Source organism: Schistocerca cancellata, chromosome 1 (genome assembly GCF_023864275.1).
Source record: "Schistocerca cancellata isolate TAMUIC-IGC-003103 chromosome 1, iqSchCanc2.1, whole genome shotgun sequence".
In the NCBI taxonomy this organism is placed as follows: Eukaryota; Metazoa; Arthropoda; class Insecta; order Orthoptera; family Acrididae; genus Schistocerca; species Schistocerca cancellata.
The window spans coordinates 569,959,616-570,103,794 of NC_064626.1; the positions used below are offsets into that span (position 1 = coordinate 569,959,616).

A 144,179-nucleotide genomic window follows, 5' to 3' on the forward strand; every position below is an offset into this window, starting at 1 on the left:
TTTTCTTATGGTCGTATTCTTGCGGATTTATCTTCGGGGATTTTTCTACGAAGGTTATTAAAATTTACACTCGGAAAAATGCTGTGTGAACACAAGTTTAGAAAAATTTGTGATCACAACCTGCACTCTGAAGGTAGCAGAAAAAGCGCTAACGCCAGACTGCAGTACGTACTAAATACATTGTTCGTATATCTCTGCCAACAGTGAAAGGTGGTCGTATTGTTGAACGTTTCCCCGCCGCATGCGAACGGCTGGTGACGTCACATTAAATCGTCGACACTCGCTAAGCGAAACATCGCTCGTTAAGCGAGTCATTTTTTGTACGATTTGCGTTGCTCGTTATGCGAACTAAGCTATATGGGAGGTTCTCGTTAAACGAGGTTCCACTGTATTGCATTTACACCGTTAATACTTACTGTTGAACTGTTACACGTTTTGGAATTAATGGAAAAGCGTCTAGCAAGGGCCATTTAAGCTAAAACTGGTATAAAATTTCTGTTTTTTTGAAATAAGGTATAATTGCATAAAAACTTTATTCGAACATTTGTTTTTGCGTAAATTGTGAGAAAACGATTTCTAACCAAAACGTCACGCAGCAAGATTTTCTAAGACTTACACTCCGAGATGCTAAGAAAAGTGTCGGGTAGTAAGGCCCACACTACAAAATAACAGTACATAGGCTTTTAAATAAAAAAAGTGTTTTTGTGGTTATGGCAAGTTTACAAGATAGTGAAAAGAAGCAGTTGGTTAAAAAATCTTTTAATTTACGATAGATTGAACTTGACACAACACATTACGCTTGGGGACTGAGGTTTTCCGTAAGACAGTTTTTGATGCTTCTTCATAATGATTTGATAGAAATCATTTCCTGCCAGTTTCTTTGCTCCTTGAAATCCTTAGCGCAATTTTAAATTTTCTGCCAAATCATAGTCGAACTTCTGAAACTCAGACATAGCTAGTGGCATTCATCCGGAATCTACATCTCTCACATGTGCTACAAGAATTTCTTCGTAATTTTCGTCACATGTTGGTCTGAAGAATTTCACCGAGGTTTCTTAGATGTCTGCTGATTCCATATAATGATGCTAATCTCTTTTGCAGTGTAGTTCTAGGAACCTTAGAACGATCGGCAGGAGACCTGTCGGTCATTTCGCCTTGCAGCACACTTGACTACTTGCTTTCCTGCAGTCTCAGACCACTCTCCTCGATCCTCAGCCTTGTTATCATGCCCTAAAAACGAAACAAAAATTACCTACATGACTTATACCACCCGACTTTGTTATGACCCACACTACCCGACCGAAATTACACATTAAAACATGGCAGAAACAGAAATCTGCTTGAGTGAACAGAACTTCACTGTTACGATGAATCTAAATTAGACTTCTTAAGTATTAATTTTTATCTTTAACGCTATAAACTGGTGCTGAAAATAAACCGCTGACCAGCATCGACACTCAAAAACGAATAAAATTTACTTGCGACAAAAATTCAGCAGCGGCGCCACTCAAATTCTAGTACATATCGGAATGATGTTTGCGCTTTATTACAAGCCCTGCATGCGTCGGCTGTTTTGCGGCAAATCCAAAAAAAACCAAGTAGCCCTTACCACCCGCCGACACATACTACCCGCCGTTACCCTACTAAGTTTCCTGAGTGCTACATGTGTCTGACGTAAATGACGAGCAAATATTCTGATACGAATACCTGACAGGATAGCTCCTGATTCATTATTGTTGTCAGTTCTATTTCTTGAAACTGGCAGGCAGATCGAAGTGATTTCAGCAGCTTTACTTCGTTTTACGGCAATGAGACCAGCGCTGACATTTTAATTAAGTGTGTCATGAATCCTTGCCTAAGACAGTTTTAGTTTTACTATTCCCGGTGCTTTGACATTATTTTTATGAGGGGACCGGTCAAAATCTACACACACACACACACACACACACACACACAATGATCAGCCAAAACATTATGACCACCTGTTTAATAGCATGCCGGTCAATCCATGGAGCGCAATGCGGCAGCGATACAGCGTAGCATGGATTGTACAAGTCTTCCGTAGGTTTCAGGAGGTTCAAAATGGCTCTGAGCACTATGGGACTTAACATCTATGGTCATCAGTCCCCTAGAACTTAGAACTACTTAAACCTAACTAACCTAAGGACATCACACAACACCCAGCCATCACGAGGCAGAGAAAATCCCTGACCCCGCCGGGAATCGAACCCGGGAACCCGGGCGTGGGAAGCGAGAACGCTACCGCACGACCACGAGATGCGCGCGTTTCAGGAGGTATGTGGCACCAGACATCTAAGTACAAATCAGACATTTCCCGTCAACTACGCGTTTGTGGGCGCGGAACTGGTGTCTGATAACATTCCAGGTGTATTCCATCAGACTCAGAAAATGCGACCTTGGTGGCCACGACATGGACGTGGGCCGGCTGTGTGGCCGAGCGGTTCTAGGCACTTCAGTCTGGAACCGCGCGATCGCTACGGTCGCAGGTTTGAATCCTTCCTCGGGCATGAAAGTGTGTGTTGTTCTTAGGTTAGTCAGGTTTAAGTAGTTCTAAGTTCTAGGGGACTGATGACCTCAGATGTTAAGTCCCATAGTGCTCAGAGCCATTTGAACCATGGACGTGGATTCACTATCACGTTGCTCAAATCACTATAGCAAGATTCTGTCCTTGTAACGCGGACAGGTATCTTGCTGGAAGGTGCCATCGTCGTCGGGGAAAACACCAAGATGAAAGGGCACTGGTGTGCGCAATAATGTTCACTAGTCCACAGCTGTAACGCTACCTCCGACTATTAGCATAGGCTCCGTGAAATCTCGGGTGTCCCCTGTACTATAATACCGTCACCCACCAACCTACACCAAAAAATGTAATTTATTCGATGAAGCGTCACGTTTCCATTGACCCACAGTCGCATATCGATGATTCAATGCCCACTGCAAATGAAGACGGTGATGTCGTCTGGTCAACACGGGAAAGCGTAAGGGTTGTCTGTGCAGAGACCAACGTTCAACAATGTGCACAGAACACTTGTGCCTGCACCAGCATTGTACTCATTTCTCAGGTCAACGACAAATCGCGCCTGTACTGCTTAATAGAGCGGTCAAACCAGTGATGAGGTGTGGGCATCCAACACCAAAATCGCCTACTTGTTGTTTCAATCACATTTCAGAAACACTCACGCCAGTAGCATGCAGACAGCCGACCAGCTTCGCCGTTCATGGGATGATCGTTTCCAGATACTGGGCCATAATAATCTGCCCTCTGCCACAGTCGTTTATGTCATTGGATTTCTCCATTTGTCGGCCTTATCACCATTAGAATAATTCCACATTCGTATCTGCTCCGGTTATACACTTTCGTGACCGAGCGGTTCTAGGCGCTTCAGTCCGGAACCGCGCTGCTGCTACGGTCGTAGGTTCGAATCTTGCCTCGGGTATGGATGTGTGTGATGTCCTTAGATTAGTTAGGTGTAAGTAGTTCTAAGTCTAGGGGACTGATGACCTCAGATGTTAAGTTCCATAGTGCTCAGAGCCATTTGAACCATTTTTATACACTTTCGTTATCGCGTCACGTGCCCACAACGCCACCAAACGGTATTCAATCTCGCGGTGCGATGTGGTCATCAGTGTATGTGCTGAGTCCTTCACATAACATTACCTCTAACTTAACTGTTTACTCCTATCTGTGACAAGCTCGATTCACTATTATTAAAAATCGTGTTCCTTGATGCAAAAGTGTCCTCCACAGATATATTTTGCCACGACATGCAAGTTGTGACGACAGTGCCCCATAGACCTACGTAGGTACTGTTTTCTCTATTACACAGTCTGTGCGTGCGCTATAGCTCGCAATCAACATTAGTGCTGCAGATTCGGCTAAATGCATTCCGAAAACAGGCGTTCAGAGGCAGTAGCACATGAGAAAAAAGACTGTCGCTACCGCTCTCGATGAGGCCGAGTTTATGTAATTATCGCGTCGTGGTCATTCCGCAAAATGTACTCTATCTGATCAAAACCATCCGGACACCCCTATGTATTGAGCAATTGACCACCAAATATCACCAGTGGCGAACCCACCAGTATAAAGGGAGGCAGATAGCATTGTAGTGTCAGTAGAGGAATGGCCCGGTCAGGAGAGCTGAGTAATTTCGAACGTGGACTAGTAATTGCATGTCATCTGAGAAAGAAATCCCACAGGGACATTGCAGCCTTTTTAAAGCTATCCCTGTCGACTGTTGGTGATGTGGCTGTGAAACGAACCGTGAAGAACAACCACAGCTAAACCAAGGCCATGAAGACCTCATACGGCGACGGACACAGACCATCGAGCGTGCGGAATCTGGTTGTAAGAAATAACATGAAATCAGCGGACAGAATCACTCGGGGGTTCCGAAGTGCTGACAGCAGACCAGCTAGCACAATCACTGAACGTAGGAGTTGAAAAGTATGGAGTACAATGATCGACGAGCTGCCCGTAAGACGTTTCTGTCGTTAGTGCTAAGCGACGCTTGATGTGGTGTAAAAAACGACGCCACTGGACAGTGGATCACCGAAAACGAGTGGTTTGGAGTGACGAATCACGCTGGATCCCGCGGTAATCCGATGGAATGGGTTGGATTTAGATGATCCCTGGAAAACTTTAGCTTTCAATATGTGTTGTGCCAATAGTGAAGTACAGACGAGGTAGTGTTGTCATTTGCGTGTGAGTTTGGTAGTTAGGGTGTGATCCTCTTTGGCACTTAAGAAAAACTTGATACCCGGAAGGATGCACTACTGGCCATTAAAATTGCTACACCACGAAGATGACGCGCTACAGACGCGAAATTCAACCGACAGGAAGAAGATGTTGTGATATGCAAATGATTAGCTTTTCGGAGCATTCACACAAGGTTGGCGCTGGTGGCGACACCTACAACGTGCTGACATTAGGAAAGTTTCCAACCGATTTCTCATACACAAACAGCAGTTGACCGGCGTTGCCTGGTGAAACGTTGTTGTGATGCCTCGTGTAAGGAGGAGAAATGCGTACCATCACGTTTCCGACTTTGATAAAGGTCGGATTGTGGCCTATCCCGATTGCGGTTTATCGTATCGCGACAGTGCTGCTCGTGTTGGTCGAGATCCAATGATTGTTACCAAAATATGGAATCGGTGGGTTCAGGAGAGTAATACGGAACGCCTTGCTGGATCCCAACGGCCTTGTATCACTAGCAGTCGAGATGACAGGCATCTTATCCGCGTGGCTGTAACGGATCGCGCAGCCACGTCTCTATTCCTGAGTCAACAGATGGGGACGTTTGCAAGACAACAACCATCTGCACGAACAGTTCGACGACGTTTGCAGCAGCATGGACTATCAGCTCGGAGACCGTGGCTGCGGTTACCCTTGACGCTGCATCACAGACAGGAGCGCCTGCGATGGTGTACTCAACGACGAACCTGGGTGCACGAATGGCATACCGTCATTTTTTCGGATGAATCCAGGTTCTGTTTACAGCATCATGATGGACGCATCCGTGTTTGGCGACATCGCGGTGAACGCACATTAGAAGTGTGTATTCATCATCGCCATACTGGCGTATCACCCAGCGTGATGGTATGGGGTGCCATTGGTTACACGTGTCGGCCATCTCTTGCTCGCATTGACGGCACTTTGAACAGTGGACGTTACATTTCAGAAGTGTTACGCCCGTGGCTCTACCCTTCATTCGATTCCTGCGAAACCCTTCATTTCAGAAGGATAATGTACGACCGCATGTTGCAGGTCCTGTACGGGCCTTTCTGGATACAGAAAATGTTCTATTCTGCCCTGGCCAGCAGATTCTCCAGATCTCTCACCGATTGAAAACGTCTGGTCAGTGGTGGCCTAGCAACTGGCTCGTCACAATACGCCAGTCACGACTCTTGATGAATTGTGGTATCATGTTGAAACTGTACCTGTACACGCCATCCAAGCTCTGTTTGACTCAATGCCCAGGCGTATCAAGGACGTTATTACGGCCAGAGGTGGTTGTTCTGGGTACTGATTTGTCAGGATCTATGCACCCAAATTGCGTGAAAATGTAATCACATGTCAGTTCTAGTGTAATATATTTGTCCAATGAATAGCCGTTTATCATCTGCATTTCTTCTTGGTGTAGCAATTTTAATGGCCAGTAGTGTATTAACACATTTTATGGCATTGTGTAGTGCGTGTAATTGAGAAACAGTTTGGATGCAATGTTTCTGTCCGCAAGACAATTCAACCTATTATAAGATAGCGTCTGTGAGCCGATGATTTGTGGACAATAATAATCCAGATATTGACTGGCCTGCCCAGAGGTCCGACATCAACCCAATGGAACACATTTGGGATGAGACAGAACGTCGACTTCGCTCCAGACCTCAGTGTACAAAGTCCGTTGCTTGTTTCGGCTCTTGAGGAAGAATGGGATGTCATACCTCCACAGACATTCTACCCTTCAATGAAAGTGTCCCCAGTAGAGTTCAAGCCGTCATAAAGGTGGACACATCCCAAATTTGTATGCTCTACCACGTGTCTGGATACTCTTGATCAGATAGTGTAATTACCAGAGATGTCTTTTACTAAACATATGTGGCATACTACTGCGCCAATAACATTCTACTAGAGAAGTTAAGTTTGTGTGGAAACTTGATGTCTGCGTTGGTTCCTAATTAACAAACAGGGGTAGGAAGGAAATTTGTGGTTTAACGCCCCGTTGAGGACTAGATCACTAGATTTGGAGCACAAAATTTTCAAATAAATAGCCCTGACTGTTTTCCTTAAATAATTGAGAGAAACCACAGAAACTCTTCATCTAGATGACTCAAGGAGAATTGGAACCACCTTACTTCTAATTGTGGGTCCAGTGTCTTGAGTACTGCTTTTCACACGATCGATCATGTCACATTTTTTTATTCTACGTTATTGATCCATAATGTTTTGCATCAGGAGGCAGAAATAGCACTTCTTGCAGATTTTATTAGTCATATTGTTAAACCGAAGAAAGCATCTACAGGGAAACTAGTAAATGATGATTTTCTTAATATCCTTAACTACTGTTGCACAAATAAGCTTTCATTATTGTTATTATTATTGTTATGTTGTTAAAGTTTGAAACAAAACTGCCCATACATTCTAGCAGTGTCAAAAATAATCCCACCTCTCAAGGGCGTACCCAGGATCTGAACAGGGGGGGGGGGGGGGGGGGGGTAGGTCATCCTAGTCTCAGGAAACAAGGACTCGAGACAGACAACATACAGCACTTCTTATTGAATAAAACAGTAAACCAGTGAAAACTGCTTTTAATAAACATTTTAAATACAAGAATGCACTTGTACAATCCGAGAAAACATGCAGCATTTCTTATTAAATAAAACAGTACACTAGTGAAAAACTGCTTTCAATAAACATTTTAAATATAAGAATGCACTTGTTTAAAAATACAACTTTTTAATTCAGTAATAATCTTCTAGGATTTGCCGCAAATTTCTCAGTTACTTTCACCTGGCCGTGAGCCATGAGATATTGTTGTTATTTGTGAACTTGTTAATATATTCACATCATTTACACTCCTATGACTTTTAGTAAATGCAACACGAAGCAGACACAATTCTAATTCAGGCAACAATCAATTTATGTCTGAAACGAAAGTAATTTGCTGTTGTAACACTCTCAAGATCTTTCGAGTCACATTTCATTATACATTATTCGTTGAACATGTCAGTGGAGCTGTTCCAGCATAAATAGCATGAATTTGTTTATGCACCATATCGCAGTTTGTATAGAGAACATCGAATACTAATAACCACTATTATTGCTTCACAGATTACAGTATAATAAAATAATATCCACACAAAAAAGAAAATTTAGTTAAACATCCTGCCTCCTAAAAAACGCGAGCAAAGAAGTAGGTAATGTAACTAACCTCAAGTTTTTTTAGAAAAAATCCTGATGTCAATTTGATTGTTACAATAACTCCATAGAACAATAAAAAAAATTAGTAGCTTAGTTTAAATTTACACTGCTCCCCCGATGAAATACAGGACAATGCGATGTTGAGCCGAACCGAGCCATGACAATGAAATAGAAACTGAAATAGTGTAATGAGCGAGGGTGGAAGGGGGCGGGGGAAGCAGCTAGGTTTCAACAGTAGCGTGGCGAGCTGCCCGTTTAGACTGCGGGCTGGGCAGAGCGATGCAGATCTGTGGTGCACGGTAGCTCCGAGTTTTGTTTCGTGCGATTGTTGGATGCGATTTCTTGCGATGGACATCGAAAGTCCCATATGTACGTCAACAACCCGTGTTGTGGGATCAGGAAAACAAACACTGCCACGACAGAGGTCAGGTGTGCCAAGCTTAGAATGAAGTGTATAAGTACAAAAAATTAAAATAAATAACTACCAAAAATACTACAGACAAGAAACGCATAAATTTTGGTATATTATCATATTTGAGTTACGTACAAATTTCATCATTTTAATAAAGAAATGATAGCCCCAGTAGTTACAGTATTCAATAAACGATTCCTGAGGTAAATTTGCAATAATGACGTTTAACAGGTTTTGAACACCTCTCCTCCGCTCCTCATCCTTCTTGAAGCTCCACTGTTTGCTTCTGAAAGCATGCTTCAAAGCGCTGTTTTCGATTATGTTCTGGTAAAAGCTCAACTGAAGGGAGATTTTGGGTCTACCTTTATCGATTAATATGTTGTGAAAGAAGGAGATGCACTGAATAACAATGTCTTCGTGTTCTAAAGGAGTTTTTTTTCTTTGGTAGAATATCCAACTTGCTCGTAAAAAATCCGAACGTGCGTTCCACTAGCACTCTAGCCGCCGATAATTTCTTGGTAAATAATCTTTCTTCGTCACTTAGTAACAATCCAGAAAGTGGACTCATTAAATTATGCAAGTGAGCAAGGGCTTCAGGCAGCCCTAATGGGGCTTTTACTGAAGTGCCCAGTAGTTTTTTCGGTGATGGCTAGGTTTGTAGAACGTTCTAAAAATTATTTTATAAATCACCTGCACTAAATGTCTCGCCATCTACTGCTTGTCATAACCTGCACGTCAACTGTTATTAATCTACAGTTAGCGTCAGCTGTAACTAAAAAATTAATAGTTTAGGAGCAGAAAAGCATTTTACATTTAAATATGGTAGGAGAAACGATGTTGTCCATTAGAAACTTCACATAGTCATGATCCCTTACTGCCTACAAGTGAATACGCTGTTCCTTGGCGACGTAACATGCCTGCGAAAAGCAGAGCGGATTGCTTATCACTAAATTAATTATTTCTATAAACTTCCCTGCCGACAGTAAGGTGCCGAAGACGAAAAAATTACTCCCGGATCTGCGCGAATGAGTTCGAATATCTTCTTGGGGGGGGGGAGGGGGCAGCTGCCCCCCCCCCCCCCGCCCCTCGCTGGGTACGCCCATGCCACCTCTTCTTAACGTTACACATTTAAAAATAATATTAATAACTAACTAACAGAGGAGAAATTTCTAAATTCTTGGATGCATATAATAATGGAACTTTAAATTTGGAACACTTTCCTGTAGTGAATCTAACTTCCAGCATCCTCGCACCATGGTGAACCTGCAGTAAAGCCAATAGCCCAGTCATGGGCTTACGCCGCAGACTTTGCTTCTACCTCACACAAATTCTTGTGCAATTGACTCGTTCCATGTTTCAACATTCATCGCGAATAAGATCTGCGGGATGTGGAACTAACTTTGGTAGGCCAGTGCCTGATATAGCTTGCATTACTGATGACATCTCTTTAGCAAATACGACGACATTTCGAAATGGTACGTATCGCTGTCTTCCAAGATGACGCCTGTTTTTCCTTGATCATCTCTATACGCGGTTGGAGAACTTCGTCGTAGCTACAATAGGCTTTTCATGGCATGAGATAGTGCAGGATAATCTGGGCATAAGCACAGCGTTATAAGCACATCATCATGCACATAATCGTGTAGTTATAATCACATGCTGTTCTCAACCTGTGTAAAAGTGAATAAGTCGTCCGTATGGGACCATGCACTGAATAGTGCTAGGAAGACTAAAGAAAGGTCGAGACACTTTCACAGGATTTATCCGCTTTGAAAAAGCGTTCGAGCATATAAAATCGTGCAAGACATTTAAAATTCTCAATAAGACAGATATAAACTATAGAGACCGATGGATAATATACAATATTTAGGAAAACCAAGATGGAAAATAAGATTGGAAGACGTAGAGACAAATGCTCGAATTACGAAGCATGTAAGCCGGCCGAGGTGGCCGAGCGGTTCTAGGCGCTACAGTCTGGAACCGCGCGACCGCTACGATCGCAGGTTCGAATCCTGCTTCGAGCATGGATGTGTGTGATGTCCTTAGGTTAGTTAGGGTGTTCGTTTTAGATTTTTTGATAGTACAACATTGAGACTCCTTCGAGCCAGCAGGGACGTGAGTTGGACAGTGTTTTGAGCACGGGAGCCAAGCGAGAGCGCGGAACCTTCAAAGGCGCCTGGCTGGGACGGTGGAGGGGCGCCGCTGGCAGCTGGCACGTCGGGGCGCCAGGCGTCGCAGCCCGAGGACATAAAGTGTGGCGGCGCGCACGGCCCCCTAGTCGACCGCTGCACACCACGCGACTCGACGCCACACTGGACATGGCCGCGCTCATGGGTGAGTACTCGCCACCTGACAAGTGCGGCGCTGTGCCTTCTGTGCTACGACGGCGCAAACTCCTCTGTATAAAAGTGCAGGGTTCCATCCGGCGGAGCGCAACCGGTTGCACAGTTACGCGAGTGTCGGAACAAAGTAATAATTTCGTGTGGCTCTGTCGCCGGGTTCAAATTTTTCAGCAGGACGACACTTCGGCGACTTGTGTGTTCCTAATTTACCCTGGTTATGGAGAAATAAGGCTTACAGTTTAACGAGGAATCCGAACTACGTGCCGTTCCTGGTGACTCCTCGCATTCTTGAAGACGTGAAGAGGAGAGATTAAACGCAAACTGAAAAGTTTCCTGGCCTGACCGAGATTTGATCCTGGGGCCTCTCGGCTTTCAGGCCCACGCTTTAGTGCTAGATAACCGGGTCCGACTAACAAAGAAATGATAATGTTATATTAACGAGATCTGGAGAATATGTCTCCTCGCTGTGTGATAGTGAATACGCCTCGAACTTCAGGGACTGCCGCAACGTGGCGTTTTAGTTAATCCTGTGCTACACAGCCCACACTCAGGATAAAAATTATAATGCCAAACGAATCAACTTAACAAAAGGCGGAAAAGCAAGTAAAAAGCGTTTAATCTTTTTGGTAAATGAAATCGTTTTTGATGTCCACTTTTGTTGTGGAATCCCCGGTTTTGCTTCTGTAAAGTATATTTTAATGCAGAATTCTATAAATGAGAATATCTGCAACAGAACTAACAGTGTTATCAGGACAGTGATCACCTTTCTTTTTTCCGTTCAAGGTAAAATCAGCCTGCCTCCTTATCTGCTCTCTCTCTGTTTCTCTAACAACCTGATCAAAAGTATTCGGGCACCTACATGTAATGCGGAACTGGCCACCAGATGTCACGAGAGGGAAACCCGCCAGTCTATAAGGAAGCGGGAATACGGTGTTGTCAGTAGAGAAGCAGAAACAGCAGGATGGCCAGGTCAGAAGTAGACCTGTTGACAAAACTCGATGTATCGGCATCTCTCCAACATGTGTATCGATAAATATTAGCGATATTTATGCGAGCGACATATCGATATCCAAATGGCAATATCGAGTGGTCATACTTTTACTTCATATTTTTTTCGCAATTTTTGGTAAATATTTGAAATTATAATAGAACATACATTTAACTTTCACTGTCTGAAGGAGTCATACTACTTTGTGGAGTATCATCTTGTCCAGTCTTTCTCTCTGACTGTGTGAAGCAAGTATAGGTGGCACAATAGAAGTTGTCAGATTGCACTGGGAGGTGGCTGTGTGAATGGAATAACGAGAGGTCGGATGTGAAGAAATAGCATGCCACTTGCATTACAAAACTATTTTTAACGCAACTAGTGTGCTATTTCTTTACATCGGCATTCTTCAAAAATATAATTGCTAAAAATGATGAACAAAAATCTTAAAGACAAGATTGATCATTACGGTGGGAGAAGACGTGTGAGGAGTAATGCCGACGCAATCGACATTCGGCGCTAGCAATAGAAACTGCAACGTTTAACTTCACCACATAATTTTGACGTTACTACTGCGAAGTTGATCGCGATGGCAGAAATGAAAAAAACAGGGTTGTCGACACGTTCCGGACAAATCCGATATGTGACGACACCGGACGACGGATCCATGGGACACCTTTTATTGTGCCACTTACATGTAGTGGCCATTGTTAGCATCGCCAAACGTGAATGTGCATCATTTTCGTTTCAATTCTTGCTCTAAGGGGTATAAGCAGGCTGCTAGCTTATTGATGTGCAGGATGTCTAATAATAAATCAATACTTAAACGTACAGCTTTAAAACCGGCAGTATATTTACAGTGTGCAGCCGATATTTTTATAGCCCTATACGTCGATACTTTTCCCTTCGATGTATCAACAGTCCTAGTCAGGAGAGCTCACTGATTTTCAAAGCGCACTATTGTTTGGATGTGATCCGAGTACCAGATCTGACTGTGACATTTTCATCTTCCTAAAGCTGCCAAAGTCGACTGTTGGTGATGTGATTATAAAGTGGAAATGCGAAGGAACAACCACAGATAAATTACTAGCATTCAGACTTGATGTACTGACGGACAGGAACCGTCCAACGTTGCCGAAGGTGATACAACAAAATCGCATGCAAATCAGCGGAAGGAGTCACTTGGGAGTTCCAGAGTGCTACCAGCAGTACAGTTAGAACAATAATCCTGGGAAGGTCGTTAAAAAGAGCTAACAACAATGGTGTAACAGCCTCTCATAAGCCACACACACTTTTGTAGTCGACTCTAAGCGACGTTTCATGTCGTGTAAAGAGCGACGTCACCCGTCAGTGGGTGATTGGAAATGAGTGGTTTGGGATGACGAATCGCGCAATCTCCTCTGGTAATCCGATGGGAAGGGTTCGGATATGGCGAATGTCAGGATAACTTTACCTTCCAAAACGTGTAGTGTCAATAGTGAAGTACAGAGGACGTGGTGTTACGGTATGAGAGTGTTCTTCGTGCCTAGGATGTGCTACCTTTATTGCGCTGCCGGCCGAAGTGGCCGTGCGGTTAAAGGCACTGCAGTCTGGAACCGCAAGACCGCTACGGTCGCAGGTTCGAATCCTGCCTCGGGCATGGATGTTTGTGATGTCCTTAGGTTAGTTAGGTTTAACTAGTTCTAAGTTCTAGGGGACTAATGACCTCAGCAGTTGAGTCCCATAGTGCTCAGAGCCATTTTTATTGCGCTTAAGATAATGGAAAGTGCAGAAGGATGTGACACATTTTACAACATTGTGTGTTGCGTGCAATAGAGGAAAAGTTCAGAGATGGTGATTGTATCAGCATGACAACGCACTGTGTCATAAAACAGTATCTGTGAGGCAGTAGTTTGTGGACAATAACATTCCTGAAATGTGCTATTCTACCCATAGTTCCGGCGTGAACCCAGTTCAGCACCATTGGGATGAGTTAGAACGTCGAATGCTCCTGAGTCCAACGTGAGTGCCTTCTGTGGTTACGGCTTTGAGAAGAATACGCTGCCACTCCTCCACAGATAGCAGACACCTCGCTGAAAGTGTCACCGGCAGTGTTTAAGCCGTCTTAAAGGCGAAGGGTGGACTCCTATATAAAGCTACAAAGAACGTACGATGTCGACAGTACAGTTTAATGGCGAATCAGAGTCGGCCGGAGTGGCCGAGCGGTTCTAGGCGATACAGTCTGGAACCGCGCGACCTCTACGGTCGCAGGTTCGAATCCTGCCTCGGGCATGGATGTGTGTGATGTCCTTAGGTTAGTTAGGTTTAAGTAGTTCTAAGTTCTAGGGGACTGATGACCTCAGAAGTTAAGTCCCATAGTACTCAGAGCCATTTGAACCAAATGGCGAATCAGATTACTCCTCCTATGAATTGTTGTGTCAAACGGAGGAATTCAGTTGCTTTCAGTATTCTCTAACCATACGTTCATTCGAACGTACATAGCGCTGTAGGAAGGAAGAAACTTTTGAATAGAACCATCAGTAGTCGTCTTAATCTGTACTGTTTATCGCCGTTATCCTAACAATCAGCGATAATGTCTGAGCCAGACATTCAAGACCATTCAAGACTATCAGTGAAGTGTTAATCTCTGTTTTAATAAAAAACCACTCCGTCTGCAGGCCACAAGTTGCCCATCGGGACCATCCGACCGCCGTGTCATCCTCCAAGGGGATGCGGGTAGGAGAGGCATGTGGCCAGCACACCGCTCTCCCGGTCGTTATGATGGTTTTCTTTGACCAGTTTGTTTTAAAAGCTTCACTAAAAACAAAATTTTCTTGTCAAATTTTAGTCAGAGTTATTTAGTCTCCTGTAATGTACACTTTTCATCAGTTCAGAAGGCTTGGTAATAGCTTTTTCTCTGATAAATACACACTATGCTTTAGTTTATTTACCGTAATTCGTAGTAATAGTTTTGGTCAGGGATGTATGTTGCATTTATAATAACTTTCAATTAAATAAAGTTGCAATTGGAATATTCAAGCAAATATTGTTTCTCCATTAATTGCAGCAAATAAAACTCTTTTCAGGCATGGGAATTAAATGACATTCATAAATCAGTAGATCAGTTTAAAAATAAAAACACGTGAACACTATTTATCTGTTGTGTTCTGTGTATGTACTTGGCCTCATAATAAAATGAAATGGAATGTCAACTATTAAAAGCCAAGAAACTTATATCAGTACAATCATCATAAGTCGTGTTCACTCATGACCTTGTGATTCCATGAATAAAACGGTCCCATCTTTTATGCTGACCCTCTCGGAGTCTGCTGAAGAGGTAGACTGGAGATTTTCTTGATTTGATCTATGCACCTACCTGCTGTTCTTCCTCTCGACTCTCGATTTTTCCTTCGATAATTATTTTCTCTATATTTTCTCAATCTCTTCTCTCAATATGACCAAATTACTGGAGAATTTTTTGACTGACACGAGAAGAAAGGCGCCTTCAGATACTGTGTTGCTCAATAATGGATGTATTAGTTCTGCTTTCGGTCCATTTTGTGCGCTGCAAGTCTCAAATGCGTTAATCCGCTGTTTTTCTCTTGCCTTAGGGGTCCATGTTTCGCAACCGTAAAAGAAGATGGGAAGCATGAGTGTCTGTACAATATAAGACTGAAAACGAGACTAAATACAATTTTAGAATCATACATCACGTACAGTAGTGATTCATTTTTCATGTTACCGCATGACAATCGCCACAGGAGATTTGGTGTCGCTTCTGCGTCTTCATACTGTTGATGACTGTCGACCAGATGTTATTTGTATGTGGTGATGTGTGATGTTGAAGCCTCGCAAACTTTAGCCGTCCGTTATCCCCAGGTCTCTGCCGGCGTACATGAAACAAATAACACAAATGGTTTGTAATACCTATTAATACAATAACAATAATAAAATCATAAACCAGAAATTTAAATAACGATTTGTACCATAATATCACAGCAGACGTGCACGTTTTTTTTTTTCTTTTTTTTCGGAAGTCAAGATTTACGGGACAAAAATAGCAAATACTTTTCTTCAAAACTTTCTGGAGAATGTCGTGAACCCTTGATTTAGAGATGTTGCTTTATTGCGATTTGTGTCACTGCAACGCTGACATATCATAGCAGGAGGTCCATTGCTAACAACTGACTGGTCGAAACCACGTCTGTTGTTTACAGTTGTAGTTCAAAGTACCATCGTTATTAGTGCGCTGACGTCGCTTACACGACAGTAATAAAATCGGTCACGGAACTTTTTAAACGGACTGTGTATCTGTACAGACTCGTTTCTTCTGTATCAACGTGGTATAAAAATTAGGCTACAAAGCCGAAAGGGTCAGCATGAAGAGTTTGGCATAAACCAGTTAACAAATATGATCCATTTGTTTGGAAGATGGTAATTTTCGCCTTGTAAAACGTCCCCGTGGTGCCGTCCCCTCTGAGTTCTGTTCCAGTTCCAAGTGTTTTAAAAAAGGAACAATTACTTCTGATGCCACAGTCTCACCTATAGAACATTACGTCTGAAGTTTAAGATTCTGAAACGCTCTTTCTTGTGAACAGTTTTGTAACAGAATCTTGCAGAATCTTGTAGAATGAGGTGTACTTGTCGGTGGCACACTCTCTGCTTTCTTATTAGTGGGGACGTTTTTTTCTAAAGTTATCCGTGACTTTTTGATCTGTTTTGCGGTACTGCATCAAGATTTGTGCACTTCTGTTTGTGCAAAGCATACCTGATGGTAATGAGGGTTTGCAGTTAACGTTTTTCACGCCCTTCTACATTGCGACAAATGTAAACGTATTCAGCTGGCATTCTTTAATTCGTTTATTTATTTCTCATGTTCCGTGGGACCAAGAGACTGATAGCTATTTGCTAGCAGAACGAGTCAACATCTACTTTACAGAACGCTTACTAGAAAATTTATGTATGAACCTAAAGAATTAATTAACTACGAAAAATTAATTTCTGAGAGAGAATACTTACAAATGCAAGGACTTGATGTACAAAATAAGGAAACTTTCAACTTGTAGTAGAAGACTTGGAGTTTATTGTTCAAGTTTTCCAATTCTCTGGAAGCCTACTGAAAATGAAAGTATAAGTTTATTGTTACCAGTCACAATTTATTTTCACTAGGCGTTTAGGACCCACAAAATCTTGGACCATGGACTAAAATAATGTTTCGGTTTTGTGCTAGAAGACAGCGCCAGAGGTTACCCAGAAGTCGTACACACAAAACGTACATGTCATATTAACTGACATAAATTCACTTGATGTTGATACGTTTAAACGTCTGAATGTAGTGGAAATAAAATAAATATTGAGAGTAAACTTCTAGTTTCAGTCGATGTCAATAAAAATCACAGTAGAGCCTAATCTAAATACATCACATTTAAAGTTATTGAAAATGAAATCTGCTGAACAGTGCAGACTTTTCAGTAAAATGCTTAAGAAAGCAGTATCCAGGTGTAAATCGTTATTGCATCTAGTTTTAACTGAATGAACGCTCTAGCTGCTTCTAAATGAGATAATACTGTCAACAAAAAATTCAATGATGGAGCGTATGTACAGGGATAGCAGTGTTAGAAACATAAGACAGCTGAACAACGGCCTACACGAAGTTGTCCAACTGAGATCTGAGAGAACATGATCTCTACGCATCTGTTCTATCCCTTCGAAGAATCCAGATCGGTATTTTTTAAGATTATGGAATAGTCGAGCATGCCATCTCACTGTAAGTTTACTGCACTATCTTCTATAAATACAATGGCAACCGTTTGAAAAGCACTCTCTGAGGATTCATAACGAGATCTTAATTTTTTATTGGAGGTCAGTCAGATATGTTCTAACCGTCTGTACAGAGTTGGGGCCCTGTGTTTCCACTTTCGAGGAAACTCTTATAATCATATGCCCACGATTACGGGTCACTTAGCTATCGGTCACTTCCTCACACGAATCCGCTAACAGTCGTCTATAAATTCCGATGCCTGTATAAAATGTGTATAGCAAAATTAATGACTTTTTTAAACGTAAATGCGCCAGATAACCTAGAAAGTTTCACAGAGTTCTGTTCGTTCTATTCGACTAAACATCTACTCAGATGTCACAGGGAATGCTTCCAAATTAGCCTATCGATTAAATAAGTAATAATAATAAAAGATATTCGGCACTAATATCGGGCGCTTGCGATTACTTTAAATTTGATCTCCTTCCCACCACCAACTGCCACTACTCCACTCTTTGCGAAGCTGGTGCCCGTCTTAGCAACACAGCACATTTTCTCCAGGTTCTAAGCCACACATGTACTACGTTCTATTGCAGCTTCGGTGTTCCAGACTTCCTCGCCCTCGTGACACCTACCCTACTCTCTCCTGCTCTCTCCCTCCCCCGCCCCCTCCCACACCTCTCCACACAGAAAAAGCACATTAAGAGTGATAGTGTTCTTCAACTCACAGTAGTTTTTTTCCCAGATAATAAGCCATACACTGTCTGATCAAAACTATCTGAACACTCATATGTAATTCGGAAATGACCATTACAAGTCACAAGAGTAAGATCTGTCAGAACAAAAGCAGGCAGGGATTGTCGTGTTGTCAGCAGAGAAGCAGTAACAGTAAAATTGGTGGGCCAGGAGAGCTCAGTGACTTTGAAGGCATTGGGTGTCACCTGAGTGACAACTCCGTCAGGGACGTTTCAACTCTTCTAAAGCTGCCCAAGTCCACTGCTGGTGATACGATTGTAAGGTGGAAACGCGAAGGAACAGCCATCGCTAAAACAAGACCAGACGGACCTCAGGTAGTAACGGACACGGACAGTCGAGTTTTGCGGTGGTTGTAAAAAATCGCATGAAATCAGCGGAAAAAAACACTCGTGAATTCCAAAGTGCTGCCATCAGTCCATCTAGCACAGTGACTGTGCGTAAGGAGTTAAAAAGAATGTTGTACAGTTGCAGGACAGTTCCTTATAAGCCACACTTTTCTGTACTCAATGCTAAGCGACGCTTGAAGAGGTGTAAAGGGCGACGACACTACAGTGGATTACCGGAAAGGAGTGATTTGCACTGATGAATAACCCTATACCCAGTGGCAATCCGATGAAAGGGTTTGAGTCTGACAGATGCCTAGAGAATGGTTATGTGGCATCGTGTGTAGTGACAACGGTGAAGTGGGAAGGAGATGGTGGTACGGTATTGAGGTACTTTTGGTGGTTAGGACATGCTCCCATTATTGCACTTAAGAAAACGGCAAGTGCGAGGGGTATGAACACATTTTACAGAATTTTGCGAACAGTGGAAAAAAAGTTCGGAGACGGTGACTGTCTGAGCGTGACACTGCATCCTTTCATAAAGAAGCATCTGTGAGGTAATGGTTTATGGACGACTATATTTTTTGAATCATCAGTCTTCTGATTGGCGTCATGCAGCCCGCCACGAATTCGTCTTCTCTGCCAGCCATTTCGTCTCACAGTAACACCTGCAACCTACGTCCTCAATTACTTACTGAATGTATTCCAATCCCTCTGTTCCTCTACAGTTTTCACCCCCTACAGCGTCCTCTAGTACAATGACAGTTATTCTCTAATGTTTTAACAGTTGTCCTATCATCCTATCCCCTGTGCGCGTCTGTGTTTTCCATATATTCCTTTCCTCACGGATTCTGCGGAGAACATCCTCATTCTTTACCTAATTTTCAACATTATTCTGTCGAGCCACATCTCAAATGCTTCGATTCTCTTCCGTTCCGGTTTTCCCACAGTCCATGCTTCACTACCATACAATGCTGTGCTCCAGACGCACAATATCAGAAATTTCTTTCTCAAATTAAGACCTATGTTTGATACTAGTAGACCTGTCTTGGCCAGGAAAGGCCTTTTTGCCAGTGCTAGTCCGTTGTGTATCTCCTCCTTGCTCCGTCCATCATGCGTTATTTTCCTGCCTAGACAGCAGAATTCCTTCGCTTTTCTACTTCGTGTCCCCCAATCCAGATGCTAAGTTTCTCATTGTTCTCAATTCTGCTACAGGTAATTATTTGCGTCTTTCTTCCATTTACTCTCAATCCATGTTCTGCACCTATTAGACTGTTCATTCCATTCAACGGGTCCTGTAATTGTCCTTCACCCTTCACTCAGGATAGCAATGTCATCAGTGAATCTTGTCATTTATATCCTTTCACTCTTACTTTTAATCCTACTCGTGAATCTTTCTTTCATTTCCTTCACTGAGTCTTCGATGTATAGATTGAACAGTACGGGCGAGAGAATACATCCTTGTCTTTCAGCGTTTTTAATCCTAGCACTTTGTTCTTGGTCCTCCATACATATTGCTATTACAAGTTTTCCCCTATAGCCTACCCCTATCTTTCTCAGAATTTCGAACATCTAGCACCTTTTCACATTGTCGAACGCTTTTTCTAGGTCGACTAATCCTACGAGTGGTCTTGATTTTTCTTCAGTCTTGCTTTCAGTATCAAGCGCGTCAGAACTGCCTCTCTTTCCTAAAGCCAAACTGGTCGTCATCTAAGAGATCTTCAATTTTCTTTTCCATTCTTCTGTATATTATTCTCGTCAGCAAATTGCTTGCATGAGCTGTTAAGCAGATTGTGCGATAATTCTCACACTTGTCGGCTCTTGCTATCTTGGAAATTGTGTGGATGATGTTTTTCTGAAAGTCTGATGGTATGAACAATAACATTCCTAAAATTAACTGGCCATACCAGAATCCAGATCTGAACCCAATGAAACACCTTTGGGATGAGTTAGAACGTCAGCTTCGCTCAAGACCTCACTATCCAACATCAGTAACTTCCCAACGTTTCGGCTCTTGGAGAAGAATAGGTTGTCATTCCTTCAGACACGCAGACACATCGTTGAAAAGCCGACATACAGTTGAAGGGTCGAGACACCGAATGTAATATTCAATGACACATGTCGTGTTACTTTTGATCATGCAGTGTACATGCACCAAGTTTTGGCTGAAATTGCTCTGGGTGTTCCATAGTTAACCATTACATGTCACCCTTCCAACTGCGATCCCCAACTATGGGTAAAATGTCATCGGGTGTATTTTCAGTCGGTCCAGTAATCTCACAGGCTAAGTTTTCGGCACTAGCTGGCTCATTTTCAATTATTTTCACGTAGAATCTTCATAATAGGTCACTCCACTCCTACAGGAGAATGACGGGTCTTACCCTAACAGTATTATTTTCCAGACCGTACGTTATCCAGTGCGTATCATAATTAATAGCGAAAAATGAGACGACTGAAAGTATATGACAACAGAAGCAAAAACTTTCTAGTAAACATTGGTACACAAACGAGCTTTTTGCAAGATACACGGTTCAGTCACATAAATGTGCAGCCGCCTACGTTCGACGTCAACGTGCAGTAATCACTCACAGGCGGTAGGTGGCAGCAGTAGCAGTGGAGGGGAATATAAAACATATCAGTGGGAGCGAAAAACAGTGCAACCATCATTGTAATGCGGAAACAAAGTGATATATGACGTTCAGAAGAGCATGATCATAGGCTTTCGGACCAAGGGTGGAAGCATTTCAGAAACGGATAAGTTTTTTAACTGTTCGCATGCTGCCGTTGTTAAAGTATTCCGTGTATGACAAAATGGCGCTACCCAAATCCGGCAGCGAGGCAACTGTGGCACTCAACAGGCCATAGATGACAAGAGAGAACGTCGGATGCAGAGATGTGTACGACCGAATAGACGAGAAACTGCTGAGTAGCTGACCAACCAAACGAAGCAAGGGGCTATCAATAGTGTCTCCCGAACGACCGTTCAGCGAATGTTGCTGGGTATGGGACTTTGCAGCATGCTCCTGGTTCATACACCCAAATTTGCACACCAGTTCCGTAACCGGACGTCCACTGAGTGGCGAGAGGTAGGTTTTTCAGATGAATCTCGTTTTATACTCCATCGGCGTGAAACGTCTGAAAGCAGACACCCTGCAACATTCGTCACAAGTGTCCATACTGGAGGAGGGAGCGTTATAGTCTGGGGAATGCTTTCCTGGCATTCCCTGGGTGATGCCATCATTCTGGAAGGCACACTGGATCAACACAAGTATGCGTCTATCCTCGGGGACAATATCCACCCCTACGTGCAGTTTGTTTTTTTCTTGGCACGATGGCGTCTACCAGCAGGACAACGGAACGTGTCGCACAGCTTGCAGTTTACGTGCGTGGTTCGAAGAGCACCAGGCTGAGTTTATCGTACTCCTCTGGCTGCCTGACTCCCCGTATTTAAATCCAATCGAGAATCTGTGAGATCACCTCGATTGCGCCATGGGTTCTCAACCGAGAAACTTAGGGCAGCATGCCACAGAACTGCAGTCAGCATGGCTCCAGACCTTCCAGAACCTCATTATCTCCCTTCCTACATGTGTGTGCTTTAAAAGGTAGTTATTCAGGTTTTCATCAGGTGGTCACATTAATTTAAATGGACGACGTAATTGGAAATATGTGGTTATGAACCGTCAGTGGCTTTAGTATGAAATGTTGTTCCAGTTAGCAAAATGCATTTGAAACGTAAACTTTACGATCAAACTGAAGTTTGTCTGGGCTCAAGTTTCGCCTTATGGCGTTTAGCTGAGGAATGCTGTAGATGTAAGGCGACATCCAATTGTGACGGTATGGTCCTAGATGGATAGGTCGAGCAGGGGCTGTACCTCAGTATCACCTGACCGCACTCCTACGGAGTCTTTCGTCCTGACAAGACTACAATTCGCTGTATCGGCGGGAGCTTTGTGTACTTGGATTCTGAAAAGAGCACAGACAGCAAAATCCAGAGGTTCGATAGTGTTAGAGGTCAATGTGGTGGCCTTGATCGACATGTCCATCAAAAAAGGCTCTGAGCACTATGGGACTTAATATATCAGGTCATCAGTCCCCTAGAACTTAGAACTACTTAAACCTAACTAACCTAAGGACATCACACATATCCATGCCCGAGGCTGGATTCGAACCTGCGACCGTAGCGGTCGCGCGGTTCCAGACTGTAGCGCCTAGAACCGCACGGCCACCACCGGTCTGCGACGTGTCCATCACGCACCATAATGCGCCTCAGGTGTCGTTTTACAACAAAATGTAGCGATGCCCCATCACCCATCTATTACATTCGCCGACGATGGGCCAGCGATGAAATCTGAGTCCATTAAAAAAAACTTTGTGTTCTGCCTTACGGCAGGTCTTGTCATAGGGGAAGCCTCGTCAGAGAAGTCCACGACATTAGCGTCTAGGGAAGTGATTCGGGTGGTGGTTTCCCGTTGTCTTCCACTGATGATAATGAGAACATCGCAACACCCAGTCCCTGAGGGGAGAAAAAATCTCCGACCCAGGCGGGAATCGAACCCGGACCCCTTGCCGTGACAGACCACAGCGCTGACATTTTTTTTTTTTTTAAATCGTTGTGTTTGGTCGTTGCGGACGTCGCAAGACATCCTGTTAAAGTTCGGTAGTTGATCCTTCCACTCAGCTTTTTTTATTACAGAGGCCAACCGGCCGGACTGAGTCCATTACGATGAGAGCTTAGTTGAAAAGTTTGCATTTCTAGTACATTTGTTCTACGTAGGTCAATATTTCATACCGAAGTCGGTGGCGGCTCATAACTACATACTCTCAAATATCACCCATCTTTACTGCAAAGTTTTTCTTTCTGTTACCTAATACCTTCACTCATATTAGTTTTCGCTAGTGATTATGACACATCCTTTAGACGTTTTTATAGTCAGTTAGGACAGTTTGCAATTCGAAAAATACTCGGCTGTCAATATACGGTACCTGTTCCCACTGCTAACCATCGGAGAAATAAACTACCCCAGCGATGACGGCAGTTTGGAAGACACGTAAAAGCAACTCAGGATCGTACAGAAAAGAAAACCGCGCAGATATTTCCACGCCAATTCAGTAGCGTCTAAACATTACTTCAGCAGATCTTCGTAGTGCATTACGATGGATAACTGACTGGTCGACTCTACCCTGAATCGATCGTGTAGAGACGGCGTGTAATGACCCCTTGGACGAATCGAGTGAACACGGTGTGGGAGGAGGCCTGGGCATGCGACTGTCGTCGGCGCGCACCGCTACGTCCGATTGCTGACGCGGCTCGTCTGTATTCTGCGCCAGTGTGGCGGCCCACTGAACCCGCATTCGGGTCTCCGTTGTCCAGCGTGCCGCGTCCGCCTCCAGCTGACACACTGAGCTCAACTTTACGGCAGCCGCTCGCCGTCGTCCTGCCGCGTAATGTTACATGCTCAAATGTCTGCAGTTACGCATAAAGTCTCATCCTTATGGACCATGAATGTGCAACGACAAGCACAGACAAGTAGAGAGGCAGAAAGGAAGGACGACTAAAAAAAGAAGAAAAAAACACACGCCAATTGAAGAGCGGAACATGAGTTTATAAGCGACAAGTCTCAGATTTAGCAGGAGAATTAGAAAATAACATACGTAAGTGATTTTTGTTAAAAAAAATTGACAAGGTATTCTGATACCAAAGGATTATGCTGTTCACGGCACCACCGAGTAATATAATCAGACGAATTAAAAAATAAGTACTGTGTTAAGTGTCATACAGGAGTGGTACTGGGTGGCCACATGAAAGTTTTTACAAGTTAACAGCGATCAACCGCTGCTCATACTGCAATATACACAAGCGATATGCACATACAGAAATGGCGGTCGTATCGCGTATACAAGGTAGAAAAAGGCGATGCATTGGCGGTTTTGTCAATTGAAAACGTTTCCGATGTGATAATTGTGGTGTCACCGCCAGACACCACACTTGCTAGGTGGTAGCTTTTAAATCGGCCGCGGTCCGCTAGTATACGACGGACCCGCGTGTCGCCACTGTCAGTAATTGCAGACCGAGCGCCACCACACGGCAGGTCTAGAGAGACGTACTAGCACTCGCCCCAGTTGTACAGCCGACGTTGCTAGCCATGGTTCACTGACGACTACGCTCTCATTTGCCGAGACGATAGTTAGCATAGCCTTCAGCTACATTTGCTACGACCTAGCAAGGCGCCGTATTCAACTGATATTGGGATTCTATTAATGTATCATCAAGAGCGATGTTCTACAAATGTGGATTAAAGTTAAGTATTCCAGAAGCTACGTACTTTTCTTTATAGCATTCATTACGTATCCTGTTTCAGACCTCACGCCAGCCTGCGTGAGTTTAAGCGCGTGCCTTTCGGCTTCCTCTCATTGTGTCTAGGCTATCTTGTCTAGACACAACAATAATGACGGCACGACGTGAATTAACACACTCTGAACACGGAATGGTAGTTACAGCTAGAAGCATGGGACACTCAGTTTCGGAAATCAGTAGGGAATTCAATATTCCGAGGTGGAGTGTCAAGACCGTGCCGAGAATACCAAATTTCAGGTATTACTTCTCACCATGGACAACGCACTTGTGACCAGCCTTTATTTACCGACCGAGAGCAGCAGCGTTTGCATAGAGTTGCCAGTGCTAACAAACAAGCCACGCTGCGTGAAATAACCGCAGAAATCAATGTGGGACGTACGACGAACGTATCCGTTAGGACAGTGTAGCGAAATTTGGAGTTAATGGGCTGTGGCAGCAGACGACCGACGCGACTGCCTTTCCTAACAGCAATACATCGTCAGCAGCGCCTCTCCGGGCTCGTGAGCATATCGGTTGGACACTAGACGACTGGCAAACCGTGGCCTAGCCAGATGGGTCTCGATTTCAGTTGGAAAGAGCTGATTGTAGGGTTCGAGTGTGGCGCCGACCCCACGAAACCATGGGCCCAAGTTGTCAACAGGGTAATGTGCATGTTGGTGGGGGCTCCATAATGGTGTGGGCTGTGTCTGCATGGAATGGACTGGGACCTCTGGTCCAACTGAAGCGATCATTAAACGGACATGGTTATGTTCGGCTACTTGGAGACGATTAGTGGCCATTCATTGACTTCATGTTCCCAAACAACAAGACACCATATCACTGAGCCTCAGTTGTTTGCTTGGAAGAACATTCTGGACATTTTGAGTGAATGATTTCGCCACCCATCACAAGACATGAATCCCATCGGACATTAATGCGACATAATCCAGAGGTCAGTTTGTCCACAAAATCCTGCACGGCCAACGCTTTCGCAATTATGGAGGCAGTATGGCTCATTATTTCTGCAGGCGACTTCCAGCGACTTGCTGAGTCCATGCGACGTCGAGTTGCAGCACTACACCGGGTACACGATATTAGGAAGTATGCCATGACTTCTGTCACCTCATTGTATTTACAAAAATAGCATCGTTACCGGTTTCGAACTAACAGATTCATCATCTGACGGCTGTTAACATTTAAAAAGATGAGGTACTGGCGGAAGCGTCCGCCCCCCTTAGCTGAGTCGTCAGCGCGGCAGAATGCCACGCCAAGGGGCCCGGGTTCGATTCCCCGCTGGGGCAGCAGATTTTCTCCGCTCATGGACTAGGTGTTGTGTTGTCCTCATCACCGTTTCATCCTCATCTCCGACGCGCAAGTCGCCCAATGTGGCGTCGAATGCAATAAGTACTTGCCCTTGGCGGCCGAACTTCCCCGAGTGGATTACTTCCGGCCCACAATGCCGTACGCTCATTTCCATTTCCACTGGCAGAAGTAAGGCTGTGACGACGGGTCTCAAGTCGCGCTTGGATAGCTCAGTATTGGCGCGTCAAATCGTGGTGGCATCAGGATATTTTGTGAGCACAGGGCTACTTTTGAAAGTCCGATATGAAACCTTCACCCTCCCCAGTAGACGGGGAGGCCTTGAGCTAGTCCACGTCCGCGACCACGCAGTGCCGACCTATGTCAGCACAATGATCAAGATGTGGACGCGACACCAGACGAGTCTCTTTGGCACCATGTTAGAGAAACTGGCACCATCTCCTCGCCTGACGCCGGTAGCGATGGCCCACATCCCACTGTCGCTTGTCCACAAGCGAAGTTTTTTCGTGAAATACAGTTATGTTCATACGGAACTACCAACTGCCAGGACGGCAACGGCACGCGACATATATCGCATATTGATTCGAGGACGGCCGAGCAATGCTGCAGAGAGACGGCAAACAACACTTAACATCGCCTGACACACGATTCCAAAAAATCTTCGGGTGGCGCCTCAAGTAATTGAACCACTGATGCTACTTCTCCCAGATACGACCTACTTTCCACGAACGAAGACGAAAGCTTTGACATGGACTTTAGATCTCACTGTACTTTATCTTTTCCGAGAGGGCACCAAGAGTGTGTTAGAGTTTTGCGCCTTACCACAATAACGTTACTCACTGATTTTGGAAAATCCGAGATATTAAACATATTACACTAAGTTTGCCTTGTTCGATACCCCACCCAGACGGGGTGTACCAGGTAGGAGAACGTAATTACTAAATATGGACAAGAAAGGACCATGAAATGTACTCGCAATTGCGAATATGGTCACTCATCAGCTGTATAATGGAATGATGACAATGAAAATTTGTGTCCGACCGGGACTCGAACCCGGATTTCCCGGTTATAGTCAGCTGTCGCCTCAGCATTAGGCTATCCGAGCACGACTCACGGCCAGACTCAGACTTCCATTTGTCATCAACCATGTGTCTACAACCTGTACTCGTACATCCATTATGTACATTCCTATACATGCGAGACATTTTGCTTGAAAGTCGCTTGCCCGGTGTCGGCGGCTAAATACGATATTTCAGTGCCTGTGTTATAGCGAAGTGCGATGCATTGTTCTTTTGGACACGCATGCATGGATGTTGCGGATTGCCTTGTATGCGTCCAAACTAACGGAGTAGAGCTGCTCTTCGCCGAAGTCCATGGGGGAGAATTTGTCTCAGTATGTACAGACATTCGAGGGGTGTTGATCTTAGTATACTGCTGATAAACCTCGTTGTGTTGTTTAGCTGTGCGTTGAGAATTTGCGTGTGTTCACTTCTGAGCCACACAGGAGCACAATATTCCGCAATAGAGTAGACTAGTCCAAGGCCTGAAACGCACAGGTTTCAGCAGCAGAGCCTCAGGTTCATGTAGGATGTTGTCCTTAGGTCGTATCTTCGCAATGGTGTTCTCTAGGTGCCTCTGGTAGGACAGTGTCTATTCCAGTATAGCCCCTAGATATTTTTGGTGCTGATTGTATTGAAGTAGTCTGTCGTCAAAAATTACCTAGAGCTGATTCGCCGCTATTACAAGTCACACTGGATGTCCGTGAGTTGCTTTACTTTAATTATAATCACCCGGTACTTGTACCTACGCTTTCCTCCTCCTTCTTTATCCCCTATATAGTGGGACTGGAATAGCTGGCGGTTCCTGCAGCCCACTCAAGTACAATTTTACTGATAATTTTGCTTCCTCGTTTGCCTTGGGACGAGAATACGTTTCTGCGCAGATGTCACGTTGTTTTGCGCTATTTCATGTGCGCCATCTCAATACAAGATGTCTATTAATTATCTTTACAGTTCTAGACTTAAATATAAGGAACGATCAAAAAGTGTCCGCTACAAGGCCGTACAGTGCAGAATCGGTACGCCAATGAGGCAAAATCGCCCTGCGCACTGAAGCAATCAAACAAATGACGCACCAGGTCGAAGATATCCATTTGGAAAAATACAGTGTCCTACTGCTAGAGGGAGTCCGCTACTGCCGGCTGCACATCCTCGTGCGATAGGAACCGTCTCACCCTCAACGCCTTTTTTAAGGCGCAATTGCATGGGGTGAGATCACGACGGTAGGGCGAGTTATCGAGTGTCTCCCATTCGGCATAATTTATACATTACGACGTTTGCGATATGGTGACGTGCATCATGAAGAAGCAGCACCCCTTGTCGCACGGAACTTGGCACACCATTTTATAACGGTGATTTTCGAGAGACATGCTGCCTCATAAACATTCTTCATTCTCCAGTGGACGTCTGCCGGCATTTGTCCTTCTGCAACCAAGAAAAGGATAACAGTATGTTGATCCACTTTGGACGTGTTTGGTAGTGACGTCGCCGTAGTTCACGTTTCCACATTTACCGCAACCACTTCGGAAAGACACGAATGCCACACTAATTCTTTGCGTACTTGTCGGTGCTATATACCCGCATCGGAGTCGCGCTGTATTGCATATACGCAGCAGCAACGCAGTCAAACGGAAACTTTTTGATCGTCCCTTATAACTTTAAAACTATGCCAGACAATAAGAGTTGGTTGGAATATGTGACAAGACAACTAATGTTTTCTCATTCATACACATCAAAGTGTGCACCCCTACTGGCGCGGGCAGTATCCATTCGGTACTCAGTTTCTCTTCACGTATACTCCAGGAACTTCACAGCAGCATCTTCACATGCATTGTGAATGCCTGTCTTGAAGTAATTTTAGGTCTGTGTCCTTGATTTGGTGAACTTTTACAAAACCTAATTGAAAGGAAGGAAGTCTAGTGGTCGGCCGTCACGTGATCGTGGTGGTCAACGAATGGGGCAATCTTGTGCAACTCACCTGTCTGGAAACTATACACCCAGAAACTGACGGATATTTAGGAAATAGTGAGGTCGTGCCCCTCCTACTGGAATATGACGTCAGGTTGGTGTTCCAGTCGTGGCACAGCAAATTCACCTAACATATATGGGTAAAACAATGCCACTGACGGTACACTTGCTGGAGAAAGATGTACCTGTGACGCAACTGTGCACGAGCGCGCACCACACATTGACCTTCGGACTTACTCTTTCTATTTCACGTGTAATATGAGCAAGCTCAATCCCCATATACGAGCGATATGACGGTTCGGTTTGCCGGACATGTGAAACGTTGGCTCATCGGAGAAACAAATCTTTTCCAAAATGTCACTGTTTGCTTGAATCTTGGTAGCATACTCGCTGTTAATTGTTAGCAGCGTGGTCCGTCTGTCGGATTTAGTGCCTGAGGCAACTGCACATTTACGTGTAAAGACGTAATCTAGACTTTCTGCACCGCTGTTTGTGTCGTTTACAACTCTCTGGCCGCCGTATGCACTGGTTTTGACGGATCCCTTGAAAACGCCTATCGTTCCATGTCGACATCTGAAACAGAATGCCGTATGCCAAGCCCGTATGCCTAACCAACTTTAAGACAGCAGGTCGCGTCCACACAGTATGCGAAACTTTCATTGTATTTTGGGTATGTGATTTCGTCCCTATGAACCAACCAACATAATGAACTTCCTTCTGTGGTATCCATATTTTTCGTCAGATCTGCAGCGCCTGGAAAACAGAAGAAAGTTAATTATCTTATCACATATTAAAGATGAAGACCAGTTGTTATTATCTAGTATAGTTTTAAAGTTCTTAAGAACTAAAGTTTTAAAGATAATTCATTGACTTCTCCCCCCGTACTTCGGGACACTTCCACAGAATGTGTGTCTCCACTCGTCCTGCTGAACTTTTACTATTGTGCCGTATTCCGACTCGACACGTGTAGAGAGAAATCTGGTCGATTAGAAGTAACAATGAATGTTTGTGTACGTTACATATTCAGCATGTATGTCATTGTCGTTGCCAACGCCCAGTTGACGACAGTTGCGACCGACCAGGTAAGTTACTTGACTGTCGCACATTATCGGCTTCGCAATGTGCCCGAGCCTTAGCCATTAGCTATCAACTCATAATATCCACAACATAAAATCTCACTTTTGAATTACCCTAGCTGTATGCGCCCAGAAACGAATTCAGATGTTTGAATCATATTACTGCTGCGGCAGTATCTTCAGTATGAGCTAAGCAATGAAGTTCTTTGGTTCCAGTATCAACGCTGTCAAAACGAAAGTCAGCAGGTTAAGTAGAGACTGTTTTCTCAACATTTTTGGTAATGACTGTAACACTGGATACGGATCTCCAGATATAGACTGCTGCTCCAAACATCTATCGCTTTCAGATCGCATTAGGTACTTTTCGAACGCAGGACCATATGAGACAGAATACTGATTGAGAAATAAAGTTAAGCTTTGACTATGAAAAAATTCATCCGATTTCGAAAATTCCTAAGCAGCGTATTATTTGCATTAATTACACACGTAACAATTTCAGCATTTGTGAAGGAACTTATAAAGACTACAAAGTCTCAAAGAAAGGACAAAACTTTAGACTGTATGGTTCGAGAGTACCTATAAGAAAGAGTACAACAGAATTGCATTGGCAGTGATTACAGGTTGGCAAACAGGGTTGGCAATCTACCATTTAGTCAATCCCCGCTGCCGATAGGTGACAGAGCCAGAATAAGAAAAACAAGCTTTTGACAGAAGTTTTTCTGCTGCACTTTATAAAATTACGCTATTATTTATAATATGGCGTTCACTGATTTGCCTTATACAGTTTCCGGACGAACTGAGGTCGACGTAAACAAGGCTTGAACTTTATTTCCTGATAAGGGACACATAAACATCTTTACTGTCACGGCTGGGAATGACTGTTCGGTAACGGACTGTAAAGAATCAGTTTCCAGTCTACAGAAACGATGTGCTAACTGCTGTTTCAAGCTTCAGCCATGCAAGAGATTCGTAATAAACCGAACGACGCGTGCAAACTGCGTTGTGTGAAGTGAAGTAAACTACGATAGCGACAGCGGTGAAGCAAAAAGATATACTGAGAAGCGCTAAACACTTGACTGCAATTATTTCACCATGATCACAGCAGAAAGGCAAAAATTTTTGAATGAAAATAGTTAAACACTTAAACATATCACTCATCAAATATCATGAGAAAGCCTGGACGGGAAACGAAGGTCTTCCTCTTAAAACCACTGAGAAACAGCAAAGTTTTCATATAATAATGTTGAATAAAGTAAAGAAAGTTACGAGTGTTGCAAGCAATTATATTTCTTACTTGGAGATTGCAAAATGAGTTTCAGAACAGAATTATTGTGCAGTTTCCATGTTCATTCGTTTACGCACGGCGGTCAGAAACAGTCTGAAAAGCTTGTAATGGTGCTGTAGGTGATGTGCTGAGAATGAATTGTTAAGGAAAAAATTGGGTGCATTGCGCCATTTAACAGTTATTTGGTATCTAAGTAAGCCAATCACGTCGCAGCGCGCGCAGATTGAGGCACTTGCGCGTGCTAAAATGCGGTAATGCAGTCATCCGTGGGTCAGTGACTTACCACTTGTTCAGACGCTCATTACCAGTTAAAATGTCCGCCCCGGTAGCTGAGTGGTCAGCGTGACAGACTGTCAATCCTAAGGGCCCGGGTTCGATTCCCGGCTGGGTCGGAGATTTTCTCCGCTCAGGGACTGGGTGTTGTGTTGTCCTAATCATCATCATTTCATCCCCATCGACGCGCAGGTCGCCGAAGTGGCGTCAAATCGAAAGACCTGCACCAGGCGAACGGTCTACCCGCGGGAGGCCCTAGCCACACGACATTTCCATTTACCAGTTAAAATGTGCCTTTATTGGAAGCAATAAATGTAAGTTAGAAAACAAAACGAAGAACGCGTTTCACGACACTGTCTCTGGCAGTTGCACGCACAGTGGCCTCACTGGCTAATTTCAACACTAATTAAATGGGAAACGGCGCATCGTATCGAATTTTTTCCCGAATAATTCTTTCCCACACCTGAGCCTACCCTACAAAACCCTTACAAGGTTTTCAGACTGTTTCTGACCACCCAGAATATTACGTAGTACTTAAAATACATGAAAAAAAAAAAGAGAATCGTTTCCCTATTAACAAACAAGTACCAGAACAAAATCTGTTATGTACCTTACGCAGTTGCAGAATTCCTTAGGTCTGATAGCTTTTTATAACTCAAAAGTAAAAAAAAAACTGTTTACAGCAAACTCACCATTTATCGGGGTCCATATTATCCGGTTTGGGGATTATCAGTGCATTTTCGGCGATTTTTCGAAAAAAAACTAAGTTTTCTGTTATAATTAGAACGAATATTTTCGTTTACACTATTAGGTATGCGCCTGAAGACATCCCTGAAATACAATGCTTGGCAAAAGGAGTGAGGCATCTGTAATACGTAGTAGGGTGCGGTGTTAACCTTGTACACATACACAGTATTGGCGGATATGTAAATGATTAGGGTTGCAATTCTCTGCGACGTATAGACTATCCACAATAGCGTATTAGTGTTGTTTGTATTTAGTTTTGTTGCCAGGTCTGGTAGGGTATAAAAGGGGCGTGAACACAGTCAGATTTTGGGCGATCGGTATGGAGGACACAGAATGCCGCGTGCTCGTGTGAGACAGCATTATCAGCGCCTGACGTAGTTTGAATGGAGCCTCATTGTGCGTCTTCATTAGACAGTGGCCAGATGCTGGACTGCATTGGAATGTGAGAGCAGGGATACTTGACATCAACATTCCGGTCGAAAACCCCGGGGGACGATTGCCGTTTGGTGCACAAAGCACATCGTAACCTTTTCACATCTGCGCCTGCCATCCGAGAACAAATGCTGGACTCCATGCAACTCTCTGTGTCTCAGCCCATTACTGGTCGCCGAGGAGCAGCAGTCGGACTAGGGAATTACTGTCCCATCCGTAGGCTACTGCCAACACCAAAACACAAACGGCTGCGTTTGGAGTTGTGCTGTGACCGTGAAACACGGACAGCGGGTGAATGGTGTCACATTGTGCTCAGCGATGAATTACGGTTCTGCACTGCCGCAGGTGACCGTTGTCGGCGAGTATGGCGGCGACCTACGGAGAGTTTCCAGTCTTCCAATGTTTTGGAGATGTACAGGGGCACTGCTCCCGGCGTCATGCCGTGAGGAGGCACCGGGTACGACTTCAGGTCACGGCTGCTACTGCCTGACTGACAAGGAGAGGACGCCTACTCGTCATCGCCGAATTCGTCCAAATTTATGGTACATGTAGGGCGTGGTGAGACAAGAAAGTGCCCCAGATAGCCAAGCGTTTAGGAAATAAAAGGAATTTTGATACGGATCTAGCACCAAGTCCACCTTATCAATTGCCTCTGGGACAGTGCGTTTAGGAAGTGGTGTTTGGTTCAGCCGCATTTCTGTTAAATGAAATAGCGCCGGCCAACCAGGACGCCCCAGTTGACAATTGACGTTCACCACACCCCAAATGAAATTTACCACCTTAAATATTTCTTCGTAGAATATGGCTACATTAGAGTGGGAACACCCGAGAAAGATCTCATCAAAGCCAAGACAGTCTATCAAAACGTAATTAACTTTCAGACCAAAAACATCATAGAACAAAAATACGTCTGTCACTCTTGACATGATATCTGGAGGAACTTTCACGACCCGCATTTACCAACAAAAGTGTGGTCATTGTGGTATTATTTTGTGAACAGGAAATTTCCAACGAACTCCAGGTTCAAATGGTTCAAATGGCTCTGAGCACTATGGGACTCAACTGCTGTGGTTATAAGTCCCCTAGAACTTAGAACTACTTAAACCTAACTAACCTAAGGACAACACACACATCCATGCCCGAGGCAGGATGCGAACCTGGGACCGTAGCGGTCGTGCGGTTCCAGACTGTAGCGCCTTTAACCGCTCGGTCACTCCGGCCGGCCAACGAACTCCAGACTACATTCCATTCATCTGGCGGAGTCCCCTTTGTGTACTAGTTGCAACCTGATTGACACAGATGAACATCAATTTGTATGTGGAACTGCAAATAACATATGGTTGTCAACCAGAAAAAAATTAGCAACAATGCAAAAAAAAAACGCCGTATTTGATAACGCCATCGTGCCTTTTATACGCGGAAGAAGAACTATACTCCACCTCGAAGAACAATGCCGTCAACTGGCTGAAGGGACACGCAGTATTTTACCTACTGTCCAGTAAAGAAAGGAGCGAAGGAGATTTTTGGACTTACGTCTCCGACCAGCACCACAAACTACTAAGTATCAACAATAACTATGGTTCAAATGGCTCTGAGCACTATGGGACTTAACAGCTATGGTCATCAGTCCCCTAGAACTTAGAACTGCTTAAACCTAACTAACCTAAGGACATCACACAACACCCAGTCATCACGAGGCAGAGAAACACAATAACTATGATACATACGCCAACTTCCTCAGAAGAACCGTCATGTGAACTCCGATTTTCGGTTATCCGATTCAGAACATGAAAGAACGAGAGACAATCTGATCTATGAAAAACATGTACGATCAAACGACGAACATCACTTTCAAGAAATGTTTTGTTTTCGCAAGAGGCTTCCTGTAATGCAGAAGATTATCTTTACGCCTATGTCACTATAATAAGAAATTTCGTAATGTTGTAACTATTTCTGAATAAAAAAATTAAAAAAAGTGGCTAGGATACCTGGCTCTCACCCAGGAGGCTCGGGTTCTATTCCCGGTACAGGAATAAAATTTTTCGTAGTTCCCTTTGCTTTTTACATGTTTGTATAAATGCTGTGTGCCAATTGATAGAGCTCGTATACTAGTTCAGCTGCTTGCACTAGAATTAACGCTTCTCTAACATTTACAATGTTACTTTTCGTCTTTCAACGTCGTTCTTGGTGAAAAATCTTTCAAACCTGCTGGTAATGTGTACCATGCAGCAAAGAAATAAAGAAATGTAGGTATTGTTTAGTCAGAAAAAAAGGCGGTAAGAGATCAGATTCGCATGGAAAAGGTCGCAAGTTCGACTCCGCTCCGTAACAAATATTTTTGTGCTCCTTGGCAATGCGTACACTACTAACATCACAATTAACCGCAACATCATATAGGTTATTTTATTAATTTATATAAGCACAAAAACTATATGCATCGGATGAAATGCGGGACTGCAAACATTTAAAAAAGGATTGTAGTTTAGGTGTACACGGGAATGTTGATTTACATAGCACAAAAAGAATAGGCATAGGATGAAATGCGAGACTGCAAACGTCTGAAAAGGGATTGCAGTTAACGCGTACACGGGAACGTCGTGTATGTTAAACCGACGTTCCCGTATACGCGTTAAGTACAATGCCTTTTTAAATGTTTGCAGTCCGTCATTTCATCCTACGCCTATCCTTTTTGTGCTTACATAAATTAATAAAATAACCTATATGATGTTAATTGTGATATCAGTGGTGTACGCATTGCCAAGGAGCACAAAAACATTTGCCCGCTGGCGGAGTCGAACCTGCGACCTTTTCATTGGGTCTCCGATCTCTTACCGCTGAGCCAAACACCGCTTCCAAAACACACTGTCATAGGCACAATTGATAAGGTGCACATGGAGATAGATCCGTATCAGAATTCCTTTTATTTCCTAAACGCTTGGCCATCTGGAGTTTCCACTTTGGGCACTCTCTTGTCTCACTGCGCCCTACATGTACTATGAATTTGTACGAATTCGGTGATGACCAATAGACGTCCTCTCCTTGTGAGCTCTGGTGGCACAACGGTACCTCACGGACATCGTGCGTCCTCACGAGTCACCTCTCACTCGGCAGTATAGTATTGCCATTTTCCAACAGGACAATGCTCGTCCACAAGTGGCAAGTGTCTCTGTGAACTGTGTGCGTGATGTTGAGACATGCCCATGGCCAATAAGATCTGCAGATCAGCCCACAATGGAACATGTGCGGGACCGCTCAAATGTCAGCTCCGTCCCAGTGCCAGTACCCACGGTATCAGGGACAAGTTACATCTGTTCTGGGTCAGTTGCCCAACCGAATCAATCTGTTCATTGAGACCACAAGGGGCGCAATGTCACCGATAAAAGGGCTGAAACTACCAACTTCCTTGTAAATCTGACTCGATTTTACAATCGCTTGAATAACACACCGTCTCAGTCTGTGAAATTTCATGGCGTTTACTTCTTCCCTTTTGGTTGCTTCACTCTTTTTATCAGGTGGTGTAGTTTTCCATTGATTCCCATTTCATCTTTAGGCAAATGTTAGGATTCTGCCCTTGTTCGATGCTGCGGCTGCTTGTCTGCATAAAATTTTTGCCTAGCACTTTACCGCGCGAGGTGGTGCAGTGCTTAGCACACTGGTCTCGCATTCGGGAGGACGAAGGTTCAAACCCGCGTCTGGCCATCCTGATTTAGGTTTTCCGTGATTTCCCTAAATCGCTCCAGATAAATTCCGGGATGGTTCCTTTCAAAGGGTACGGCCGACTTCCTTCCCCATCCTTCCCTAATCCGATGAGACCTATGACCTCGCTGTCTGGTCTCCTCCCCCAAAACAACCCAACCCAACCTATCACTTTCCCTAGGTGCTAAAAGTTGATAATTCTCAACCCGTTGTTTGCAACGAATATATTCCACATACCTAATAACTGAGTTTTCGGTTGTGACATTAAGCATGTTTAGGAAATAAAATAAATAGCAATTTCTGGTTAAGACGCGTATTTTGTATAATCTGTCATTTTTCGCTCTCCGAGCAGTCTAGATGATGATGATGATGATGATGATGTTTGGTTTGTGGGGCGCTCAACTGTGCGGTTATCATCGTCCGTACAAATTGCCAACGTTTGCTCAGTCCAGTCTCGCCACGTTCATGAGCGGTGATGAAGCGATGAGGACAACACGAATACCTAGTCATCTCCGTGCAGGTGAAAATCCCTGACCCCGCCGGGGATCGAACCCGGGAGCCCGTGCTCGGGAAGCAACAACGCGACCGCGAGACCACGAGCTGCGGACAGAAGACTCGATTTCGCATCAACTGGGATAATCTGGAGCTTCAGTATTTTGAAATGTTGTGCTAAGATGGAGAACACCTTCTAACCTTTTCTACAAAATAGGCAACTCCACACGGTTCCATCATGAGGAATGAAGTGCATTTGCGCTTCCTGAATAATTTACATGTTTGGACATGACGAGTTCCGCAACTGGACGAGTCTACTTTCGCACACAGTCTTGCAGCTTCCAGTATTTTTCAAAGGCAGTCGCTGCTCTACAGTATCCTAGGTGACGGCCGCCGCTGTCCGCGCTCGAACACTGCCATGCACTATTTCTAGGACTGCTACGCTCACATTCCGTGGCCTCACACCGCCGAGATGAGTTTTTGTCCTGTCCTCGTGAGACAACACTGCGCTTAACACCTACGCAGACCACGTGTGACCTCTCTCCCTTTCGACAACAGTCGCTGTGTCTTTAGGTACCGTAAGCAGCTGAGTCGTCATATCCGCTGGTCCCCTGCATGTGTTTCCTGCCGTCCTAAGACACGCCCCAGCTCGCTGGCGTCAACAGACGGTGCAAAGAGCGCATCTGCTGGTATACGTGGTCTCGGGATAGCGTAGCCACCATGGGAAGCTGCGCAGGTCCGAGTGTCCTTGAGTTTTAAATGTTCCATTACTGCTTTCTGCTAGGTATCCATGCACCAGTTGTATTCAGAATTAACACAGGCAGGGTGAACTACCTGAAATTAACACACCTCTTATTTAATAAAATAGGAAAGCGTTTGGCACAGTGCCCCAATGCAGTCGGTTAACGAAGGTCCGAGCATACAGGACAGTTCTCCAGATATGTGGGTGACTCGGAGGCTTCATTAGCAACAGCTGTCCAGGACGGTGAGTGTTGATCAGAGATAAGAATATCGCCAGGAGTGCCTCAGGCAAGTGTGATAGCACCGATGTTATGTCTATACACATAAATGATCTGATGGACAGGGTGACTGGCGATCTACGGGTGTTTGCTGATGACGCTTTGGTGTACAGGAAGGCGTTGTCGTTGAGTGACTGTTGGAGAGTACAGTATGACTTTGAGAGAATTTCTATTTGGTGTGATGAATGAAAGCTTGCTGTAAATGTAGAAAGATGTAAGTTAATGCAGAAGAGTAGGCAAAACAACCGCGTAGAGTTCGAATACAGCATTGGTGGTGTGCTGCTTCACACAGTCACGTCGAATAAATATTCAGGTGTGACATTTTTAGGGAAGAGTGGCTCATTTGTAAAAGAGACCGTGACAGAACACTTGCATGACCCATTCTTGAGTACTGCTCGAGTGCTGGGGTCCTCAACAGGCCAGATTAAAGGAAGACGTCGAAGCAATTCAGAGACGTGCTGCTAGATCAATTAGCAGTAGCTTCGATCTACTTGCAAGTATTACGGAGATCAAATCTTTCTGTGGATTTATATATCGAAGATGGCGTTAATGTTCCACCTGTACCACAGAAACTCGAAGACTTGCATCACCGCATCTCAGCAGTTGTTCTTACCGCCACTCCTGATATTGTGTTGTTCTTGGCCATTTAACTGCACCTATTTTTTGAAGTGTTATGTATTGAGAACCGAGGTCCTGTTAGCCTTCCTCGCTGCGCACCTGACGTTAGTTTCGCTTGTGTTGGACATTCGACATCCGGTGTAAAGTACTGTGTCCTAAAACTAAAACTAAACTCCTCTCGAATAGGCCATGAAGGCCCAGCGGTACCGACCGGCCGCCGTGTCATCTTCAGCCCAAAGGCGTCTTTGGATGCGGATATGGAGGTGCATGTGATCAGCACACCGCTCTCCCGGCCGTATGTCAGTTTCCGAGACCGAAAGTACTGTATTCTATTAGTCCAATATTCATAGAGTCATATTTTCTGTAAGATTGTATCCTGATTAGCAGTCGAGATGTAATACAATGTCGAACTCCAAGGAAGAAGGAATCGACCTATCACTTCTACTTCTCTCACTGAGAAAGGTGGTGCAATGATGAGGCACTGCAGACAGTATTCACAGGGGGAATTACAATTACGAGCAACTTAAATTGGAAAGACCACATAGATAATATTGTGGGGAAGGCGAAACAAATACTGCGCATTGTTGCCAGAACACTTAATAGATGCGACAAACCCACCAGAGAGACAGTTTACATTACACTTGTCCGTCCTCTGCTGGAATATGCGAATACCACAAGCACAACACATTACCATGACTAAAACGGCGCAGTAAAACCACCGGCGTTCAGAAAAACTTCCAATAATCTCGGAGTGAATGAATACTGAATCTGTACAGTTTACAAGCGAATATTCTACCATTCTTGCTCCAAAATAGCGGCAATGTCAGGTAACGATAATGAAAGTGGATCGTGATCTCGCAGACTTCTCTCCAAAGTACACTCCTGGAAATGGAAAAAAGAACACATTGACACCGGTGTGTCAGACCCACCATACTTGCTCCGGACACTGCGAGAGGGCTGTACAAGCAATGATCACACGCACGGCACAGCGGACACACCAGGAACCGCGGTGTTGGCCGTCGAATGGCGCTAGCTGAGCAGCATTTGTGCACCGCCGCCGTCAGTGTCAGCCAGTTTGCCGTGGCATACGGAGCTCCATCGCAGTCTTTAACACTGGTAGCATGCCGCGACAGCGTGGACGTGAACCGTATGTGCAGTTGACGGACTTTGAGCGAGGGCGTATAGTGGGCATGCGGGAGGCCGGGTGGACGTACCGCCGAATTGCTCAACACGTGGGGCGTGAGGTCTCCACAGTACATCGATGTTGTCGCCAGTGGTCGGCGGAAGGTGCACGTGCCCGTCGACCTGGGACCGGACCGCAGCGACGCACGGATGCACGCCAAGACCGTAGGATCCTACGCAGTGCCGTAGGGGACCGCACCACCACTTCCCAGCAAATTAGGGACACTGTTGCTCCTGGGGTATCGGCGAGGACCATTCGCAACCGTCTCCATGAAGCTGGGCTACGGTCCCGCACACCGTTAGGCCGTCTTCCGCTCACGCCCCAACATCGTGCAGCCCGCCTCCAGTGGTGTCGCGACAGGCGTGAATGGAGGGACGAATGGAGACGTGTCGTCTTCAGCGATGAGAGTCGCTTCTGCCTTGGTGCCAATGATGGTCGTATGCGTGTTTGGCGCCGTGCAGGCGAGCGCCACAATCAGGACTGCATACGACCGAGGCACACAGGGCCAACACCCGGCATCATGGTGTGGGGAGCGATCTCCTACACTGGCCGTACACCACTGGTGATCGTCGAGGGGACACTGAATAGTGCACGGTACATCCAAACCGTCATCGAACCCATCGTTCTACCATTCCTAGACCGGCAAGGGAACTTGCTGTTCCAACAGGACAATGCACGTCCGCATGTATCCCGTGCCACCCAACGTGCTCTAGAAGGTGTAAGTCAACTACCCTGGCCAGCAAGATCTCCGGATCTGTCCCCCATTGAGCATGTTTGGGACTGGATGAAGCGTCGTCTCACGCAGTCTGCACGTCCAGCACGAACGCTGGTCCAACTGAGGCGCCAGGTGGAAATGGCATGGCAAGCCGTTCCACAGGACTACATCCAGCATCTCTACGATCGTCTCCATGGGAGAATAGCAGCCTGCATTGCTGCGAAAGGTGGATATACACTGTACTAGTGCCGACATTGTGCATGCTCTGTTGCCTGTGTCTATGTGCCTGTGGTTCTGTCAGTGTGATCATGTGATGTATCTGACCCCAGGAATGTGTCAATAAAGTTTCCCCTTCCTGGGACAATGAATTCACGGTGTTCTTATTTCAATTTCCAGGAGTGTAGTAATACTGAGATGTATTGACTGGTGGCAATTCATTCTCGTGCACAGAAGACCAGTCCTGAACGAAGCGAGCACTGTGAAAAGGTGCCCTGTCAACTGGAACACAGCTTCACTGTCAGGGAACATACGTTGTACCATGGGATGAACCTGATGAGACAAAATGGTCACGTAATACTTGGCAGTAATGCAACCTTTCAGAGTAACGATGACGCCCATGGAATACCATGATATGGCTGCCCAAAACATCGCCGAACCCTCACCATGGTTCACTCTTGGGATGCTTGCGACGTAGACTCTTCCAGAAATTACAAACAATTTGAAACAAGAACCATTCGGCCAAATGACTTTCCCCCCATTGCTCCATAATCCAGGTTTTGTGGCTTTGACACCACGTTTTCCTGTTACGGGCATTTGCGTTACTGATGAGTCGTTTTGGGATTCCAGCTCACCATACAATTTCCTGCTTCTGGAGTTATCTTTGTGTTGTTTTAGTGCTGACAGGGTTCTCAAGTGCGACATTCAGTTCTGCAGTGACTTTTGCAGCTGTCGTCCTCTTATTTTTTATCGCAGTCCTCTTCAATGACCGTCCATCCCGATCACTCTACACAGAATTTCGTCCGCATTGTACCTTAGCGGATGATGTTTTCCCGCTTCGTCTGTTTGCGGTTTAAATCTTCGGTACGGTGTCTCTTGAATCACCAACACTTCGGCTGCCTTGGTGGCGAAAGCACCAACCATACGAGCGTCAACAATGTGACTACGTTCAAAGTCACTTAGCTCCGACATAATGCATTCGTAACTACACAGAACACTGTTGTGAACGCGATTAACACTTGCAGCACTTTGAGGACACTGTACAGGTGCCGTTCGTGGTCGTGGCTTGGCTAGCTTCTGCATCTGATCAGACGATCAATTCCAGTTACAAAATGATCTACAGAGAATTTCTGTACGGTGCGAAAAGTGGCAGTTGGCACTAAACAAAGAAAAGTGCGAGGTCATCCACATAGGTACTAAAAGAAATCCGATAAATTTTGGGTATACGATAAATCGCACAAATCTAAGGGCTGTCAATTCGACTAAATACCTAGGAATTACAATTACGAGCAACTTAAACTGGAATGACAACATAGATAATATTGTGGGGAAGGCGAAACGAAGACTGCGCTTTGTTGGCACAACACTTAGAAGATGCGACAAACCCACTAAAGAGACAGCATACATTACACTTGACTGTTCTCTGCTGGAATATGGCTGCGCGGTGTGGGATACTTACCAGGTAGGATTGACGGAGGACATCGAAAAAGTGCAAATAAGGGCAGCTCGTTTCGTGTTATCGCACAATAGGGGTGAGAGTGTCAATGATATGATACGCGAGTTGGGGTGGCAGTCACTGAAACAAAGGCGGTTTTCTTTTCGGCGAAAATAAGAGAAATCGGAACTGGAACGGAAAGATTTGGGTGTTTCTTTTTCCCACGCGCCATTCGAGAGTGGAATGGTAGAGAAGCAGTATGAAAATGATTGGATGAACCCTCTGCCAGACACTTCAGCGTGAATTGCAGAGTAACCATGTAGATGTAGATGTAAATGTAGGTAGCACGCGTTTCTCGTTGTTTTCACATATTTCTGTCCAGCCCCTATACATCTTTATTTAGACTCCGAAAGCCATAAAAAGTAGATGGCAGAGGGTACTTCGTACCATTATTATCAATTTTTTGTCCTGTTGTCCACGAATTGAGTTAGGAAAAAAATGATGATCTACTTGGCTCTTTACGCGACACAGTTTCTGCACTCACGATAACTGCGCAATATATATGATGATATCGGCAGAATTTTCACGCAGTCTTCCTTGAATATCGGTTTCCGACAACAATGTGGCTTTCCCTCTACATATTCTATAATATTACTGATGTTTAAAAAAATAAAATAGTATTATATTTATCACTTCTGCTAGTGGCAAAGCTTCTGAAATGGTAAAATGGTGCACAGAAAATTTTCACTTGCTTAGTAATGAATTTTTATTCCGCCATCCAGCATTAGTTTCCCACGAGACCGACGAGAACGTTGACCGACGGCATTGTTTAGAGGCCAGTGGCCGATCTCAAAATTACGCAGTTTGCGTAATTACCCTGTGCGGATACTGACAGAAAAGATCTGTGAAAGAGATCTCAGGGATACTGAAATAAAAATTTGTTGAAGTAAAGGTCGATTGAACACTAGTAGTGTTCGGCTGTGGCCACCAAACAATTCGTTGGCAAGTCTCTTTCACTGCAGCCTGAAAAAGTTCTAAAATGCAACTTAATAAATTGAGAGGTGACATTAATGGTAGAGGAAAGTAGGTTCTTGATCAAACATGCTATTTTAATTACATTGGTGTAGCTATTAAACCAAAAGTTACAGATACGAGAGCGACATATTTTATGAAACAGCCGTCGAAAACAAACGAGAGAGAGAGAGCTCACAGCTCCTGCTTTTAAGCAGTCGAAAACAAATTACGGCGAGTTGCCTTCAACTTTCTTTACAGAGCGTAAAGTTTGGATATATAAACATTTCTCTGGAACATTCTTTATCGGAAACCGCAAATAAATAAATCTCCTATATTAAATCATGGCCTTTTCTCCTTACTTTACAGATTTATTTACACAGAGTAAATTTATTCTTAATGTATTTTAGCCTTAATTAAACGTTTGGGGCTGACCTGTCTGTAAGACTTTTGTATAGACTAGCTGGGCCCAGCATGCGTTGCAGTGCCTTTTTTCTTTCCAAGGGGGACCTTACATATAAAGTAGACTCATTTACATGAAAGACAATGATTTCTTCTGCATTTAATTAAACATGAAAAAGTTTACTCAAGAGATTTGGGACGTACAATATTTTTATTATTTCTGTCTTCTGAAAAACCAATCGTAAGTAAGCACAAGTGTAAGTTGGGTTGTTTGGGGAAGGAGACCAGACAGTGAGGTCATCGGTCTCATCGGATTGGGGAAGGACGGGGAAGGAAGTCGGCCGCGCCCTTTCAAAGGAACCATCCCGGCATTCGCCTGTAGTGATTTAGGGAAATCACGGAAAACCTAAATCAGGATGGCCGGACGCCGGATTGAACCGTCGTCCTCCCGAATGCGAGTCCAGTGTCTAACCACTACGCCACCTCGCTCGGTACAAGTATAAGTGAGCATGTGAAAAGTATGGATTTGCCCACTTAGGCATATTTCATATCTGCATCGGAAACATACATATTCCACATACATTTAACATATTCCACACATATTTATACACATACTTCATCCGTATCTACAGCGAATTTCTCCCTGCAACTTCATCCGGATTCAGAGGAAACTTGTAATCCTGCGAGTAACTGAATGTCGTGTCGAGGGAAAGGACTATCGCTGATAACTGCCTGATTCTCCGCTGTTTTACACAGCACGACTCTAGAGAGGGCGTCAAATGTGTAGGTGGTACTGGAGCCGTGTGGCATGACCTTTGGTCCCCAAACACACTCGCAAAATTATTCGATCGCAGAAATACTCAATCTCATGATGTAGTTGATGCGCTGAACGACGTAAAAAAGAGACGGATTGCGTTTCGTACTTTAAAAACATTCCACTGCAGGAAAAAAAAGACAACAGGTCGGTTTTGGATGTATTGTGCACGTCACTTCCCATCGTCACCCTTGCCCCGTAGCGGTAATAGGGCAATCTCACGCCCACAGAATTTTTATATAATTAATGAGTGGTGTACATACCAAACTCGTAATTTAAATGAAATGCTCCACGTGTTTCTGAGTTACGCTTTTACGTCACCTCTTTTCACTCCCATCCACAGCCATAGAAGTGTTAGGAGTGTCTTACTGTCACAGTACATTTTTCCAAATAGCAATGATACGCTAAATGTGGTTGAAATTCCTTCCGGCGTCACATAGATGTAGTGATACGTTACTATGTTGCAACTTCCCTCCCCTGCCGCTAGCTCCAGGGGTGACTGTCACCAGCAAGTCCCAGTGATGCCGGAACTGTCGAGTCGATACTTACATTGGGCAACAGCGAATATCTTGACTGTGACGTCTTCTCGCTCCCAGCGACACTCCTAGTGGTAGTGGGGTATATTACGCCCACAGTATTTTTATACAAACAATGAATCATGAATACACAAATTTCGACTGAAGTTTCTCCAGATATTCATGAGTCAAGTTTCTAAGGCACCCCATCTTCACATTCGCCCTTGTGGATGGTAAGTGGTTCTTATCCTCACATAAACTTATGCGGGTGTACGCAAATTTAAATGTTATAGGAATGCGCAGAAGACGAATAAGAAATAAATATTTATTTTTGTGTATTAGACATATATTTAACGATCGTAGCAACATGATACTGCAGTCCTTCGAGGCCTGCTTCATGTCAGTTTTATGCTAAAGTGAGAAAGGTTATGAGATACCTCCTAATATCGTGTTGGACGTCCTTTCGTTCGGTGTAATGCAGAAACTCGGCGTAGCATGGACTCAGCAAGTCGTTCTAAGTCCCCAGCAGAAATAAAGAGCCAAGCTGCCTCTATAGTCGTCATAATTACGTAAGTTTTGCCTGTGCAGGATTTTGGGCACGTACTGACCTCTTGAGTATGTCCCATAACTGTTCGATTGGATTCATGTTGGGCGATCTGGATGACCAACTATTCGCTCGAATGGTCCAGAAATCAACAGCGAACAATTGTGGCGCGGTGACATGGCACATCACTGTTTGGGAACATCAAGTCCATGAATGGCTGCAGATGGTCTCCAAGCAGCCGAACATAAACATTTCCAGTCAATTATAGGTTCAATTGGACCAGAAGATCCAATTGATTCCCTGTAAACACAGCCCACACCATTATGGAGTCACCACCAACTTGCACAGTGCCTTGTTGACTACTTGGGTCCATGGTTTCGTGGAGCCTGCGCTACACTCGAACCCTGCCATCAGCTCTTACAAAATGAAATCGGGACTCATCTGACCAGGACACGGTTTTCCAGTCGCCTAGTGTCCAACCGATACGGTCATAAGCCCACGAGAGACGCTGCTGGCGGCTGTTAGCAAAGGAACTCGCTTCGGTCGTCTCCTGCCATAACGCATTAACGCGATATTTCGCCGCAGTGTCCTAACAGATACTTTCATCGTACGTTCCACGTTAATTTCTACGGTTATTTCGCAAAGTGTTGCTTGTCTGTCAGCACTGACAAGCCCACGCAAACTCAGATGCTCACTGTCGTTAAGTGAAGGCTGTCGGCCACTACGTTGCCCGTGATGAAACGTAATGCGTGAAATTTGGTATTGTCGGCACACACTACGCACTGTGTATCTCTATATATTGAATTTCTAACTATTTCTGCAATGGAATGTCCCATGCGTCTAGCTCCGGTTTCCATTCCGCGCTCAAAGTTTGTTAATTCCCATCCTGCGGTCATAACCACGTCGGAAATCTTTTCAATGAATCGCGTCAGTACAAACGACAGCTTCGCCAATGCATTGCTGTTTTATACTTTGTGTACGCGATACTACCGCCATCTGTATATGTGCATATCGCTATCCCACGCCTTTTGCCATCTCAGTGTACAAGGCCTCCAAACGATGGGCTAATATTCGTGAACTGGTTACAATATTGTCGCATACACGGTTCCTTCGCAGATGCATTGCACTTTCCTAGAACTCTTCCAGAAATTTAAGTCTTCCATTAGCCTTCTCCAATCTTGCGTGCTCGTCGCACATCGCATAGCTATTAAATATCACCCCAAAATGTTTAAACCATGTGCTGCCATGCTCATCACTAAGCTTGGAATAGCACACCATCGGGCCTTCTCTCTTTCTTATAGACATTACACTGCACTTATCCACATTTAACAACAGCTGCCATTCGAAAGGACAGTTGTTAATATTCCCGTCCGGCCATCCAGAATTAGGTTGTTTGTTGTGTCCTTAAAGCGATTAAAGATAATGCGGGATGAATCCTTTGACGGGAACACGGCCGAGTTCCCTCGCCAAGCTTCTCCAGCTGGTGCTCGTCCTCCGTCACTAACGAACGGATGTCTACGGGACCTTAAACGCTAATGTCACTTTCTTCCCCTTTTATATACTTGCTTCTGCCTGCCTGACCCATAAGGACGTACTTCAACAGAAACTGCGTGTAAGTTAGCACAAAGCATTACGCGCTTTGATGTTACACATAAAGTTGTCCTCGGTGTGTCAGTGTACTCCTCCAGTGTTTGAGGCTTTTATCGTGTCGGCCTGATACGGATGCTGTCGGATTTCAGAAGTGTTACAGAAACGTTAACGGAAGCTAAATGAAACTCGTTAAAGGAAAAAAAAGACGTTCTTGCGAAACTCAGCTGGATAAACAACTGTGTTGCCTCTGTCTCACGGTTTGGAAGTGTACCGAAGCCTGTCCACAGCTCGTGGTCTTGCGGTAGCACTCTCGCTTCCCGCGCACGGGGTCCCGGGTTCGATTCCCGGCGGGGTCAGGGATTTCCCCTGCCTCGCGATGACTGGATCTTGTTGTGTCGTCTTTTTCATCATCATTCATCCCCATTAAGGTCGCAGGAAGGCACCTCTGCTAGGACCTTGCCTACTCGGCACTGCGGATTTCCCGCATCGTCCCCTACACTCCTCGGAGTATGGCACCTCATCTCACCGAAGCATACAGGTAGAATTTGCTTCATTCGACATGCGAATGGAATAGGACAGAAAATTGCTGATGATGGTACGATGTCTTGTACTGTACGTTATGTTGCGAAACTGTCGCCATAAAACTGAGCACCAGGAAAGATAGTACATAGCAGAATTTTACTAATAGTAGGAAGCGTACATGATTAAATTTATAGGTCATTTTACTATGTACAGTAAGAGCTTTGAACATTTGTCCGAAATATACTGATAAGCCAAAACATTATGACCATCCACACCGCGACGCTGGATACCGCCTGGTGCCGTTGCGACCACGTGACGTGACAGTAAGCGGAGCAGACACGGACAGGGGATCACGTTAGCGATGATATGGGCTGCAATTGGGGGAATCCATTGAGATAGACGACTTTGGCAAAAGGGCAAGTTATTATTAAGCAGATGGATAGTGATCTGTGACATCTCTGTCGAAAGAGCACAATGCCGGTGCACGCACAAGTGTTTCGGAGTACATCATTCATCGTACATTGTTGAACATAGAGCTCCGCAACAGACTACCCCTACGTGTTCACATGTTGCGCCAACAGCATCATCAGTTACGATTGCACTGGGCACCAGGTCATCAGAACTCGACCACTGACCAACGGAAACGTGTTCGCTCTTCGCGTGAGTCACATTTTTACTACACTAAGTCGATAGTCGTCTTCACAAACGCCGTCACTGAGATGAACGCCGGCCGTGGTGGTCAAGCGGTTAAAGGCGCTACAGTCTGGAACCGCGCGGCCGCTACGGTCGCAGGTTCGAATCCTGCCTCGGGCGTGGATGTGTGTGATGTCCTTAGGTTAGTTAGGTTTAAGTAGTTCTAAGTTCTAGGGGACTTATGACCTTAGAAGTTAAGTCCCATAGTGCTCAGAGCCATTTGAACCATTTTGTACTACATAAAGCGCTATTTGTCAATGAGACGTGCGATGTCGACTATTTTTCCCCCGCTGTGAATGGCTTTCGGGGACATTTTTTTCACAAACCGCCTTCTCACTCGATAACGAAATTTCTGGCGAGCTTGGGATGAACTCTACGATACAGTAAATATCCCAGAGAACATTTCAAGCCAGAAACATTCGATTTTTTTGAAATGACCAAAGTAGACTCTCAGAATATCAAAATAACGTTAACATATCACAGGAACTGCTCCCTTCATTTTAGGGAGTGGCAGGTACATTTAAATATAATTAAACGGAACTTAAAAATACACACATATAAAAAAAATGCAATGACCACCTACACGGGTATACGTAGACTACGGCTGAGCCACGCACACACCAGTGCGGGCAAATGTAGAATAATGAAGTAGCAATAGGTCATGGAGTAGGTGTAGGTGTAGTTAGTCGGCAAACCTCGAGTTCTTCCTAGGCTGCCAGTAATATGTCTACTATGTTGTTTTTATTTGAGTACATTACCAATATTTTGTATTATTTCTACGTTAATATTAACAATGTTTGGTGTTAACGTAATTTATAAGCCCATAACATTGTCTGTCACGATGTGCAGGTGAATATGTACGACCTGGCTAGTTTCCAGATGACGGGTCTAAAATTCATGACAATAAATTAAACTGAATCGAATGCTTGCTATATCAAGGTAAGTAGGTCGTAGCAGAACGAGCAACACGTTATCGTATGTTATTTTGTGGAAAATTATGTCACAGAGACCTCGAAGATAAGCCACAGCTATCGGCATTAACATGTCGAGAATGTGACGGTTGCTGTCAAAATTACCGACTATGAGATCCAAAAGTCATCCTTGTTAGACACTGGCACTCTATACCATATCGTCAGAGGCTGGGCCCGCATCTCGATGACGAAAGTAATCTCGAAATGTTCGTTCCCCTTGAAGTCTCCACTCACGAAAACGTCCGTTGTGTTGCTGTTAGGACTGTTGACATTTTTAAAAATATCGGGAATCCGATATGTCAGTATTTAAAAAATTATCATTATCGCCCCTCGATATAATGAAAAGAAGTATTGATATATCGGAGAAAAAAATATCGTAGTACCAGTCTATTAAAATATCGTCTGCACATTGGAAAAATGATGTCGGTTTTAGAGCTGCATATTTAAGTATTTATTTATTATTAGATATTCTGTACATCGACAAGCTAGCAGCCTGCCTGCCTCCCTTAGAGCAAGAGTTGACAGGAAAAAGGTGCACGTTCACGCTTGGCGATAACCACGTTGCTAACAATGGTAACTACATGGGAGTGGCACAGTACGAGGCGTCCGTCGCCCGGTTTCGTCACACATCAGAATTGTCCAGAACACTTAATGTCGACTTCTCTGTTTTTTTCAATTCTGCCAACACCAGTGACTAGCAGTTTCTGTGTCAAAACTGTATGGTGAAGTTAAACGTTGCAGTTTCTGTAGTTAGCGTCGAACGCCGATTACATCAGCAGTTCTCCTCACAAGTCTCCGCCCACCGCTAAGACCAATCTTGTCATTTAGATTTTTGTTCATTATCTTCAAAAAATGTTTTCGAAGAATGCTGATGTGAAGAAATAGCACATTAGTTGCGATAATTTTTTTTAACGCACCCAACCCGTGTGCTATTTCTTCACATCGGGAGTCCTGTTATTCCATTCACGCCGCCACTATCCCGTTCATTCGGATTTCTTTTTTGTTCCACCTATACTCGCTACACACAGTCAATGAGAAAGACTGGAAGCGATGAAAGCTCAAAAAGTAGTAAGACTCCTTCAAACAGTGAAAGTAAAATTATGTTCTACTACAGTTTCAAAACAACCATTTCAATTATTTACCGAAAATTGCGAGAAATACAATCATGCTCATAAATTAAGGATAATTGCAGATTGTGGTGTCACACAACGTGCCACTACACAAAACTGGCGCCAATAGCATAGGCACATAGGGAACACACAAGACACAGCTCTTTAAGTCCACGGTAAGCTGAGAAAACCGTCCCGAAACACACGTGCTACAAAATGCGACTGTTTTCTGCACATGTACCCCGACACAAATATGGGATATGATCTCCATGCACACGTACACAGGCGGCACAACGGGTTGGCATACTCTGAATCAGATGGTCGAGCAGCTGCTGGGGTATAGCCTCCCATTCTTGCACCAGTGCCTGTCGGAGCTCCTGAAGTGTGGTAGGGGTTTGAAGACATGCAGCGATACGTCGACCGAGAGCATCCCGGACGTGCTCCATGGGGCTTAGGTCTGGAGAACAGGCAGGCCACTCCATTCGCCTGATACCTTCTGTTTCAAGGTACTCCTCCACGATGACAGTTCGATGGGGCCGTGCATTATCATCCATCAGGAGGAAGGTGAGACCCACTGCACTCCTGAAAAGGCGGACATACAGGTGCACAATGACGTCCCGATACACCTGACCTGTTACAGTTCCTCTGTCAAAGACATGCAGGGGTGTACGTGCACCAATCATAATCCCACCACACACATTCAAACCACGACCTCCGTACAAGTCCCTTTCAAGGACATTAAGGGGTTGGTATCTGGTTCCTGGTTCACGCCAGATGAAAATCTGGCGAGAATCACTGTCAGACTATACCTGGACTCGTCCATGAACATAACCTGAGACCACTGTTCCATTGACCATGTACTGTGTTCTTGACACCAGGCTTTATGGGTTCTCCTGTGACCAGGGGCCAGTGGAATGCACCTTTCACGTCTCCAGGCGAATACATCATGTCTGTTCAGTCGTCTGTATACTGTGTGTTTAGAGACAACTGTTCCAGTGGCTGCGGTAAGGTCCCGAGCAAGGCTACCTGCAGTACTGTGTGGCTGTCTGCGGGCACTGACGGTGAGATATCGGTCTTCTTGTGCTGTTGAACACTGTGGACGTCCCGTACTTTAGCGCCTGGACACGTTTCCTGTCTGTTGGAATCGTTGCCATAATCTTGAGATCACACTTTGTGGCACACGGAGGGCCCGTGCTACGACCTGCTCTGTTTGACCAGCCCCCAGTCGCCCTATTATTCTACTCCTCCTAACATCATCAATATGTGTTCTTTGAGCCATTTTCAACACGCAGTCACCATTAGCATGTCTGTAAACGTCTGCACATTTACTCGGTGCACCGTACTCTGACATGCACGAACACACCTCTGCGTATGTGGACTGCTGCCAGCGCCACCGTGCGACGACCGCAGGTCAAATGGACCGCATGGTCATACCCCGAGGTGATTTAAACCCGCAAACCGTCGACCAGAGCATTGTTTCACCATGTATCAGCATTGTCCTTAATTTATGAGCATGAGTGGATATAACATAAGATAAAACATCGGCTCTCGACATTTACATTTCGATATCGATATATCGACAAGGCGATTGAAAAATGTCTCCGAAATATATCGACGTTTCTGGAAAAGGTGTCGATATATGGATATTTTATCAACAGCCCTAGTTGCTGTACACAGAGCAGGCACCTTCCTGGAAGGCCTACGCGATGCCACTCCTGTGTCCACTCTGGTCAGCCGGCCGTGGTGGCCGTGCGGTTCTAGGTGCTTCAGTCCGGCACCGCGTGACTGCTACGGTCGCAGGTTCGAATCCTGCCTCAGGCATGGATGTGTGTGATGTGCTTAGGTTAGTTAGGTTTAAGTAGTTATAAGTTCTATGGGACTGATGACGTAAGATGTTAAGTCCCACAGTGCTCAGGGCCATTTGAACCATTTTGAACCACTCTGGTCTCTGAACGCACCACCGTAGGCGCGTTTCCTTCTGCTGCCGCACCCCATCAATGGTCGCCATGCTCATAATCCATATTTATTTATCGCAGTACACTTTCTTGATGATAACAATGTACCGTTGCCTACAGGATTACGTATATGTGTGTTTTCATAATAATCTATATATCTTATTTTTCCTGTCATGACCACTAAAATAAGCTTAAAGTGTCTGTAATACTACTTGTTCCGTATCTTTATTTCTTTCTACTCCTATCACTATAATATTTAAATTGCTACCTATACGCATATACACTCCTGGAAATTGAAATAAGAACACCGTGAATTCATTGTCCCAGGAAGGGGAAACTTTATTGACACATTCCTGGGGTCAGATACATCACATGATCACACTGACAGAACCACAGGCACATAGACACAGGCAACAGAGCATGCACAATGTCGGCACTAGTACAGTGTATATCCACCTTTCGCAGCAATGCAGGCTGCTATTCTCCCATGGAGACGATCGTAGAGATGCTGGATGTAGTCCTGTGGAACGGCTTGCCATGCCATTTCCACCTGGCGCCTCAGTTGGACCAGCGTTCGTGCTGGACGTGCAGACCGCGTGAGACGACGCTTCATCCAGCCCCAAACATGCTCAATGGGGGACAGATCCGGAGATCTTGCTGGCCAGGGTAGTTGACTTACACCTTCTAGAGCACGTTGGGTGGCACGGGATACATGCGGACGTGCATTGTCCTGTTGGAACAGCAAGTTCCCTTGCCGGTCTAGGAATGGTAGAACGATGGGTTCGATGACGGTTTGGATGTACCGTGCACTATTCAGTGTCCCCTCGACGATCACCAGTGGTGTACGGCCAGTGTAGAAGATCGCTCCCCACACCATGATGCCGGGTGTTGGCCCTGTGTGCCTCGGTCGTATGCAGTCCTGATTGTGGCGCTCACCTGCACGGCGCCAAACACGCATACGACCATCATTGGCACCAAGGCAGAAGCGACTCTCATCGCTGAAGACGACACGTCTCCATTCGTCCCTCCATTCACGCCTGTCGCGACACCACTGGAGGCGGGCTGCACGATGTTGGGGCGTGAGCGGAAGACGGCCTAACGGTGTGCGGGACCGTAGCCCAGCTTCATGGAGACGGTTGCGAATGGTCCTCGCCGATACCCCAGGAGCAACAGTGTCCCTAATTTGCTGGGAAGTGGCGGTGCGGTCCCCTACGGCACTGCGTAGGATCCTACGGTCTTGGCGTGCATCCGTGCGTCGCTGCGGTCCGGTCCCAGGTCGACGGGCACGTGCACCTTCCGCCGACCACTGGCGACAACATCGATGTACTTGTGGAGACCTCACGCCCCACGTGTTGAGCAATTCGGCGGTACGTCCACCCGACCTCCCGCATACCCACTATACGCCCTCGCTCAAAGTCCGTCAACTGCACATGCGGTTCACTTCCACGCTGTCGCGGCATGCTACCAGTGTTAAAGACTGCGATGGAGCTCCGTATGCCACGGCAAACTGGCTGACACTGACGGCGGCGGTGCACAAATGCTGCGCAGCTAGCGCCATTCGACGGCCAACACCGCGGTTCCTGGTGTGTCCGCTGTGCCGTGCGTGTGATCATTGCTTGTACAGCCCTCTCGCAGTGTCCGGAGCAAGTATGGTGGGTGTGACACACCGGTGTCAATGTGTTCTTTTTTCCATTTCCAGGAGTGTAGTTTACCTATAACATCTCTTTCCACCCTCAGCCGCGTCTTTCTTCACTGTGACAGAAAAAAAGAGCCATACGTTTTCGTTATTTTAAACTACCGTGGGTAATTTTACTGTTATCTTCATATCTACTGCTATTATTGCTGATTCGATAGCATATACTATTACTGCTACAATAAGAAACAATATAACTTTTACAATTATAAAAAGTCCCTATTACTATTAACGCCACCTTGGCTTTCTTCAGGACCTACTACTACAATTACCACTACTACTATATTAAGACAACTAAATATTGTGTCAATAATACTGACACTAATCTTAATACGTCTACTATTATTACACAAATGACAACGTTAACTTCGCTGACTCTTGGAGAATAATTAAGAAGCATACTGCCTTCTGTAGCTTTACGGTTTATTTCTTTTACTGTAGTCTGAGATGGAAACACACACACACACACACACACACACACACACACACACACACACACACACACACACACACTACTAACGGAATGAATCTAGTTTCTCTCTACGTTCTGCACCAGATCGGCCACCGCTATTGGACTTTGTTCCCGTTCCCTAGGGTCACATACAAGCGTTGTTCGTCTCTGCTATGGTGTCTGCTCACTATAGTTAGCCCTTTCTTCCTCTGAGACAGTGTTAGCTACAATATTTAAGGTATCAAACTCTTTTTTACTCTGTTTATGGACTAAACAATTTTACGCCTTTAACCCTGTCTAGCAGCCCTTGCTATATCTTCAGTTAGGAAACATTCCCACAGCACATGACCTGGTGTGGCGATTTCGCCACAAGCACAGCTGGGCCATGCCATGTCGTCACTTCTATTAAGATATGTAGGATGTGGCCCATCTCCAGAAGTAATGGACCAGTCCTCTGCCTGGCTAAAAATGTGTTATCTGAAGCCTTTCGTTTGCATCACAAAGATACTGTAACGCCCATTTTTCTGTGTCTGTATAATTCCATCTCTGGTGCCATTCTGCAAATATTAAACACTGCAGCATTTTATCAGAAATGTTGCGACAAACTTCAGGAGGTGTCTTGAGGAACAAATCGAGGACAGGAACCATGTCCGGAAACGTCATCCAATGGCGCTACAGAGAGGCGGAGTTATAGGGTCTGGCGCATGCCACCAGGACACCCCTTCGACAGCAAAGTGACTTCGTAAGCTCACGTATCGTAGGCGGAATATCTCGCATATTTTGTTTGTTATTTAGTGATTGTGAGTAATTGCCATGATCACCACTGGAGGGGATAGAGCTAGCTGATGCGTAGACAGACCTTGTCTCTTATGAATGAGATGCTCACTTGCCTCGGTGGATGAAGATTTCGGTCACAGGTTTCCATCTGCAGTTTATTTTCGTCCTGTTTAGCCAAAAACAGTGGACATTTTAGAAGGTTCCATGAGAAAAATTCGGATGAGAACTTCTGTTCGAAACCGTCATCCACCAAACCAATAGAGCATATATTCGTAGGAGACAATGCCTTTGTACACAGCAGCTAGCTCCTCTTCTCCACTGGCGATCGTGGCAATCAGTGTCGCGATCAAACAACATTGCGAGACGTTCTGGCTGCAGTCCGTCGGCGTACAAAGTTACGTTTGCTGCCGAAGCGGTGGGCTGGTGGTAGGCGTCGACACCTGTAACCTCGAAGCTCCGTAGCGTCCTTTGATGATGCTTCCAGACACGGTTTCCTATCCTCGATATGTTCCTCAAGACATCCTCCACAAACCCTCGAAATCTGTCGCAACATTTCTGGGTCACCGTGTATATTAATAAAGGATTTGTGTTGCCAGTTCCCAAAGAATTTCATGTATTTTTTCGTACTGACAGCTTGTATATGTAATGTCTTATGCATTCCCAGAAGCTGGATGCTGTTTTACCTGCCCCTTGCGGTACTGAAGAATGCTAATATCTAACCGTGATGCACAAAGGAATTTAAAAAGGAATCATCTCAAGAATCAAAATGTGCATTTTTTTAAAGAATGGATGTATAGGAATGAATATTTGGCTTATTCAAAACAACTCAGTGTTAGATGTTCAGACTCGACCGTTTTCATCGCCATTTAACTGGCGTGGGGTCATTTCACTACCAGAATGAAGCTCTCGTTGCATACAGACCTTCCCACAACGGGCAGAGAATACACTTGCATTTGCGACTGTGAGAAACGGGAGAAGCACCATATTTGAACTGGTAACATAGCATGAAGCGCAGGAGGACGATTAAGCGATAACCTCCCGTCAACTAGAAGGTTGTCAGAGATGGAGAATAACCTAGTACTGGGGAAAGGTATCGGACATATACTTCAAAGAAAAAAATTCTGTATTTGCCTAAAATGATTTAGTGAAACCAAGGGAAAACCTAGATCTAGAAGGCAGGACAGGGATTTGAATCACCATTCTTCGGAAAGTTGAGTATCTCACTACGACACCACTTCCCTCCTAGTGGCACGTATAAAAAGAGTACCAAAATGTTCAAATGTGTGTGAAATCTTATGGGACTTAACTGCTAAGGTTGTTAGTCCCTAAGCTCACACACTACTTAACCTAAATTATCCTAAGGACAAACACACACACCCATGCCCGAGGGAGGACTTGAACCTCCGCTGGGACCAGCCGCACAGCCCATGACTGCAGCGCCTGAGATCGCGCGGCCAAATAGTTCCAGTTTGTTCAATAGGTCACATACCCCGAAAAGAATGAATAAGTGCAGAGCGCTCGATAGCGCGATTGTTATACCCAAAAATCATTAAATGAAATTCGGATCTTGTGTCAGGGATATGGTTGCTTGCTGAGCTCCACAAACTTGCGGGGGAACTTGATCGAATTTATTGCGGCAACGTTCCCATGACCGCTTATTTCACTTCGTCACTTTCTCAGTCAATCGGTCTAGTCTGGAAGATCCTAATTCTTTGCGATTGGCTTTTCCTGGTAATTTTCTTTTCTGCTAGAACTTAAAACAGATTCAAGAGAGTTCATGTTGACTCTACACATTAAAGCAGCTTGTAGCACAGTAAACAACCAACTCCAAACACAAACTGCGCTTCGCGGAAATTCATGTAGCACTGCCTACCAACGTGACCACTTGACAAGAATAGAAATGAGGCGCTGAGAACCATTGGGGCCAAAAGCACACTGCCGCCAATCCCACATTTAACTGAATGTCAAAGAAACTAGTGAGACAGCTTTTCGTGAATGTTCATATATACATTGTGGACCTACAGACAGATAAACCTGACCCACCACAAAAATGTTCAAATGTTTGTGAATTCATAAGGGATCAAACTGCTGAGGTCATGGGTCCCTAGACTTACACACTACTTACACTAACTTAAAGTTAATGATGCCAAGAACAACACACGCACCCATGCCCGAGGGAGAACTCAAACCCTCGGCAGGAGAACCCTCGAAAACCACAAGCTCAACAGACATCAGAAGCAGGAATAAATGCTACAATCTCACAATCAACAATTATTTTTTTTATGGTTCTGAGCGCCTCAAATGGATTACTGTATGTGTTCCGGCGTAACATCAAGTGCCGGCACGTCTTCCTGGAACTTTACAGCATAGCAGGCGGCCCCTTTACGAAGAGAATATAAGGGCCACTCAGCCTAGCCACTGCCGCACTAGAAGACGAGCCGTCATTCAAACGCATTAGCCGTGACTTATGAACTGTTGTGTTTTGCTCGCATTGAAATTGTATATACCAAAGAACATTGATTATTTGCATGTCGCCAATTGCTTGCGACACCTCTTCGTGAAAACGCAAAGTTAAGTACTGTCAGTGTAACTTAATGTAATAAACTCCATTAATAAGATTTGCTTGAATTGTTGTCTTGCTAACCGAGAAAACAGCTTCCTAGGCACCCTACTTTCGACGAGTGGGCAGGGTACGACAACATGATAAAATCCAAAACTTAATATACACACATCAAAAAAAGTTTTGCATCACCTCGGTTTCGAGAGTTCCGGAACCTGTGCAGAAAATTGGAATAGAGATCAACATAAACATCATTTCCGCCCTTTTTATTGCACATGAAAACTACATATAGCATGTTGTACCACCACACAGCGAGACCTTCAGAGGTGGTGGTCCATATTACTGTACACACCGGTACCTCTAACACCCAGAAGCACGTCCTCTTGCATTGATGGATGCCTGTATTCGTCGTGGTACACTATCCATAAGCTCATCAAGGCACTGTTGCTCCAGATTGTCCCACTCCTTAACGGCGTAGATCCCTCAGAGTGGTTGGTGTGTCACGTCGTCCATAAACAGCCCTTTTCAACCTACCCCAGGCATGTTCGATAGGGTTCATGTCTGGAGAACATGCTGGTCACTCTAGTCGAGATATGTCGTAATCCTGAAGGAAGTCATTCACAAGATGTGCACGATGGGGGCGCAAATTGTCGTCCATGAAAACGAAAGCCTTGCCAATATGCTGCCAATATGGTTGCACTATCGGTCGGAGGATGGCATTCACTTTTCCTACAGCCGTTATGGCGCGTTCCATGACCACCAGCGGCGTACGCCCGCCCCATATAATGCCACCCCAAAAACAGCAGTGAACCTCCACCTTGCAGCACTCGCTGGACAATGTGTCTGAGGCGTTCAGCCTGACCGGGTTGCCTCCAAACACGTCTCCGACGATTGTCTGATTGAAGGCATATGCCAATCCTGAGCAGTTCATTCGGCATGTTGTTGGGCCCATCTGTACCGCGCTGCATGGTGTCGTGGTTGCAAATATGGACCTCGCCATGGACGTTGGGAGTGAAGTTGCGCATCATGCAGCCTGTTGCGCACAGTTTGAGTCGTAACACGACGTCGTGTGGCTGCACGAAAAGCCTTATTCAACATGGTGGCGTTGCTGTCAGGGTTCCTCCAAGCCATAATCCGTAGGTAGCGGTCATCCAATGCAGCAGTAGCCTCTGGGCGGCCTGAGCGAGGCATGTCATCGACAGTTCCTGTCACTATGTATCTCGTCCATGTCCGAACATTGGTTCACTCCGAGACACCTGGACACTTCCCTTGTTGAGAGCCCTTCCTGGCACAAAGTAACATAGCGGACGCGATCGAAGCGCGGTATTGGCCGTTTAGGCATGGTTGAAATACAGACGACACGAGCCGTGTACCTCCTTCTTGGAGGAATGACTGGAGCCGATCGTCTTTCGGTTCCCCTCCGTCCAATAGGCGCTGCTCATGCACGGTTGTTTACATCTTTGAGCGGGGTTAGTGACATTTCTGAACAGTCAAAGGGACTGTGTCTGTGATACAATATCCACAGTCAACGTCTGCCTTCATTAGTTCTGGGAACTGGGGTGATGCAAAACTTTTTTGATGCGTGTATTATATCTCATTCATAATCCCATAAAATAGGTTTTTCTGTCAGCAAAACTGTAACATGTATTGATGTCCAACCTAATTTTACTATACAATTTGTGAATTGGCTACCGTCCAGTGGGATTTATGCGAAGCGAACGGGAATAAAAGTCTGCTGCAGTGTGCTACCACCTGGTGGTATTGACGTAAACCTGTAGGTGTGCACAACATGAACTGTGCAAGTTGTTTATCAAATCAGTACGTGTTTGGCCCGTAAGGCAATTACGTCACGCCAGTTGCTCATGCGCAAAAGCTCCTTAAAGCGCGCACGTGCAAACCTGATGCCAAGTTCTGTGGAGTCTAGAGGAGTAGCAATGTAGCAGAGCGCTGTTGATTCAGCGCCATGTATTTCAGATTATTGCACCTACATTAAGTTTAAAAGCATTCAAAGAAAAATAATCAATAACTCCGAAAGGTGTCAAGGGGCGCCGGTTTCGGATAGCGTCAATTTGCGATGCACTCTGTACTTTAACCATGGCGGCATGCGAACAGCTTACGAAATTAGACGTTTTGGAAATGCTTCCACCATTGGCCTTGGCCCGAAAGCCAACGATCACGTCCGATAAACCGCACCGTTTCCTCATTTCGACAACGGCTCCACTGTTTCCCGTCGCCTCCCCCCCCCCCCCCCCCCAACGCGGTGAGCACCCATCGCTGCTAGTGCTGCCACCAGCCGTCTGTGAGTGACTATTGTACGTTCATGTCGAGCACAGACGATGGCCACTTTCAGGTGGTTTTCCGTGTATGTCCAAGTAAATTCCAACATTCGATTACGCGAGGTGCGACAATAAAGTAATGACACTGATGTGCAAAAAAATGTTGCTTACCGTTTTAGTCAAGTTTAGTGTTGTCTCCTTCAAAGTAGTTCCATTCTGATTGCTCACACTTTTTCCAACGCTTCTGCCACTAATGGTAACATTTCTGGAACTCATCTTCTGTAATATCCTCCAAGACCCTCGTCACAGCTTTTTGGACATCTTGTGTTGTTTGAAAATGGTGTCCCTTGACCGCTGTTTTGACTCTTGGAAATAGAAAAAAGTCGCACGGAGCGATATCTGGTGAATAAGGTGGCTGTGGTAGTACTGAAATTTGTTTTGAGGTTAAAAATTGCTGTACTCACAGAGCAGTATGGGGACCATTTTTGTACAAATCTTTCTCATGCCAAGATCTTCAGTTATTATTAGACGAACCGTTTCTCGATAGATGTTCATTTCTTCTGCAATTATTATCACGGATAATCTTCGATCAGATTGTAAGAGTTCATATACCCTAGCCAAGTTGACATCCGTCCGTGAGGTTGATGGTCGTCCACTGCTGTCTCCATCTTCAACATTCGTTCTGTCTTCACTAAACATTTTATGCCAACGAAAAACTTGAGCTCTGGACATAACCTCCTCTCCAAAAACGTTCTGAAGCTTACCGTAAGTTGTCGTCGCGTTTTCACCCAATTTAACACAAAAAGAAATGGCATACCGTTGCGCAATATTATGCGGTTCCATTTCGGTGACAAGAGACACAAACATGTGTTAACTTTTTACAGCAAAACTCACGACTGAGCAGTTGCAGCGATGTGCCGCTTGGACTAGAAGCAGCTTATAGACTAAAGTGAAAGATATTGTGCCTACGCAAGCCTGCAGGGTTGCCACATCTTGCAAAGAAAATCGATCTCATTAGTTTATTGTCGCACCTCGTATATCTAGCGATAGTTAATTTTCCACCATATGGAATAAATTCCTGTTCGCGAACAGTAAAAGTTATATTTTGGAGTAGCCAGAAAAGACATCACAAAAAAGAGAAAACACATATTCCTGGCCGATAACGGCTACCGAACTGAGACCCCTGCTCTGAGAGAATACATTTATTCATGTAAAACACTCAATGTTTAACGGCAAGTCAACTCACATACAGGTAATCTTTTATGGCGACTAACCTTTACTTCACGACTTAACGTAGAAAACGACGCCGTAAGTCGCCGTGGATTTATCTCTCATGCACTTTACGACGACGTAAAAGAGGCAGTTATTCTTGAAAGTGCCGCGTTCTAAACATAATCTTCCATTAGTCTTGACCTCCTTCAGTCTTACAACAAAGATACAACGAGATCCTATCGCAGTATTCCGCGCGAACTGTGCCTGTCGCTAGGAAGAAGAGCAGAACATTTCTGTTTTCTCAGCAGAGTGCATTGAGTGCATTTATTGTATCTCACGTCCCCCCCCCCCCCCCCCACTCCCATTCCCCACCGCAAAGAATAACCATAGTAAGCTAGAACGAAAACATGCTTACAAATGTAGGACAAAAGTATGGAACCACCGCAAGAAATGCATTTTTGAACATACAGTAAATAAAGATGCTAGCCAAGCCTGCAGGTAGCGCCGTTGTGTATGGCCACAAACGGCACCTGGGAAATGTGCTCAACTCGTTGCAAGTGCCCGTCGTGGTTAGAACAGTGTTCTGTGTAGTTGTAACTGCATTGCCACGGAGCTAAGTGAACTCGAACCTGCTTAAATTGTTGGTACTGTATAGTGAGTGTTTCCGTTACCGCCGAAGTGTTCAGCGTGTCAAAAAGAAACATATACACTCCTGGAAATTGAAATAAGAACACCGTGAATTCATTGTCCCAGGAAGGGGAAACTTTATTGACACATTCCTGGGGTCAGATACATCACATGATCACACTGACAGAACCACAGGCACATAGACACAGGCAACAGAGCATGCACAATGTCGGCACTAGTACAGTGTATATCCACCTTTCGCAGCAATGCAGGCTGCTATTCTCCCATGGAGACGATCGTAGAGATGCTGGATGTAGTCCTGTGGAACGGCTTGCCATGCCATTTCCACCTGGCGCCTCAGTTGGACCAGCGTTCGTGCTGGACGTGCAGACCGCGTGAGACGACGCTTCATCCAGTCCCAAACATGCTCAATGGGGGACAGATCCGGAGATCTTGCTGGCCAGGGTAGTTGACTTACACCTTCTAGAGCACGTTGGGTGGCACGGGATACATGTGGACGTGCATTGTCCTGTTGGAACAGCAAGATCCCTTGCCGGTCTAGGAATGGTAGAACGATGGGTTCGATGACGGTTTGGATGTACCGTGCACTATTCAGTGTCCCCTCGACGATCACCAGTGGTGTACGGCCAGTGTAGGAGATCGCTCCCCGCACCATGATGCCGGGTGTTGGCCCTGTGTGCCTCGGTCGTATGCAGTCCTGATTGTGGCGCTCACCTGCACGGCGCCAAACACGCATACGACCATCATTGGCACCAAGGCAGAAGCTACTCTCATCGCTGAAGACGACACGTCTCCATTCGTCCCTCCATTCACGCCTGTCGCGACACCACTGGAGGCGGGCTGCACGATGTTGGGGCGTGAGCGGAAGACGGCCTAACGGTGTGCGGGACCGTAGCCCAGCTTCATGGAGACGGTTGCGAATGGTCCTCGCCGATACCCCATGAGCAACAGTGTCCCTAATTTGCTGGGAAGTGGCGGTGCGGTCCCCTACGGCACTGCGTAGGATCCTACGGTCTTGGCGTGCATCCGTGCGTCGCTGCGGTCCGGTCCCAGGTCGACGGGCACGTGCACCTTCCGCCGACCACTGGCGACAACATCGATGTACTGTGGAGACCTCACGCCCCACGTGTTGAGCAATTCGGCGGTACGTCCACCCGGCCTCCCGCATGCCCACTATACGCCCTCGCTCAAAGTCCGTCAACTGCACATACGGTTCACGTCTACGCTGTCGCGGCATGCTACCAGTGTTAAAGACTGCGATGGAGCTCCGTATGCCACGGCAAACTGGCTGACACTGACGGCGGCGGTGCACAAATGCTGCGCAGCTAGCGCCATTCGACGGCCAACACCGCGGTTCCTGGTGTGTCCGCTGTGCCGTGCGTGTGATCATTGCTTGTACAGCCCTTTCGCAGTGTCCGGAGCAAGTATGGTGGGTCTGACACACCGGTGTCAATGTGTTCTTTTTTCCATTTCCAGGAGTGTACAAGGATAATCCCAAAAGTAAGGTCTCCTATTTTTTTATAAGTACATAGACTTGTTTATTTCTACAGTGGTGTGCATCTGTTTACAGCTTGAACATTTAGCTATTTTTCGACATAATCACAATTTCCGTCGATACTTTTTTGTAGACGCTGTGCCAGTTTTTGTATGCCCATGCCATACCAGCTCGCCGCCATGCTGTTCAAAAACTGATGAATCTTTTTCTTTCACCTCGTCGTCGGAGCTGAATCGCTTTCTGGCTAAATGTTCTTTTAACCTCGGGAACTGGTGATAGTCACTGGGTGCCAAGTCAGGACTATAGGGTGGGTGGATGATTACGTTCCACTGAAACTGTTGCAGGAGAGCAACGGTTTGCCAAGCGATGTGTGGGCGAGCGTTGTCATGGACAATGTGTACGCCCTTGCTCAACATTTCTCTTCTCCGGTTCTGAATTGCCCGTTTGAGTTTTTTCAGAGTCTCACATTACCTGTCAGCGTTAATTGTGGCCCCAGCTATTCAGCTCCGACGACGAGGTGAAAGAAGAGGGTCATAACTTTCTAAACAACACGGCGGTGAGCTGGTATGACATGGGCATACAAAAACTGCCACAGCGTCTACAAAAATGCATCGACAGAAATGGTGATTATGTCGAAAAATAGCTAAATATTCAAGCTGTAAACAGATGTAAACCATTGTAGAAATAAACAGATCTATGTACTTATAAAAAAAAACAGGAGAGTTTACTTTTGGGATTACCCTCGTAGAAGATTTATACCGAATACAAGGTAAGCGGAAGAACATCATCCACTACGTCACTACACGAACGAATGTGTGTGTCGAGAGAATCGTGACGGACTGTCACTGAAAAGTACTCTAACGAAACGTAAGACAGTTGCAAAAGACATTGCAGAGGAGAAGTCGACCAGCGCACGCGGAGAAGACATTGAGTCTATCTTGCCGCTGGTATGCTTTACATGCGACCAGAATCTCTTTACATCTTCTAACAAATTTGTGGACAGAATTTCGTTGTGCGAAGTATCTCTCATAGAAGCCGACACTTAGTTTCAAGCATCTGAAAACCGTTACTGATCTTGGTGATCTCGAGTTCTTTCGCATCTGGAATTAACAGAGTCTTCAACATTGTCATCCATTTGACACCCATTGCTGGATAGATACCTCCTCTAGACAGATCCATACATTATGGTCTTTAGCTGCACTGAGAGAGCCGGCCGGAGTGGCCAAGCGGATCTAGGCGCTACAGTCTGGAACTGCGCGACCGCTACGGTCGCAGGTTCGAATCCTGTCTCGGGCATGGATGTGTGTGATGTCCTTAGGTTAGTTAGGTTTAAGTAGTTCTAAGTTCTAGGGGACTGATGACCTCAGAAGTTAAGTCCCATAGTGCTCAGAGCCATTTGAATCATTTTTTTTTTTTTTTGCACTCAGAGAGTATCGCTCCTGCACATTTTCTAATGTGATCTTCCCCTCTTCCATTATATCTTCGCCGCAGTCTTTTCTTATCTCTAGGAAACCAGCAAAGTTCTGTCTCGGTTCATCGACGACCCATTTGGTTGAGTATATGTTTTGCTCAGATACACTATCTGATCAAAAGTATCCGGACATCCCTATGTAATGTGGAATGGACCACGAGATGGAGACCGCCCAATATAAAAGGAGGTGAGAATATTGCGTTGTCAGTAGAGAATTGGTAACAGCAGAATGGTTCGGTGAGGCGAGTTCAGCGACTTCTGCTGTGAACAAATCATCAGATGTCACCCGCGTCAGATACATAAACCTTTCTAAAACTGTCCAGGACGATTGCTCGTTGAGCGACAGTGAAGTGTTAACGTGAAGGACCAACCACAGCCAAACCAAGACAGCTCAATCGATTTCAGGTGCACGTTATGTACCGATGGACGGGGACCGTCGAGCATTGCTTACGGTGGTGCTACCAGTAGTGCAGCTGGTACAGTAGCAGTGTAAGGAGTAAAAAAGAATGGAGTACAGTCGTCGAGCAACTCCATATAAGTCACATATTATTGTAGTCAATGATACGCGACGCAAAGAGTGACACTACTGGACAATAAACGAGTGGAACGAGTGATTTGGAGGTATGACTCATGTTGTACCCTGTGGCAATGCGGTGGAAGCGTTTGTATATGGCAAATGCATGGAGAACTTTACCTGCCACACTGAAGTACGGAGGAGCTGATGTTACGGTAGTGGGGTTCATATGTGGTTCTATTATTATGTTTACGAAAAGGTTAAATGCAGAAGAATATGAAAACACTTTACAGCAATGTGTTGTCTGTCAGTAGAGGGACAGTTCGGAGATGATGGCCGATTTTATCAACATGACAGTGCATGCTGTCAGAAGATAGCATCTGTGTGGTTTGAGAACAATAACACCCATGAAACGGACTGGTCTACGCAAGAGCCCCAACCTGAGCCCAATGGAACACCTTTGGCATGAGGTAGAACGTCGACTTCGCTGCAGTCTCCATCGTCCATCACTACCTTCTTTGGTTTCCGCTTTTGAGGAAGAATGGGCCCAATCCTCCACAGACAGTCAGACATCTCACTGAAAGTGTCTCCAGCAGAGTTCAGTCGTCTTAAAGGCGAAGTGTGGAAACGACCCATATTAATGCAGTGAGGTTGACAAGAGTTATGGGATAGCGATAGGCATGTATATAGATGGCGGTTGTATCGCGTACGCAAGATATAAAAGGACATTGCATTGGCGGAGCTGTCATTTGTACTCAGATTGTTTCTGTGAATGCGTTTCTGGGGTGATTATGGCTACACGTCGGGAATTAACAGAAGTTGAACATACATCGGTTGCTGGAGCAGGACGCATGAGGCATTCTACACTCCTGGAAATGGAAAAAAGAACACATTGACGCCGGTGTGTCAGACCCACCATACTTGCTCCGGACACTGCGAGAGGGCTGTACAAGCAATGATCACACGCACGGCACAGCGGACACACCAGGAACCGCGGTGTTGGCCGTCGAATGGCGCTAGCTGCGCAGCATTTGTGCACCGCCGCCGTCAGTGTCAGCCAGTTTGCCGTGGCATACGGAGCTCCATCGCACTCTTTAACACTGGTAGCATGCCGCGACAGCGTGGACGTGAACCGTATGTGCAGTTGACGGACTTTTGAGCGAGGGCGTATAGTGGGCATGCGGGAGGCCGGGTGGACGTACCGCCGAATTGCTCAACACGTGGGGCGTGAGGTCTCTACAGTACATCGATGTTGTCGCCAGTGGTCGGCGGAAGGTGCACGTGCCCGTCGACCTGGGACCGGACCGCAGCGACGCACGGATGCACGCCAAGACCGTAGGATCCTACGCAGTGCCGTAGGGGACCGCACCGCCACTTCCCAGCAAATTAGGGACACTGTTGCTCCTGGGGTATCGGCGAGGACCATTCGCAACCGTCTCCATGAAGCTGGGCTACGGTCCCGCACACCGTTAGGCCGTCTTCCGCTCACGCCCCAACATCGTGCAGCCCGCCTCCAGTGGTGTCGCGACAGGCGTGAATGGAGGGACGAATGGAGACGTGTCGTCTTGAGCGATGAGAGTCGCTTCTGCCTTGGTGCCAATGATGGTCGTATGCGTGTTTGGCGCCGTGCAGGTGAGCGCCACAATCAGGACTGCATACGACCGAGGTACACAGGGCCAACACCCAGCATCATGGTGTGGGGAGCGATCTCCTACACTGGCCGTACACCACTGGTGATCGTCGAGGGGACACTGAATAGTGCACGGTACATCCAAACCGTCATCGAACCCATCGTTCTACCATTCCTAGACCGGCAAGGGAACTTGCTGTTCCAACAGGACAATGCACGTCCGCATGTATCTCGTGCCACCCAACGTGCTCTAGAAGGTGTAAGTCAACTACCCTGGACAGCAAGATCTCCGGATCTGTCCCCCATTGAGCATGTTTGGGACTGGATGAAGCGTCGTCTCACGCGGTCTGCACGTCCAGCACGAACGCTGGTCCAACTGAGGCGCCAGGTGGAAATGGCATGGCAAGCCGTTCCACAGGACTACATCCAGCATCTCTACGATCGTCTCCATGGGAGAATAGCAGCCTGCATTGCTGCGAAAGGTGGATATACACTGTACTAGTGCCGACATTGTGCATGCTCTGTTGCCTGTGTCTATGTGCCTGTGGTTCTGTCAGTGTGATCATGTGATGTACCTGACCCCAGGAATGTGTCAATAAAGTTTCCCCTTCCTGGGACAATGAATTCACGGTGTTCTTATTTCAATTTCCAGGAGTGTATTTCGACTCTCACCACGAACAAGACAGCGGCCGACGGGCTTCACTTAAAGGTAGAGAACAGCGACGTTTGTGTAGAGTTGCCAATGCTAACAGACAAACAACACTTTGCTAAATAATCGCAGAAATCAACGTACGAAAATATCGTTAGGACAGTGCGGCGAAATTTGGAATTAATGGGCTGTGACAACCGACGCGAGTCCCTTTGCTAGCAGCAAGACATCGCCTGCAACGACTCTCCTGGACTCGTGAAAATATCGGCTGGACACTAGACGACTTGGAAACCGTAGCCCCACCAGATGAGTCCCGATATCAGTTGGTAAGAGCTGATGGTAGTGTGGCGCATACCCTACGAAGCCATAGATCCAAGTTGTCAACAAAGCACTGTGTAAGCTGGTGGTGGCTCCGTAATGGTGTGGACTGTGTTTACATGGGACGGGCTGGGATCTCAGGTCCAACTGAACCAATAATTGACTAGAAATGGTTAAGTTCGGCTACTTGCACACCTCTTGTTCCCAAACAACGATGGAATTTTTCTGAATGACATTGCGCCATACCACTGGGCCAAAATTTTTCGCAATTTGTTTGAAGAACACTTTGTACAATTCAAGCGAATGTTTAGGACGGCCAGGTCGCCCGACTTGAATCCCATCGAAGACTCGTGGCTTAGCCACAACCTGGGGGATGTTTCCAGAATGAGATTTTCACTCTGCAGCGGAGTGTCTGCTGTGGCTAAGCCATGTCTCCGCAATATCCTTTCTTTCAGGAGTGCTAGTCCTGCAAGGTTCGCAGGGGTGCTTCTGTAAAGTTTTGGAAGGTAGGAGACGAGGTGCTGCCGGAAGTAAAGCTGTGAGGACGGGGCGTGAGTCGTGCTTGGGTAGCTCAGATTGTAGAGCACTTGCCTGCGAAAGCCAAAGGTCCCGAGTTCAAGACTCGGTCCAGCACACAGTTTTAATCTGCCAGGAAGTTTCATATCATTGATATGGGTTTTCGGAGCCGAAAACACACTCATGTACACTTGATGACTGCACGACACAAAACTTTACGCCTCACCTAGGCCCGTCAGCACCAACATTGGGCTGTTTATGACTGGAAACATGTTGCCATATGGGACGAGTTTCGTTTCAAATTTTATCGTGCGGATTGACGAGTACGGGTAAGGAGACAGCCTCATGAATTCACGGACCCTGCATGTCAGCAGGGGACTGTTCAAGCTGGTGAAGGCTCTGTAATGGCGTGGGGCGTGTACAGTTGGAGTGATACTGATACCCTGATACGTCTAGATAAGACTCATGACAGGTGACACGTACGTAAGATTATTGTCTGATCACCTGCTTCCATTCATGTCCATTCTGCATTCTGATGGTCTGGATCAATTCCAGCAGCCGGCCGGAGTGGCCGAGCGGTTCTAGGTGCTACACTCTGGAACCGCGCGACCGCTACGGTCGCAGGTTCGAATCCTGCCTCGGGCATGGATGTGTGTGATGTCCTTAGGTTAGTTAGGTTTAAGTAGTTCTAAGTCCTAGGCCACTGATGACCTCAGCAGTTAAATCCCATCGTGCTCAGAGCCATTTGAACCATCAATTCCAGCAGGACAATGCAACACCCCAAACGTATAGAATTGCTACAGAGTGAGTCCAGGAACATTCTTCTGGGTTTAAACACTTCCGCTGGCCACCAGACTCCCCAGGCTTGAACATTATTGAGCATATCTGGGATGTATTGCAACGTGCTGTTCGGAAGAGATCGCCATCCTTCGTACTCGTACGGATTTATGGACAACCCTGCAGGATTCATGATGTCAGTTACCTTCAGCAGTACGTCAGACATTGGTCAGTCCATGTCAAGTCGTGTTGCAGCACTTCTGCGTGCTCACGGGGGCCGTACACGATATAAGGCAGGTGTACCTGTTTCTTGGGCTCTTCAGTGTAGGTGTTGGAATGCTTTTGATCGAGTAATTTGCTTATTATGATGGCGGAGACTTGCGAACGGGGGCACTGAGGCATCTTGGGCAGGAAAAGGTACGAGGAGGACCTCAGAATGCCGCGGACGCATCCCGGCCTGTGTCCGCTGCTCTGCATAGCAATATTGTGCGTCCGAACCGCGTTACCATTCATAGCAGAGGGACAAGGGAGTGGGGAGGTTATCGCACGAATCATCCGGGGCAGCAGGCCGGCACGCTCGCCTCCAGAATAACAAGCAGCTGCCCACCAGGACAAGAGGAACTGCTGCACAATGCCCTCTCATTCGGCGCCCAGGTGTGCGCATTTCGCCCCTCCGAGGAAAAGAAAATACCCGAAAGTTTCTGGTTTACAAAAGACAATGGACAGTATCATCCGGAAGAACTTCGAGGTCCGACAATGACGCTGCAATTCTGGCGGAGTTGGTAAAGGATATGGAAGATCAAGTATAGTATAGTGTCTTAAAAAAAGGTTCCAAAGTGAATACAAATAAAAGTAAAACAAGGGTAATGAAATGTAGTAGAATTAAATTAATTGATGCTAAGGAGGGGAAGGCCTCAGACACAACCAACCGATTCGGCTCATATTTGGCCGGTCGCTTGTGTACAACCTAGAATGAAAGACTCTTTTAAGGTTTTTTGGCTCAACAACCCCTCGTTTCTGCGCAAACTATACATGTAGTACATGACACGCAATCGAATCAGAATTGAGGGGATGGACAGATAAAACTGAGTGTTTTTCAGCAGCATATATAACGTCCACAAAGGCAAGTTTCTCTACAAATCGAAGAAAGGAACTTTTTCGACTGCCCCTTACGTATCCACAAGGTACGAGCTGTTCAAAGATAGCGCCGCTGCTGTAGCGACCAAGGCATCTGGCTTCAGAGCGGCGAATCTGTGTTTCATTCCCAGTTGCATTCCGCAGTTTTTTCTTATTTGTATTTTTTTCGTTTCGAAATTGGCAGACATAAGTGGCTTAATGAGGTAAATAAATCAATAGGAATCAATTTCTCAAACGACTTGGATTAGTAAAGAACTAAAAATTTAATCCTGGTCGATTTAGAATGCCTCTTTCACTGACTCTGTTACGTGTCCTCAGTTTACTTCGAACAACTAGATGGACGCATACGGTAAGATTGAAAAATCAGTGCTAAAGGTAAGTCATGAATTATGCTGTGAATCATCGCTGCATCCGCTCGGCTGTGCAATTCCCACTGTGTTTCCAGAAGCAGACAGTAATTTTGAAGCCCCGAAACAAAGTTTTTAATTTGGCGATAAAATAAACACCACAAGGCTGGCACAACGCTGTACAGTTTCGCGGTATGACTTCCAACACGTAAGTCGATTGACCCTCGTCGTCTGTAAACACACTATTATTCCTTATTGACTGACTTGGCCGCGCGGGATTAGCCGAGCGGTCTGAGGCGCTGCAGTCATGGACAGTGCGGCTGGTCCCGGCGGAGGTTCGAGTGCTCTCTCGGGCATGGGTGTGTGTGTGTGTGTTTGTCCTTAGAATAATTTAGGTTAAGTAGTGTGTAAGCTTAGGGACTGATGACCTTAGCAGTTAAGTACCATAACAATTCACACACATTTGAACATTTTTTTGACCGACTTGCCCTATTAACTCGCCTACTCCTATCACTTTGGCTGCAGAAAAAAAATACAAAAGAAAAAAAAACCGCAGAAATCAATCGGGAATCGAATAAAGGTTTTCAGCTTTCCAGCGAAAGGCCTTGTTCGCTACACCAGCGGTGACCTCCTTTAAGGGGAGACATATGAGAAAATACACGGGTACATACACTGAAGAACCAAAGAAAATGGCACACCTGCCTAACAACGTGCAGGGCCTCCGCGAGCACGCAGAAGTGCCCCAACACGACGTGGCATGGACTCGACCAATGTCTGAAGTACTGCTAGAGGGAACTGACATAATGAATCCTGTAGGGCTGTCCATAAATCCATAAGAGTACGAGGGGATGGAGATCTCTTCTGAACAACACTTGCAAGGCTTCTCATATGCTCAGTAATGTTCATGTCTAGGGAGTTTGGTGACCAGCAGAAGTGCTTAAACTCAGAAGAGTGTGGCCGGGGCCATTCTGTAGTACTCACGGTGGTTGTGGATGTTGCTGAGCAGAACCTATCTTTTTTTGTGGGACAGTTAGTTAATAATGAATAGATGACCTTCCATCTGAAGCTGCTGTAGTATCTCACAATTCATCTTAGATTGACAAAAAGAGTGGAAAGTTGGAGGGAATGGTATCAAAAGCTACTGAATACGTTGAAAAGTGTGCTCAAAAAATATTATATAGCCTCCTACTTAAAAGATCAAAAAATGGTTCAAATGGCTCTGAGCACTATGGGAGTTAACTTCTGAGGTCATCAGTCCCCTAGAACTTAGAGAACTACTTAAACCTAACTAACCTAAGGACATCACACACATCCATGCCCGAGGCAGGATTCGAACCTGCGACCGTAGCGGTCGCGCGGTACCAGACTAGCGCCTAGAACCGCTCGGCCACCCCGGCCGGCCTTAAAAGATCACTGATCACGTACGTAGACAAGTAAACATAGTTTCGAACATTAATGGGCCGTTAAAATTTTAGCGACTGACCAGGATTGAAAAGACAGTTTGTTTCCACATTCTGCGTACGTGCATGTAACACTAACGTCATCACGATTTGTATTTCTAACTGGTTTCCTTCCTTAACTTCCAACTTTATCTCCAAAGATATTTTTATTTCTACTAGATCTGTGTAGAAGCATACAGACATTGATTGAGCAAAGTATCTGAAACATTCCCATCCTATATCTTTGTACTTTTCACAATGTATCACTTCCCGACATTTTACTATAACAAATTTTCTCAAATACGACGCCTTTTCTTATACATTTTAAATGTGCCATTTCCATGGAACAGCATATATTCATATTACAAAAACCATCATAAACACCAGTTAAGCTTTAGTAATCTGTATTCGCTTATGGCATCTGTTCACTTCACTGTGTGAAGCTATCTTGCATGGTACTGGTCCATGTTTCGTAACATTTTGCTGACTTATCGACATGACTTAACGCATCGTTCACGAGCGTGAATCATTCGCAATGTGAAATTCTGTGCTTCATCGCAAACTGCGTGGATGTTAGTTATCATGTCCTGTGTGAGGGCGATTTATGCCCATTCTGCTATTTTGTGTCAGAGGAAGGGTTAAAAATGCGGCGAACACGAGTACCCTAATACGAGTGTCATGAATTCTGTAATAATCTGGGGTAACCTGGTCTCGACTGTGTGTTGGTCTGGCCAAGTCCAACCAAAGTCCACATTTTCTGTAAGGATGTTCCGCCGTACAGTCTCGCGCCATTCTCCGTGAACACTGGTCGGCAGGTTCATTACTGCTACCCAACGCCTAATTGTTCTGTTATTTGGAGGGTCCGACCCTTTAATGGCATGACTTTTACGGTCCAGTTACCGGAGTGATGTGTGGAGCACCATCGAATGATGCAGGAGTAACTTCAGGAGTAACCTAGCGAAGTACATTGCGACCTTTGCTAATCACGACTTGTATTACTCAATGCCAGACAATATTAATAGTAACTTCAAACAACTTGCAGATGGTGTACCTATCTATAACGAATGACTGTATGAAAAAGCTACTCAAAATTCTGTCAAATCTTGAAACGATTTCAAAGCGGTTCAAACATTTACAACTTGTTTTAAATATTGAGAAGTCTAAAACTTCGCGTCCTGTGACTGTGCTGGCACGTCCGATTTCTTCATTATATGAAAAGGTGTGGAACAATGTTGTCCTATACCCAACCTTATAACGTCTATGCAGAAGACGTCATTAGGAACGCTCTTGATGGTTGGAATAAAGGCATCTCAGTTGGTGTTAGAACTATTAACAGTCTCAGATTTTCTGATAACACCGTGGTTCTTGCCAGCAGCGAAGATGATCCTGCCGAGCTACTAACAAAAGTACAACGCATTAGTCAATCATATCGATTAGACCTCAATCTCAGCAAGTTCAAACCCATGTTAATTGATCGAGGGGCACAAATCCAACTCGCAGGTCGATTAAAGGAACTTGAAGTCGTGCCTTGTATCATTAGTCTTCGATCAGCCATCTGGGACACGGGAAGCTGTCAAGATGATACAAAAAAAAAAAAGCAGATCACGTTAGGGCGGGTGGTTATGAAGGATATCACCAAGATTTGGCAGAACAAAGCGATAACCAACACACCAAGTGTTGTTGAAACACTCGCTTTTTCCGTCCTCTTTTGCGGTTGCATAACGTGTACCCTTAAGGCCAAAGACAAGCAGCATACTGATGCATTCGAGCTTCTGTGCTGGCTCAGGACCGAAAGAAAAATAAATGCGATAATTTTTCAGCAACTCATTATCTCCAGGCGCATTTCATCACCTGTCCAGTTCTTTGGCGATAGTATTAGAAAATATGGAGAAAATAATCATGGCAGGAAAGATCGAGGGCAAGAGACCCAGGAGAAGAGCAGCGAACAGGTGGATGGATCAAATCAAGAAGATCTACTCTTCAGCAGGCTCTAAGAGAATCTGGTAATTGTTCAGGATGGAGACACTTGGCTCATGGCGCTCAGCAATGACCACAGTGACTTGTGATAATGATGATGATGATGGTAATGATGATGACTATAATATCAGTGAGTCACAATTGGAATCAGTCAAGTCGTAGAATGTCTGGATGTGACTATTTGCCTGGACATGATATGAAATGATCGCATAGACTCAGTTCTAGGTAAAGCAGGTGGCAGACTTCAGTTCGTTGGTACTGGATGTTTATAACTGAAGTGCAGCTGCTCACAGAGGTCCAGCGTGGGGTTTAATTATCATATGGCAGCGAAGCTTGGTAGGTATCCTAATGTGTTAAACATTAGTTACAATTTTGGCCACCAGGCGCAAATCTGGCTCTGTGAATGCAAGAAAGACATACAGCAAATTTTCCATAAGTGATGGATTAGGAATGGGACGTGGGCAGAAAACGTCAAACAAGTGAGAAAGTTTATTATTAACTGCGCTAAACAGTTGGTTCAATAGGAGCACTGGAGACAGCGACGAGATGCTGTACAGTGCCAGATCTGTCCCCGCGGCCAAAATTGAAACTAATGTTATCCAGGGTAAATCGGTTCCGTATTAATACATTAGCATATTTACCAAGTTTCGCAGCCGTACGATAATTACATCCCACACTGGACTTCTGGAAGTAGCTGCACTTTAAATGTAGTCACCCTACAAAGGAGACTGCTCTACAAAAGAGACTCGTCCTAGAATATTGCTCTAGTGTGTCGGATCCAAACTAAATAGGACCAACTGGGACTACTGACACGCAAAAAGGCAGCAAGAATGGTCACAGGTTTGTGTGGTCCATGGGAGAGCATCCGAGATGTCGAAAACCCGAATCAGCAGACAGATGCAAGCTATCCCGTGGAAGCTTACTTGTGCTGTTTCAAGAAACAGTGCTATACGTCGGACATAGGAATATGGGGGGGGCAGTCAAATGAAAACTGAACACCGCTCACAACGGTAACATGGAATGGTTCCATTCACAAGCGATCATTATCACCGTCAGATCTGAAACATATTCAAACAGGTATCATTTACGGAAGAGCGTTAGACAGATGATCTGCGGTACCGGTTGTCAGTCCAAACGTTTTCTGTCTTTTTTTCAGAAAATGATATTTCGTGTAGGTAGGTACACCAGTCTGACACGTCTATGGCTGCTCCTAGCATGTGATCATCTCTACTTAACAAAAATCAGAACGGATAGTTTTTTTACTGGATAGAAATGCATGTAGCTGAGACCTGTCATTTGAGAAATAGTTGACATGGTTTATTTCCCTAAACTGATTTTCAATAAATAAATGAAAAGCACAATATAATATATGCGCTACAGAATTCCTGTAGAACATGTCCGATGTTGTCCATTCATTAATCATTATGTTAATTCACCAGGAATCGACGGTAGATTTCACTAGTTTTCAAGCCTTTTCATATGGCGCACGCTAAGCCTTCAAAAAAGTGAAAACTAGTTTATGGAAATAAACAAGTGTTTCATAACTGACCGCTTGTAGTTATCTGTATTTATATTTCATTACTTATACAGCCACGGTTTTCTGCAATGTCCATAATGGATAACCTTAATCTGGATATTTTGCTATCAGTGACCGAGATACAATAGTCTGCGTTGTAGAAAATTATCGGCTAAGCCCAGTTGTTGTCCTTCGAACAAAATTTCTTCAAGCTGAGACGAAGTAAGACTGCGCCGGAAATACTTTATCAAATTTAAATGTTTCACAATGGTTCGCAAAAAAAAAAAAAAAAATCGACAATTTCTGTCTCATACACAAAAATGGCAAGGATGTAACGTAAGCCTCCGTGGCGCAATCGGCTAGCGCGTTCGGCTGTTAACCGAAAGGTTGGTGGTTCGAGCCCACCCGGGGGCGATAATTTTTAAATATGTTGTTTGGTACACTTTACCTTAGTGAATGAAATTCGATCATTCTTCTCTTTGATAGTTCCAAATACCCATTTTTTTTAACGCCCAAATTTCTTAGTCGTTTTTTACCTGCTGCGACGTTCAACAATTGTGTGTTAATTCGCCGACTACGATCGAAAAATTGACACGTAAACTACGGAAGATCTTTGTGGCGATCAAAGTTTGAACGCCTTCTTTATTTACTTGCTTCAACATCTCAAATCTGACTGTGACTCATGAATTTAATTGTATTCGTAGCTCGTTGCCTGATACCCAAACAGCTGCAAAGGAAGACTAAGATTACACGTCCCATCGAGGACTAGAGATATAGGACATTGGAAGGTTGGAGAAAGAAATCGGCTGTATCCTTTCCAAGGGACATTGCCTTACAATATTTAAGAAAACAACATGAAACCTAAATATGGATGACCAGACGGAAATCTGAATTGCTGCCTTCGCGATTGCCAAGTCCATACAACGTCGAAGGAAGGAGGGAAGTTACAGTTTACGTTACACCTATCGAGATCATTAGTGACGGTTCAACATCAAGGGAAAGGGGAAATGCATTGCAAATCAGAAGAAGATAGGCAAAGACAGCACAAGAGAGAACGCTATTTTTTCACATACCCTTCGAAAGCGTTCCTTTCGTTAATTGAAATCTATGTAGGCTTCATTTGAGATCACTTTACTTCTGGGCTTTTAATTTTCAATCGCTAGCTTACCAGGTACACTATTAAAGCGTTTAGATACGTACTGTCTATTTTTACTTTGTAGAAGCGGTGTAATTTAATAATCTAAATAAGAAATTGGTGCACCAGTTACGCGTTTTCATGCGTAGCACGACGCATTTCAGGAATTTAATCACATTTTCAATTGCTGGGGGAATTTACATTTGTGTTTTGTTCTGATTGTCTCTTCCTGCAGTTGCATTTCACTGGTCTAAGAGTATTGTCCCAGGTTTTGTACGCAGAAAATCATATACAGCTTGCGCACTGTTCGCTTTACGTTGAACTATGATTTGGTGCTAAGATACTGCGGCATATACAATAGTAATGTGAACTACCACAGCACTTGAAAGTGAATAAATTCGTGTACTATAACGTGTCGCGCTACGCATGAAGAAACTTACATAATTGATGAAGTACTTTTTGTTTATATCATTACTGACATAGTTAAAGGTTTTCAAAAAACATCGTTTATGGTGGATGAAATTAAGTTTATTTAAACTTAGGATGTTCTTTCTTACCTTCATTACGTGAGGATGCTCAAGCTTGTGTACCAGAGCATATGATAAACACCCGAGTCGCTACGGGCTGTCGCGTTCATTCTTCTCAGAAGCGGACAAGTGATGATGTGGACTATGTGTTATGTTTTAGGAGCTTCGTGGTGGATATTGACATCCTTACTGCTGGTGGGTACATCATTAGCTGACGATCCGCCGAAAGCTGAAGCCCGTGGAGACACCTACTTGGACGCTTATGCAGACTCATATGGCAGGGGCGACCACATCGGTGCCAATGGAGAAGGAGGTGGGAGCGCAGTTGCTCTAGCCTTAACTGTTTACTCCCTTACCCACACTGCTGTCCGCAGTCACGAGCGCTCGACTTACCTACGAAACGCATTTAAAGCTAACGCTACTAGCGCGGCATAAACACCTCAGAAATTTGGTGCTATTGATCACATATCCCACTGAAAAATAAGCAGCTTGTACCTTTACGTCAATGATGCACTCACTCAGGTCGTAAGAAAACTTACAGACTAACTTCACAGAGCTGGAAGAGAGCGTCACATCACTCTGCACAGCTGAGCAGAATAATACAAACATATATGAAAAAGAAAAAGAAAGAATGATTGTGTTTAACGTCCCGTCGTCATTGAGGTAATCAGAGTGCAAGCTCGGATTGTGTATAGCATGGGGAAAGAAATCGGCCGTGCACTTGCAAAAGAACCATCTCAGTATTTGCCTGGAGTGATTTACGGAACTCATAGAAAACCTAAATGTAGATGGCCTGATGGTCAGAAGCATCATCCTCCCGAATACAAGTCTAGCGTGCCAATCACTGCACCATCTTGGTCCGTCTAAAAAAAAAAAAAAAAAAAAAAAAAAAAAAAAAAAAAAAAAAAAAAAAAAAAAAAAAAGAGAGACAAAACCTTTATTATCAGACTGTCTGCTCATCTTGCATTAATTACAGCTCTACGGTTGCAGGTTCGAATCCTGCCTCGGACATGGATGTGTGCGATGTCCTTAGGTTAGGTGGGTTTAAGTAGTTCTAAGTCTAGGGGACTGATGACCTCAGATGTTAAGTCCCATAGTGCTTAGAGCCATTTGAACCATTTAATTACGGCTTTTATCCGATGTGAGAAAGTCATTCTCAATTTTCAGAAGGATACATGCTCACTCTACCTGCAAAAATAACGCAGACGTAGAAAATCTCCTTGGAGCAACGTGTCCCTCCCTCTTATCTCTCAAGGAAAGTAAAAAATATGTTTTAGTCAGGTGCTTGTCATTCAAGAAAACGATTTAAAAGTCAGCATTAGACACATTTTTGACTGTTTCAGAACAGGAATTTTTTTTATGGATACTCACAAGTCGCCATTCGTCTACCTAAATATTAAACTTACTCCATAGCACCCTTGCCTTGGAGGAGGAAATCGGCTGCACAGCTTGTCCTCAAAATTTCCTCACAAAGGTTCAGTTTCATTTCATGTCAGGAAACTGAAAGAGCAATATGAGGTTTTGTGTGTCATCAACATGTACATCAAACTGCCAACTGCAGAAGCATGAATGTAGGAAATTTTGACCTATTACACAGGCCATTCACTAGGGAAGACAGCATTGGGTCAAGACACACAGCCAGAATACTGACATAATCCCTCTGTGTGTTCCACCCATGCAGGACAACAAACGGGCCCCATGACTGCACCATTGACGGGACAATAAACTCTAATCATCCCCACTTTCCTTCCTCTACTGTCCATGGAATACCTACAAAAAATACAGGTTTAAACAGTTACTGAGACAGAAGTTAAATTTTTGTGAATAAAGCCATCTAGATCATTTAACATATTTCTGTATTTATAAGAATGTTTCGGCTACTGCCATCATCAGATCAAAACTTACAACTTATGGAACAAGTTTTACTGTCACTTTCAATAAAAATTATGTCTAAGTGGGGTATTAAATGGCCATTGGCATTCGACACCTTGCTTAGGCATATGTTTTATTGGAACTGACACTGAGACTTGTATCGCAAGTTTTAAATTTTGATCTGATGATGGGCAGTAACCGAAACATCATTAAAAGTAAAGAAATATATTAAGTAGTCTACAGGGCTGTATTCACAAAAATCACTATGATCATACATTCATCCAGGAAATTTGTTACCTTTATGAATGAAAGTTTATGATATTTTCAATTTATAAAGTTTGTGTACTATCTTTTGATGTAGCTGGCTTTGCCTGCATTGTGAGAATGAATTTGGAATAAAGTCCTATTGTTCATTGTCATAGCATAAGGGGTGATCAAAAAGTTTCCATTCAAAGGCTGTACTGTCCTGAACGGGTATGCCAGACAGGCAAAATAGTCATGAGGATTGAGGCAATCATCCAAATGCTGCACCAGGTTGAAGATACCTGTATGGTAAAACACTGTGATCTGCTCCATGAAGAAGCCCATAACTGCCCGTCACACCCTTTGTCCAACAGGAAACATCAATTGTTCAAGGCCTTTTTTAAGAGACTGTAGGCATGATAACTGCTTGGAGATACATGAGGACTATAGGGGGGAGGGTGTCGAGTGTCTCCCTCTTGAGTTGCGTTACAATATTTGCAATATGGGAGTGTGTATTACGATGAAGCAGCACCGTTCCACCACGGTAGTTTTCGACAGACATGCTGCTGCATACACGTTCTTCATTCTCCAATGGATGTCTACTGTCACTTGTCCTTTGGGAGCTAAGAGAAGTATAACAGCATATTGGTCCTATTTGGACGCATTTGGGAATAACATCGCCATAGTTTACATTCCCACATTTACCAAATGCATGTCAGAAGTACACAAAAGCCACACTAATCCCTTGACTACATGTCGCTGCTTCTACATCCACATCAGAGTCACGCTTCATTACATATATGCTGCAGCAATGCCCTCAAATGGAAATTTTTTGATCGCCCCTTATAGTTTGTGGATGTAGACATAACGAAGCGTGTTCTTGTAGTTCCCCTGGCAGGTTAGCTACTGTATCATGTGATTCAAATGCACAATAATTTTTCCCCTCCTCCTCCTGTTGCAGGTTACTTTGGAGAACCCAGTCCAGTGTACGGTGGGCCAGTCGGAGGTGGGCCCAGTGGCAATTACGGCCCTCCACCGAGCGGAATCTACGGTCCACCACAACCACGACCTGTCTACGGACCGCCACACCTGCCCAATGGGGGACCCTACCCAGCACCAGTGCGCCCGCCCCTCCACGACCATCACCATCACCATCACGACCACCACGACCTCTCCCCGGCACCCTATGCTGCTCCCGATCACTTCTTCCCACCTATCCCTTTCGATATCAGCCTGCTCTTCAAGATCATCCTAAAAGTGGTCATCTTCAAACTGATTGTCAAGTTTATTGCTGTCATATGCCTTCTGCTCTTTTTGCCAGCCCTCGAGATATACAAGAAAGGCATGGGCATGGTGGGCGGCGGGGCTGGCAATAGCAGTGGGGACGCTGATGATGACCGGGCCTTCTCAGGTAGGTGTACTGTCATTCTGCATACTCCAGTGGCTGCAAAGTTTGACACCCTTATTACTTGGAAAAGTGAATTGGAAACCTTGACAGCATGATAACATTGTCATGTTTCTTGATGCCAAATGGATGTGTCCAGTCAAACATATCCCTCCTTTCAGTCATTTTGTGTCTTACAGCTCTTTTATATCCATTTCGATTCACTAACTCTTCATTAGTTATACACGGTGTTAAAAAAAGGTACGGCCAAACTTTCAGGAAACATTCCTCACACACAAAGAAAGAAAATATGTTATGTGGACATGTGTCCGGAAACGCTTACTTTCCATGTTAGAGCTCATTTTATTACTTCTCTTCAAATCACATTAATCATGGAATGGAAACACATAGCAACAGAACGTGCCAGCATGACTTCAAACACTTTGTTACAGGAAATGTTCAAAATGTCTTCCGTTAGCGAGGGTACATCCATCCACCCTCCGTCACATGGAATCCCTGATGCGCTGATGCAGCCCTGGAGAATGGCATATTGTATCACAGCCGTCCACAATACGAGCACAAAGAGTCTCTACATTTGGTACCGGGGTTGTGTAGACAAGAGCTTTCAAATGCCCCCATAAATGAAAGTCAAGAGGGTTGAGGTCAGGAGAGCGTGGAGGCCATGGAATTGGTCCGCCTCTACCAATCCATCGGTCACCGAATCTGTTGTTGAGAAGCGTATGACCACTTCGACTGAAATGTGCAGGAGCTCCATCGTGCATGAACCACATGTTGTGTCGTACTTGTAAAGGCACATGTTCTAGCAGCACAGGTAGAGTATCCCATATGAAATCATGGCGGTGAATCGAGGAAGTACAGTACATACTGACGAAACTAAAATGAGCTCTAACATGGAAATTAAGCGTTTCTGGACACATGTGCACATAACATCTTTTCTTTATTTGTGTGTGAGGAATGTTTCCTGAAAGTTTGGCCGTACCTTTTTGTAACACCCTATAAACCCTATAAACTATCCATCCTGTCTTCAGGATTCCCCTTTACCAATCCAAAAAGTCTACTGTCTTTTTGTCTGCACTGTTTATCATACACATTTCACTTTCCTATAAGGCTATAATCCAAACAAATATCTCCAGCATTTAAATCTATATTCAATGTCAACATACTTCTCTTCTGTAAGGAAAACTTTTCTTATTATTGCTACATTGCATTTTAAATTCCCACACTTTCATCACTGTCAGTTATTTTGCTGCCCAAATAGCAGAAATCATTACTACTTTTAGTGTCTCATTTCCTAATACAATCTCCTCAGCATTGCCCGATTTGATTCCACTACACTCCATTACACTTATTTAACTTTTGCTATGTTCACATCACAGCTTCTTTTCAAGACACTATCCAATCTGTAAAATCTTCTGCTGTCTCTGTGAGAAACAATGAAGTTGTTCTTTTTTCTCCCAGAATATAATTCAAAATAACAAATATTGGCAGCTGTCTCCAAAACTAAGTTCCCATACACATGAAATGGCAGCAGTGTTAAATCTGGAAATGAAATTTAAGTAGGTTTTTCATTCTATCCATGAATCTTCGTGGTTTCAAGTTGATGCCCGTGTTTTGCTTATAGATGAATTCTGCAGCTACCTCTACTATGCCCTTTTTTATATTTGTTAGAATCATATTATCAGTAGCCCCTTGCAGGGTTACTCTTATTCACTCCATCCAGTTTATCTATCCAACCTCTTTATTTATTTATTTATTTAGCCCATTAATAATAAGCAGTAAAATGTAAATAAGGATATTCAACTGGTGTATCACTTATTCTTTTTTCATCCATCTTCCAACTGTGGATTCACCTCTTGCAGTCTCTGCATAGAATAGCAGTAGTGCAAATCCTTCATATTATCTTTTTCCCATGTTTCTTTTCAGTTTAATCAGACCCAATTACTGTGCATGCTGTTTTTTTCTTTGGCCAGTTGTGCTCTTCACTTCATTAAACTTTTTGAGCAATCTGAAATGTCTGCCATGTTAGCTCCTTCTACTATCCATATTTGTGCTGCATCTATTCTCATCATTAGCACCACTGTTCCTCCCTCATTTATACACCTCCACCTAGTTACATTACCTCTTCTTATTCATGTTGAACTACAATACCCACAATTTCAGTTTTACACCCAACTGTTGCCTTTTTAGCTGTCAGTAATGGGATTATGTCTCATCCACACTGCTTTCCTTATACATCTACCTACGGAGTTTCATTCATGATCTTGGAATTTCTAAACTCATTTTCAAATATATTAGGTTGGTGCCTAAGTTTGTGCCATTTTTGTTTTGCATGTTGGCATCCAGGTTGTTATGGATTTATTTATTGATTGTCATTTGTTATTTGTAGTTCACTGTTGCTATCTGATTCTACATGTTTTCATTTGGAGATATCTAGTGGAGCTGTGGATGCTAGAAAATGGAATGCAAAGTGGAGGAATCTGAACATTTCTGATGTATTCTTCTGTTTGAGTTCGTTAGAGAGGTGACAGTAGTGGAGGCAGCCAGAAACATTTGCGCTGTGTATGGGGATAATGCCATTGGAGAGAGAATGGCAGCAAAATGGATTTCTCATTTTAAGGAGGATTCCTTCAACATTAGTGACCCTCCATGTTCAGGAAGACCTCCATGGTATGAAGAATATCATTTAAAAGCATTAATGCACAGTGACCCACCTCACACAATGGGGCAGGTTCAAAAATTGAGTGTATCGGGACAGCACATTCTAAGCCAAAATCACAAAAATGAGTGAATAGCCATATGTGCACTCCTCTGCTTGCACATCATCAATTGATTTGTGTACAACACCAACCATTGCTCTCCTGTATCGTTACTAGGGATAAGGAATGGTTTCTTTACTAGTGATGAGGAATGGTTGAGCCCAAACAAAGCAGCAGCTCCCCATACAACGACCTGCACACATTCATGCATGTTATGCATCTGACAGAACAGAGACATTATGGAGACGAGTGTATCTAGAGTTTTAATGATTTGTGATGTGTCTGGACTCTGACCAAAACTTTTAGGCTGGAGGTTTTAGTGTACTGCAGAGTGGCTGGCTCCTCCCTTTTTTCCTTGTGGTCAGCCAGCCACTTACATTTGCTATATTGTTTTAGTTCCTTCTCCCACTTTCTTCCAGTGTTGTCCACGTTTTCCTGCTGACGGCATACTTCATCCCATGCTTCGGTATGGGTAGGCACATATTTTTTCAACCTTGTTACCTGTGTTTTACATTCTTTTTTATCTTCCTGTTCTGAGTATTTTCTTGACACCCGTCTCACACTGTTATTGAGCGGGCACTGAAGACCTTGCCGTCGTGTACCCATACCAACCTCTCCATCCATCGAGAGACAGCATGGTGTGCTACAAATTGCTTCCCGAGGCATAACCATCACAGCTGACATTCATTGTCAACAACTGAGACGTCTTGCAGATGTAGTCCAAGAACAATGACCAGAAAGACTGCGTGAAGTGATGCTACTCCACAATAATGTGTGCCTGCATTCTAACAGACTGACAGAAAACACAGTGCATCAGTTGGGTTGGGAAGACATTCCACATACACCTTATTCACGTGGATCCTGTGCCCTCACATTTTCACCTTTTCCATTCTCTATTGAACAACCTTCAACGAACTTCCTTTCTGAATGAAAAAGCACTCAAAAATGGCTTGATGAGTTCTCTGCGTCGAAACCATGTGATTGCCAAAGTTGCAGAATTAAAAGTTCCCCCAGCTTTGGCAGGCTGTTATAAATAGTGAAGGAGAATTTATTATTAATGACTTAAGTCTCTGTTATCTGTATCTGTTGTGTTTATTAAACTTGTGGAAAAACACTATGAATGTATGCACCAACTCAATCTTTATTCCTTAATGTCATTTTTTGCTAATAATAAAAATTAGTTTCAACTGAATTGTAAGTTAAGTAAAGCTATCCCTGACCCAAAGATAAGTTTGAACTCGCAGTGCTTCACTAGGCAAGATCCTATTGGAGCTGGTATGCCCCTACCTTCCTCTGACATGACTTAGTTAGCCAGTTGTGGAGGGACATACATTTGAATATGAATTTAACCATGGTGAAACCAGCCATTTTTAATATTAAGATATCATTGCCAGAGGAAAAAGAAGTGATAAGTGACATAAACTATCCAAGGAATGACTAAGATTTGAAACCTGGATCTATGGAATTGCATTCTGAGACCCATTGAGCAATAGAGCTTGTCTGTCAGGTTTACAGTCAAAACACGAAACAAAAGTAATTTACACATAGGGTATGTCTCTAAATCTTGTTTTGAGAGCAAAGTTCTGAGTTCTGTGACAACTGAGCAACCTACCAGCTGACAAAGGAAGAAATTGTGAATCCTTTTAAATTTAAATTAAAATCCTAATTTACTAGTAACCCTACCCAGAAATTATCTGAATACACTCATTCAAGGACTGAACATTCCTGTGAGCTAAATTATCAGCATCAGAAGGGGAAAATAAACTAAATTATAAGCATCAACCCTCACCATAAACAGATGTCTGTTATTACATAGTTTTGGTGACTGCTGTTCTTTGATAATCTTCATGTGGTCATGTTGATGTTCACTAGTAGTAGCAGGTGCACAGCACTTATATTAAAAAAAAAAAAACAGAACAAAAGATGGTTTAAGGCTCAAGCCACCTCTTGAAGTGCCAAGCTAGGGAAGAGGGGTGCCAGAGGCAACACAACAGTAGGATTTAGAGTAAGATTTTCGTTCTGCAGTGGAGTGTGCACTGATGTGAAACTTCCTGGCAGATTAAAACTGTGTGCCAGACCAAGACTCAGACTTGGTACCTTTGCTTTTGTGAGCAAATGCTCTACTAAAAGTGCTACCCAAGCTTGACTCAAGACTCTCCCCAAAGCTTCCATCAGTACCTTATCTCCCACCTTCCATTTTCACCTGCCTCGAAATGACTGGGTGTTTGTGTTGTCCTCATCATTTCATCATCATTCATGAAAGTGGTGAGTTTGGATTGAGCAAAGATTGGGAATTTGTACAGGTGCTGATAATAGCGCAGCTGAGTGCCCCATAAACCAAACACCATTATCATCATCATCATCATCACCACCACCTCACCTTCCAAACTTCACAGAAGTTCTCCTGCAAAATTTGAAAGACCAGCTCACCTGGAATAAAGGATATTTCAGAGATATGGCTTAGCCACAGCCTGGGTGATGATTCCAGAATGAGAAAAACTATTCATTTCTACTTAACGAATAATAAAAATGCAGACTGCAGAACAAAACGCACTTTTCTGTACAATGTCTGAAGAAGCGTTATCAAAGAACAAACCATTTTCCACTTTTAATGTGTCCATAATATTAACTACAAGTCAAGTGACGTGAATACTTTTAACGCTCAGTATCTTAAACAACAGTTTGCAGGATTTTCACCAACTAGTATCACAGATTACTCTGTCGTCTCATTTCTCGGCTCTAATGTTACTTGTCAGTGCAAAGAGTTGCCCTAAAATTTGATACCAGAGAATATTCTACATCAATATGCATACTCTGCAAACCATTAAAGGATGAATGGCGGAGGGCACAATGTACCACTACTGGCATTTTCTTCCCCATTCCACTCGCAAACAGAGCAAAGCAAAACAGCTGTCTACATTCCTCCATACAAGCCCTAATTTTTCTTTTCTTGTTTTGTCTTCATTACCCTTACATGAAATGTAAATAGACAGCTGTAGAATCGTTCTGCAGTCAGCTGCAAATGACTTCTCTAAATTGTTTCTGTAATGTTTCATGGAAATAATACCATCTTACCTCCATGGATGTCCATTTCATTTTACAAAGTGCCACCATAGCACTTACATATTGATCCAAATCTAGTAGCATGCTTCTAAACAGCTCAACGTCATCCATTAACATGTGGGGGGGGGGGGGGGGGGGATCCAAATGCTTGAGCAGTATTCAAGAATGGATCACACTGGAGTTCTATAGCTATATTTTCTTAAAATTCTCCCAATAAACCAATGTAAACAATTTACCTTCCTACTACCTTCCTTACAAGCTCATTCCATTTCATGTTGCTTTGCAGTGCAGCGCCTAGATATTTAACTGTCATTACTATGTCAGACAGCACACTACTAACGCTGTATTTGAACACTACATCATAATTTTTTCTACTCATCCGTATTAACTTACATTTTCCTACACTTAAGAGCAAGCTGCCATTCATCACACCAAACAGAATTTCTGTCCAAGTCATTCTCTATCCTTCTACAGTCACTTAATGATGATCATCATCAGTTATCTGCTATATTAGCAGGACCTTTGCCTCTCCATTTTCTGCGATCCATTGCTCCCTTCTTAAGGCTGCTGTATGTTGCACCGTCCATCATGTCATCCAGTATCTGGAATCTCTTCCTTCCTCGCTTCCTTTTCCCTTCTACATAACCTTCTAAAACTGTTTTTGTCAGTCCGTCATTCTTTCTTAATATATGCCCAATCCAATTTACCTCCCCATATACTACATTGTCATCAGCAAACAGTCACAATAGCTGCTCACGCTGTCCATGAGATTAATTAATGTATGTAGAGAACATGAGCAGTCCAATTCTTAAGCGTTAAAATAAGTTACGTAAAACAAGCTTTCAGATCTTATTGTCAGTGCTTGCGAAAATAGAAATATGCAGTATCTGTACAAGATACTGTATGTAATGCTTCAAAGAAATATGAGACTGCAACAGACACATAGAAAAGATCTCAAATGTTGCTGAATTTCTGAACAGTGCCCTTTACTAACAGACATATACACAACCCGACATAAAACTACATTGTCATGGCCAATTTCAAGGTCTTGGAACTGTGGTACCAGCACAATGTAGTCAACCAGGAGAATGTAGCCATATCCATGTAAATGTGTTTTGTATTAGTCAGCTTGAAGAGTGGCATTTTCCAAAACCTCATCATTTTAAATCTTGCTTATATTATGGATGATTAGCTGTACACTTCCTGTTGCTTATACTTCCACAGAATATTTTCGTCTACCTGTTCTAGAATGACGTTTAACTTTACTGATTATTTGATAATTCTGTGATAGTAAAATTTTGCTTTTAAACGAGTTGTACGAAAGAATCTGTATGGACTTTGTTCTGTTGTTGTTGAACAACAATATGTTTTCTGCAAGCCATGAGCTGGTGTTACACACCGTTCTGTTTTCTAAATCATTTATATTACATCCCACATCTATTTTAATGACATTTCTGACGTCTTAAAATAGAAAAATACCAAATTTATTGGGTTTCTTGTGCAAAAATGTATTGAATGATACACTCAGTCAAATGATTTTGTTAAATCAAATGAGATACCTACTGTTACCAACTTAACTGTTTACCAGTGTTAGTGCCTAGCAGAAAGAATATGTTGATACTCCATTTCTGAAGCCAAACTACTAATATGACGGCAAAACATGTGTACTGATGCGCTGCTAATCTTGCACCTAGCCAGTAGGAAGCAATTTATCTTAAGTGACCACATTATCTCTTTCTCCCTTGTTATATAACAAATGTATGAAAAAAGGTTGCTACTCATCATATAGCAAAGTTGTTGAGTCACAGACAGTCACAACAGACAGACTACTAAACATGTAAGATTTTGACCAAAAGACGTCCTTCTTAAATAGACTACATCGTCACACACACAACACAGCAGCCAGACACACTCGTCATGTGTGTGTCTGTGAGCTGCATTTGCATGAATGTGTGTGTCAGTATTTTATCTATTTCTGATGAAGGCCTTCTGGCTGAAAGCTTATGCGTTTAGTAGTATTTTTGTTGTGGCTGTCTGCAGCTCAACATCCCCACTATACAGTGTGTAGCACTCTATCCTTTGCATATATTTTTTTCAGTATTTCACCCTGGATTTTCCATTGTTTGATCTTCCCTTTATATATAATTATTTTACTAATGAGTATTTTAATCTTTCTGCAAACTTATGACCCCAACACATAACACAGATGGACAGGCGTAAAATTAGTGCATAGTGCAATAATTAGTTTACCTGATGCCCCTGTGAGTCTTCTTACAAATGATTTAATAATTACATTTGATTTATTTCTGCCCTTTATCCCATAGTTGTGTTATGCATATATCTTGGAACACCAGAATGTAAAAATTTTGCACTCTTGACTCTACCAACAAAATTTTGCTGACTATTCACTGGAATCATTAAATTTTTTCTACATCCCCGATGGGTCATGAACAGTTTCATTATCCCACAGTAGATATGTAGTATGTTAAACACTCATCTTCTGGCTCTGATACTTCTTTTACAACTAATCAGATAACTTTAATTTTATTCCGAGGACTCCCAATTTCCTTGGTCTAATGCATTGTTGATTTCCTTCAGTAGTGAAAAATGTAACTATCCCGTGACTATCTTTCATATTGTGATATAGCTCCCCTCAACCATAATAGTAATAATGAAAACTGGGTTCTCACTCAGTAGTACTGAAGTTCCACTACTACTTTTTAATGGATAGGAACTATCAAGGAAAAAGATACTCGATTGCAGAAATGTATTAAATTTGTCACTCAAGTTGTCTGCAGTGTAGACTTCTTGCCAATATTTCCCTTCAAGTCTGATTTTAAATGTTAACATATCAAGTGGATACATCTAAATTTTTTGTTTAGTGACTTCATTTGTATGTCTCCATTCCCTTTAGCCTTGTTACTTGTACATCATGCTGTGGCAGACTGTTACTAATTTTTTTCACTGTGTGCTTGTCAATTAAAGAACACACTATGAAGATGATTTTATATGTGACTGCTTTATAGTGTTCCTTTACTGTAACTGGGAAGTACACAGAGATTTTAAGACCAAGGGCTGTTCATTAATTTGTCAAAACATTTCTACTGAAATGCTTTAGCAAAATTAACTTTTTTTTTCTCTCTAGGGACTGAGCATAGCTAAATGTGAATTTCGCAAAAAACAATCCTTTACTTCAAACTGGAATATCTGTAGTGAACTTTGAAAGTTCACTCACTGAAAATGTGAAACTGCTGTACAGCATTCAAGTATATTCTGTCCACGGTATTGTTAAGTCAGTACCTTTGAAAAAAAATATTACTTTTGACAAAGTTAGCCACTTACCCGGTCTGCAAAGGACTTCTTGCATAAAAATCAAGTAAGACATATCCTCCTCAACAAACTGTCCATCTTATTCTCTGATACAAATTTCAAAGTCAAAGTTTATTAACATCTACCTTAGCTCTAATTGCCCTTGTACTTTTATGAAACAACCAAAATCAGCACTGTGATTTGCATTATCCATTTTACTGAATTAATTTGGAACACAGGAATAAAGATGTTTGGTGGCCTTCTTTATCCCCAAAAGTCTCTACTTTTACAGGCATGGTCATTATACAAAGTTTACATTGGAGGAAGAAGTATGTTCCTCGAAAGGTATTGGAACATAATCTCAGGGAATTTGAGAATAAGGCTGTATGCAATACACAGTGCCTTTCCTCTGGCATAAGTGAAAAATAACAAAGATCAACATAAAATTAAAGTCGGACCAATAGGAGATTGGATTGTTACTAATAAAATTACAGGAAGGCAGAATGGCTGGTCATTACTTACCTTCAGTGGGTGAATTTCCAGTATTGGCAATACACAGACATGAAAGTACAAAAAACTATCCTTACTTTCAAAATGATTAGTTTCTTCCTTAGATAATTAAGAGGCACAGGTCATTAAAGTTAGAGATGTTAGTTCACTCTAGACTCCAGGAGGGGGCCAATCATTTGTTGTGAAAACAATGGTACAAGTGGATCACACTCATCATAGAGTATGTGTGACTCACCTCTCCTTTCTAACCCCCATGAACCTACTCTCCTTTCTTCTTTGGGGAAGGAACTAACAGCTTCGAAAGCTAGGACAGCTTTTTTTAATTTTTTATATGTATCTATCAGTACTATTGGAAATGCACCTGCTGGACAGCCATTCTGTTTTCTTTAAAATATATTGTTGCTAGTGACACTGACAATGATTAAATAAACTTGAACACCAACCACACTACCGCTGGTATTAGTTACAACATAGTCAGTGCTGAAAAAAATTGATGTGTAGTAGGAGAAAGGCTACCATTCACCTATAGTAGACTGATATGGGGAGCATAGAAACACAGAACAGGAAAAATTATTCACACAAGTTTTTGAGCTCTTGCTACTTTTACAGTAAAAGTACACACATTCACATATACAGACATCCAAATGCACTCTCCCATTGCCACACAGAATTTTGTTGCAGCTGTGGGAGTGTGGGTTTAAGATTAGATGTACTTCGCATTACAATGGATCCATAGTGAAGAGATCCTCCAGCGTATAGCAGATGTCAAAAAAGAAAAGGAATATAGAAAAACATATAAATATTTACAAAGAAAATCAAATCTCGTGGTACCTTCCTCACATCCCAAATGAAATGGTCCTCACAGATGTGGAATAAGTTAAAAAAAAGAAAAAGAAAGAACTGGAAGATAATTGCACAGGCTTTTGCGGCCAGAGTTAGTTGGCATAAAGGTTTTCCGAGTATTGTACTTTGTCATAATGTAAGAAACTGTACTGGAGAAACCATTGTTTTGGCCACAGTTACAGTGGCCTTTTTCTCATTCTAATGGTGTTAGAAACCAATGTTTTGGCCACAGTTATAGTGGTCTTCTTCTGGGTCTACTGATGCCAGACCCGTAAGAAGGGAGTGTAACCATGGCCAAAACGTTGGTTACTCCAGTACAGTTTTTTACATCATGACACAGTATGATATTCAGAAAAATTGTATGTCAAATCTTAAATATATTTCCATTCGAAACATAATTAATAAAGTGTCACAAAAATGTGTAAATTTTCAGTACACTTAGGAGTACACAGATTAGTTCATTATAGCTGAGTGGTTGCATTTCCCTTATTTTACGAATTATTCCATCTGGCAATTTCCATTATTCTTATACTAATGCAATTAAAAAATCTTGAAGCCAGATAATGTCAATTTTTAAATAGCTTTTTAACTAAACTGATATCGAAGACAGGTTATTATTGTATACGTTTATAATTGTGCCCAACTGCAATATTAACTTTTATTTATTCTTCACATATATAAACCAAATACAATAAGAAAATATAAATATGAATAGTGAAGAAGATAACACAACAGGTAAAGACGAGAAGTCATTCTTTGAATAGTGTTTTGTAGGTCCCCTTACCCTCCCCAGGATAGTTTGACTTGGGTGACAGACTGGCTTTTGGCATAGCCCAAGGTAAATGCGAGTCCAAAGTATAAGTTGTAGCAAGAGATTGCTCTGTAACAAAGTCTGATTTCTATGTTCACACCATATCTAACAGTTTTCTTGTTTACAATAACTAAAACTGCAAGGCAAGATAGCAGGCAAGTATTTTGCCATGTGCAAGGGGGGGGGGGGGGCACTATGTAACTTTTAACTATTTTTCTACTGTAGCTTATATTCTGCATTGATAATTTATGAGGCATTAAATTTATGTTATGGACTGGGACTCAAATCCATATGCTATTGCGTAAGGGGCAGTGGAATATCAAAACTGCCAAGGGTATTACACTGCTCATGAATGAATCCCAGTCTTTTCACAAAACCAAAAGTGGTCACAAAAGCTCAAGATGTAAACCATGGTAGCCACAACTTTCCCTAGGTGAAATTCCCCGACTTTCAGACAAGTTATGTCATTTTTCCCTGACAAATTTTGAGATGTCAAGAATAAGTTAAAACACAAGTTGGTAATCTGTCTTTGCAACTATGGTGCAAGAAACAATAGTGCAAATGAGGGAATGTCTACAAAAATCTTGCAAGCAGATGGCATTTCCTGACATGAACAAAAATCTTAAGCACTAACATCAATATCTTTTGTAATGAACTGTTTTCGGATGGAGAAAGCAAGCGAAATAATATACGTGTTTCATTAAGACCACTGGTGTTTTTTATTTCAATAAAATGAAAACTTTTGGTGACAAAAATATGCATTGTCTTGGAGTTGAAAGACATATTTAAAATACCTTCATTGATTTCAGAAATAATCTCAGAAAAAAGTAGACCTCTTGAAAGAGGTGTATAAGGTGAGGAAGAATTGTGTAAACCAACGCTGTAGGTGACCAAGAACAAAATGTTGGTTCTTTTATGTTCATTATTATCGGTAATATCTATTATTTTACAAGTATTTCACGATTTTTCTTTGAAGAAACATTCGAGTACATAGCATACAAATCGCAAGTGACTGGCGCAATTTTCTTATTCTTATTGTCCATACTTTCTAACATATAAACTACGTTGAAATCCCAAAATCTACTGGCACAGATAAAATGTCTATAAAATGCCACGGTGCACAATGCATTTGCGGCGAGACACTTGTAAATTATTTCTCCAAATTTCCCCGACATGTTTGAAATTCCGATTTCCAGAAGTTGTGGCAACTCTGTAAACTCTTATCTGACACAGGGCAAAATAAATTCAAAGGCACTTTGGAAAAAGAGCAGTTCAATAGTGATTTTCTAGATACTGATGTCTGGCTGTATGACAGAAATTTAATAAGTTGTCCAAGTGTGAACGTAACTTTCAAACAAATATGTTAAGCAATGGAAGGATAGTATGGAAAAAAGTTGCAAATACAAAAAGCAAAATAACATACCAAAAAACAGAATGGAGAATGCCTACTTATAAGTAATACAAAATACCAGTGAAATGATCTCATCTAAATTCCCTGTATCTTTTCTTTTCACTCTTTCACCCTTCATTTTCAGTTTCTTGTTTCTGTTCCCACATACCTCCAAGTTTCAGCTTAATTACATGAGATACCCAATTTTTCCTTCTTCAATTTCTCTGATCGTTTTACTACGGTGTCTAATGTAGTGGTACATTATTATTCATTTTGGTGAACATTAGAAATACAACTGCATATAGTAATACAGGTTGTAAAACATTCCGGCATCCTAGCAGTGAATCTGTACTATATAATTACAGCACAATTCAACAAATTCAGGTGGTACTGAAAACTATGCTGATATAAGATCATCATCATCACTTCAAATCAGTATTTCTACCCATACCTAACTGCAAAATACTTTCCCATATTATATTACCTACTCATAACATTTTACTCGAACAGCTTCACATATCCTAATTTCTTACAAAAAGGGTGAAATTTACACTGATATAAAAGTAAGTTTTTTATACAAACTTTAATGAGTTTCTGTTATGGAAACATAGACTAGACTGTGAGAAAAATATTGAAAATAATAAATAATATTGCAGAGCTAACTAAATGAGGAATGATGATAGTGGTTGTGTCACTAACACAGTTACAGCTCTCTCTCTCTCTCTCTCTCTCTCTCTCTCTCTCTCTCTCTCTCTCTACCGTAGATGTATAGTGTTTCATTACCAACAATTAAAACTGTGTAATATACCTGCGAAATATATGAGAAAGTGTTCTATTAAATTGAATGCTTGCATTATTTACCTCCTATTATCTTAAAAACGCCAATTTTAAGTACGACTTCTTTCCATACAGAAAAGCAACCTCTGCAATCTTTCTAGAGACAATAACTAGCATAAAGGGATAGGTACAATGTATGGTATTCAATCACAGGCAGCATTATTGCAAATAATTCAATATATTATACTTTTAACATGAATAATTATTTGAAAGAATTAACAAAACAGGAATTTCACAACAATGGGAACATTTACAAAACCCATAAAAACCAGAGGAAAAGTACAGCAGCAAAATGATACAAATCTAACTTTTCAATTTACCAAATACTGAATTAAAGGACTAGCATCAGTAGGTTAACACGTACAGTGGAATTTAGCAGCCATTTCTCCCACAGTTTTGAATTAAAACTTAATGAGAAGAACTTCAGATACACAAATATGCATGTAAAAAAATTTTCTTCCTAAACTAACATGGTCCCATATTCTGCTCCAGGGAACAAAGTTTGCTTCTCTCTCTTCCTGTACATTATCGTATACTTGCATATAAATTCAGGACGGACTTATTCTCCTTTTGTGATCGAGTCTTACTGAACACATTCCAGAACCGCAATGTTTCATCTCCTGCACCAGTAACAATTGATTCTCCATCTGGTGACACAGCCAAATAAAGAACTCTGTATGAATGTCCTGTCAATTTTGCAACTTGTGTCAGGCTAGGATATTTCCAAACCAATATCTGGTTTTGGGAATATCCATGAGTGCTGACAAATTCTGAAGAATGCTTGGACCATGCCAAGTTGCAAACTTGGGAAGATGTGTCTATGGACTGCATTGGCTGTCCAGTAAGAGTGTTCCAAAATCTTATGCATCTGTCAGCTGTGCCACCACCACTAGCAAGTAGCCCATGGTGGTGGGGAGACCAAGCAATTGCTTTCACTGCAGCCTTATGTTCGGTGTATGTCTGACACGGAGACAAGGAATGTAAATTCCATACATGTAACCGGTTGTCATTCCCTCCAGAAGCCAGATACTGATTATCTGGAGACCATTTCAGACCACAAACTTCCTGCCGATGGGCAACAAGACTCCTTTGAGGCACTGAACCAGCAGTACGTATGTCACGCTGCAAGATAAGCCTGTCTCTGCTACCAGACGAGAGGCTGTCACCATTCCATGCTAATGAACCCACTCTGGCTGAATGCCACTGTGTTTTATATATATGTTTGTTAACACTGATATCCCATACTTGAGTGTATCCCAGATAAGTACCCACTGCTACCAGATTACCTTTTTCATTCCATGCAACAGATGTCACAGAGTCTTGGTTAGCTGAAAGATCACAAAGTCTTGTGACTTGACCTGTACCTGCAGACCATAAATATACACAGCTGCCAAGACCAACACCAAGTACATTCTGAGATGACCAGTCAACCAAATTCAAATAAAAGTCATCCTGCAGCTCAGGTGCATCCAGAATCTTGAATGGAATTTTCGGTATTTTTCTAGTAACTTTACTGGGGGAGTTAAGAAGTTTTTCACTTTTGGCACTCACAGGTGATAAAGAATAGGACGACACTCGTGAAGCATCACTCATAGATCTTTCCTTGCACGGTGATGAATACTGAAATAAATTTTTACCATCCAGCGGTTGTAAATTTTCACTTTCTTCCAAACGATTTTCAATGCGTTCAATATCACACCCCAGCAGTTCATTTTTTAACAAAGAAGTGTATGTCGCCACATCTCTCGCCGACTCACCGGCTTCCCGAGTCCTTCTCCTCCTTGAAGACAATCCTGGTCGCTCATTATTTGAGATCATAGGAAACTTAGTGTACCAACTTGATCTAGTGCGGCGTGGGATGAATCGGTCGGGTCCACAAGAAACTTCTACAGTGTCTCTTACACATCTAAAGCGTTGCAATCCGTACTCTATAGAGTTTGTGGCATCACCTTTACTGCAGTCATTTACAGCATTCGAAGACTTCAAAGGAGACACAGTATTCTTATCAGGTACCCAGTAGAGTCGTTTCTCGTAGCTGTGGTTGAACATTGTTGGTTTATTTGCAGAAAACGAAATCGTTCCTTTATGACGTCTTGGTTCTGTCAGATGGTTCGCCTATACAAGAAAAATCATGCAATAGAATAAACACACAACACAACTCTTTTGATTATTATTATTATTCTTATAATATTATTATTATTACTACTACTACTACCAACACCACTAATTTACAATAAATTAAAAGTCACACGATAATACCTTCCATTCGATGTGGTAATTAGACACTTCATGTAGTCTGCTGCAGCAGGCGAATTATTCACATTCATAACGTGAAGGATATATGACGAACGTCTATCCTGTTATTATACCACAACTCGGACTCTTCTAGACCTCAAGCATCCTGAACACAGAACACAAACAGAATGACACGCTGCTGCACATCTACATCACACATCCTCTTGTTCCCAATGCACTACACACGCAGCACAGCTGCTGCGTCTGCCAGACAAGGAAGCAAAACAAATGCTGTTCGCGTCGCCGTACGACCGCCGCTATCGCCATCTAGCGGTTGTTATCTTTACGACAACGTCACAGTCACAGCTGCAAGCCTGCGGCGCGCTAGCAAATGGTTGTCTGCTTTTACGTTGTTTGCGTTCGATTCACGGGAAATTAATCTCCTTTTAGAGGATGTTAAGAATGCGGTCTATATTTGTGCATACCTCTGGAGTCGAAATTGTGTACAGCAGAAAATGTAGAGTTCATTATAACACCACAATGACCGCTTTTTGTATCGTTATGGAGCGAGCAATAAAACGCCTTAGAAGTCTTCTAATGCTTCCACTGAAATGGTATTCCAGTCTGTTTTACCTTACTCGTCTAATTGTTGAAATACTTTGTCATAAAGCAACATGTTTACAGTTAGAAGCTGGTATTGGTACCACGTTTTTCAACTGTCAACCAACATGCTCATCTCCGACGACGTAGGACGTAACGAACCCTATTTCATAGGCACACCGAGGAAACTGGCTAATTTTCACGACTGACAACATTGTACAGTGAAATCCAATGCGATATGATTCATTTTTCCAACTTAACAACGACTTGAGTTTCTCCATTATCGGAACTCACTGTCTAATAGACGCCTTCCCGTAACCCATTTTAGCTGCTATCAAATTAGTCTGCGCGCTATGTAAAATTTCGTAGGAGTACCATCAAAATATGCAAATTTAAGATGAGGAGCTATTTTTGGCAGTTGCAGTGCATAAGTTTAACTGAAAAGATGACTGGATTCTTTTAGGAATACTTTTTAATATTATTTACATGTTTTGAACAATAACTAAGATTCAGTGTTCAGTTTACCAACGGTCTCACATTACTTTTCTTGTTCTTAAGCCAACTTTCAGATTGTAATGTCATGTATGTGCAAAATACCAGTCAATGTAAATAAAAATTAAAGCACCCGAAGTCGCAACGTATTTCGGACTCCATCTTTAAAATGTAGGTCTTCCTACAGAGTTTGTAAATGTACGTCTTCCTACAGAGTTTGTAGGGTGAATTCAAATTGTGAACTGTGGATTACTCGTTGTAGCAAACAAGGGTATAACGCTGCAAAATTTATATTACGTCTTCAGGAGTGGCACTTTTGCACACTGCTTATGGGGTTGTCATTTGGTTAATGTGTTTGAAGTGACGATCATTTATTTTTGTCATGCTCGGGATTAGATTTGGAAAACATGCTTTAATGGCTAATACCATAGCTAGTTGTGGTCTTATGGCAAAGTAAGATTTTCGTCATGACTCCTTGGACTCGCGACGAAGGAAATCCGTTGTAATGACAATTGGTTTTATGCTGGTGAGAGTTGAGACACAATAAGAAATAATCGTTCATATAGTTTTTTATAATATGTCTGCTGAATCTGATGATGGTGACTCCGATGAAGAGGATGGCGATGACTGAGATGAGAAGAAGATGACTATTGATCTGTAAGCAATAAGTGTCATTGAGTTCTGCAGAAAACGTAAGGCATAAGAATCATCGGATGTACGAATTTATGTTAGAATTTTATTACAGCTAGATAACTATACTTTTTAGTTTTATGTCTAAATCATTTTACGTGCAATAATATGTTCGCACACAGACATAAAGGTGTTATGTTCTCTATTAGTGCCAAGACGTTATATCATTATTGGCCTAGTATTTTCGTTATAAATGTCAAATGGAATAAGACGAAAAAATGGTTCGAATGGCTCTGAGCACTATGGAACTTAACATCTGAGGTCATCAGTCCCCTAGAACTTAGAACTACTTAAACCTTACTAACCTAAGGACAGTACACACATCTATGCCCGAGGCAGGATTCGAACCTGCGACCGTAGCGGTCGCGCGGTTCCAGACTGAAGCGCCTAGAACCGCACGGCCACACCGGCCGGCGAATAAGACGAAAAACTAGACGCCACCGAACTCACTTCCCTACATTTTTAAAACTGAGGGAAACATATTGTTTCAGGAATTGTCAGCACGCAAAAGGCCGAAGCGCATAAGATAAACACACTTGGCTATCAAGTGAACCGTACAACAGGTACCGTAGTGAAAATGTACTGGTAAAGTTCTCACGGAATCCTAATAAGTTGAGGTGTTATTGCTGTCAGTTGCACAAAAATTAATGCTCATACGCTTGTTGATGAGAATAGAACCGAGGTAGACAGTAGCAAAATGAAGACGAAATGATGGATTCTGTCTTCAAATCATCATCTACAAAATATACTCACTCTTCAGTTGGCTGCCGTACGATGTCAAAATGCAATTGAAATCGCCATACTCAACAATATCACAGGGTGCAACGGAGTTACTGTCATATTCCATGTTGAACTGTAAAATAATCAGTTCCATTATTTCCCCTAATTTACTGCAGATCCCTTGACTGAAAATTTTTCTCACTGACTGGTAGAGAGCACATACTACACCCATACATTCCATGGAACTCAACAATATTTTGTTAGTAGAGTTCCAGACGTATTTTAGGTCAAAATAAACTGAGCTGCCTAAAACGAAATAACATTTCACATGGCAACCAGCTGGGAACGCCTAACCAGTTTTGAAACAGAACAGAAGCCTTTGTGGCCCATTAACCCTAACGGATATACAGTGAGTTGAAAAAAATATGGGATACCTCATAATACCTCCTGTTAGGAACAGTCCATTCCTTGTCAACACAGTCCACACCATTATGGAGTCGTTACCAGCTTGCACAGCGCCTTTTCGACAACAGGTCCATGGCTTCGTGGGGTCTGCGCCACATTCGAACCCTACCATCAGCTCTTACCAACTGGGGTTCAACCCATGTGGTCACAAGCCCAGCAGAGGTGCTGCATGAGATGTGCTGTTAGCAAAGGCTTTCGCGTCGGTCGTCTGCTACCACAGCTCATTAACGTGAAATTTCGTCGCACTGCCCTAATGGAAAGATTCGTCGTACGTCCCACACTGATTTTTACGGTTATCTCACGCAGTGTTGCTTGCCTGTTAGCACTGAGAACTCTGCGCAAACTCCGCTGCTATTGGTTGTGGCCGGCCGATGTGACCGAGCGGTTCTAGGCGCTTCAGTCCGAAACCGCGTTGCTGCTACGGTCGCAGGTTCGAATCCTGCCTCGGGCATGGATGTGTGTGATGTCCTTAGGTTAGTTAGGTTTAAGTAGTTCTAAGTCTAGGGGACTGATGACCTCAGATGTTAAGCCCCATAGTGCTCAGAGCCAAAAGAGCTATCGGTCGTCAAGTGAAGGTCATCAGCGACTGCGTTGTCCTTGGGGAGAGGTAATGCCTGATATTTGGTATTCTCGGCACACTCTTGACACTGTGGATTTTGGAATACTGAATCGCCTACCGATTTCCGAAATGGAATGTCCATGGACCTAGCTCCCTACCATTCCGGGTTCATTTCCTGTTAATTGCCGTCGTGCAGTCGTATCACGTCGGAAACTTTCTCAAATGTATCACCTGAGTTCAAATGACAGCTCCGCCAATGGACTGTGCTTTTGTACCTCGTGTACGCGGTACTACCGCCATCTGGATGTGTGCGTATCGCTGTCCCAAGACTTTCATGATCTCAGTGTAGCTTGTGGACAACAACGTTCTTGAAATGGACTGGCCCGTCCAGAGACTCGACAAGGACCCAATGGAACGCCTTTGGGATGAGCTAGAACGTCGACTTCGCTCCAGACCCCAGCGTCCAAATTCACTACCTTCTGTGGTTTTGGCTCTTGATGAAAAATGGTCAGATATTCGAACATCTCATTGAAAATATTCCCAGTAGATCTGAAATGCCGGCCGGAGTGGCCGTGCGGTTCTGGGCGCTACAGTCTGGAGCCGAGCGACCGCTACGGTCGCAGGTTCGAATCCTGCCTCGGGCATGGATGTGTGTGGCGTCCTTAGGTTAGTTAGGTTTAATTAGTTCTAAGTTCTAGGCGACTGATGACCTCAGCAGTTGAGTCCCATAGTGCTCAGAGCCATTTGAACCAGATCTGAAACAATCATAAGAAGAAGAGTGAACATAACCCATGTTAATATCTACTAAAAGTTGTCCGGATTCTTTTGACCATATATTGTATACAGGAAGCATATTAACCTCAATGTGGCGGTTTTTAACCTTTATACACATGTGATATTGTTGGTTAATCTGAGATTTAAATATTACCATATGTGCACGAAGGTTAAAAATCTCCGCAGCGAGCTTTTTAATCATCTGGCAATGGAAGATTATGTGGTTTATTAGATATAAAATAAAATTATGGAAGACGTAGCCCATTTTTAGACACAAAACATTTTGTCATGAGAGAAGATGTCACTAAAAAAGCGTGGCTATGAAAGATGTCTAAAACGCCCGCCGACGTTGGTCATACGAGTACATAATTGAAACATAGTTTTTCATCAGCTGTCCTTGGACACATTTCCTGTTTGATTACAAGACGTTTCCGAGAGTTATAACTCCATTTTAAAGGAGTATGAGGGGAAGTTATAGTGTTTCAACTACCACTGCATTTTGCCTGTTTAGGAAATGATCAACCTCGAAAATCACCTCGTTGTCGTTCTGGAAATGTCACTCAGCGGAAAGAGGAACATGTCACTGGATGCCACGTCAGGAGAATACGGTGGTGTGGCCGATTTGATAACCCATAGAAGCAGCATATGCGACTGTAAATTAAGCAGGAAGAGTTGGGGTGTTGTTGTGGAGCAAAAGCACCCCTTCGGACAGCTTCTGGCGGCTCTTCGCCTTGACAGTGTCTCGTTCTCTCATCAAAAGGTTTTGGTTGTATGCTCCTGGGACGGTTTCCCTCCTTACAAGCATTATCTGTTAGCACCATACCACGGCAGTCCCATGCAAACGTAGCCTGCACCCTTATGGAGCCACCACCGGCTTGCACAGTGCCTATTTGACAAATCGGCTTCGAGGCGTCACAGTGATTCACTCAGTACTCGTCTGCAACGGTGAGGCAGCTCAAGCCCCGTTTACACGATCGTCTCTCTTGTCTCAAATGATTACTTAAAAAAGTGAGTGAACTGCAGCATCCTTGGCGTTTTATTCCTATACTGAATACCATCTGTTTCGAGTGGTAATTTCGGTTTACACTTCAGTGCAAAAATGGTGTGTAATATGAGATCCGTTTGCTGTGCAATCTGGGATCTGAATTATGGAAGTGTAGTTTTGAGGGATTGTCCTTTTTACGAAAAAATTGAAATATAGTACAAAATGTAGGAATAAGTAGGAATAATAGACTTTATTGGTGACCAAAGGAGAATTCATAGTGGACATTCTTGCCAAAGTTCGCATGGTAAATTCTTTACGCTCAAGAGAATTGAAAGACTATGAAAAGTTTCATATAAATATTCTGCAACATAGACGTTTATTTGTTGGAGAATATGTATATACACTCAAACAAATTAAAAAATATCTAGAACGCAGTAAATAGCGCCTTCTTGCTTTCTCCTTTGTGACTCGTTTTCTTGCAAAGTCCCAAAACCATCGAAAATTACCTTTCTCATCAAATAATTGTTTTTCTCTGTTCAAATAACTTACATTTAAGCAAATTTACCAATTTAGGTTCTTGTTTATCTCCTATTTTTTCTCTGTAGAACGTAAATTCCGTCATGCTTTCAGGTATTTCGTCTATCTTGTAAGACAGGGGTGGCCAGGATTTCGGCTCATGGGTCATGACCGGTCTCGTGTGCCAAAGTGCTCAGCCTCGCTTCACATTTCCCCCACCGCCACGCCGAGAAGGGGGAACAGGGGTAATCAGTGAACACGCCGCATTTAAATGGCAATACAGTCGGACTGCATATGACGTGGTCCATATTTCTCAACAACACAGATCACAAGCAAAATAAGTTCAAATGGCTCTGAGCACTATGGGACTTAACATCTGAGGTCATCAGTCCCTAGAACTTAGAACTACTTAAACCTAACTAACCTTAAGGACATCACACACATCCATGCCCGAGGCAGGATTGGAACCTGCGACCGTAGCGGTCGCGCGGTTCCAGACTGTAGCGCCTAGAACCGCTCGGCCACAATGGCCGGCAGCAAAATAAGTGTTCAGTACTAATTAATTATTTTTGGTGCATTGAAGAGACAGTTTAATTTTTGTCTGGTGCAAACTGTCGACATACGGACGGACGCAGACGATTTCACAGTTTCACTCTGAAATTGCCACGTAATTGTGACTAATTTAGTTTCATAATCGAAAAAAGGTCTCTCACAGAAATATGCTGATCGAAATACTCTAGCACTTATGAAACCTCATTATGGAGACTTGAAAATCTACCTGAGAGAAGCAATGTAGATATTCTGGACTGTTCTAACGTAAAAAGATTCGTAACGAAAACTGGTTTTACTTTGCAGGTCAATTAGTTACATCTGCACATGCACAGGGGCGCTTTCAACTGAAACGGCAAACAATCTCGAAAACAGCTCGAAAACAGGTGTAAAATTGACAGTGTCCTCAAAAGCTTTATAAAAGTATCGTTGTAATTCTTACAAGACCACAAAAAATACGTGTTCTTTAACGCCAGTAAACTAAGGGAACTGGATTGTCTCCATCATATTATCTTTTTAAATGCATCTCCATCAAACCAGAAAGAAGTTCCCTTGCAGTGTCTTACTGTGGGCAGTGTGCAGTGAAGTCCACTCAAAATACGAAGTCTGCAATCCACTCCGGATGTTCTAATTTTCGTTCCTGCACACCTTTTTCCTTCATAAATTCAACAGTAGCGAGATTTGAATCGAAAAACGTTCCAGGCATGCACATTCACTTAACCAACGTAATATATTAAATCTTCATACTCTTCATTCATATCCATTAAAACTGGTTGCAACTGTAAATGGAATAAAGGTTGCGACTTCAGAAATTTTACTATTTGCACCATCGATTTTTTTAATGCTCCATACCTGCAAATTTAGCACTAAGTCCTTCTTGATGTTCAGAACAATTTCTTCAAATACTCCACACCTGCAACTTTAGCACAAAGTGCTCCTTGATGTGCAGAACAATGAAGCTCGTTTGTAGATCGTTGTAATTTTTTCCTCATACTGCCTGCAGGAAAATTGGAGAAACCTTTGGAGAAAAGAGAACCACTTGTATGAATATCAAGAGCTCAGATGGAAACCCAGTTCTAAGCAAAGAAGGGGAAGCAGAAAGGTGGAAGGAATATGTAGAGGGTCTATACAAGGGCGATGTACTTGAGGACAATATTATGGAAATGGAAGAGGATGTAGATGAAGATGAAATGGGAGATACGATACTGCGTGAAGAGTTTGACAGAGCACTGAAAGACCTGAGTCGAAACAAGGCCCCGGGAGTAGACAATATTCCATTAGAACTACTGACAGCCTTGGGAGAGCCAGCCCTGACAAAACTCTACCATCTGGTGAGCAAGATGTATGAGACAGGCGAAATACCCTCAGACTTCAAGAAGAATATAATAATTCCAATCCCAAAGAAAGCAGGTGTTGACGGATGTGAAAATTACCGAACTATCAGTTTAATAAGTCACAGGTGCAATATACTAACACGAATTCTTTACAGACGAATGGAAAAACTGGTCGAAGCCGACCTCGGGGAATATCAGTTTGGATTCCGTAGAAATACTGGAACACGTGAGGCAATACTGACCTTACGACTTATCTTAGAAGAAAGATTAAGGAAAGGCAAACCTGCGTTTCTAGCATTTGTAGACTTAGAGAAAGCTTTTGACAATGTTGACTGGAATACTCTCTTTCAAATTCTAAAGATGGCAGGGGTAAAATACAGGGAGCGAAAGGCTATTTACAATTTGTACAGAAACCAGATGGCAGTTATAAGAGTCGAGGGACATGAAAGGGAAGCAGTGGTTAGGAAGGGAGTGAGACAGGGTTGTAGCCTCTCCCCGATGTTATTCAGTCTGTATATTGAGCAAGAAGTAAAGGAAACAAAAGAAACATTCGGAGTAGGTATTAAAATCCATGGAGAAGAAATAAAAACTTTGAGGTTCGCCGATGACATTGTAATTCTGTCAGAGACAGCAAAGGACTTAGAAGAGCAGTTGAACGGAATGGACGGTGTCTTGAAGGGAGGATATAAGATGAACATCAACAACAGCAAAACGAGGATAATGGAATGTATTCGAATTAAGTCGGGTGATGCTGAGGGAATTAGATTAGGAAATGAGACACTTAAAGTAGTAAACGAGTTTTGCTATTTGGGGAGCAAAATAACTGATGATGGTCGAAGTAGAGAGGATATAAAATGTAGACTGGCAATGGCAAGGAAAGCGTTTCTGAAGAAGATGAATTTGTTAACATCGAGTATAGATTTAAGTGTCAGGAAGTCATTTCTGAAAGTATTTGTATGGAGTGTAGCCATGTATGGAAGTGAAACATGGACGATAAATACACTCCTGGAAATGGAAAAAAGAACACATTGACACCGGTGTGTCAGACCCACCATACTTGCTCCGGACACTGCGAGAGGGCTGTACAAGCAATGATCACACGCACGGCACAGCGGACACACCAGGAACCGCGGTGTTGGCCGTCGAATGGCGCTAGCTGCGCAGCATTTGTGCACCGCCGCCGTCAGTGTCAGCCAGTTTGCCGTGGCATACGGAGCTCCATCGCAGTCTTTAACACTGGTAGCATGCCGCGACAGCGTGGACGTGAACCGTATGTGCAGTTGACGGACTTTGAGCGATGGCGTATAGTGAGCATGCGGGAGGCCGGGTGGACGTACCGCCGAATTGCTCAACACGTGGGGCGTGAGGTCTCCACAGTACATCGATGTTGTCGCCAGTGGTCGGCGGAAGGTGCACGTGCCCGTCGACCTGGGACCGGACCGCAGCGACGCACGGATGCACGCCAAGACCGTAGGATCCTACGCAGTGCCGTAGGGGACCGCACCGCCACTTCCCAGCAAATTAGGGACACTGTTGCTCCTGGGGTATCGGCGAGGACCATTCGCAACCGTCTCCATGAAGCTGGGCTACGGTCCCGCACACCGTTAGGCCGTCTTCCGCTCACGCCCCAACATCGTGCAGCCCGCCTCCAGTGGTGTCGCGACAGGCGTGAATGGAGGGACGAATGGAGACGTGTCGTCTTCAGCGATGAGAGTCGCTTCTGCCTTGGTGCCAATGATGGTCGTATGCGTGTTTGGCGCCGTGCAGGTGAGCGCCACAATCAGGACTGCATACGACCGAGGCACACAGGGCCAACACCCGGCATCATGGTGTGGGGAGCGACATTGTGCATGCTCTGTTGCCTGTGTCTATGTGCCTGTGGTTCTGTCAGTGTGATCATGTGATGTATCTGACCCCAGGAATGTGTGAATAAAGTTTCCCCGTCCTGGGACAATGAATTCACGGTGTTCTTATTTCAATTTCCAGGAGTGTAGTTTGGACAAGAAGAGAATAGAAGCTTTTGAAATGTGGTGCTACAGAAAAATGCTGAAGATTAGATGGTTAGATCACATAACTAATGATGAAGTATTGAATAGAATTGGGGAGAAGAGGAGTTTGTGGCACAACTTGACTAGAAGAAGGGATCGGTTGGTAGGACATGTTCTGAGGCATCAAGGGATCACAAATTTAGCATTGGAGGGCAGCGTGGAGGGTAAAAATCGTAGAGGGAGACCAAGAGATGAATACACTAAGCAGATTCAGAAGGATGTAGGTTGCAGTAAGTACTGAGAGATGAAGAAGCTTGCACAGGATAGGGTAGATCACTAGCTGTCTCTTTTTGTGCCAACAGCCACAGGACCTGTGACCGTCCTTCGTACTACAAACAGATAACGAAGGGTAAACAGCGCTGACACCACTAATCTGCAGAACTTGGAGAGCTGTCCGTACCGTCAAATGCCTCAGCACGATGCTAAATGGAATGTCGCGCTGTTCCTGGTACAGCTGTGAAGGACCGAGCAAAGCCGGCCTCGTTGGCCGAGCGGTTCTAGGCGCTTCAGTACGGAACCGCGCGACTGCTACGGTCGCAGGTTCGAATCCTGCTTCGGGCATGGATGTGTGTGATGTCCTTAGGTTAGTTAGGTTTAAGTAGTTCAAGTTGTAGGGGACTGATGACCTCAGATGTTAAGTTCCATAGTGCTCAGAGCCATTTGAACCTTATTTGACCGAGCAAAGCTGAATTACGCGCCGGGTCTTGGCCCGTCCGCGGCCCTGTTTTAAGAGAACAAAAATGTATTTCTAGAACACTGTGAGCTCGGCCAGCAAAGAAGTTTCTGTTTCTGCGCATGCGCAGTGCGCAGTATAATCGGAAATGTAGAGATCCACACTCGGCAATATCTAAAGATCGTTGACGCCCTGCACACACTCGCGTCGTGGTTTGTTGCTGATTTCTACGCAGGCACAAATGGCGCACACACTTTGAGTAGTCGATTTTGACCAGAAAGTCGTGTGAAACGGGCTTAACGATGTCATCTGGAATGGTTTGGCGCGGCTGCAATATTTCTGCTACTGTCTTCGGTCCCATGGGCCTTTGAACGTGCGTGAGTAGTCGCAGAACCCGGCGTGCAAGATGATGAAAACTGGTCCATGAGTGATTTTCAGTTTCACCTCGATTGTGATAAGCCGATCTTCCAACAGCAGAGGCTCCACTTCTCATGCGATAATCTGTTCTTCGTCATTCAGACTTGTACTGCCCACAATGGAAAAGTTTGGGTACATTGTCACTGTATCATATGATGGTGCAGTGCTTCCTATTGAAGAGAGAATACGTGTAGAAGAGCGCACACCAAGTTCATGGTCGAAGCTTGATTTTTTCGAGGTGATAATTCAAAATTTTTGACTCCCCATCGTATTTCTCACAGAAGAAAAAAAATGGCTCTAAGCACTATGGGACTTAACATTTGAGGTCATCAGTCCCGTAGAACTTAGAACTACTTAAACCTAACTGACCTAAGGACGTCACACACATCGATGCCCGAGGCAGGATTCGAACCTGCGACAGCAGCAGCAGCGCGGTTCCGGATTTAAGCGCCTAGAATCGCCCAGAAAATTTGCATCGTTTGCACCTGATATTGTTTTACGTTTTGCAAGCTGATTAACAAGAAGCAGCATGTTTGTACATCCAAGAAAACATCCATCATCTATCATAACCTTTCGGCAGGCGAAGTCGATCCGTTCTATTTTGTGCACTCACTTGCTTGCAACCAATACTTCGATTGTTGATTATTTTCTGACGTCAAGAGATACGCCTCACGTTAACCTACAGTGACACTTCATCACAGAAAATCGATTGAATTCTCTAATCAGCTTTAAATATTGTCGAGAAATTTGTTGTAGCAGTCTCACAAATCCAGGCAGACCCATGTAAAATGTCCCTACCCTTTAAAACATTCCGCACGGGTGCTCTCCCTTCTCAGACTCTTAAGACGTCAACTATTTCATATACCTTTAATCTCCATTATTCCATTAACAGTTTGCGCTCATTCCCATATGTCGTTATACTTCTAGTATGTTCTTTGGTGGAACATTTTCAAATGATGTATGGCTACGTTTCAATTTAGGCGTCAAATTTTTAACTTTTGACGATAAAGTAGAAGATATAACAGTCGGTCAGTTTCGTATGAATTTTCAGAATTTTTAGAAGCGGTAAATGGTAAAAAAAAATCACGAGAGGCTACTAACTAATTGTAGAAATAACGTGGTTTTGAGGCGAAGAACGCCTCCAAGTATTTTCGCAGCGCAATTTCATCCGAAAAGGAAGTTCCTTGAAGGTTGTTCGCTAGAGCGGAAAAAGTGAAAATCCGAGATGCGAAATGTCTTCCTAACCCACCTCATGTATAATTTTTTTTGTTAGTCTAGCAGAATGGCGACGGGCGTTAACGTGACGTAGCGTCACTGCACGCAGTCTTCCTGGTCGTTGTTCTTGGACTGAGTCTGCAAGACGTCTCAGTTGTTGACAGTAGATGTCAGCAGTGATGGTTACCCCTCAGACAAGCAATTCGTAGTACCACACAGCCGCTGTTTCACCATACGCATTACACTTCCGAGGATGCGCGCAGTTCTTCTTCGGGGAGTTGCTGTTCTGTTTGGGTTTAACCACCCCTTTGCTTCCCTTGTGTTAGCACAAAGACGCCGTTTCTCGTTAGCTGTAATGATACAAGATAGGAAGGTTAATGTTGTTCTCGAGCCAGTTGATGACAAGCAAGCAGTAATGCACATATTGCCATCGGCATATTTTTGTGATTTTGACTTAGAATATGCATCACCCATAGTCTCGACTTTTTAACCTTCTCTATTGCCTGCAAATGTCGCACGATGGTGGAATGATTCCAGATCATCACAGTTGCCAGTTCTCGAACACACCGACGTGGATCGTTGTAGATTAACGCGTTTAAACTATCTTCATCAAACCCCGAAAAACTTTCTGAACGTGGAGAGTCACTAATCTCAAAACGATCCTCCTTAAAACGACAAAACAATTTTCTTGCCGTTCTCTGTCCAATAGCATCATTCCCCGTATACGGCGCAAATGTATCTCTGTGCCCCCCCCCCCCCCTTTCCCCGACGCTGTCGCCCCTCTATTGAATTCGACCAGAAGAATATTTCGGAAATGTTCCGATTTCTCCACTTGGCACTCCATTTCTAGCTTTCACATCTCCACTCCAAATAACTAAACGACATCATGTAAACTCAAATAGCAGCAGCAAACTATAAATAAAAAACTGACAATCGATTATTAAAGCCATAACGATAGGACATGCAAAACAAAAAGGCTACGTACTTATGCACCACACTAATGCAATGCCATCGGCAAACTTCAAAGTTTTTCCAGAGGAGACGAGATACTGGCAGACGTGAAGCTGTGAGGACGGGGCTTGAGTCGTGCTTGGGTAGCTCAGATGATGCCGGCACAGTAGCTCAGCGTGTTCGGTCAGAGGGTTAGCTACCCTCTGGAGTAAAAAAAACTGCGTTAATGCATCAACGATAAACTTGAACAAGTGTCATAGGACGCGCGCCCCGAACAAATACAACGATCAGTTACGAACAAAATGAGATTTTTAAAAAAATGGTAAAGCACTTGCCCTCAAAAGGCAAACGTCCCAAATTCTAGTCTCGGTCGGGCACACAGTTTTAATCTGCCAGGAAGTTTCACATCAGCGCACACTCTGCTGCAGAGTGAAAATCTCATTCTACAAAGTATTTATTTCTTTTCCATGAACTTCAATTCCATTTCCAAATTTCTCCTTGATTTGTTTACTGTTTTTTACAGTGTACAGACTGAATAACATCGGCAACGGGCTGAAATCGTACGCCTGTCTCATTCTCTTCTCCGCTACTGCTTCCGTTTCGTATCTTTCGTTTAACATAACTGCAATCGGGTTTCTGTAAAAGTTTTATTAATCTTTCGCCGCCTGTATCTTATCCCTGCAGTGTTTATTCCTTATACAGGGCATCATTCGTCTATTTCTCATACGCCCACACAAATTTCAGTAAATTACGTGCCACCTTCAATAGTTGGCAAAAAAATTAACTTTCCGTCTGTCGGCAGTGTAGCGAAATATACATTTTATAGCTAATCACGTTATTTTTGTTTCTACTTCTTTTTGTTGTTGTCTTCAGTACGAAGAATGCTGTGAGGAAGCTTTTCAATACTTGTCTATCCTCTCTTCATTTCTGCTTAACTGCTACATCTACATCAGTTCAGTCCTGTTTACTGTATTCAAGTCTTGGTCTCGCTCTACAATTTTTACCCTCCACACTTCCCTCTATTACCAAGTTAACTACTCCTTGATGCATAGTATGTTCCCTGTCAACTTACACCTTCGTTTATTTATTTAAGCTGTGTTATTGAACTCCTTTCTCCACGATTCGAACCAGTATCTCGTCATAAGCTATCGAATGAACCCAATTAATCTTCAGCATTCTTTTGTAACATCACATGTTATAAGCTTCTGTTCACTTTTTTCTGTACAGCTTATTGCCCCTTTAACATTTAGTTTTTTTTTTTTCAGAAAAGCCTTTCTTTACTTCTTCTGCTGTCGACCATTTCGCTACCCAAACAGCAAACTTATTCTACTATTTTTGGCTTCTCAATTCCTAATTTAATCTTATTCGGCTACGCTCCATTCTCCTTACTTTACTTGCACTATGATTCGACGAATAGTTTTTTTTACTGATATTCATCTTATAAACTCGGCTCAGGACACAATTAGTTTCCGTTCAAATTCCAAGTACTTTGCCATCTCTGAAAGAGTTACTTGAGCAAACACAGTGTATGAGTGTTAAGAAATCGTGTTCGCTAAACGCAGAACTGTATCCGACAATTATACAGTTGAAAGCAAAGTGGACAGGAGTTTGAGCAACAAATTGAATTAAGACAAAGAGAAAATTTCTTGGTTTTGGCAACAGAGAAGGCACTGGTATCATTAATTTTTTATGTAGCATATGCTTAGGAATAATGTAAGTCAGGTGACAACATCATTAAAGGAAGAATTTTGATCATTTGAAGTTTTAAAATTGTGGTGGAATGCAGGCGAATAAAATTAGGTAACGTTAACGGAATCAGATTAGGAAATGAGACACAGAAAATAGTCAGTGAGTTTTGCTATCTGCGCTGCAAAATAACTGTGTCCGAAGAAGAGACGATATAAAACATAGATTAGCACTAACAAGAAATGTATTAGTAAATGAATTTATTGACACCGAGCCGGCTGATGTGACAGAGCGGTTCTAGGCGCTTCAGTCCGGAACCGCGTTGCTCCTACTGTCGCAGGTTCGAATCCTGCCTCGGGCATGGATGTGTGTGATGTCCTTAGGTTAGTTAGGTTTAAGTAGTTCTAAGTCTACGGGACTGATGATCTCAAATGTTAAGTCCCATAGTGCTTAGAGCCATTTGAACATTTTTTTTTTTTTGTTGACACTGAATACAAAACTGAAGTGTTATGTTGTCTTTCCTGAAGATGAATTTGTTGGCACCGAATACAAAACTTAAGTGTTATGGTGTCTTTTCTGAAGATATTTGTCTGGAGTGTAGCCTTGTTGGGAAGTGAAAAGTTGACGATAAACAATGCAGACCGGAAGACACCAGAAGCATTTCGAATGGGTGCTACAGTACAATGCTGAAAATTAGATGAGTAGATCTAATAGGTACTGTATCGAATTGTGGAGAAACAAATTTAGGGTACAACTTGACAAAAAGAAGGGATCGGTTGACAGGACATATCCTGAGGCATCAAGGAATCGTATTCAAGCAGGTTTAAATAGGTGCAGACTGCAATAGTTATGCAGATATGAATAGGCTTGCACAGGATAGACTGGTGTGGACCACCACAGCGAGGAGGAGTTTCGACATCAGTCTAGAGTTAACGGCTGGCCACACACTTTGTCAGAGAATACGTATGCGCCATATTGCACTATTGGAAATAGCGTGAAAATAAAATCTTGATTTTTAATTACAGGCATGGTGGAGGCTCGAGCGCTGAACGAGCTAACGCATAGAGTGACGTCAGCTCTGGATGCTTTCACCGGCCGCAGCGGTGAGCAGTGCAGTGAAGCATGGAGCTGCAGGTTGCAGAGGACATTCCAGGAAATTGACCGTCGAACCAGCGTACCCAGGTCAGTGACTGCGCACGGCGGCTGTCTACAGTTGCTCATTCCATTGGAGAGAGTCACAGAGCTGGCTCACGCTCTTCCCGTTTCTGACAGTTTCAACGCCGCCATCAGCGCCGACTTCAAGGCGATAAGCATTCGACTTCTCCCGAACTTCAGCTTTTAACTCTGGCTGACTTTCTATGTTCAACAGATAATCCCATTCACACAATCGCTCATCAGATTTTACCAGAATTAAATTACAAAATTAGACCTGTCTGTATTTTCCGTGATCTACCCAGAGTATGTGACTACGTAAATCACTAACTTCGTTAGCAAAATTGATGTTTTGTGGTATTACCAATGTAGCTAACAAATGGTTTACGTCAAATTTAACAAGAAAAATGTGAAATATTTCTAACTGGGGAGATGCCACTGAAGAAGTTATACGCCGTTCAGGCTTAGATTCGTTATGGTACTCATACAGGAAAACGAGATTTTAATGCACATTCAGCAGAATTAGTTCTCTTTATAGATAACGTGAGTATTTTAATCAGTCCCATCAGACACAAAGCAACAAAGGAAATAAAAAATAATATGGTCAAAGCAATTCCTGACTTATTTTGTCATTTTCTGGAATGATCTCTATTTAAAAGTATGAAAGAAAATCGTTACTGCACAGAAACCGTTGCAACATCAATGATAAATTTATTGTTTGATCAAGAGATAATAAGACAGGGTTCCAAATCTTAGGGTATTCATATTTATCAGAACTGTAATTATAAATAAACAAATAAATAAAAGTAATCAAACTTACGAGCTTCTCAGGCAACTCAGTTTAGCTATTTTTCCGCTTCGTGACACTGCAAATCTAGGTGAGAAGCAACTCAGCATGTTAACATTATGTGCTTATGCCTTTAGGCAGCAGTGTCGTCTGAAATTATATTATATGGTAATATGGTTTTAAGAAAGGAAGTTTGCTGTAAGAATATATCACGTAAGTAAATTCTCTCGATGTAGGTGGTACATTACGGTCCGAAGGAATTTCGATGTCCGTAACTAAAACAACAGAAAAATGTCACCTTCGTGATTTTATTAATATCGATTTTAATTCAGAAATGGCTGAATGATGATGCTACCAACACCTCTGATCATATTTATGTTTATACAAAGCCCCTGATAAGCAGCGGTATTAAATTAGAAAGAAGACGTAAGTTTCTTCTGCGAAACGTATGCCACAAAAGAATTTATGTTTAGAATTTTTTAGCTTATGTAAGACTTACATACTTCCTTACGTTACTAAGCGAAAATTTTTTATTGTTATGTAAGCTCATATGTGAGTGGTCATCCTGCAGCCACATAGAAGTACGACTGATGTTGAATAACGTGTAGTTTGTTCATTCCGTATCACAGTAGTACATCATAGGTATAGTCAATGGAAAAATTAACTAAATCTTTCGGTTGTTCACTCTGCAGAAGCTAATAGCCTAAGACAAGTTTAAAAAACGCTAGACATTCGTTATCTACTTACACAATGTCCAGTTCCAGCAACTTTCTGATCCTGTACCATTCAGGCTGAAAATATTGAGCGCCTTCCGCAAATCGGCATCTGTTTTCCTCTTTCGCCTCGTAATATCTACAGCAGAATGAAGAAACTGCATCACCAAGGTTTGCTTTTAATTCTGTTCTTGCCAATAAGGACCCAAGATTTAGTCAAAGTCACTGATAGAACCGACCTATTGGTACACAAACTCAGCATCGTTTTGTCCTTCTTTCGTTGACTTTTTTTCATTAATATCAACTTCTTCGAAAGATGAGAGGTTGTAAACGCGGTACGATGAAAGGTTGTAAACGCGGTACGTAAGACTCTTGGCCCTGTTATTACGAGTGAAAAATTTGTAGTTAAATTACGATGGGCTTCAAAATGCCTTGGAATCTGTTGATTTGGGAAGTTCAAAATTTTACTTTGTGCAGTACAAATAGAACTCGTAGCAATGTGCAGTCAGAGCTTATTCCATTAGTTGAATTAGGGGATTGCGAGAGCGTCAGAATAAACGTCTCACTATTCACGTAATTTTGTACTGTAGCGGAGCCTATTCAGCACAGTTACCTTGACGCGTCAAACTGTCTGTACTTTCTATAGTGCTCTACATCCTACACACAGCTCTGTTCGCGATGGTTTCAGACTCGTCGTGCCAAAATGAACGGAAAATTAAACTGAATTAAATACAAAATCTTCGAATAGAATTGAAGATAGTAAAACTGAGACTAGTGACGCACCAAAAAAGACGAAGAAAGTAACAGTGTTCAAAGAAACTGTCGACAAAATAATGAAGTCAATGCTTACAAGAAATTCCTCATTTATCTCGAATCAAGAACTCGTTATTCTGTTTTGTGCAACTTCACAGAGAGCGTTTATTTTGAGGTTATGGCGCATAATGCAGAACCGTCTCCATTGACTCCTACAATGGGAATACACTTTCGTTATATCGAATATTATTGTTTCCTTGCGTTATACGAAATGGTGTAGCACGAATTATTCTTTATATTAATGTTGTTGATATTTTTTTCTCTAAAGCATACAGTGTTTGAGTAAAACAGGATAAAAGAGCGGAGAAATTGACAGCGGCTCACCTTTATTAGACGTTCGTAATTTTTTAATATTCATGTTTTTCCGAAGACACGAAATTACAATGAAGCCACAACCTTCATATTCGTCGGAGGTGCGCCCTCCCCCCAATCTTTTTTCTTTTTCTCTGAATTTGATAAGCAGTAATGTGAAGCCAAATCTGCAAGGACTCGCGCAATAAAACAAACTTTGTCAACAAACGCTAAAATTGTTAGTATAATTCAGTTATAAAAGCCTATGTACGCTATATGGATTAATATATTGTGACACTGAAAGTAGGGGAAACGCAATGAAGAGAAAGAAAGAAGTAACAATGTTTCGAATAAATCTGTGAGCGAAAACAGAAGGAATCAAAATTATGTATTGATAAACGACAAAGGACACAGGAGAAATATCCTGGAACTCGCACGCTCAATCCAAAAGAAACGTTCTTCACCTTCCGTGCAAGTGCAAATTTTTCAGAATTTAAGTAGCATAAAGACCAGAAATCGGAGCATCAGTGGTATGCAAAAAAGTTTGACTATATCGGATGAAGACACTCAAAATAGAGAAAAATTCAGAAGGAATCTGAAATACTTTGAGGTTGTTGTACAAAAGTATCAGAGAAGACAAATGTGAGAAGACTTAAATACAGGCTACTGAGAAGTAAGCCAGAGGAACTACAATAGAAAGATTAAATCATGAATAGTTGTTTTACATCTGCATGATCTTTCAGGCTTCGAATCAAAAGAAGCTGTTAATAATATAAAGTTGCTTAACGTATTAAAAGGTGGGCGAGTAGAGAAGTTGGTTTACCTCTGTAATATTTTCCACGTTGCTACTTTTTGAAATTTCGGCGGGAGGAAAGATCTGCGATGATCTGGCAAAGATAATGCTCTCTTTCAAAGTTGCTCATATTCAGCAGAACGACTGAGTGTTCAATAAGACCAAATTGCCACACATTTTATTCGGTGTGATTAAATGCTGATCCCAGACTAAATAAATAAAAATCAAATACTGACAAGTGAAATGATGAAAGGAATCACAGAAGATACCTATGGTCTGAGAACTCAAATGCGCAAAATAGAATTTTTGTTGTGGACGTACATTGTATCCGAAGTCGCGTGATTGTGATACTTACTGATGAAAAGTAGTCGTATTTATTTGCATCTATAGCAGCAACGATTATTCACCTTTGCTATTACTAGTGTTTAAATGTGTGGCAATAGGGCATACATGTATTAGTAAGGTTTCTGGCTTAGGGCAACATATAAGCAAACAGCGTTATACTGATGTGAAGTGACAATTCCTGTTTGATATTGGTGACGTGCACAGTACACTATGATTGAATTATCTCATTTTGATAGTACTGAAGGGCGACCTGTTTTCATTGTAAAAATCCATTCAACAGCAAAGATCGCATAAAACATTTCTGTATTTAAGACAAGTAGTCTCAACAGACATTTGCTGTTATCTTCAGGTCTTAAAACTCTTTTCGTGAGTTATACCTCATACGTCAGTTAAAGTGGACTGGCACTGTTTAGAGTATGTTTAGACGTACTTTTGTGTACCGTGTTTATATGATGTAACATGCTTCTGTGAGCAATATGCATATGGACACGGCTTTTTGCACAAGGTGCTTTATGTTTTTAAATATTTTAGCGATGACAGACTGTTTATAATTTGCTGATTTTTATCCACTTGACATTTTGTGCTGTTTTAAGACCTGGAGATGATAGGAAGTGTCTGTTGAGACCGGTTGTCTTAAATAAAGACATATTTTATATCTTGGCTGTTGAATGGGTTTCTACAACAGTACACTATGTTCACCGCAAGAATCCTGTTGTATGAACGGAGGAGACAAAGAAAGCACTTCACAATTGATCAAATAACGCCACACAGCGAAATCAGTGTCAGGTGTCTACTTATTTTATTATGTTCTGATCTACGACGTTTAGCAAATTTTAAAAGACAATGTGATTATCATTTTTAAATTACGTATGTAGCTGTTGCAAGCCATAGTACGGAGCTTATGAGACGTAACAGTGCAAAAATTTTTGACTTCTTCCCTCATATCAAGAAAGGAATAAAGAAATTAGAAAAAAAAGAAAAACCAATCAATCAAATGTCTTGTGAAGTGGTTTGTCTATCAAAAGTAAGAACGAAATAGATTAGAAAAACATTTATCGAACCTTATTTGCTGTACATGATTTCAAGAACCATTCAAAGGGGCGTCTATCTGTTTGTAGTTTATTTCTTAGTTTTACACAAAATAATTGACCGACTTTGAAGGAAACCCTTTTGACGGTTAACTGTGGAATCACACCATTGCAACTTTTCATGCTCAGTATAGCTAGGCCTTGAAACGATAAAATTGTTGATACCTCATTTGTCTCCCTAGTGCCTGCTGCTCTCGAAATGGCCTAAATCTAGTACTCTATATGAAGGAAGCCATTTTGAAAGTCAAACAACACAACAATGCAATTTTTTGAGGCAAAGTAGCTACGCCTTGAAGAGATGATTGTTGTGACATCTCATTTGCCTTCTCCAGATGCCCTGAATTTATTAGCTGATTCGAAGGAAGCCTTTTGATAAATATTACATCAGCGTAACTATTTACCCGCAAAATAGCTAGACCTTGAAGACAGTAGCTTTTTCACACGTGGTTAGCAGCAAATGTTCATGAAAGATTTCAATTTCCCTCAAATCACGTTAACTTTTTCCTGAATTATCCTGATTACTTTTAGATAATTAAATATTTTTTTCGAAAACTAAACCTAACGCTTGTATTGTTTACTACACCATTTGTCCGTTTCCAACTCCATTAAAATCTATAAAAATTCAGCCATGAATTTTAATCCAACCAACAGTTTAACTTTTTATTAATTATCCTGATTGCTTGCAAGCAAGTAAACCCTTATTAGCAAAAGTAGACCTTACGCTCGCCAATTTGATACCGAATTTGTATACTTCCCACTTTTCATTTGGCTATGAAAATTCGGACTAGAAGCCACCGTTTAATTTAACAAGGAACATCTAATGCGGAGATATTCTCTTACTAAGTTTCAGCCAAGTTTTTGCAAAGGAAATTGTTTTTCTGTACTATAATAAGAATTTAGTTATTGCACATGTACTAGGATTAAATTAAGGAAGTGATGGATGCGTTGTGTAGAACATTGTTCGCGTTATGGATCAAGCAAGCGTACTGACGATAATTGTTGCTGAAATGTAGGAACGTTCCTCTAATGGTAAGCAGTCTTTCAAGCCAAATGAAAATGTTCAACCGTGACATCATAGGTAATAGTTTACTTTAAGGAGAGTAATCACTTTTAATCGTAGAATCTGTTGGTCGCCTAGATGTTTTGGTTTTTCTTGTCCTTTTTCGTGGAAACGCCGTTTCTCAGGCCTGATACATGTTACGTGCATCCTGCAGGATTACCAAGGCTACTCTACATACAACTTATTTAAGCGCGGATGGCAGATGGCCAACATAAGCCGACAGCAGTTGCCTTTATGTAAGATAGAACAAATTCGACAGTATTTAATTAAATTGCTTTCTGAAAACCAGTCGCCTCTCGCGATGTTCTTAGATCATGTCTGAGCTCTAGAATTAAAATCAATGGCACTTGGTGGCTTGAATAAAACGAAGTCCCTGTCATGTGAGCAAATTTGCACACCTGGCAAAAAAATTTAACTCTCAGAAGACACGACAATAACACGATGTAACATAGTCGTTATTCAGAGAGAAAAAGAGATCAAAAGTTTTTTCACATATTCTATAACCAGTTGAAAGCACTGATCGTTGATTGGATCCCGCAGAGCGACCAAATTGCGAATATGTTCATTATGACGTTTCAACTGTGCTTCCAGAAATTGACGGACGCTTTCTGTGGAGTTGAGACCGGATGATTTAACGGGACGGTTGAGATGCAGCAGACTGTCTCAGTATTCGTCAAACGAGGGATTTATGCGTGCAGCACTGTGAAACAAAGGGCTTGTTGTTTATGGGAACTACTGCATTTTAGTGTGACGTATAACAAAGAATATATACATTTGCTCACCACAGATGGTTATTTTGAAATAAAACAAAAATGGTTGTATTCGTTGAGAACACTTTCCTTTCAAAGAATTATGTTTTATTATGATATTATTTACCATTTCCTTGCGTCGAGCGAAGCAAACTCATTGATTATGTCACTGAAGTCAAATTCAGTAAGTATCTTATTGTATCGACGAAATAACTGAATTTGTCGGTCTGGTACACCTATACTCTATCTTAAGTATTGTCTTATCACCTTTCATTTGCTGAAACTGCGATCACAAAATGCTGCAGTGATTAGAATTGTCATACATTTCTTCAAAGCTATTTCAATGTATAGAAAAGCATCTCGTAAGTCATACTTTGGAAAAGAAATCTTCAGTGTAGTCAAACGGGAAAATGTGTCTGTGCTCTTTATCAGCTCTTTCTACTGTAATTTGAAAGCCGCTACTTCTTTAACTAGTTCAGCTGTATCGATTTATTTGCTACATTTGCGACCAAAATCTACCGTATATTTTTCGAAATAAGATACATAACTCTTATTTAAGGCGTCAGGAAATTAAAGTGAGATGAAATGATGCGATACATACGAAATCTTTTACCCATTTTACTTACTATTCTCTCAAACACTTTGAAGCACTCTAACTTAAAGAGTTTCACTCCAGTACTCGGCAACCATAAATCGACAAAAACTGGAATTTTTTCGGTTCAATAGCACAGTATGAACAAAAGATTTTATTGAGTCAATAACTTGTTTAATTCCCCACAAAACAGACGAGTGACTGACGCAGTAAACTGTTTTATTTACGTACAGTGGCAACCCTCATGACGTCGTCTCTTACGTACGAACCTTTCGTTTTACAGATTAGACAGTTTCATATCAAAACGCAAGGAATTTATTTGCTGATTACGCAAACAACAATGTTATCATCGTCGACACAATACAAGACACTGGAATGGAAGTCGGTTACATAAAGTTCTTTGGACCTGCTGTTGCGTAAACTGTCGAGCGCTTGTTTCCGTAACAGTTAAGATTAATGTTCGATTCGAGCGCCTGAAGAAAACAACACAGTGGGTGACAGGGTCGTTGTGTGGGGAGCCGTAGAAACATCCAGCTATGTGAAAACGCAATATGTCAGAGGCTCGTGTCAGTAGTCAAATGAGCCGTAATGTATTCTAACGTACGACACTCGTGTATACCTAAATGACATTCTTGCATGTAGTAGCTAAACCGTTATCGTGCTTGAAGGAGGACCGTGAGAGAGGGCTTAGCGTGCCGTCGACGACGTGGTCGTTAGAAATCGTAGCACGAACACGGATCGCAGAAGGACTAGGAAGAAAACTGGCCGTAATCTTTTCAAAGGCAGCGTCCCGGCATTCTCCGCAGTCGACTTAGGGAAACCACAGAAAACTTAAGTCTGTGAGTCCAGTGTCTTAGCCACTGCTCCACCTCGTTCTTTAACATCAAGGTTGCATCTACGGCAGGCAGTGTAATGGGCTAGATTAGTTCTTCTTCATGCACGTGTTTCAGCGCTAATTGTAAAAAATGGTTCAAATGGCTCTGAGCACTATGGGACTTAACATCTGAGGTCATCAGTCCCCTAGAACTTAGAACTACTTAAACCTAACTAACCTAAAGACATCACACACATCCATGCCCGAGGCAGGATTCGAACCTGCGACCGTAGCGGTCACGCGGTTCCAAACTGAAGCGCTTAGAACCGCACGGCCACACTGGCCGGCGCTAATTGTACCATTCCACTAATTTTTTCTATATACTGGAGTGATAACAAATTAATGACCGTTGATATCTACGTTATTGGGAACAATCACGATGGATGGATGGGGACTTTCTATTCCTCTGAAAAATTAGTTCAGTTGGTTTACCACTGCGGCAATCGATGGCGCTGCAGTGAGACTTACGTGAATCTCTTGTAGATTTATGATAAGTTGTGTCGTGAAGTGTTTATACTGCTGTTCATCCCTCACATAAAGTTTTCGTACATGACTCCGTTTTTTCCTTTACTGCATTTCTTGCTAATTTTGCACCCGATTTCTGGTGATACCCTCCTGGAAATTGAAATAAGAACACCGTGAATTCATTGTCCCAGGAAGGGGAAACTTTATTGACACATTCCTGGGGTCAGATACATCACATGATCACACTGACAGAACCACAGGCACATAGACACAGGCAACAGAGCATGCACAATGTCGGCACTAGTACAGTGTATATCCACCTTTCGCAGCAATGCAGGCTGCTATTCTCCCATGGAGACGATCGTAGAGATGCTGGATGTAGTCCTGTGGAACGGCTTGCCATGCCACTTCCACCTGGCGCCTCAGTTGGACCAGCGTTCGTGCTGGACGTGCAGACCGCGTGAGACGACGCTTCATCCAGTCCCAAACATGCTCAATGGGGGACAGATCCGGAGACCTTGCTGGCCAGGGTAGTTGACTTACACCTTCTAGAGCACGTTGGGTGGCACGGGATACATGCGGACGTGCATTGTCCTGTTGGAACAGCAAGTTCCCTTGCCGGTCTAGGAATGGTAGAACGATGGGTTCGATGACGGTTTGGATGTACCGTGCACTATTCAGTGTCCCCTCGACGATCACCAGTGGTGTACGGCCAGTGTAGGAGATCGCTCCCCACACCATGATGCCGGGTGTTGGCCCTGTGTGCCTCGGTCGTATGCAGTCCTGATTGTGGCGCTTACCTGCACGGCGCCAAACACGCATACGACCATCATTGGCACCAAGGCAGAAGCGACTCTCATCGCTGAAGACGACACGTCTCCATTCGTCCCTCCATTCACGCCTGTCGCGACACCACTGGAGGCGGGCTGCACGATGTTGGGGCGTGAGCGGAAGACGGCCTAACGGTGTGCGGGACCGTAGCCCAGCTTCATGGAGACGGTTGCGAATGGTCCTCGCCGATACCCCAGGAGCAACAGTGTCCCTAATTTGCTGGGAAGTGGCGGTGCGGTCCCCTACGGCACTGCGTAGGATCCTACGGTCTTGGCGTGCATCCGTGCGTCGCTGCGGTCCGGTCCCAGGTCGACGGGCACGTGCACCTTCCGCCGACCACTGGCGACAACATCGATGTACTGTGGAGACCTCACGCCCCACGTGTTGAGCAATTCGGCGGTACGTCCACCCGGCTTCCCGCATGCCCACTATACGCCCTCGCTCAAAGTCCGTCAACTGCACATACGGTTCACGTCCACGCTGTCGCGGCATGCTACCAGTGTTAAAGACTGCGATGGAGCTCCGTATGCCACGGCAAACTGGCTGACACTGACGGCGGCGGTGCACAAATGCTGCGCAGCTAGCGCCATTCGACGGCCAACACCGCGGTTCCTGATGTGTCCGCTGTGCCGTGCGTGTGATCATTGCTTGTACAGCCCTCTCGCAGTGTCCGGAGCAAGTATGGTGGGTCTGACACACCGGTGTCAATGTGTTCTTTTTTCCATTTCCAGGAGTGTAGAAGACGAGACTTAACTTAAGAATATGACCTGCGCGCAAGATAACCGCTAAAAGTCTGATTTTGTGTTTATTACTTATCTAAACTTCGACGTCCGTAGGCATTACTAGTCATTTCGAAGGGATTATGTTGATTCGATTTGTGACAGTTCGTCTTTTAATGACAGTAAGTCCCCAAGCTTCGACATCTATAATTCCCTGTGGCAACGCGACATTTATCGCCATCATTTTCCATCCAGTTCGCTGAAGTCGTAATATCTCTTACCAAACTCCTAGAGTAGGAACGCGTATGCAGTGATCATAGCGTACTGCGCATGTCAGCAACATAAGGCTCCAATAGTCAGGTGCCGTTGGTGTGGCGCTGCTGTTTACAGTTTGCGTTAGGACCGGACCTTCAATATTACGTCTGTATAAGAGGTTGATAATTAAGACTCTGAAAAGAGAGTGTCAAGGAATTAAACTTTGGTCACTAGAAAGGTATAACAGCCCATAAGTGGTTGGTACTGGGTATTCCTTAGTATGATTTTTTTCTTGTCTTATCAAAACTGGCAACAGTGCAGTACGTGTGCTGTTGGGTTACAGATTTGGAGTTCTTATTTAAAGGCCTCCTATATGCTTGGTGTCTCAGCGAGTTTACTATCACAGAGCAAAGAGCGATACGATAGTAGCGTTATCACCAGCATTATGGGCCTTTGTAAACACCCCAGAAGCATCACTAAAGTTTGTGGCTACAAAATCAACTCAGCTTCATTTTCCGTACGCTCTTTTGAAAGCATTCATAAAGTGCAAAAAATAAACAGACTTCGGGTACGTATCATAGTAAATGCCGTGTGAAAGTGCTCATAACGTTTACTTAACGACTGGCTGTTTATGGCGGTGGGTATGGGGGAAGGAGATGTGGGTTGGGTTGATAGGGTAACTGTGACAAAGGAAAGAGGTGATAGTCCAAGAGAATTGTAAGCACCACACACACACACGATGTCGTATCAGCATTGAAAGTAAAGACAATGGATACACTTCCTTGTGATCTTACCAGGAAAATTTCGATACGGATAGAAACACTTTGAGGTTCTATGTAGGTGACTCATGCCGTGAGTCTACTCATATCTGTTTTGCATTGCGTTTTCTTTCCGAGTACTGAATACACCTCAGTGTATACAGGATATGTCTACAGCAGTCGGAGAAGCCTTTTCTCAATCTTGTGCCATGTTTAAAAGTCCAGAACGCTTGATCCGGTGTATTTGAACTACAAACACTCTCCGCGCTCGCTCTACTTTCACGTGTATACAAACAACTGTGAACTGCATGGTAGAGAGTGGTTCCCACTGTACCACATGTTAGAGTATCTTCTTGTTTCATTGTCTGCCTCCGTTGCTGAATTGTCAGCGTAGATGGCTGTCATGTGGAGGACCCGGGATCGATACCCGGTTATTGCCAACGTACGGGTCGCGCTGTCTCGTGATGGCAACTAGGAGCTATTTCATTAACAAGTAGCGGCTCGAAGGTCTAGAAAAAAGGCATAACAAGCGGGAGAGCGGGGTGCTGACAACATGTCACTCCATCCGCATGACGCCGCATACCAGAGGATGACATCCCTTGGGCCTTCAGTTCCTGTACGACGAGCTAGTTTTCTTGTTTCGTTCTCGAATGGAGTGCGAGAAGAGTAATTTAATGGCTCTGTGAGCATTCTAATTTGTCTGATCTCGTCTCCGCGGCTCCTATGGTAACGCTGCATACGAGAGTGAAGGGTATTCCTAGATTTCTCACTTTATTCTGAAACTCGAAATTTTGTAAACAGACTTTCGCGGATAGTTGGAGTCTGTTTCAAGTTACTGCCAGTTCAGATTGGCAACTGTCCTCGGGGTCATACTAACCCGTGACCATTTGTGACAGCTTTCTTTGTACACGCTGTGCTGAAAAACAATGTTTCCGAATTTTGTACGTGGCAACTCTTAAAGCTGTTTAAATAAAACAAACGTTTTCAACATTCTACATCTTTATTCTTCATCTCTACAAATTTATTTCTCAACACAGTCATCCTGGCGAGGAGCATATTTCCCCTAATGAGAGAAAAGTTTCTTGATACTGTCCGAGTAGAATGTTTGACTTTGCTGACAGAGCCAGAACCTCGCCTCTGCTTTCACCGCTTCATCACTAGCAAAATGAAGTCGTCGAAGGTGTTCTTTAAGTTCTGGAATCAGATGAAAATCGGATGGGGCCAAGTCGGGGCTGTATGGAGGATGATCGATAACAGTGAACCCAAGGCGTCGCACTGTTGCAGATGCCGCGGCGCTCGTGTTTGGGGCCCGGCATTGCTGAAAGAGACGGTGCTCCATGTGTGAACGATATCTTTGAATTCCAAACCCGATAACAGCACACTATTTCTCATCTACTGACATAGTTACGTTAGACACCGTCATGTTACACGCTACAATTCGGAGCCATCTGGCACCAGAGGGCTGCAGATACGTAGACCCGATGGATAAATATGTAGAATGTTAATAACATTTGTTTTAGTTTAAAAACTTTAAGAGTTTTCACATAAAAAATTCAGAGGCATTACCATTAAGCACGTCCTCACATTTTATATAGATCTTACAAAGCTGAGCAATACAGTAGAATGGTATACTTATATGGATATGGTGTCTGTTCTTTCGGACATGTCCCATTTTGTTGCCCTTCATGGCAAGCCATCCTGGTCTTACATTTCAGCAAGATAATGCCCGCCCGGACACAACGAGAGTTTCTATTGCTTATCTTCATGTTTGCCAAACTGTACCTTGGCCATCAAGGTCGCTAGATCTCTCCCCACATTGAGAACATTTGCAGAATTGTGGGCAGGGCCCTCTACCCATATCGTAATTTTGACGATCTAACGCAACAATTTTGACAGAATTTGGCAGCATATCCATCAGGAGGGCATCCAAGGAACCGAATAACTGCTTGCATGAGGGCCAGTGGGTCCAACGCATTATTAACTTGTTCTGTTTGTGAAACTCCTTCTCTTGGACAAACGATCAGATTTTTTTGAAATTGTAATCATTTGTTTGTCTGTACATGTATATCATATCTACCGATTGCCGTCCAGTCTGGATAATTCCTTCACGGTGCGTTGTCTTTTTTCAGTGTATTAGTGACAATCTTAGAAGATTTTTATGTTTTTATTTCTCATTATTTTTATTTTTTATTTTGAAGTGGCGCTGTTGTCTACGATACAGTATTGCTGACATATTTAGTAGTAATATGCAGTCAGATTTGAACAAAATATTAACCTGGTGCCGTGATTTTAAACTAATTCTTAATTAAGAGAAATTTAAAGTTGTACAATTAGCGAAACGAAAGAAATGTAGCAAATTTTATCTCCACGATTAGTAAGTCATAACTGAAGTCACTCATCTCATATATACAGAGTGTCCCAGGGAGAATGGTCACTATTCAGGGATACGATAGGGACGGTCATTCGAAGCAAAACATAGCAGTAAACATGGGCTCTGAAATGCACACCTTAAAAGCTATGAGCATTTGTTTAGTAGCAGAGATATTTTTCACAGTGGCGAAGATGAACAAGTGCTCATAGCTCCTAAGGTTTATTACTCTTTTTTTGATCTAAATGATCGTTTCTGTCTTATCCCTAAATATTGACCAGATGCCAACCAAAAACGCGAAGAACCGTAGGTAATCACTTATCTACATGAAAATGAGACATCTACAAATAACACATATCAGAACAAAAGTGTATCGTTGTCGATTACGCTGAAGATGCCTTAACGTAAAAACGGCGAAACGCGCCTGGGAGAAATAAAATACAATGCAGCAAGAAAAGGCGGTTTTCATTTAAAAGGGGAAAAAGGATTCGACTTCTTGGTAGGCGCAGTAGTTAAAATACTGGAGTCGCATTCGGGAGTACGATGGTTCGAACCTGCGTCCGGCCATCCTGATTTAGGTTTTCTGTGATTTCCTTCAATCGATTCAGGCAAATGCCGGGATGGTTCCGTTTGAAAGGGCACGGCCGATTTCCTAACCCATTCTTCCCTCATCTGATGGACCGATGACCTCGTTGTTTGGCCCCTCCCCAGATGAACCAACTAAAAAATTCTGCGCAGCGTATACTTACTGCTCGGTTATTACGTGGGATTCGGTCTTGCTGGAATAACCGGGTTTTGTAAGCGTATACAAACAACAGCAGAGTGACCGTTTACCGGCTGGTTCAAATCGCGGGAGAGGAGAACGGAGATGCTGAAAAATGTCTGCTGGCGGACGCTTAAAGAAAGACGCTGAATACCTAGCGAGAACCTACGGCCCATATCCCGAGAAAATTTTTTTGCGGAAGTCCAGCAATTGCCCTTCACGACGTATTATATGCTCAGATAGGCGGGGATACAGCCCCGCTGTTTTCCTATTATTGTGATTAAAGGGAGGTAGTTTCCCCGCGATTTCAAATTGAAGTCATAGGTTGGGTTGTTACCTGTAACCCATACAAATTCCAGCTCTATCTAAATATTAATTACCGAGAAATTTCTAATTTCGTTAAAACAACAATTGCGGGGTTTTACCCAATAAAATAGGGTAAAGCCACGCATTGCGGGTCTTTGCCCAATTTGAGATAAACATGGACAAAAAATGATAACTGCATATTAAAAACATTTGAAATAACCCTTAGTAACATTGTCGTATTGCAACGACGTTAACCAACACAATATCGAACTGAAATGTCTCGTAAATTTGAATACAATGCTCACAAATACTTGTACAGAAATAATATTTGCTTCTCCACGAAATGAGGATTAGTAAGCTAAACTAAATGAGTTCAATTGCTGAGAGTAAGCTATCCAGGTACCTAGTAAATATTATACTTCGTTAGGTCCTCTGACTCTTCCCTGAAGTTCCACGCTCTTCATCTTCTTCTTTTCCTTCTTCTTCTTCGGATACTTCTTCGCCAATTAGTTAATCCATACATCTGAGCTACTGTCATGATATGAGAAATCTGAATTTAACTCTGAAGAGTAATCATCTGGCTGTTTGATCCTTTTTTTCCTTTTTTTGGCAGTGATGTAATGAAATCTAGTGCACGTCTTGTTTCTGTAGTACGCTCGTTTCTTTCTTTGGCACGTCTTTCCTTTTCAGTAGCAAGCTTTTCCTTTCCCATGCATTCTTCCCTCAAGTGTTTTTCTTGGGTGTCGACGCTGGAGGCAAAGACTTAAATGCTTCGTCAGGAAGTTTCCCCTGGCTATCATTGAAGAACTATCACATGTTCGGAGCTGCGGAGGTTTACAGCTGCGAGGATTTGCCCCATTTCACCATTTTCTGACAAATGCGACACTGTTGGATTTGGGAATCAAATGGAATAATTATTTCCGTGCAAAAAAATTTGAACAGACGCAAAATCCCCTAGATTGGCGATCTTTTACAGAAGTTCGAAATTTAGCGCGGACTTCAATGCGAGATGCTTATAATAGTTTCCACAACGAAACTTTGTCTCGAAACCTGGCAGAAAATCCAAAGAAATTCTGGTCGTATGTGGAGCATGTTAGTGGTAAGAAACAATCAATGCCTTCTCCGCGCGTTAGCAATGGAAATGCTATCGAAGACAGTGCTGCCAAAGCATAGTTACTAAACACAGCCTTCCGAAATGCCTTCACACAAGAAGACGAAGTAAATATTCCAGAAATCGAATCGAGAACATCTGCCAACATGAGTAACGTAGAAGTAAGTATCCTCGGAGTAGAGAAGCAACTTAAATCACTTAATAAAATCAAGTCTTCTGGTCCAGACTGTATACCAATTAGGTTCCTTTCGGAGTATGCTGATGCATTAGCTCCATATCTAACAACCATATACAACCGTTTGCTCGACGAAAGATCCGTACCCAAAGACTGGAACGTTGCACAGGTCACACCAATATTCAAGAAAGGTAGTAGGAGTAATCCACTTAATTACAGGCTCATAACATTAACGTCGATATGCAGCAGGATTTTGGAACATATATTGTGTTCGAACATTATGAAATACCTCGAAGAAAACGGTCTATTGACACACAGTCAACATGGGTTTAGAAAACATTGTTCTTGTGAAACACAACTAGCTCTTTATTCGCATGAAGTGTTGAGTGCTATTGACAAGGGATTTCAGATCGATTCCGTATTTCTGCATTTCCGGAAGGCTTTTGACACTGCACCACAAAAGTGGCTTGTAGTGAAATTGCGCGTTTATGGAATATCGTCTCAGTTATGTGACTGGATTTGTGACTTCCTGTCAGAGAGGTTACAGTTCGTAGTAATTGACGGAAAGTCATCGAGTAAAACAGAAGTGATTTCTGGCGTTCCCCAAGGTAGTGTTATAGGCGTTTTGCTGTTCCTTATCTATATAAACGATTGGGAGACAATCTGAGCAGCCGTCTTAGATTGTCTGTAGATGACGCTGTCGGTTATCGATTAATAAAGTCATTGGAAGATCAAAAGAAATTGTAAAATGATTTAGAAAAGATATCTGAATGGTGCGAAAAGTGGCAGTTGACCCTGAATAACGAAAAATGTGATGTCATACATATGACTGCTAAAAGGAATTCGTTAAACTTCGGTTGCGCGATAAATCAGTCAAGTCTAAAGGCCAGTCAAACCTAAATACCAAGGAAGTATAAGTGCCAACAACTTAAATTGGAAGGAACACGTAAACAATGTTGTGGGGAAGGTTAACCAAAGACTGCGTTTTACTGGCAAGAAACTTAGAAAATGTTGCAGATCTAGTAAGGAGACTGCCTACACTACGCTTGTCCGCCCTCTTTTAGAATACTGCTGCGCGGTGTGGGATCCTTACCAGATAGGAATGATGGAGTACATCGAAAAAGTTCAAAGAAGGACAGCACGCTTTGTATTATCGTGAAATATGTGAGAGAATGTCACTAAAATGATACAGGATTTGGGGTGGACATCAAAAAAAGAATGCTTTTTTCGTTGCAACGGAATCTTCTCACGAAATTCCAATCACCAACTTTTTCCTCCGAATGCGCAAATATTTTGTTGACACAGACCTACATAGGGAGAGACGATCACCACGATAAAATAGGGGAAATCAGAGCTCGCACGAAAAGATATAGGTGTTCGTTCTTTCGGCGCGCTATACGAGATTGGAATAATAGAGAATTGTGAAGGCGGTTCGATGAACCCTGTGCCAGGCACTTAATTGTGATTTGCAGAGTACCCGTGTAGATGTAGATATAAAAAGTGAAGCTTAAATGCAGTAGTGACAACGAGCAATTCGTTGATTCTTCTATTCAAACCCTACGTTATACAATGTGCAAGTAACACACCAGAAAAGTTGCATGTAAGCAGAAAAAAACACAGTTACCTCTCGAGCGACCTACCGGGACGGACTTTCACAGAACAGTAAGTTGAAATAAGACGAACCGGCCACCCGGTGGTCAACTGCTGGATCGATGGCATTCAATAAGAGCAGAAACATAGATAAACACGCAATAACTTTTATACAATAGTTCAATTTAGATCGCAGTTTAGACTGTTGGACAAGTGCTACAGTGATCGCAGATCTCTATTCAGTTGTCATATTTTTCATTTATGCCCTGGAATGTGGAAGAAACGTATCCACTGTCAAGGACTTTCCAGAGATTTTCAGAATGTAAATGAATATTCAGTTGAAGACATGTCTCTAAGTGCAAAGAAACACTCAAAAACTAAGAAAGTGGTCCATCTGGCAATGTGAATATCAGTTTTTCCACGTTCACATCTTGGTTAGCTACTGTACTGTTCCACCGAAGCCCGGAAACATAAAATAAATGTTTGAAAACGTGAGAACACCTGGCCTGTAAATACGAGGATGGTGACCGTTGACTACACTACAGAAAGCGCTGCTGTGTGTGGGTGTCATCTGTCGAAAGACGGCCGGCCGAAGTGGCCGTGTGGTTCTAGGCGCTACAGTCTGGAACCGCGAGACCGCTACGGTCGCAGGTTCGAATCCTGCCTCGGGCATGGATGTGTGTGATGTCCTTAGGTTGGTTAGGTTTAAGTAGTTCTAAGTTGTAGGGGACTGATGTCCTCAGCAGTTAAGTCCCATAGTGCTCAGAGCCATTTTTTTTTGTCGAAAGACAGTACAGCCACCCTGAAGTGATAAGCGAAACAGTTCCTACATGTTGTCACAAAGATACTTAAAATCGTTTCACCTTCAAGACCTGCATTTTGGTTCATCCATCACGGCAACGCTGCAGTACACCGGTCAACAATTCTTGCTGACTGCTTATCTGCAACATACAAAGAAGACTCGTGTGAGCACTGTTTCCCTGTCTCTGTCTGTTGGCTAGCATTTGGATGAGTGACCGTCCGGGTCTTCAGAACGCTATTGGCAAGAAGGGGGCACTCAACCATTGTGAGGCCAATTGAGGTGTTAGCTGATTGACTCCAGGCACGAAAACTGACAACGGTCGGGAGAGCGGTGTGCTGACCCCATGCGCCGGCCGCGGTGGTCTAGCGGTTCTAGGCGCTCAGTCCGGAGCCACGCGACTGCTACGGTCGCAGGTTCGAATCCTGCCTCGGGCATGGATGTGTGTGATGTCCTTAGGTTGGTTAGGTTTAAGTAGTTCTAAGTTCTAGGGGACTGATTACCATAGATGTTAAGTCCCATAGTGCTCAGAGCCATTTGAACCATTTGACCCCATGCTCCTCCGTATCCGCATCCAGTGACGCCTATGGGCTGAGGATGACACAGCGGTCGGTACCGTTGGGCCATCCAAGGTTTGTTCAGACAGAGTTTAGTTTTAATTTGTCTAATATGTTTACGATAATAATAATAATAATAATAATAATAATTTGTTTACATATGTGCTTAGTACATCGCTTTAAGATAACTTCCAAGAAATCGCATTTCAGATAAATATAGCACTTGTAAAGCGTTCGTCCAAAAATTTGAGAAGTACATGTGTCACGCAACTGATTTAAGAACTATAGTAGCAACAAACTCTCACAGCTTCGACAAAGTGATATTTTAGAAAATGTAAAATCGTAGTGTGCGCTCAGCATTATCACTGTTTATCCTAGCACTACGATTGTTGACACAGGTCTGCATACTATGTTCATGAGGGGAACGCTGTTCCCTTCAGTAGTTCGTGCCTACGTTAAGGAAAAACCAGTCTTTCTGTTACTTTTTGTTTCTTTTTAATGGAGGTTTTTCCCCCTTTGCTCTTGCCTGTCCCATCTTCCTGCAGTTTTCCGGTTCTACCTATGAACTCTGGAAATGTGTCGGATTTGTTGAAGGCAGCATGTATGGACAACCTGTGCATGTTCGCCTTTTTCTGGATGGAGTGTTTCCTACTGGGAGCCAGATCACAAATCCATCCACGTGGGCAAGAAGCTGAAAAGTATCGAGAGTTAACAATAGCTTTTTTTGGGGGGAGGGGGGGACCAAGCTGCTAAGGTCATCGATCCCTAAGCCTACTAAATCTACCTTAAACTAACTTACGCTATGGACAACACGCACACCCATGCCCGAGGGAAGGCTCGAACCTCCGACGGGGGCAGCCGCACGGACCGTGACAAGACGCCGTAGACCGCGCGGCGCGGTTACCACGCGCGGCAAGAGCTTTTTCCTTGCGTTTACGAGACTCTTACTTTTGTTCTACTTTATTCTCTAGAGGTTAAGTTACAAATTTGGAATTTGGTATATCCAGGATGATTCAGTCGTCAGTACCTATGGGTTTTATGTAACCCATAACACTTTCAAATACCACGTGGAAATTTTCATATTCACTCGCTCACTACACACAAGCTACTATCCCTACAGAAAAAATAAACAGGACCTTTTTGTAGGACGTTTAATATAGTTAAATTGTATGTTGGGGTACACTTTCGCTATGGGACATAGTTTTTAAATTGTTCAACAAAAACGAACAAAAGTGACAGTCAAACAGGTTTTTCTGGAATAACTCGAAAAACATAGCCTCCAGCAAAAGCGTGACACAGTACAAAATTTTACTACATTAACTTTCCTACAAAAATGTCCTGTACATTTTTTTTTCTGTAGGACTAATAGTCTGCGAGTAACGAGTGAGAGAATACGAAAATCTTGCAAATGGTTCTTTGGTGCTGCGGTTTGCACAAAGCCTATAGGTAGGTACAGATGAAGCACCCTGGCTATGCTTCACAATTGCTAAATGTGTTTGGGAATTGGATATCATACTTATCTCCTTCTCCCTCCTCTCTTTGTCCATCTTCTCCTCCCCCCTCTCTTTGTCCATCAGTTCCTCTTACCACTTTCCCTGTCCCCTGTCCATCACCCCCTCCCCCTCCCCCCTTCTCGCTCTCCAGCCCCTATATTCGCATTTGCGAATGTTGCTGAACTCTTGCTGCACTGTGCACTGACAACAATGAAAATCTGTACACGGGCCACGACTCCAAATCGGATTTTCTGCTTGACGCGAGCGATCGCCTTGGCCACATTTAAATTTTTTTTATATTACTCTATCTACACTATTTTTGCCTCCTTCCTCCCTTCGTGGCCCCACCTTGAGCTCGCCAGTGTGTGCCTTCTCGGCCCGGCTTTATCACCTTCAAATAAAGCGTCTTTCAAAATCCGAACATAAAATAAAAAAAAAAATGTTTTCCGTACCAAATAAAAATATGCTACTTCTTTTGCTTTTTTATCTTTTTTGGTTTGTTTTATCAGACAAGACGGAAACTGAGTACTGCACTTGTTGCACCAAATTGGGGGCTAAGTTTATGCAGGGGACTGACATAATCTAGTATATAGCTGCTGTCACAGCGAAGTAAAAAGGAGTGAAGTATGTTTGTAATGAAGCCTGAAATAAAGCCGAATGTTGGAATCAATACCATCTGCAACCGGTACTGCATTGTGCGTGGGACTGGAAACAAAAACAGCTGAGGATCCTTCCTCAGTTAAGATGAAAAATAAAAAGGGGGCACGTACTGCACCAAAGAGCAAAGGATCGTGACAAAACTGTCCTATAGCTTAATGATTCCGGGAAGACTTCTCGTTTTGACTAAGGTACATCCCACATTGAATCGTACATTGTTCTGTCATTCTAGCTTCTCCTACCCCTGACGATCCAGCCCGCGCGGAGGGGGGAGGGAGGGGGGGGTACTGCAGCGCACTCCATATGTTGTTGGAGAAATATTGTCTATATTTTGGGTTATAGTTCCAAAAGTTCAAAATGCCCTTGGGCCGTTGTGAAACATAATGCTCTGTGTGTCTGATCGCGTCGGCCATCCGAACACGCTCCCCGAACCGAGTCAAACTTCCCCATGTCACGGTTTTCGTCTACATCCTATACTCGCACAGATACTGTCAGTGCCGACAGGAGGCGACATACAATATGTGATCAAAAGTATCCGGACGCTCCCAAAAACATACGTTTATCGTATTAGGTGCATTGTGCTGCCAACTACTGCCAGGTACTCCATATCAGCGACCTCAATAGTCATTAGACATCGTGAGAGAGCAGAATGGGGCGCTCCGCGGAACTCACGAACTTCGAACGTGGTCACGTGATTGGGTGTCACTTGTGTCATACGTCTGTAAGCGAAATTTCCACTCTCCTAAACATCCCCAGGTCCACTGTTTCCGGTGTGATAGTGAAGTGGAAACGTGAAGGGACACGTACAGCACAAAAGCGAACAGGCCGACCTCGTCTGTTGACTGACAGAGACCGGGAACAGATGCAGCGGGTTGTAATGTGTAATAGGCAGACACCAATCCAGACCATTACACAGGAATTCCAAACTGCATCAGGATCCACTGCAAGTAAGATGACAGTTAGGCGGGAGATGGGAAAACTTGGATTTCATGATCGAGCGGCTGCTCATAAGCCACACATCACGCCGTTAAATGCCAAACGACGCCTCGCTTGGTGTAAGGAGCGTAAACATTGGACGGTTGAACAGCGGAAAAACGTTCTGTGGAGTGACGGATCACGGTACACATTGTGGCGATCCGATGGCAGGGTGTGGGTATGGCGAATCCCCGGTGAACGTCGTCTGCCAGCGTGTGTAGTGCCAACAGTAAAATTCGGAGCCGGTGGTGTTATGGTGTGGTCTTGTTTTTCATGGAGGGGGCTTGCACCCCTTGTTGTGGCACTATCACACCACGGACCTACACTGATGTTTTAAGCACCTTCTTGCTTCCCACTGTTGAAGAGCAATTCTGGGATGGTGAATGCATCTTCCAACACGATCGAGCACCTGTTCATAATGCACGGCCAGTGGCGGAGTGGTTACACGACAATAGCATCGCTGTAATGGACTGCCCTGCAAGAGTCCTGATGTGAATTCCACAGAACATCTTTGGGATGTTTTGGAACGCCGACTTCGTGCCAGGCCTTACCAACCGACATCGATACCTCTCCCCAGAGCAGCACTCCGTGAAGAATGGGTTGCCATTTCCCAAGAAACCTTCAGCACCTGATTGCGAGAGTGGAAGCTGTCATCAAGGCTAAGGGCGGGCCAACACCATATTGAACTCCAGCATTATCAATGGAGGGCGCCACAAACTTGTAAGTCATTTTCAGACAGGTCCGGATACTTTTGATCACATAGTGTTCGATTCACGTGTGCTAGTAGGACTCGCGCACTGACAGTTCCATACGAACTTAATTACGTATATAGACAGTTCGTCCATTCCAGGAATCGAGGATTTCGACGATTTTTGCCTGTTATCCACACTGATGTTACCAAGATATCGGTCCCAGGGATTCCAAGACTTTCGAGAATGTTTTAATTTCAACTTTTAAGTCGGATAACAAACTACAAATGACATCTTCTTTTCGAGTTACGTAATTCCAGATTAACAATTTTCGCATTTTTTTTCTTTCACGTGGGCGGTGGAAGTTTGCGTCTTGCCAGATTTCATGATTCTAGGTCAACGGGAAGCGCCCTATAACTTTTGATCAGTGAGATTTCGAGTGCCAAAATATGTGACATAAATGGCCGTATCTTTGGGTAATATGTGAGATAAATTTGAACTTGATACTTGTGCCCGTCCCGAAGAAGAAGTGTTATTAACAGTCGGACAGACAGCAGACAGACGGACGACAAAGCGATTCTACAAAGGTTCCGTTTTTACATATCGTGGCACGAAACCCTAAAAATGTGTCCTCGTGTCACAATGCACCTGAAAGATGGTAGTCTTAACTCTCTGAGGTAACCTTTTTTTGACTTTCCTATATTTGCTACTACACGCAACATATATTCACCCTCGCGGCAACAAGACGGGAAGATGCTTACCGTATCTGCGTGATTGTTGGTTGATGGATTTGGGGGAGGGGACCAAACAGCGAGCTCATCGCATTAGGGAAGGATGGGATAGGAAAACGGCCTCCCCCTTGCAGAGGAACCATCCCCGGCATTTGCCTGAAGCGAATTAGAGAAATCACGGAAAACCTAAATCAGTAGGCCGGACGCTGGTTTGAACCGTCGTCCCTCGAATGCAAGTCCTGGGTGCTAACCACTGCGCCATCTCGCTCTGTTTTTTGTGTCAGTGAATGTGCGTGTGTTACAAAAGCAGCATTAGAAGCACTTTTCCCAATTGCATCAGTTACTCCCTATTACTGTCTGTTAACGCAATAATGGTTTTAGCTGGATAGTAACGTCGAGAACTGACCCTTTGTGAATAGGAGCTGCGATAATGACATTATTTCGCGGGCGCTGCATTGATAAAAATAGTTGAATAGTAATAGCTACTTACGTGATTACGCTTGTTTCGCAAGAAAAATACGATAGCACAGTATTCTGCTGTTCTGAACAAATTTACTGGCTATTTAAGCGTTAATCTTATTCGGTGCTGTATTTTCACTATAAACGTCTGCTTTCATCTGCACGTGTGGTGGATTATGAACCAGTCATATGTAGGATTAAGATGTATTCTTACAGTAATTACACTCCTGGAAATGGAAAAAAGAACACATTGACACCGGTGTGTCAGACCCACCATACTTGCTCCGGACACTGCGAGAGGGCTGTACAAGCAATGATCACACGCACGGCACAGCGGACACACCAGGAACCGCGGTGTTGGCCGTCGAATGGCGCTAGCTGCGCAGCATTTGTGCACCGCCGCCGTCAGTGTCAGCCAGTTTGCCGTGGCATACGGAGCTTCATCGCAGTCTTTAACACTGGTAGCATGCCGCGACAGCGTGGACGTGAACCGTATGTGCAGTTGACGGACTTTGAGCGAGGGCGTATAGTGGGCATGCGGGAGGCCGGGTGGACGTACCGCCGAATTGCTCAACACGTGGGGCGTGAGGTCTCCACAGTACATCGATGTTGTCGCCAGTGGTCGGCGGAAGGTGCACGTGCCCGTCGACCTGGGACCGGACCGCAGCGACGCACGGATGCACGCCAAGACCGTAGGATCCTACGCAGTGCCGTAGGGGACCGCACCGCCACTTCCCAGCAAATTAGGGACACTGTTGCTCCTGGGGTATCGGCGAGGACCATTCGCAACCGTCTCCATGAAGCTGGGCTACGGTCCCGCACACCGTTAGGCCGTCTTCCGCTCACGCCCCAACATCGTGCAGCCCGCCTCCAGTGGTGTCGCGACAGGCGTGAATGGAGGGACGAATGGAGACGTGTCGTCTTCAGCGATGAGAGTCGCTTCTGCCTTGGTGCCAATGATGGTCGTATGCGTGTTTGGCGCCGTGCAGGTGAGCGCCACAATCAGGACTGCATACGACCGAGGCACACAGGGCCAACACCCGGCATCATGGTGTGGGGAGCGATCTCCTACACTGGCCGTACACCACTGGTGATCGTCGAGGGGACACTGAATAGTGCACGGTACATCCAAACCGTCATCGAACCCATCGTTCTACCATTCCTAGACCGGCAAGGGAACTTGCTGTTCCAACAGGACATTGCACGTCCGCATGTATCCCGTGCCACCCAACGTGCTCTAGAAGGTGTAAGTCAACTACCCTGGCCAGCAAGATCTCCGGATCTGTCCCCCATTGAGCATGTTTGGGACTGGATGAAGTGTCGTCTCACGCGGTCTGCACGTCCAGCACGAACGCTGGTCCAACTGAGGCGCCAGGTGGAAATGGCATGGCAAGCCGTTCCACAGGACTACATCCAGCATCTCTACGATCGTCTCCATGGGAGAATAGCAGCCTGCATTGCTGCGAAAGGTGGATATACACTGTACTAGTGCCGACATTGTGCATGCTCTGTTGCCTGTGTCTATGTGCCTGTGGTTCTGTCAGTGTGATCATGTGATGTATCTGACCCCAGGAATGTGTCAATAAAGTTTCCCCTTCCTGGGACAATGAATTCACGGTGTTCTTATTTCAATTTCCAGGAGTGTATTTATCAGCTGAGACATAGAATTCAGCTGTGACCATACTTCGAATGACGTTCACTGTTAAATTAAAATAGAGAGACAGCAGCATGTTGTATACGCTGAATACAAACTAGCAAATACGACATGAATGAAGTGCCAGAATCACTAAAAGACTGCTAGAATGAATGCTGCAAGGGAGATAAGCAGACTAACCGAGTAAATGAGTATTAGTACAATCAAAGAGAATCTAGAGTTTGCGGGCTTTGAGCAGCGGTGCTTCCTTATTTGTTTATGTATAATATTTGAATACGAAGTCCCATTGATAACGACATTACTAACAGCGAAAATGCTCAGATTGGGCGGGAGCTGGAAGATGAAACGTAATGTAGCGAAGTAGTACGAACCCTCTTCAACTCGTCAGAGCGTCTGTCTGCGCCGTTTTGTGACGTAGCTTGGTGAGAAGAGTGCTATTTGGAGAAGGAAACAACCGTGGAAGCGGTATTTCGTGACATAACGGTTGTAACGTCATCACAGTAGGTACAATTCTATATCGACAGCAAATGTAGTCACTGTGGTGTGACACAGAAGCAAGTTTCACGCTCTCTCTGCAGTGATGGCATGTGTACTGTCATGTTTTTCATTGCGCGCTCTTTTAACTATGACACCTTGCACAGTGAGCAAGTCTGAACTAGCTTTTCTCTCTCTCTCTCTCTCTCTCTCTCTCTCTCACACACACACACACACACAAACACACAAACACACTGCCCCCCCCCCCCTCAACCGATCCTACGCCGTCCCCACGCGGCAGCAACGCAATGCCGCTACTCTCGCGGTGTTGCATGCCGCGCATCCTAGCGGCGAGTTAACAAAACTACTCGTGAACTCCAGTTTCCTTAGCGATTTCTCTGCGTGATAACGAGAGCACAGTCAATGCTGACATAAGGCACGGTGGCTTACGGGAGCGACTACAAATGGAAGGTGCCTTTACGGTGGCTTGCATCAGCCACCGCGCTGTATGTCAGCTTGGAGTGCGCAAATTAATATGTCAATCCTATGGATGTGAAATTCGAATGTCTTCGTACTTGTTTCCTGTATGGACCGGTAAATATAAATTTGACCCGTCTCTGTCATCGTTGAACATTACTTAGAGACCATGTTTAAGCTACTTTTGCTTTACCCTTTTTCTAATACTGTTACTCCTTGATGTGTTCACTTTTTCTCAACTCTTGTGCTGTCTTATTTTTTTTTTTATTTTTTCCCTACGTTATCCCACTCATTTCCTAACAGGACATCAGTTTCTTCCAACAGAGTCATCCTTTTGCAAATAATATTTTCTCCAATGTTTCACACATCCCAATCCCTACCTACAGTTGCCAGAAGCCTCTTATCTTACGACCCTCATTCTGAAGAAAAAGCACATCACATCAATCGCGTTTTCTCAAAAAAAAAAAAAAATAATAAAAAACTTCTTAAATGATTTTGTATTAATCTATAATTTCATATAATCCAGTGGCACTTTTTTTCTGTTGCCATCCTGCCTCAAATACACATATGTGGACTGTAACTGAGTGTTGCATAACAAAAATTCTTACATACTGGGGACTGTTTTGTCTTGGAAAGCTTACAACTTCTTAATCTTGGTTTTGTAATGTGTTCTGTTTTCCTTTTTTTCTTTACTTATGTTCAGGCCTTCTAGATCTTTATACACTTACTTAAGCCAATGAAGTTTCAATTTTTTAAATGTACCATTTTTTGTCTGCTGTTTGGATTCGTTATTTGGGCGTGCATATAGAATTAACGTTCTTATGCTAACTGCACTTATTATTTTTTTCTGCAAGATTGTGATATTCTGTGCTATTTCTTACTTTAAATTTTGTTCTGTTTTCAATTTTTTCTTTATTCAAGTCAAATTTGTAGTAGATGTTCATAAATTTCAAAGAAATGATCATACCTTTTAATTTTTCAATGTGTACAATTTCTATTGTTAGTTTGCTCAGACTCATTCTTTGGATGTCTTATTTGCAAGTATTTGTAGACAAAAAGTGCAAAATGGCTAAGCAGGGATGGCTAGGGGAAAAATGTAAGGACGTAGAGGCATATATCACTAGGGGTAAGACAGTTACTGTCTACAGGCAAATTAAGGAAGCCTTTGGAGAAAAGAGAACCACATGTATGAAAATCAAGAGCTCAGATGTAAAATCAGTTCTAAGCAAAGAAGGGGAAGCAGAAAGGTGGAAGGAGTACATAGAAGGTCTACACAAGGGCGATATACTAGAGGGCAATATTATGGAAATCCTATTCTGAAATTTTTTCCCCTCTTCAGGATGCTCTTCGCCTCTCCAGCTTCAAAATTGTAGAAGGGCTCTGCACGAACTAGACAAATCTTGTTTTTGCGTTTCGTGAAAACGATTTTCTTGTCTTAATGAATCTGGAAATGCCAGTTTTAGTCACTTTCACTAAACCTTCCCCGAATGTCTTAACCATTAGTGTCAGCACAATTTTCATTGCATAATATTGCTTTAATAATACTTTTTAACTTCTTACCTTTCTGTTTTGAAACATTTGTTTTCCACTGATTAGGACGCCGCTTTCTTTTCCGAGAGGGACCGTCACCCTTGATCTCGTTCTGGTCATATTCAGCTACTACTTTGGGTTCTATTTCTTGCAGAATTCCTACTATTTCACTACTCCCACATCGTTTATACCATCTTCTTGATTTAAACCGTCCACAGAATCACTGAATTTTCTTCAAAAACCTCGTGCAAATACGTCACACACATCTTGCTGATCTGATGAACTGTGCTTTCCGGTCTATGTTTCGACAACGCATCGGCAGCGAGAGCTTCACTGTTGCGTATGCATTTGCTACAGTGCAGTCAACCTAACTCGGAATAAGAGAAATATCCCTTTTAATTCTAATAAACTGAAATTTAGCTTTGAATGTCTAGACAGGCAAGTCTGATCTTAGTTGAAGTTACGAATACGGACATGGAACGGAGACCGCCATGCCAGTTGAACTAGGCGGGTTTTGCAAACGTTGGACCTTTAGCGGGCTTCGCACCCAAAGACAACATGCGGTTAGCGGCTCATGCTCACCGTTTTCTACAGCCATTTTCAACGGTTTGTAGCGGGTTTTGCACCCTGAAACCTGTTCCATCGTGTAGATGCTGAAAAAATCTATATGGTTGTGTGCTCAACTCAAAATCGACAAAAAATGCATTTGGTGCCTTTGCATCTGGGTCACTGAAATCACAAGTCGTGTGAAACACAGCTCGTCCTTTTTACACACGACAGTCTGTGAATTATGGATGCAGGCGAAAAGGTAGATTCTATACGCTTAGATTTCTAGAAGACACAGTACCACCACATTATAGCAGGCACGGATCCAGGGTTAAGTTGTGGGAGGGGGACATGGAGAGTCGCAGTTTCCTACTCCCCTCCCCCCTTTCCCAGATACAATAAATATAAAATATAATTTGCTGTGTCACTACCACTTTAGTGTACCACAGTTTCCTAGAATCTCTTCTCTTCTTCTTCTTCCTCCTCCTCTTCTCTGTATGTAGGGTGTCTGTTTTAACTTGAGACAACTAAACATCTCGAAAACGATGCATCGTACGCTTAAAATGTTCTAGGTGAAAAGTTGATATTACTAAAAGAGACATCTGTCTGCGTTACAACTGTCCACCTTCTATCCGTCCCTCCTGCGTGGGCGAGGTCAGCTTCGTATATTCAAATGGGAACCGCCAGTTTTTATTGCACTTTCGGATTCTTCGCCAAAAAATACGTACGGGTTACCCAGATCACTGTTTTCCATTCATGGTAGATGGCACCGTGATCGACAAATGTCAAGCATGGCCAGTTTTTGCAATTAAGAACTGGCGCATTTGGTTCTCCATTTCATTTACGATGTAAATGGTAACCTTCCTGTTCTGACGGTGAATACTTACTTTCAAATTTTACTTTAGTGTCGCAAATTTTATTGTACAGCAAAAATAATGTTTGCTAGATATCGGCGTTTCTGGCAAATAAGCTACTATTGTTATTAGTTCTTTCTTCCGTACTTGGTTGATTGTGGTGAGTCCCCAAACCATCGAAATGTTTCGTTTTGGTGGCCACCCTCGAACCCCACGATCAGGGTGACTGGTTTCGGTGCGTGTTTCCATCCAACCGCCGTAACTCCCGCTATTTGCTACGCGGCTACCGCTGGAATACAAACTATAACCACTGTAATAAGGCAAAATGTCGTTGAAGTAATAGTGACTGGCGCAACAGCCATGGATACTCATCGAAATCAATCGAGTGGTGAGGGGCAAGGGGACTTCCGACATCAAGCTTCCTGCTGGGAACAAAAAACTGTTACAAATTGGTTCAAATGGCTCTGAGCACTATGGGACATAACATCGGAGGTCATCAGTCCCCTAGAACTTACAACTACTTAAACATAACTAACCTAAGGACATCACACTCATCCATGCCCGAGGCGGGATTCGAACTTGCGACTGTAGCGGTCGCGCGGTTCCAGACTGTAGCGACTAGAACCGCTCGGCTACGCCTGATTGTTATGTGACGTCTGCTTGCATACGGCGAACACATTTAGTTATATACATACCCATAAGTATACACTGTCTGATCGAAAATACCTGGACACACATTAGTGCGGTGTCTGCACCCTTCGCCTTTATGGCGGCTATAAACTTGTTCATAAACTGCTCTCTACAAACCTGAAAATCACGGTCCAGCTCGCGTTCCGGCTCGGATGCAAATCGCCCTCACTCATACTTGTGAGGATACCCTATACAAATAGTTGCACAATTTGCTCTTCAGACCGCTGTGTCAGCAGCATGTACTCACAGAGCTCTGCGTAAATGCATGTCGAAACCTTACAGAGGTACGGTAGTGCAGTGACTAACCAAGTCAGGTACAGCTGGTCGACGTCAGTTCTGAAAGTGGTAAGATAAACACACCGCTGCCCGTTGATGTTTCTCTTCTTTCTACACGTTCAACGTCTCCTGTTAGTCCTTTTTGGTATGGATCTCACACACTTGAGCAGTGTTCTATGAAGATTTGCGGACTATTTTGTAACCAATATCCTCTGTAAACAGACTGCATTTTCCCTGAACTCTGTCAATGAACCTCTCAGCCACCTGCTGCAATTGAGTCTACGTGGGCTAGTCGTATAGTTTGAATCATCATTTCGGTTTTAAATTTTTTTCTTTGTTATCAGGCGCATGACCATGTCTGTGCAGCCGTGGTTGTTGCTAAGGACTTTAGTCCGGAGACTGCTTTGACGCAGCTCTCCCCGCTAGTCTACTTAGTGCAGGCCTTATCATATCTGCATAATGACTGCAACCTACTTCCATTTGAACCTGTTTACCGTACTCAAGCCTTGGTCTCCCTCTACAGTTTTTACAACCAACACTTCCCTTCGTCACCAGACGGTTCCTTGATGCCACAGGATGTTTCCTGTCAACCGATCCCTCCTTTTAGTCGAGTTATGTCACACATTGCTTTTCCCCCCCAACTCGATTCAGTAGCTATTCGATCTGCCACTAGCTATTCGATCTGCCAATGTAATCTTCACCGTTCTTCTAAAGCACCACATTTCTACTCTCCTCTTGTCTGCGCTTTTTCTCGTCCAGATTTAATCCTAGTGGTGTACAACTCTGACATTGTCACATGAATTGACAGCAGGTTCCATCGACCCTCAGTTATTTGCTGGAGAAATTGGTTGAATATGGGATATTTTATAATTAAATTGGCTCTCATATAACGAACGTATTTTTTTTCAGTACTGTCATGTACTTTTTCAATTAATTTGAGTATTAATGTATCAAAAATTAGAGACTAAGTAAAAACTCTCAATGAAGATTTTCAGTGATGGAACCTGAAACTGACCCAGATCCAAAGACTTTAATTACAGTGCAATTAGATGAAAATGCGATTCATTTAATGAAATGCACATATTACACAAATATTTTCAGCTATTCTCAATTATGCCTAAAGTGATTCATTGATTAATTCCGCACTCTTGGAATACTGTTACCGGTAACTGGCAGGGCCACTATTAGGATCAGCTGTGTTCAAACAATTACCATTCTTA

The 144,179-nt window shown here is 43.4% G+C and overlaps 2 protein-coding genes and 2 non-coding genes across 4 annotated transcripts; 2 read left to right on the forward strand and 2 right to left on the reverse strand.

Moving 5' to 3' along the window:
* The first annotated feature begins 10,631 nt into the window (after positions 1-10,631).
* Positions 10,632-112,842, forward strand: LOC126191351 (uncharacterized). Its single transcript, XM_049932228.1, has 5 exons — positions 10,632-10,685; positions 77,713-77,865; positions 80,629-81,078; positions 112,526-112,682; positions 112,773-112,842. Exons 1-5 carry the CDS (start codon positions 10,670-10,672, stop codon positions 112,840-112,842), a joined length of 846 nt encoding a protein of 281 aa, XP_049788185.1. The 5' UTR covers positions 10,632-10,669.
* LOC126097401 (small nucleolar RNA SNORD77) lies at positions 17,070-17,132 on the reverse strand. The gene has a single exon (XR_007522108.1). It is a non-coding gene; the product is annotated as a small nucleolar RNA SNORD77 (small nucleolar RNA).
* On the forward strand, positions 76,231-76,304 carry Trnan-guu (transfer RNA asparagine (anticodon GUU)). The gene has a single exon. It is a non-coding gene; the product is annotated as a tRNA-Asn (tRNA).
* LOC126181564 (fizzy-related protein homolog) lies at positions 94,780-97,109 on the reverse strand. Its single transcript, XM_049924781.1, has 2 exons — positions 96,851-97,109; positions 94,780-96,706 (listed from the first exon to the last, which is right to left on the reverse strand). The coding sequence occupies exon 2, from the start codon at positions 96,638-96,640 to the stop codon at positions 95,117-95,119; it is 1,524 nt and encodes a 507-aa protein (XP_049780738.1). The 5' UTR covers positions 96,641-96,706; positions 96,851-97,109; the 3' UTR covers positions 94,780-95,116.
* Positions 112,843-144,179: the final 31,337 nt, after the last annotated feature.

Bases quoted from the DNA above. Each gene is read 5' to 3' on its own strand.
- LOC126191351 (XM_049932228.1), top strand. The intron at 77,866-80,628 runs GTGGGAGCGCAG...CTCCTGTTGCAG, and splicing joins CGGTGCCAATGGAGAAGGAG to GTTACTTTGGAGAACCCAGT. The intron at 112,683-112,772 runs GTCAGTGACTGC...CGTTTCTGACAG, and splicing joins CGTCGAACCAGCGTACCCAG to TTTCAACGCCGCCATCAGCG.
- LOC126181564 (XM_049924781.1), bottom strand. From the start codon at position 96,640: ATGTTCAACCACAGCTACGAGAAACGACTCTACTGGGTACCTGATAAG.